Source organism: Pezoporus flaviventris, unplaced genomic scaffold (genome assembly GCF_033815535.1).
Source record: "Pezoporus flaviventris isolate CSIRO_AGI_PZ_B2104156 unplaced genomic scaffold, CSIRO_AGI_Pfla_v1 ptg000049l, whole genome shotgun sequence".
Lineage (NCBI taxonomy): Eukaryota > Metazoa > Chordata > Aves > Psittaciformes > Psittacidae > Pezoporus > Pezoporus flaviventris.
The window spans coordinates 2,954,098-3,098,276 of NW_026892597.1; the positions used below are offsets into that span (position 1 = coordinate 2,954,098).

Here is a 144,179-nt window from a genome sequence, read left to right on the forward strand (position 1 = left end):
GCATGCTTCTGTCTCTTTGTGTAGGGGACCTTTTTACATCCCCACCTCTCCTCCTGAAGATGACAGCCTGCAAAATAGGAAAGGTTTTGTGTATTGATAATCTATCCCAGAGGTCAGGAACTGCTGATATCTGATCTAAGGTAACAGCACTCTCTGAATGTCACTGGGTTGGACATGCTTCTCTTGTTCACCTATGGCAAACTTGGGGTGTGAACAGTTATATCCTTTGGGGGTGATCATCAGAGGCAAGGACAGATGGATGACCACTGCAGCTTGGGTACTTGGTACTCAGGTAAATCTCTTCCTTTGTCAGTGCTATTTGCATAAAAGTAGGTTTTTTTTGTTAAACCTAACAACGAGAAATTTCAGATGTGAAACTTCTGTTGCCAACTTGAAATATAAGTTTGGGCATCATGTAGCTGCCAACAGATGAGGCATTCAACAGCACAGATAGCAGTGATAATGTAGCCAAGTTGCTTTTGATCAGTGGAAGATACATCCCTGAGAACACAGAACACTGCAGCTAAAGCTGGAGCTAACCTCAGTGTGTTCTTTTCACCAGGGATTAAATCCATTTTGTATCATGAGATACTACACCAGGACAATTCAGTATATCTCAAAGTGCTTTCTTTTTCCCAGTGATGCTCTAAAAGGTAGCATTAAAACAAAATCTCTCAGCTATTACTGCATTTCATGTCCACTAAACCAATTTGTATTCTCAGCTGTGAGCAAGATCCAAAGTCTTTGCTGCCAACAGGACCTGTTACAGTCATCTTCAGATCAGACCTGATATAGATCTGCACCTTTTCATTCAGACATGAAAGTCTTGTTGTAGCAGCCACTTAGAAGACATTCCAAAGGGTCTTTCTTCCTCAGCTTTGATTATTTTAATTTCTTTTGAATCCACCTCTTTGGACACCATGCACGGAGCTAATTTAGATCACAAACTCTTTGGACAAGGATAATGCTTTCTTCTACATCATTACGCACAGGGACAATTGCACTGTCAGTGCTTCAGAAATAGCCTCTAAATAATAGAGGCCAGGGCAGAGAAAAACAAGGCCAAGAGGGAAGAAGAAGCTCCAGAAAGGTCAGTGGGACCAAAGCTCCTGCAAAGAGCGCTGAAGTGTGAATGGAAGTAAAGCATTAAAACACCTGGTGTTAATGCAAAGGAGATGGAGAAACATCTGACACACTGTGGGAGCTATGGTGGTTGTGCCCCTGAGCTGGATGGTGGAAGTGTTGCCCACCACCAGCTTTGTATCAAGATATGCTGCAGTGAGAGGAATCTCAGTGTAACCTAATATAGAACAGGTTAGAAGAAGAAAGAACACAGACACCGAGTTTGCAGAGCATCTTTCCTTCAAAAGTATGTTGAAAAGCTGAAATGTCACCATGCTGAAAATGCCAACCGCTTTCAAGATCATCTAGAAGAACGGGGCCTCAATGCTCTCCTGGCATCTACTGGGTTTTTGGTCCCATTTTGAAGCTTTGACGGTTTCCCTTTGAAATCCCATCCACCCCAAAGACTGGAAAACACGAACTGCTTGATTTGTATGTTTTCTCTGCTGGAACAGGAGGGGCTGAAGCTGTCTCCGTGGCCTTTCAGAGGTGGGCTTTGAATGGCAAGAACGTGGATAGTGGTGAAGAAATCCACTGCCTGCCATATCTGTTCTTTCCTCCAGTCTTCAGTATCTTCTCCATGAAAGAAAACCGACACCTTTCTTCATCTTTATTGCACTCCTTGCTTGTCTTTTTTGCACAAAAGTGTTGTGCTAATGTGTCTGTGAGAGGCTGGTAGAGAAGAAAGGGGATGGGGAGAGCGGAGGAGAAAGGGGATGGGGAGGTTCAGCAATGAATCCCTATCAAGAACCAGTGTAAAGGGTGCTGGTGACTGCAGCAGGGTAGAAGAAAGCTGGGGCCACATGCGGAAATCACTGCCGTGTTCCATGGTGTGAGACTCCCTCCCCGCAGCACCCCATTGCTCCTGCAAGAAGGGAGGCTCACGAGATCACCTGTAAACTTCAAACCTCAGCTCAGAAATGACAGGAGAAAAGCAAGCGGAGACAACGACTGCATTTAAACCTGCGGGGTGAGATGCAAGTTCGACAGCCCAGGTGTGGGGCAGACACAACCAGCTTTTGGGGTGAACTGCAGGGTGGACAGCACAAAGTCCAGGACTCGCTGCTGTGATACCCCTTCCCTTTGCTCTCCTCCAAACCTGTTGGATAAGTGTCATCCCAGAGGATGCTTCAAGAACATCCTCTTGCAACCTCAGCCCTACCAGGGATGCCGCTGTTGCCTGCCTGGGAGGAGAAGGGAGTTAGGGCTTCAAAATGCCCCCACTGAGAAGCATTATGGTTCTTGGGCAGGGAAGAGAGGGAGTGAAATCCCTGCAGAATACACCCACAGCCTCGCTGCGAGCATACTCGGGCAAGGAAAGCCCCGGGTACCACCGGCCGAAGCATCCCAAATAATCCTGGCAGCAGGTTTAGCCCCATCCCACCGCTGAGGACGTTCCTGGCGCCCCCAGGAGCAGGACCAGGGGGTGGGGGGCACAGGCAATGGTCCAACCCTTGCACCGAGGCTGTTTTCCGTGAAAGGAAAAAGAAAATCAGGAAAAAACCTCGGAAAATCCCGCAGTGTGGCTGTACGTGCAACCCCCACCCCCCAATCACAGCCGCGCACACCCCCTGCAGCCGCTAAAGAAAGAGATAACCATAAAATAACCCAACGAGCGAGCGATAGAAAGTTGCTCCCGTGCCTGCACCAGTTGATTTCGCATCTTGCCTTGTGCCTTCGCCTGCTTTTCCCCCTCCTAATTCTATTTATTTCGGATTTATTTGCTGCACCAGGGAATAATCAGGTAACGCAGGAGCCTGGTGAAGTGGAGGGGACGGGAGGGGCCGCGGGGGCATTTTATCGTCCCTTTCTTTCCCCATCTCCCTCCCTGGAAGCTTTTTCCCCTACCCAAAATAAGGGGGAAAAACCCCGAAATGAAGGGTCGCGGTGGGGAGGGGAAGATCGGATGCGGAGCCGCCGGTAGAAAACGCTGTAGACGGTGCTTGATCGCGTCGAGCGCGACACCGGCGTTACCGCTGCGCGCCCCGCGGAACCGCGGCATCTCTTTCACGGGTGATTTTCAAACCCTCCCTTGGCTAATTGCGGCGCGTTTCCCACGGCCCCCGGGCGAGGAGGCTGCGCGGGCGCGCAGCGGGGCGATGGGGGTTGGAATTTGTGTGAGATTTTTCTCTTTCTTCGCTTTTTTTATCTATTTTGTTCCTTAAAAAAACTGCTGAAAAAGGTCACAGAAGGAGTTGGCTGCTAAATGGAGAGAAAGGGGGGGAAAAAAAGCCTTAAAAAGAGCGGCAGGCATGCGCACTGCGCGGATGCCATATTGGAATGAGTCCGCCGCGGGTGCGGGCGGAGGGACGGCTCGGCTCGGCTCGGCTCGGCTCGGCTCGGCTCGGCTCCGGGCTGCGCGCATCGCTCCGCGCACCGCGGGGGCTCGCTGCTCAGGGGAGGAAAAAATAAGCGAAAACAAGAAAAAACACCCTTCCCCTCAAAAAAATCCCCCCAAACTTACCCAGGTAAGGTACCGCGCCCCCCTTCCAGCGGGTATTTCCCTTTATTTTATATATCAGGTTTTGCCCTTTCTGGGTCGTTTTCCGCGTTCCTAAATATTTAAAAGGGTTAATTATTATGTTTCTAAAGCGGGGAAGCTGGTGTGGGTTTTCTTCTCCCCCCCGCCCCTTATCCGAAGGGGAGGAAAAGCGGCGATGGAGTTGCCGGGAAGTACTGGCGGGCGGCGGCTCGGGCTGATGCCCGGCCGGGACCGGTATCTGGGGCTGGGCACGCCGGAGTTACCACGGGCAGGGCTCGCAGTGTTTCGGTGTTTAATCCCAGCCGTGAGGGGGGTTTCTTTTTACCTCATTGTATCGCATTTTAGATGTCTTTCCTTCTCCCCCCACCTCTTCTGCCTTCTTTATTTCTCTCTTTTTATGTATTTAAAGTATTCCCTGTCCTTTCAAATGAGTGTGCAACCTCTTTTCCCATTTCCTACGCCGATCCACGTCTCAAAAAGAGTTATTTTGGGTGTGCGGGTGCGTTTCTTCTCAGTCTGCAAGGAGAAGGGAAAGAGGAAGAAAAATCCGGCTGAAAGGGAAGAAAGAGTAGAAAAGCAAGCCATCAGCTGTGCCAAAATGTGCAGCCCCGATCTATACGTGTTTTCCCCGTAGCGCTCCCCGAACTGCGGTAAATGAATATTTATAAAGCTTGTCAGCTCAACATGGCGGGTTAAGGTGTCTTTAAAAACTGTAAAATAAACAGTTTGAGGGAAGGCAAAAAGGAGAGACGCGGTGCCACACGTTGGGCTCAACCCGCTTGTTGCTCGGAGTGGTGCGTTGGTGAGGAGGGGAGAGGATGGGATCCGTCCTCTCGGGGTGTCTCCCCCCTCCCGCAGGACTCAGTGGTGGGAAAAGTGAAGGGGGGTGTTTGTGTGTGTTGGGAAGAAACCCTGAGATGTGGACATGTGGAGGTGAGAGTTTGGGTGGTTTGCCTTTGGATTGGAGACTTGCCATGGTAATAATCATTTAATAATAATAATAGTAGTAGTAGTAGTAGTAGTATGCCGAGAGAGACACAGCAGTGATTTCAGCAGCAGACATGTCGTGGGACGAGATGTCCTGTTGGAGCTGTCATGCTTTCCCTGCTTGCCTCGGTGCAGTCAGCTGGGGATGTGGGTTTGGTTTGGGTTTGGTTTTTTTTCCCTCTGTTCTTTAGCAAACTGTCTGAAATAGCTGCACACGGAAGTTTTGGCTGCCAGACAAGTGACTTTCCCAGTTCCTGCTGCAGCGAGTGCTGCAGCTCTGTTCTTTGCAGAGAGACCCTAAAAAAGCCCACGATGGGAGGCGAAAGACAGCTCTTGCAAAGCGAGTTGGAGAGGAGTTTTCAGGGAGTTGTTTGTGCCCTTCTCAGCTGCCTCTCGCAAATGTGTTTTCCAGCAGAGAGGAGGAGTGAGGCTGCCTCAGAAGCAGAGAAACTTCCTTGTTCTTGCGCAGGGAGTACTTCATTGCTGCTGCTCTGGGATTGTTTCACCGTGGTTGCAAGATGTTAACTTTGAAGCATCTGTGGTTTGTAGCTGTGGGAGGCGATGGGATGCTTCAGCATCACAAGCTGTGCCTGAATGGGGATGGAGGAGCCAGGAAGGATGCTGGATGTAGGGGGAGAGAGCTGCCTGCCCATTTGCCTGTACCTCTTAGAGGTGCTCTCCAGAAACCCACCATGCTTTTATTTAGCAGGAGCAGTTTGAGATGCTGTTTGCACACCTTGTCACACACGTTGAGGTTTCTGCTTCCAAAAGGGCTCTGCTCCATGTTCCTACCCCATTTTCCCCTTGCCTTTCTCCCGATCCCAGCCTCTGCCAGGACCAGGCTTTGCAAACTTGCGTTGCAGAGCATCGTGGTGGGGAGGGGCACAAAGGAGAAGACCAGGTAGGAGGAGGATTGGGATTTCTTATCAAAATAGCAGAAAACAGCATTAATTATAAGCAAAGCGGCTTGGAAGGCAGCGGAACTTGGGTGGCAAAATCCAAGAGCTGCAGTGGAGTGGTGTCAGCCTGTGGGGTAGAAAGGGATGGAAGCCATTGCAAAATGGGAATCTGTCTTCCTCCTCTCCCCCTTGCATTTCTCCATCCCTAAATTTGCTGCCCCATGAACAGAACAGCTTTTAACATCAGTTTGTGCCCCTGGTGCTCTGGCGAAGAAAGTGGTGTTGAAGAGTGACCTGGTGTCTGAGCAGAGAAGCAGCTTTGCCTAGTTGTGTGCTGTGGCTGTGGGGACTGGAGAGGGGTTGTGAAGGTCTCTGGGGATCCCTCTGTACCTGGGGGGATGTTCCCCCCTCTTCCCTTGCTTCTCTTTTATTACTTTGCCTTGGAGGAATCTGCTTAAAGATGGGAAAAGCAGCCTAATGTGCAGCCTCGTCAGTCGTGTCCCTGATGTGGGGCATCCACATCACCCAAAGAGGCTGTATTAATGGGACCACTTTTCTCCCCCTATCTTCTGTCTCCCTCAAAGGGGGACCTGTTGATGCACGAAGCTGCTGCACACCCCTCCATCAGCACCAGTGAGGCTGCATTAGGGTTAGCTGCGGTCCCACCAAGCAAACCTTTTCTCCATCAATGGCAGAGGGGTGAGGGCCAGGGTTTGGTGCTCTTTGCTTTTCCTTGCAGGAAGCCTTTAGGTGCAGACAAATTTGATCTCCTTTGCTTAGGGGCAAAGGAGGAGCAGGCAGGTTTTCTCTCTGGGGCTGGGACTGTTGCCTGGGTGAGCAGGGATACGAGTAGCTTTTTCCCCCCTCTGTTCTTTGTACCTCCAGCAAGTTATTTATGGAAGAAAATACTCTCACAAGTCTAATAACTTTAGTGCTTAAAAAGGATTAGGTCCTAATAACTCCTGTGATAAGATGGAGGCTTGGTGTAATCTGTTACTAAGTGCAAATCTAAAAGCCATTTAAATAGATACAGAGCTATAGAGCTAGATACAGAGCTATAGAGAGACTAGTGCATTGTAAACAACGAGGAAATACCTTTTTAATGATTTAAGGGGCACACTGGGCAGTGGAACACGACGTGCATTATAAGCAAGGCAGTATCATTTCATTTATATATTGAGAAAACATTTACAGATACTTACCAGATGTTACAAGGACGGTGCAGAAGTGGAGAGTGTGTTTCACACAGATGTAAGAACATCTGTAGAAGACAGTGTATAGCTATATAGCTGTGATTATAACTGGTAACTAACTGTCTGGACAGACAGTTGATGTTTTAATGAAGCATTTGTTAAAGCTTCATGGCAGTGTTACTAGAAATAGAATAAACACCACAGCCATCAACTCTTTAGGCTGGGGATGCTTTTCCCCCACCCTTGGCTTGTGCTGAGCATGCTGTCGGCCCATGAAATGCATGTATGTATTTTGAGTCACTGTTCGGGGATGCATCAACGAGGGGATGTGATGTTACTTGCTGAAGGGCAAGGCACGGTAGAGAAGATGCCGTTGTGTTTCTTCAAGGACTTTTTGCTGGCTAAAGTCATGTTGGTGGGGAGTAAGGGAAGGTATGGAGAGTGGCCAGGCAGGTTTTCAGGGCTGGTGATGGTGCTTGAAGGAGGTGCTGGTCTCTTCCTGTGTCCAAGTGACAAAGTAAATGAGTTGTGGAAAGCTCCAAAACCTGGGACAAGGAGCCAAAACCTGAAGCAGAGGAGAAAAAGGCATGTTTCTGAAGGTGCAAAGAGACAATCAATGTGGTGACCCCAAAGAGACAATCAATGTGGTGACCACAGGGCCCACATTTTAGATGACCTGAAGGCTATGGAGGTGTCAGAGGTATTTTCTTACTATGAATAGTAACACATACAGAGTATATGAGCTGGTGCTACAGCGTCCTCAGTGGTGATGCTGTTGTTCATAGTGATGCTATTTGCAAATACAGAGTTTGTTCTGTCATTGTAATGTGCTGGTTCCCAGGAGCAGGTTTGTTTTAGGATTAGAGAAGCCTAAGGTACTTTGTCAGTGTTTAAAAGTCATCATTTGAACCTGTTGATCTTTGCATGGCAACCTTCTCTGATGAAACCAAACCCATCCTATGGGTTTTTTTTCTATATTTATTGTCTGTGTCTCAGGTATGACTCCTACACCGATGAAACATGTTTGGGTTGCAAAACAGGGGATGCAGAAACAGGGGCAATAGCTCTCACTGACATTTAAAAGAACTCCTGAACAAGTTTATTTTGAGGTTGGCCTTTTGCAAGATGCAACCAGAGCGTTCTGCTTTGGAAAATGTGGTCACAGTGACTCCATTTTCATACATGAGAAATGGTTGCTCTAAAATTAAAGAGGAATAGAAAGAAAGGAAGGAAAAAAAACCCAATCAGTTCTTGAGAGCTGACCGAGAGATCAGGTCTGAGTAGGTGTGAGGCTTACAGAAAGGTACGTGCTGAATCCCTGCTATTTTTACTCTCGGTCATGAGTCTTGCTTTCATGATTAATACTCTTCACATCACTGGGGTGGGGTGTGCAAGGAGGTCCTGTTTGCTTGGGTAAGGTCCTGAGACCCAGTTTGAATTGTATCGGGAAGCTTTGTGTTCATCTGCTTGGCAAGGAAGATGAAGTCCCTCTGCTGAGATCCAGGCGGTGACATTATCTTGCCCCTGCAGTGTAGGTGGTGAGACAAGATGACCATGGATCCTTAAGCTGTAAGGAGCTCTAAGTCACTTGGTTGGAAAGCAGTAGCTTTCCTGGATGCACTAAACATCCCTTTAAAGAAAGGTCAAGACAAAATAGTATTTAACTGTTTCTTGGAAGGTGTTTTGAGCAAGGTCCAGGGTGGGAGCTCAGTGCAGGTGTAAGACCGGATTCCACAGTGCACCACTGTATGGGTGATGGTGGAGCATTAAATCTGGATGTCCTGGAGCAGCTCACCTTGTTCACCATGGCATCTCTTAGAAGCCACTTGTGGAATAAAAGGGTATCAATCCAGTTTGTCTTTCCTTAGAGAAGTGGAGTGGAATTGGCCCAGTAAATGTGACTTGCTGGACTCTTAAGTTACAGGATCTTGTGGGATGTGGTCCTGGATAGAACTTGACAGGGGTCTGCTGACTGCCCTCACATGCACTTGAGTCCTCCTCATCCTGCTGCTGTACCAAGGGGTAGCAGGAGGTGGCTGCAAGGGCTGCATCTTTTTCTTTGGCTGATCCTACCAGTGAGTGAAGCTGCTTCTAGATGTGAAGTGCTGAAAGGGATGTGAGCGTGTGTAGGACTAAGCCCAAACTCTGATCTGCTGTGCTGTTCAAATGAACCAAATGGTGCCAAGACCTAAAATGGCATTTTTCCTAAAAACTGTTGGAATCACAGGTAGATGTTTCCTGGGTTCTGGTTTGCATCTCACATTATTTTTGGAGAAAGGCTCCGACTGCTGCAGAACTCTTTGCCCCGGCCAATGGGAGTTTTGGCTGATGAGGGACTTGTGAATTGGGCCCGAAATGAAGTCCATGAAAACAGTGGTTTGTGTTTCCTGCTGGGTGACTTCTATTGCTCATGTCATCGGTCCCATTCAGGGGGTCTGGCTGGTGTTTTGAGATGAGATACTTCAGGATGATAAGAAGTTGTGTTCCAGTTACCCATCTAAAAGTCTTCCTCGTTTCAGTTCCATTTCAAACAGAGGCAAGAGAAGGGCTCTGTAGATGGTTGATGCTGCCGCTGTGCTTCTTCCCTGTGGTTCTTTTGCCTGTTGTAAAGGGTATGGGGGCTGTTGATTAGGTCTTCTTCATGGTCCTGATTCAGCTGAGAGCTTTAGAAGATGCCTGATCTTCAATATGCTGTATTCCCAATGTCGTCTGTGTGTGCTGAGTCCTTAGCATGGGTAGAGGTACCAGTTGTGGGGCTACATCATGGGAACTGTCTGTTGAATCATGGAGGTGGTGACAGACACCTAGTAGCAGATAGAAATGAGATTATTTAATACATGGCGACCTCCCTTTCCCTGGCCTGACACCTGATGTTGACATCTGTATCTATGGAAAGAGGATGTAAAATGTCAGTGCTGTGACAGGAGGGGATTTTAGAGCTGCTTGACATGAGCATCAGTAATGCAACACAGGGCAGGAGAGAGGCACCCACTCACCTTGCCTGGCTGTTTGTGACAGCACTACAGGGTGGTTTGGGGCTGGACTTTGCTGTTGGCAAGCTAAGAGTGGGATGCACACCTAAGTCTGTGTATCTGTCTGTGTATATATATATATATATATATATATATATATATATATATATATATTTGCCTAACATTGCAGGGCTTTCTGCTGTAAACAAGTCAGTTTCTCTAATTAGGTTTATTTGACTTTCTGTTACCTTATCTTACTGTTCTTTATCACTGTGTGTATGCTGGACTCCGGGTGTTCCAGGTAGGGAGGATGAGTAAATTGCTTTGTGAAACAGGCTTGTGTCTGTTGGCATAAAGGATAAGTTATTCGGCCCTGGTGCAAGAGAGGAGGAGAACAACGACCTGCTGAGTTACGGAGGACTGTCACCACCTCACACAGCCGCTTCTCCGCCACGTGTCCTCAGAGGGGTTTGGTTCTTGTCCTTCCCCTTTGGGATGGACAGTCCAGACTGTCCCTGATGTAATGTTTTCCTAGTTTTGCATGTTTTCTCTCCAGGCTTAGTAATTTATGTTCTGTGCCACTGCACAAATGATGTTGATGCTTGACTTCAAGAGCAGAAGGTTCAGCCCTACTGAGTGGCTGGAGCAGGAGGCTGGAAGGGACCTCCATGGCTTACACTGACCATCTCTTATCCCAGGGCAGGATTAGCTGTACCAAGATCTGTTTCTGGACCGATCAGCATCCTAGCCCCTCCAAAAGCAAGGCTCTTCTTGAAGTTTATCCTACCATATTCATTATCAGCTATTTCTTCGTATGCCCAAATCAAATGTCCCCTCCTGCAGTTTAAACCCAACCCTTCCTCTTCGATGCATCAGGAATAGGGAAAACATTATACGCTTTCTATTCAGCTGTTTTTTATATATTTGACTATTGTGAACATTCCTAGTTCTCCAGATAAGATGGGATTTGCTTCTTCCACCCTAGACTACATCTGAACCAACACAGTGGTGGGGTGTGCAGTATGAAAGAGAAATTGTCACTTGATACAAGTGAAAACGTTTGACGAAGGAAAGCTCTCAAATAAATAATAATAAAAAAGAAGGGCAGGAATTTGGAAGAAGGGGTCCTTTAAAGGTTTCCAACTGGTGCTGTGTCTGAGAAAAGAGGCAGGCTCTTTTTCTACGAGGTGAAAGCTGTTCCTTGATGTGTTCAGCAGCCCTTCCGAAGGAGCCTCCATTTGCATTGTGCAGATGCTCAGGGGGTGTAAATATTGTGGCAGGCTGCCACTTGCAGTGCATCCTAGGTGTAGTCCCACAGGGCTGAGTCCACCTTCACCCTGCTCCACATACAGGGCCGGCACCGTATGGCATCTCTTTTCTTCAGTTTGTTTGCTGGAAAATTTGGGTGTCTAAAGTCTTAACAAGCACAGGCACCCTCTGAGGGTTGTTCATAGAATCGCAGAATGGTTTGGGTTGGAAAAGACCTTAAAGCCCATCCAGTTCCAGCCTCCTTCCATGGGCAGGGACACCTTCCACTAGAGCAGCTTGCTCCAGCCTGGCCTTGAACACTGCCAGGGGTGAAGCATTCACAGCTTTCTTGGGCAGAAGTTAATCTCACCCAAGTTTTGGGTGTCTGACTCGGAACCCACAAATTGCCCTTTGGAGATGCTTTCTCTTGATTAGCTGCAAATGGCTGACCAGGTGAAGCATATCCCACCTGAGGTGGGTAGGATGGGTGGGCTTTGTTTCTTGTAGTGCTGTTTAATGGGGATTTGCTGTGCTGGAAAACCTCAAGGTGAAGTGAACCATGAAGCCAAGATGTGGTCCAGTATCATCTATGTCTTACTTAGGCTTTTGCTCCATCTGCTCAGGCCCAGGTGCCTCCTTTTTACCAATCTAAAGCTGTTTGACCAGGTGGCAACATTAGTGAGGACATTAAAAATTGATGTGTTCTGAAAATAGGATGCAAAAGGAGGAAACTGGAGTGAGCGTCTCAGTTCTGGAATTGTGTTGAGGTAGGGCAGGCCTATGCTGCTTCCTGAGAGCATCAGCACCAATTGCTTCAGTTTCGTGACTGCTCAGGCATGTGGATCTTCTCACTTTTCCAAAACGGTTTCCTTAATCACTTTGCAGTGGCTTTTCTGCTCCTGCAGAAGGCTTGAAGATAGTGAAGGCTACATTGCTTGTGGTAACACCCAGCTTTAAGGTGACTGCTTGAAATCAGAAGGTGAATTCACCAGGAAAGTGTGCTGGGGCTGCACCAAGTTCAGCTTCCTTCCAACTTGGCTTGATAAAGACATGGATTGCTTACAGACCAACATATGTAGGGTCAAGCATTGGGAATTCAGTGAGCCCATGGACCCACCCTTCCTCTGTCATCATCCCTGGTAGGAGCTCTTCACCAAGGACCGAGGGCCATACAGTACAGCTGTAGCTTTGCTGTACTCATCAAGTGGCTCCATCCCGAGAGGTGGGACCATCAGAAGTCAATGAACATTACAGGATTTTGGAGGCAGGGCATGGATTGTTGGGAAAGCAGTGGGATTTCTGCCTCTCCACCATTCAGGACTCAGCGGTACATCAGCACAACTGATCCAGGAAGGAGGTTTCAAGGATGCAGGGTTTTTTTACATCTTCTGTTCCACTAGCCTGACTTTTTTGTCAATCCCAGTTAACCAAGCATACGTTAGAGGAATAAGTCTTAAGGGAGAGCCTTAGGGTGCTGGATTTGTGTGTGGGGGGTAAGGGACCTCCCTTTACAGGGCTTACTCCGAAGGAGAGAAAACCAAGACAGGAGATGAGAACTGGAAAATGGAAGGCAACACCAGCACTTCTACAAAGCCAGTATTGGTACAGATGACAAGGCAGCGTGTTTGAGATAATGGTGTGGCTGAGAGTGACAGCTGTGGGAAGAAGGAAATAAAAGAGATTCCTTTTTTTTATATTTTATATTGTCTGTCTTTTTCTGCCTGTGAATTAAGAGTCTGGATCTGAATTTAAATACCAGGGGAATGGGAGCTGCTTGGGGGAAGAATCGGGTCAGTTTGAACCACCACTGTGCAGAAACAATGAACAAGGGATATGAAACCAGGGAATTTCCCCCCTCCCTGCTCTTTCAGATGCATGTCATAATATTTCCCTTTGTGTTCCTGCCTAGTGCAGTGTCACCTTGAGCCTCTTTTGCTGTTATTTCCCATCCCCTGCTTTAGAGGCTGGCAATGTGGCTTGTGGTCCTTAAGCTGGTTTCTTTGGACTGGCAGAGAAATCAGAGTACATTGATGTGTGCTGCTTGTTTCATGTTGATGATTGCAGGCCAGTCAGCATGCTACTGTTAACAGCATGGCTGGGGACTCTGTTTGAAGCGTTAATTAGCAGCAATTAATAAGAAGTGAAAAATTAATACCCTGTGTCAGCTTTCTTTACCAGTTAGTTATATCAACACCAAGGCTCAGAGGTAGCTTGAAGCTTATGTTTGTGTAAGAGTTCGGTCTTGCCACGTTGTATGGGGAAGATACTTAAATGCTCTCTTACAATAAATGCTAACCTAGTTATTCCCAAAATAAGAAGATAAGCTTTAGCCTCTGACCCATCCAGGTTCCTTGGGATGTGGATGAAATGTGCATGACATTTCATAACCAGTGAGTTCTCCATAGCTCATGCAAACGAGATGTTGATGACTTTGCTGAATTTGGATGAGACGTTCTGCACTGCCCCCTTTTAATTGAATTGAGCGCAACTGAACGAGCCCAGCCCCAGATGTAGCCACTGAGGATGGATCCCAGCCATGTTGCAGACACCTTAAGCAGGTTCCTGCAGGTTTTCCCTTCCATTTTCCATTTCTGATGGGAAATTCCCTGGTGCAGTGTAATGGGCCTTTCCTATGGGTCTGGTGTCAGATTTGGAGCTTGACTGCAAATGCTGTCATCATCTGATAAGACACCTTCAGTTTTTTATCAGCTCATAACTTTGTCTTATCAGCCTCATAGGAGCATCACAAGAGTTAAGTACACTACCATGAGCATATCTTTCTTCTTGGTATTTATATTGTTACCCCTGAGTTCTGTTTAAGATGATTGATTTGTTGTGTTTAAATTGATCTCTCTGTCATTTTCTAATAGACCCAGATTGCCTTCCGTCATTGTCTAGTCCTAGGCAAAAATGGAAACAGCTGAATCCACCCAAGATTTAGCTTCAGCTGACACCTCCCTTCCTCTCACGTTTAACAAGCTTGATGTAAAATCCTGATACTTAACCAATTTATTATTAATGATATTTACAGAAGTATTCCCCACCAAAGGAGAAGTGCTTTTTGATTTTCAGTAGACTGATTGCTTCTAGTTTCATAATTGAAACTTAATATACACTGGGGATGAGTGGTCATACAATCGCAGAATGGTTTGGGTTGGAAGGGACCTTAAAGCTCATCCAGTCCCAGCCCCTCTGCCATGGGCAGGGAACACTTTCCACTAGACCAGGTTGTTCCAAGCCCTGTCCAACCTGGCCTTGTGATACATACGTTCTGAGGTTAGCTACACTTGAAATACTCATAGTATACAATACACTTAATTCATTAGCAAGTCTGATGTCAAGAAGGAATAAAAATGAAAAGCTGTAGTGGCTATCGCAGTGGAGAAGTGATTGTTAGTATTTATGGAGTGCTCAAAGGATACTAAGGACTCCACAGAGAGAATTGGTTTATGGTCTTCTTGTTTAAAAGTGTTTTTTTCCTTTCATTATCAGGTGCCTTTAGGGTGGGGAACACACACTGTTGATGGGTCTAACTTTGCCCAACAACCTTTGGTTGGGGGTTGTATCGTCTGCCTTGGTTTCACTACCAGTGAAACACCTGTGATTTTAGCATGGTTTAATTGCAGCCACCCCAGTGCTGTTGTGATCACTCCAGCGAGACTGCCCCACCATGGTTCAGTTAATGGATATCACACTTGCACTGGACATGCTCCTCATTGTTTTCAATTCATCTTAAAACTGCTCACACACGTGCATTTCTTCCTTGCAGTTTTCATTGGAACAGCCTTAAAAACTGGGAATGAAGAATCTACGACAGAACACTCTCTCTCTTTCTGTTTTATAACCACTATATCTGGTCTTTCTGAATATGTCTTCTGGGTAGTAAAAGTTGAAAAAATCCCATAATATTTTTACAATCTTATTACCTCCTGCTTTGCCTGGCCTCTGGCAGTAAACTTTGTTCCTGCTCTTAGTCATGCTTCTTGCAGAGCATTCGATGGTGTTGCTGCCAGCATAGTCCTCTCTCTCATGCCCATCTTGGAGGCATCCACTAATAGGCAAGACCAGTCTTGCACATCATATATTCTGGACACACACTTTCCCTGCTATCTGTCTTTGCTTTAGCATATCTTGTGTGAATAGCTGGTTCCCTCTGTGCCTATAACCCAAGCTCTTGGTTTCTCTTTTTCAGTCCTCCTTTGACACCTTGTAATTCATCACCATCTCAGAGTTTTACAAAAAGCTCACTTTGGAGTTCTTTTTAATCTGCTCCTGAAGGTGTATCTCTGGATATTGCTTGTCTGGTGGCTTACTATAACTAGAAATATAGTGCTCATTTAGTCCTGTGTCTGACTCAAGATCTAGTCAGTCTGTATTTCCCTTCTCATATCACTTTTCATCTCTGCATGGTTTTATTCCACTTTGTATTTACTATGGTCATTCCTTCTAGAAGAATCTCCTCTGCCACCATAACCCAGTCTACACCTGAGTTAATATTTACTACTGTACGTGGCACTAACTGCTGCAGTTACCTTAGGTCGGTCTTCATTCAAAAACCGGTTGTAGCCAGCACTGTTTCATTAGGGTGTCTGCATTTTGCATGCTGAACTTTATTTTCTAGTTATTTCATGCTCTCCCAATTATGTTCCCTTCAGTGCTTCCTCTGTTTCGTTTTCAGAATTGCCCCCTTTGGAAGCTTGAATCTTTATGGAGTGAGATCTATTTCAGACTATATGTGCTGGCTAACACATACAGTATTAGCCAGCAACAAGGTGGAAGGCAAGGGCTGGATGTGCTGCAGGATGGTTGAATTGGCCTTTTTCTTTCTGGCATGGATTGTGCCACCTTACGGGTTGATCCTTCCCCTTCTGTTGGTGGTACAAGGATCTGGGCTGAACTTTGAGATGTGAATCCTGTGGGTGCTGTTTCTTACCTCACTATTGTTTCTGTTGTTATTATTGTTGTTGCTGATAATGTTATTGCCACTAAGGCCCTTTGTTGCATCTCCTTATCCAACTGTGGCTTCACCATAGAAGAGAGACCAGGATCGGAGGTTTACAATCAACATGGAATAACTCGAAAACTGTTAGGAAAGGATGAGGGAATGGGTTGATGTGGGTAGAACAAATCACTCATTGTTTTTCTCTCCTTCTTCTAGCTCGTCCTCTAGGCACTCCCTACTGCAGGATGAATTAGGAAGGCAAAGCCTCTTCCTCTATACCATGGAGACAAGGGCATCTTTCATTGCCACCATGCGAGAGACGCAGCATCCCTCCCCAGAGAAGGGTCAGAGCCCGGCCAACGGCAACGGGGAACAGTTTGATTCAGGTGAGCTCTCATTCACCCCCATAGGTTGTCTTCACTGTTACAGTCCTTCAACTGGTGGCTGGTAGAGGTGGGAACATGTTACCATGGGAACATTGGGAATGGTTGTACAGCTTGAAGGCCCTTTGTGAGTCTTATGGGTTGGATAGTGTTCCATGGTTGATGGGTTAGGAAATCTGAGCTTTTCTCTTCTGGGTATCTTCTACAAGGCATAGCAACTATTCAGAATTTAAACAAAAACCAATGGAAAGCCTTTCCTGGGACATCATACCATGTTCTTCCAGTTTCCCCACCCTTTTTTATTCTAATGAAGTTTTGTGGTTAGAGAGGAGAGATGAACATTCAGGAATTACAGCATTTCTCCTTTGTTTTGACCTTCACCCTCATCTCCTTCACAACTTTTCTGAGGGCTTCAGGTGAGAGTGCTTCACAAATATTAGACCAGCCAGTGGAGAGCTGGTTCCATGTTGTCCTTGTGCTGATGATTATGATTGGATGCTCTGTAATGCTCTAGGATGGGCACCTTAAAGTGAGCATTCATTGTGCTAGATTTGGGCATCACTGTGGTAGATACAGAAAAATAAGTGCTAGCTTCTGGTGATTTCTGCTGGAATTATGTGCTTTAATTTCCCCTATCTAGCTCCAACAGAGGAGGCTGTATTGTCTGGTGAAGTTGCACATTATGGCTAGGCCCAATCTACTTTCTGATGACAAAATGAGAGACCTCTCTCTATCCCGTCTCTTCTCTGGCATTACCTCTGCTGCCCATCATAGCCTGGGCTGAATCAGTCAACTCAGTAACCCAGCAGAAAGGTAATGCAGAAAAAAGACAAGTGAATCATTTTCTGCCAGCTTTGTGGGTTGAACTGGCTGGAGGAAGAGCACATGCTGGTGGGAATGGGATTTCTCCCAGTGGTAGTGAACTGCTTAATGTGGCTCAGCTATAACTTGCAACTTCATCCTTGCTCTGTGTTTGCATGGACGAGCTAAATTGATGGACTTGTGGAGAACAGCACTGAGCTGCCAGTCAGTTAATGTGTACAAGAGCTTTCCTCTTTGCATTGTGGTACATTGTGTTGGTGCTCAGGTACTTGAATGCTTTTGCTTGCATTTCTGTAAGAGCTGTTCTTAACAAAAGGATCCTGAGGTATAAATGGCCAGTGAAGGTCTGTGCTTCTAAATGGCTACCTGAAGTCTACTTCCATGGAAATAGATGCCCTCAGCAGTGATGAATCTCAGAAAGTCTTGAATGTATGTATGTGCTATCACTAAGATGGCTAAGTCATCTGCCACAAATAGGTTCTTCTTCAGTGAAGCCTTGGAAAAGTCCATGTTACTGGAGCCACAGATTTTAGCTCTTTTATTGCCTTTATTTCCCATAGCCAAAGCCCCCCAGGAGGCTGTTAACAGTTGGAACAGTTGCATTTTTATAGTGTCCATGCATGAGCACTCTAAAGCCATGGAGAGGCTCACAAATAATGACTTCTTGATTTTATTTGTCATCCTGGGCTTCTTTATACGTCACCGTATTGCAGGCTGGCCAGCCTTGACTCTTTCATTAGGGAAGAGCAGTGGGCCCGAGTACCAGTAATTGGAAAGGATACGTAAAATAGGCCCGATGCCGCATTTATCATCTCAGGGGGTGCTCTGTGAAATGTTGGCATCTGGGATTTTGCAGCTCTCCAGCATAGCCAGGACTTTGCTCTTGAAGCGCGTGGCTTGAGGCATGACAAAGAGATCAGCTTTGGGATAACTGCTTCTCAGGCAGACACAATCTTCCTTGTCATGTATGGAGGGATGTCGCATTTCTCCGTCTACCTTTTAATTTGGGGGGTCTCCAGGCAGTTGAGGGAGGTTGGGAAGAGGTGTCCTCTGCTCCTCAGCAGTAGGGATCTGATGGATGAGGTGAGTTGTGCACAGTCCCATTATGTGCATGGATGGGGTTGGGTTCCTTGGGCTGATCTCATCCTGCACCACACTGCCTCTGCTCTGGATGTTCTAGAAGGGAACAAAGTCCATTAAAAAGGTATTTTGGAAATGTCCAGTCCCTTCAGAATCCTTTGTGATAAAACGAAGCAAAATAAAAGGCTGGAGCTGTGATAAATGAGTACTCTGACATTATTTTTACAGGCCTTGTAAAAGTAATTTCCTGATAAAGTCTGCAGATAAAACACGGTGGAGGAGTCAGACCTGTGATGTGTCGAGAGAAATGGGCTGACAGGGAGGGAAGGCTGCAGCTCTAACGCTGCCTCCCTCATAGCAGGGTCTTGAAGCCTGTCTTGTTTGGGTTTAGAAAGGAGAGATCTGGGTGATATTTTGTTTAACAGATGCTGTTGTGAGGTTTCCAGCACTACATGTGAATGAACCTTCCACTGGGGCTGTGGGAACAGTGGAGGCAGTGAGTCTGTCTGTGTCGGCACGTGGCAGAGTAAGGTCATGGGTAATAAGATTATGAGGTACAGGAGGGCTTGTTGCATCCATAACTAGCATCTGCAATGCTAATATAATTGAAGTGCTGTTGGCAAATTCTGGAGAATAATTTGCCACCCTGGAGACATTGCTGCCTATAAGGGATAAAGGTTTTAGACTGAGCTGCCTAAAAATGTCAGCTTCCACTGGCTCTGTGGAATGATTCCTTCCCAGAAGAGTACCAAGGAAGGCTGGAGAAAAGGAGGTAGGTATGTGCCTGGAGTCACCGAGCAGGTGAGAGCAAAAAGCAGGAATAAAATCTGAGAATATATAGAGAGTCTCATGGGTAGAGGGAAGTATGTCATGATCTAAAATGGAAGTATCTGAGTAGACAAGAAGAGAGTCGATGGCTGACCTGGAAATGTCCTGACCATATCAGATGTCCTGGGGTGAAGAAGTCCTTGAGGTTGTTGAGCAGCCCATCCCAACACCACCAGCCCAGATGGAAGCAGAAGCAGGAAGCAAGGAGGCAGAGGGGATACACTTCTAGTGTTTTGTGTCAGATGCTTCTGCCTTTTAGTGGGATGGGGGTTGTCTGTGATCAGGGTAAAAAGTTGCTTAAGCATTGGAGTAATTTTAACCTGGAATGGTTAACCGTATCTGCCCATCTGCTCACAGACTCTGTTTTAGAGGCTCAGACAAGGAAATCTCTGGATTAACTCCACAGAGTTGCAGATATTAAGGCTGAAAATTTCCCTGATCATCTGAGTTGCATGGTATAGATGAGGGAAACAGCAGTTTTTGCACCAAGCTTCTACCTTGTGGTTAAGCTGTCATTTTTCAGTAAGAAATGAACGAACCTCTGATTTTGGGTCAGATATCTCAAGTAGCGCCAGCTTCTATACCTGGTTGTTTTTTACATTGGTTGCAAAAGAAAGTCCATTCCTTATTCTACACTGAATTTGTCTGTTTTCAGGTTGCAGTCATGGGGTTGGGTTATTTCTTGTCTTGCTGAGCTGAAAAGTGAACTGGTAGTCACTTTATCATGGGAACAAATGTTGATTTACAGCTTCATATTTAAGCAGGTTATTTGAGTATAAGGCAGGGAATTGGACTTAGACTTGATGCAGCAAGTGTTTAACAGGGCAGACAGCTCAGTGCTCCTCTTTAAACTCCCAGATAGATCTTCACCCTCCACCGCCCCTGCCTCAAAACTCCTCTTCTCATCTACTTTTCCCCCCCTCTCCTATGTGGGTCTGGCTCCATAGGCAGCAAATAATGAGAGATTCCCATTGCACACCATAATTTTCTAGTCCTGAAAACTGGAGACCTGTAGCAATTATTGCAATAAATTAACCTGCTGTTTTCTTCATAAAACCGTCTGGGGAGGTTTCTTAATTCAGTTTGTCATGAGTCACTTTAATTCCATCGTGACCATGCTGATGAATGTTTGGGCAGGTAAGGGTCTCGTAGAGTTTGCCTGATAAATGCTTATTGCAAAGAGCTCATTGCTCGACTGTAAATATTCGTGCTCTGGGGATGGAACTGGGTTTGCAAGATTGCCTGGGAACAAAATGAAAACAATCAGATTTGGCTGATTTTCTGTAAGTGAGAGAAGAGTTATTTTTAGTTATTGCTGTGTGTGTTTCAGCGATGGTTTGAGGCCTCAGCTCTGCTCTACTCAGAAGAGAAAAGAAACGGGAGTAATGTCAGGTCCTTCACCGTGGGGGAGGATTGAGTGGGGCAGTGGTGTGGATAGGGGAGGCAGGATGCAGAGCCTTGAATCTGAAGTGGGGCAAGAACAAGCACAGGAACCAAGAAGACAATAGCGGTCTGGTGAGAGGTTCTGGGGGATTTTGGTAGTCTTTAGGGAAGAGAGAGATGTGAGAGCCTCAGCTGAGATTTCTGGGTGGAAGGATGATGAGGAAGGAAAGGAAAGGAAAGGGTGTCAGGTCTGCAAATGGGGCTCCCCAGCCCCAAGGGTTGGGGTGTTTGCTTTACACATTGCTCAGCCAATGTAATCAACTTGTAATATTATCACTAGGACACTGCTGTAATTAACAGTGCTGCATGACCACTTTTGGGACATGAGTAGGGCCACTTCACCCTTGTGATAGTGGACAGACGGCAAGAGAGTCATCAAGTACGAAATGAAAGAGCACAAGTGCTTTTTGCAGTGTGATGCGTTTGTTCCCCTATTGCCATGAAAGCAGAGGGATTTCTGGTCTCAAAGTGTTGACTGCTGAAGTCCCTAAGTCTGCTGAAAGCATAGCAAGAGCTGGTCAAAACAGTTAATCACAGCTCTTTAAAACAAGCTTTCTCTTTTCCATTGTGTTGATGTTTATACTGGTGGCTGTTCTCACCCTGAACGCTCTGCCACAACTTTTCCCTTCTTTGGCTGTGTTTTAGGCTGCTTTTCTTTCTTTGCTTTTCAACAGATGAGGGTTCCAGCACTGAGGACACAGACTTCAACTGGGATGAGTTCCTGGAGGAAACAGGAGCCAGCGCTGCTCCCCACACCTCCTTCAAACACGTACGTGCTTTGCCTGAGCCTCGTGGGTGTTGTGAGTGTTCCCTTGTGTGGATTTCGTGTGGGTCCTGGAGAACTGAAGTGTGGTCAGGGGAGAAATCATCCCTCTGTGCATGTGACAACCTGCATGGGATTTGCCTCCCAGCTGGTGTTAGGGGAACTTAGTGTGTTTGTGATCACAGCTCAGAGCATTGTGTCTATGCTATTTCCTTGTCCTCTGCCATTGGTTCAAATTTTCATTTTTTGAGGGCTTTTATTGCTTTCCTTTTGTTTATATGCACTCCCTTTTCTCTCGTCATCTATTTTCCCTTCTTATTTCTTCCTTGTTGTCCATCCCAACCTGTAGAGATTCATCTCACAGGAGTGTCTAACTTCTCCAAAGCTGTGCTCTTAATACATGATTTGCTGGCTAGCTGGGTCACTCAGCACTAGTGTCCAGCATGCCCCATAGGAAACCATCCTAGGAAACCATAGGAAGCCTCCTGCCTGGAAACGCTGTCTCAGAAGCATGAGAACCAAGTACATGTGTAGGTGATGCTTTTCTTGGGTGAACATACGTCATATAGACAGCTGTGATAGTTGCAGCACAGTCTGCTGCTCTGGTCCGTGTTAGTGCAGCTGGCGTTCAAAGTCTGAAATCTTCATTGATGAAGACTATCGTAGCACACTTTGAAGAAAGGATTCTGTCTCCCAGCAGTGCCTGTCACAGTCAAGGATGTTGTTTGGAACCATCTTCACCCAACACCAGTTGGTTAATGTCTTCTATTAATCTCCATGTGATGTCACATGAGGCCATGGGACAGCAATGAAGCTGATGTATGAGCTCTTCATCACAGTCAAGGGTGTGCAGGTTAGATTTTTGCAGGACATCTTTGTCATTCAGCTGCAAGACTGTGCTGACCTACTCAGAAGTTGCAATGCCTTCAGCTGAGTTAAGCCATGGCAAGTCATGATTCTCTGTCCTCAGCTGCAGTTCCCATGAGGATAATGCTGCTCATCCTCCTACCAGACCCATCAGATGTAGGCAGCAGCCTGCTCTGTTACAGCTGCCTGTCAGTCATGCTGGCTCTTCTCCCAGCTTCACTTGGCTGGTCTGCGAGCTCTGGAGGATGTGGACATCTTCAGCAGAAAGAGCACGGTTTTAGCTGTGATGCTCTGGATTGCCTTACACTGAGCCTGCTTGCTGGTGTAGATATCCTTTGGGAGCAACGTAGCTGTGCTTCAGTGACAGGGAAGCTTCCTGAAGAACCGGTTGCTACTTAAAGAGGAGTCTTTATTTGGATGGCTGCTGTCATGCCATTAAACCAGCTTTGTCTCCAAGTGATTTCTTGGCTTGTTTTGAAGGGACAAGGAGCTGCAGTGATGAAAAATCCTCTCTTCCATCTACATATGAAAAAAACAATACAATCTTCCATTCCCTATTTTGCTTCCATTTTAACAACAATGGATTATTGCAGGATGAAGGACAATAATTCCCTATACTGCAGAATTACAGAGCAATGGTTATTGTAGAGTTTATCCTTGCTCCAGTAGCTGTCTGTAGAGAGCATCTTGTCTCAGTTCTGAACACAAATACCAAAATCAGATGAAAGTTTTATGCTTCATGGAGGCCTTAATGGTATCTTTAGGAGTGTGGAGATGCCCACCTCATCGTGATAATCCTTCTGACTGTGGTGTCTCACTGCACCTCAGTCCTGGAAATTCCAGTGTGAGACAACTCAGTGTTGGGAATACTCCTTAGTGACTGTTCTTCACAATTTGAAACATGATCCTTAACAAAAACATGGCTTGGCCAGGAACCTGAAAGTTGTTAAAGATTGTATTATCTGGCTGTCTGATTCCATTCTTCATGGGATTTCCAGTCACAAGTCCCTTGCCTCCAGGATACCACATTGGTCTTTACTTACAATGAGTGCAAGGAGTAAAGCTACAAATGAATGTGAATCCTGGATTATTCATGAGGACCCTTAGCATCACAAGAGCTAAGATCGTATCTTATGGCTAAAGTAGCAGATGTCACAGACCTTCTTCAGTCTTTGACGATCTGCAAAGATCTCTTCCATCCTCAATTCAACTATACCCTGACTCCAGGCATTGATACTGATGATTGATACTACATTTATGTTTGTGAACAGAATGCATTTAAACCTGGTGTTTAAATGAGAATTTAATCAGAGATACGCTTAAACCAGACTATAATCTCTCTGGTTTCAGTAGGAGATAAGGACAGGTTCTTACAGGCTTTTTAGTGCCTTAAGCATCCCCTAAGGAGTAATAGGCTACGTTTTGGATAGCCTTCTGAAGACAAGGCTGACACCTGAACCAGTGGACTGGCATCTACCTCCTCTTTATCAACATCAGCTAGAGACATGCCATTGGCCTTGGAAGATACTTTACCATGTGCCAAGAGCAGGCCCTAGTGTTTAACAGTAGTCCCTTCAGTGTCCTAGAAGAGATGCGCTGGCATCTCCATTGTCTTAAGGCAAGTTACATGTAACGTGTCACTGGTAAGGTAAATGGAAGTGATACCTCTGTCAGATGGCAGGACAGTGACCCCAGCCATTTGCTTTTCAGCACTGGGTCATATCTTATATACAAAGGTGCTGGGAGAAGCAGCTGGTTGAGACTTGAGCTGCTGGGGAGGGATTTAGTGAAAGCACTCTCCTTTGTCTGCCTGGCACAGCATTCAGCCCTTGATGCTTGTCTAACCTCAAGAGGTGCTTCAGTGTTGTTATATGACTAATTATTATAGTTGGGCTAAACTCCTAGAGGTGCTTAGTTGCCTTTCTACCTCGCATGTGTCCTGTGATCTGCCTGACAGAGCTGGACAGTGGGAAATGAAACCTCATTTGAGTTATACTGCCTTTCTCCCAGGCGTTAGTGAGATTTATGATGTGAAGGTGGGTACCAGTCACACTCCCTCAGGTGTAGTGCAGCTGAGGTTACCACTGCTGGAGAGCCTCTTTGGAGCGTGTGGGATGTTGCATGATGGGGTATATGCCAGTGAGATAGGAATGGTCCTGCCCAGACAGACTGTGAAGGAGGTGGTTGGATTAAGGTGCACAATCAACTCATGTCCTACCTCAAAGCTGCTCTTTAAGAACAGCATCATCTTGCTTAGCTGGGAAGGGGGCTCTCCCTGCAAAGAAGAAAAGGTAACACCATGCCTTTCTAATTTTGTAAGGTTGAAATCAGCCTTCAAAGCAGTTTCCAACCAGGGATGAAATTAGAAGTGGCCAACAAGAGCAATCCAGACACATATTGGGTGGCTACCATCATTACAACGTGTGGACAGCTCTTACTGCTTCGTTACTGTGGCTATGGAGATGACCGCAGGGCAGATTTCTGGTGTGATGTGATGACAGCAGATCTTCACCCTGTTGGCTGGTGTACACAGAATAACAAGGTCCTGATGCCTCCAGATGGTGAGTTCTATGTGTTTTGTTAGGGTCATGCTCCAATATTGGACTGGTGGTTCATCTCCAGACTTCTAGATGATCTGGAATGGGTGCTTCACATCATCAGTTGGTGTTGGGTGATGCAGACAGGGTCAGGTTCCCACAGGTCAATGGGTGTTTCAGTTTGCCAGCCAGTCTCTAGCAAAAGCATTTTTACCCTAGTTGGTTAACAACAGAAGGCACTTCTGTAAGAAGTTGTCTTAACAAGGAAACGCTGTTGAAATGCAAAGCTGTGATTTTCAGTTAGGGGAGAAAATTGACCTGTTCTTGCAGGGTGACATCCAAAGTGAGAACAGACCAAAATAAGCAAGATCAGTTTGGGTGTAGCCAAAATCGGAAGTTGGCTGTGCACTCAAATGTTGTGCCCTGAAAGTTTAGACCCTTCCATTGCCAGATTCTTGCAGCTTTTAACTCCAACACTAGATACACATGATTAACGATAGCAAAATTTGGTCATCATAGGTTAGAGCATGTCCGGATTATCAGCTTTTAGGTGCACAAAAGCTGAATGCAAGAGCTGTACATTACTAAATGGCCCATGTGGGACAGTTTCTTAGTAACAGAAGTTGATTCCCAGTGTGTTTGAAAAATATTGGGTTTTTTGCTATGTACATCAGCAGAACAACAGTGTATCCTTACCACTACATAGCTCCAAGCAGAGGGCTACTTGTCACTCTTACTCATGCATTTTCCTCCCCTATATCCCATTTATTCTGGATCAAGGGAAAAAGAGATGAAAATTTAGCCTCTAACTTATGCATGCTTTTAAAAAAGTCTCATTTATGGGTTCTGCTGCTGAAGTTATTCTTTTACTTTCTATTTTATGTGATCATTGAAAAAAGCATTGGAAAAATCTCATTTATGGGTTCTGCTGCTGAAGTTATTCTTTACTTTCTATTTTATGTGATCATTGAAAAAAGCATATGTGCCAGCTGTGGGCCATGTGTGATTTCTCCTGGTGTAGGGCTTGCCTGGCTTCCCACTGAGTGTGCTGTAGACATGGTCTGTGAATCAGAGCTGATGTTCCTGCTTTGTGCCTGGTGAACTCTGAGCTAAACTCTGAGCTTTTTGTTCTGGTCTATGTGTTTTGAATAAACGGAGGATTGATTGCTTAAAAATAGAGAAGTCTTGAAGACAAATATGGGTGAGAAATCTGTTGGCTTATCGCTAGTAAATCAAGCTGATGTGAGAGGGGTTAGGTATTTTATTGGTCTCTTGAACTATCTTTTATTACATGGATTATAACAAGTGTTACCAGAAGGGTGTAGAGTGCTGTAAACTAAATCTCAAAATGTGAGGATCAAGGAGTAAGAGATCCTATTGACAGTTGTGACAGAAAATAACGATTGTCTTCTAACGGGAGGCAACTGCTTTTCATGGCAGTGTTGGAATCTGCTCTTTGGGTTGTGGCTACTTTGTGTGAATTGTCTTGCTTGAATGACTGCAAATGTGCAGTAGGTCAAACCTCCTTTCTCCTCTGGCTGGGTGCTGTAATTGTATACCAGGAATTTAAATTTGGGCAGCTGCCCTGTTTTGTTTTGGTTTTCCCACTCCCATTCTCACCGAATTAACTCTATTGAATATGTCTTAGTATAGTTCTCAGAAATAATAGATGTGTAGATTATAATTTCAAAAGAGATTTAAACATTTAAGAGCTTCAGGTGTATTTTGCAATGAGGCCTCTAAAATGCCCAGGAGGGTTTGAGGCTTCAGGACTCCTCTCACTTGCCAAAAAGAGAGGTCCTAAATGTGTTCGTAAATCGCAGAGCTCCACTGGGTATTTGCCCAACAGGGTTTGCCTGTGGTCAAAGGTGGGTTTGTGTCTCCCACTGGGACACCACAAGGTAGAAGCTGAGTTTTCAGGAGCGCCCCTTGTTTTCTGTAAGGAGAACTGGGCTCTGACCAGGGTTTATACGTAGCTTGTGAGTACTAGACTTATTTTACACAGATGTCTGGAGTTTGTCCCGTGCTTAATTGTGTTGCTGGTCAGTGGATGTATCTTAATGAGCCAAACTTCACTGCGGTGCTGGGAGTTCTGTCTGGTGAAGCCTGCAGGATCAAGTCTTGCATTGGTAAAAGAGAAGCTGCTGTTCTCTGTGAACTCCATGGAGGTTTTTTGCCTTTTTAGCATTGCACATTGTTTTGTGTCAAACCTTTGGAAGAAAGGAAAGACAGCTTCAGATTGCATGGACCCGTTTTACGAGGGCCTGATTCTGCACATCTTGATTACAAGGAGCATTTCTGTTGGCAAGACCATGCAAGCAGAATGGCCAGGGCCAGCTATCTGTCATTAGGGTTTGATTTTAATCAGGAGTTGAAGGCTTTGGTTAAAAAGCAGATCTGCCAAGAAGAGCTTGTTTAATGGGCAGAATATCAACACTGAGACAATGCTCTGTTTCTGCTTGCGAATCAGATTGGACTGATCAGTGCTCATCTTATAAATGCGATGCCAGACAAGAATGGTACATAGTGACAGGATGAAGGATTTCATTAGATGGGAAAGAGATGCAAGAAAATAGACTGGTTCAGTTTAGCAAATCAATAGAGCTTGATTTAATGCACACACAGAGCTTTTAAGGGGCAGCTGCCAAATAATTATTGTTTATGATCCCAATAGAAGGAAGTCATTTAATTTATGGACTGTTGCATGGTTATTTATTGGGTGACATTAGCATTGCATCATGGTGCCAGTGGCCTGCGAGGAAAATGTCAAGTCATGTTATGTCCTCCCATGTCGTTATGGTGCAGTGCAATAGGATAGGAGTGCTCAAGCCAAATACTTGAGTTTCCAATGAAATGTATTGGCTTATCAAGGGATGGTGTGTGTGTGCCTACGAGCTTCACCCTCCATCCCCTCCCTCCCTGCAGGAAATCAAAGGAGTAAAATTGTAGTTACTTCAAGCTTTGCCATTAATTATATTTTTCTCATTACAAATCGGTGTGCAATTTGAATTGCAAACTCAGCTATCCTGGCAGAATAGATCTGTTTACCATTCAAAGCAAAATGAAAATTATTTAAATTAGTTAATATAGAACTCATTTGAATGAATTGGATGTTTATTCATGAACTAGCTGAGGCAAGTGTGAAGCTGTCCTTATGGTCTGTAGCTTTGCCTCTGGTCAGCTCTAAAGTAATGTCCTGGGACAGAGATTTCTTTTTCATTACATATTAACTGTGGTGTAAACCATCAGTAGCTGAGTGTGAGATTTTCATCCTTTCTGAGAAGCAATTGTAATTCATATGAGGAAGGACAACCTGCTTCAAAGTTCATTGACAGTGACAAGACTGTGGTGGTGTAGCAAGCTTTGTTTTCTGCACTGTGGGGATGAGATGTAGCAGATTTTCCATCAGTTAGTAAAATTTCCCTATTGTATTATTCTGCACGGATACAGCAACAGTATTTATTTCCTCCTGTGCCTTACCCAAACACTGTCCTCCTCCTCAGCACAGAGCCGATGTGGTTGTTTTCCAGCATCCTCCATCCCTCGGGGTGTTTTATGCACTGAGCATTAAAAATTTAAGTCTAACTAAACTTTCTCTTACTAGCAATTCCTTTAACGGTGAAAGGAAAAGAGGCCTCTTGCCTCCTTCAGCCTAGTATTTCCATGTGCTGTTTTCCTTTGTTGATGACAGTTGGGTTCATGAACACGTTTACCATCGGGTAGAAGAGCAGCGTGGAGAACCTGACAAGCGTAGCAGCTAAATTATGCATTGTGAACCACGCGGAGAGCAGGAACGCCTTTTGATTGACACTTGGGTGTTTTTGTACAGATTGCAGATTTACAGCTGAGCCAACAGAGCTGAATCTCTCCTGGCACTATCTTAATGCATTCTGGGATGCGCTAAAGACACTGGGTGACAAGACTATTGTGTACACTTGTAATTGCTGTGGTGGTTCTGCTTTAATGTTATTGACAGATGGAAAGTCAGATAGGGCATTTCTGCGTGCAGATCTGTGTGGTCTGCTTGCTGTGTAAACCAGGAGATGGAGGAGACCGGAGATGTGAAGAAATACAGCAGGGAGAGAACCAGGTTTATATTTTGACTTTATAATGGTCTGGTACAGACGGGAAAACCTCTGAACACCATGTATACTTGGATTTGGAGATCAGGATGATCAATCACACTGTGATTATGTGTAGGAAGGCAGGTTTTACTTCTCTTGTTACACTGATACAAGGAGAACTAAAGCTTCAAATCTTGATCCTGGGGTGAAATGACTCTCTTTTGCATAGTGCTGAGCTTTATCAAGCTTCAGCATCAAATACGCCATTAAGAGTGGTGGACTTAAAGCATTTTTCCTGCCCAGGCTTCCCATGAAGGCAGACATCGTTTGGTCATTATTTGAAATAGGTTTTCATGTGTATCTCAGGTCAGATTAACTTTTACCCTAGATCAGGCCAGAGGAGGGAAGTGTCAGATTCTCAGTGCTAGATCTGATTGTGGGGAGGGTATGGATGAAAAAGAAGATGAAACTCATGCCATGCAAACCGGGTTGCCTTCAGATGACAACTTGTTGCTTTTATTATTATTACTGTTGTTGTTGTTATCACTATTATTAAATATCATTATCTGAATCTATCCTGGTTTTTGAGGTGTAAGAGAGGAGAGATGTAGATCTCATTGACCATGTCAAAACTTAACGGCATCAGGACTCAGTGGATTCTGCATAGTCAAAAGATGGTCTGCTGTGTTGCACAGCAGATTGGTGTGCAAGAGGTCAGATAGATGAATAGGTAGATTGAAGAAATGTTAACTTTGAGCCAAGTTTTCCTTTTTTTTTTTTAATGCTCAGGTGGAATTACTGATGGGTGTAGTGGTTAGAACAGATGCTGGTGCTGGGCTACAGCAGAAAGTAGTGGGATTGAGAGAGATTGGGGAGCAGGAACAGTAAGGCGAGACGGTGATACAGGATCAAAGAGAAGAGGAAGCCTTGAGCAGTCACTTTCTGCTGCAGGTGTGGATTTGGTGTCATTCAAGACTCCCTAGGTGCACAGAAGGCTTTCTTAAGGGGCACACCTCATACACTTGCCTTTCAGCATCATTTTTGGGGTTACTTGTGTCCACAGAGTTTGTCCACAGGTTCTTCAGTAACACAGAGATAACGTTTCTGAAAACGGATGAGGGCTTCCAGAGCTTCTCTCTCAGAAAATGGGATCATGGAATGGTTTAATTAACCAAAGCCAACTTTCTCCTGGTATCTGTTGCCAGAGGAAATAACGCTTAAGCTATACCTGCAGGGCTGTAATGACAGTGCTGGTAGAGGGATCAGATGGGCAGGGTGGACTTCTTCTTTCGTCTTTGTGAAGAGTTGGCTCTCCTCCACCAAGTTACCTGAGACGAGCCCAACTACTGGTGTAACTGAGAGCAGATCTGGCCCCTGTGTAGCTCTTTCACTGAAGGCTCACCTGAAATATTACTTCCTAAGAGCTTGAGGCTGGAGAAAATCAGTTGGTGTTCACAGAGCTTATGCTGTTTTACAGCAGCTAAGAACTGGGCTCTTAAGCCAGCTAAAATGAAACTCGGAAATCTTCTTTGGCAGGTTGTACTCTCAAAGACTGTGGGTATTTCTAAAGTAGTGTATAGTTTGTGTTTTTTTAATGTTCTGTGCCCGGTTTTCATCCTCTTATTCCATCAATACCAAGCTTAGACTAAGCTAATGTAAATAAACTGCAGGATTTCTTTAAGTACTGTAAATGACTCGTAGTGCAGAGTTTTATGTGCGCTTTTTAAGTCGACTTTAGCAGGCCATTAATTATGCAGGGGTGACGTTAGCATAAGTAACTAGTCAGCAATAAATGTCAATTAAATATTCTATTAACATAGTAGGCAGCTTCATGCATTGGCATAGAACATTTAGCAGATTACACTTAATGAGCATATTAAAAATAACATTTTTTTTTTTGCTTTGCTCTCCTAATGATGGCAGCAGAGAGGAGAGGAGGGGAGGTAAAAATTACTCCAGCTTTGGATGAAGAGCTGGGGGGTGTTTGGGCTGAATTTTGCCCTAGTAGGAGCCATGTCATAGAATCATAGAATGATTTGGATTGGAAAGGACCTTAAGATTATCCAGTTCCAACCCTCTGCCATGGGCAGGGACACCTCACACTAGACCGTGTCAGGGATGCCAGGGATAGAGCATTTACCACTTCTCTGGGCACCCTGTGCCAGTGCCTCACCACCCTCACAGTAGAGAACTTCCTTATATCTAACCAGAACTTCCCCTGCCATAAGTGATGAAGGCTATCAAGGGAAAAAATCAATGTTTGTTTAAACATAGATCCTTTTGTGTCACAATTATTGGGAATGTGGTGGAGGTGGTCCTTAGGGAACATACCTATCCTGAGGCTCACAGCCTTGGCTCTGCAGTGATCCATGGCCATGGGGTACTATTAGGCTTTCTGCTAAGGGAAGATTTCCCCTAGGGTGAAGCCTCATCAGTTCGGGTCACTCGTTGTGCTTCTCGAGTTTTTGGTGGAACTGTCTTAGAGTGAGTATTCTTCCTCTTCACAGAAATCATAAATGCAAAGTCTCTCTGCTTTGTTCTCTTCAGTATTTTCATTTGGCAAAAACTAGTTTGTTTTTTCCCCTCAAAAATGTCAGGACAGTTGTTTCTGGGATTTAATACTCAAAACGTTGACTTGAGTTGCACCGATGCCTTATAGGATTCATATGTGGGTTCTGGTCCCTTTGGGTGGGTTAGACTTTCTCTCATGAGGGATCTGGTCTTTCCTTGTGGAGTCATCCTGAGATGTCTTCTATGAAGACTTCTTGTGCCTGGGGAACCCAGCCATTGCTGAGGATCAGGTATTTGGAAAAGCCAAAGCTGTACAGGATGGTTTAGGTTTCCAGTAAAAAAACAACCCCAAAGCTTGCACATGAAGTAGGCTCTGTTTATTAAAAGCAAGAAAAGAACACACTTTAATCAAAACCTAATTTTCCAGTAAGAAGCTGTTTCAGCAGAAAAGCAGCCGGCAAGCCTCATTTCCAGGGACAGCAACATCTGCTTGTGCTGTATTTATATTTATTTATTTATTCTCACAAGCAAATGGAATAAGGGAAACAGGAACAGGCCTGACCAGACAGCGGTGGTCCAACGAGACAGGGATGAACTCGGTGATGAGGCACCCTGCAATGCACCCAAAGTGCCTGTTCAGCATGTGTTTTAGGGTGTTTTTAATTGTTTAGAATTAAGTGGGTAAAGCCGATTTAGCTCACACCAGGGTTAAGTATCAGTGCAACTTCATAGAGAGGTGACAGTTTCACTGATGCAATTGTACCTGCACACTCCTAATGCAAGTCCTGGATTTTTTTCACTTATGGTTGGAAAGTACTTGCTTTTAGAAGTGTAACCTATCCTTGTTCCTGTACTGGACTGAGCTATGTAGTCATTAAACCTAGTAAAACAGTATTACAGAGTTCTACAACAAACACTGAGGATAATATAGCACTGTTTATGCTAGTGTGTTATTAGCTCAACTTGGAGCATGGGTTTAATCTGTAGGTTGGCTGATGGCCAAGGAAGGGTTCAAGAAGGGGTTTCAGTGACGGGTTGAAGTTTGATAACAAATAACTTGGACATACCAATACTGAAATGAATGTGCTTTCTGACTGCCTTTCCCTTGCTTGGGTGGACTATCTGTGTCCTGACTTCTTTTTCCATGTATTGTGACTGGTACGTGGTGCCTTCCTCCATAAATGAATGATGTTGCAATCAGGAACGCTGTAAAGCAGCAGTATGGTTTGCAGTACTGTCACGGTCCCTTTTGGGTGGTACAGGGAAAGCTGAACTATGAATCTGTTATGGTTAAAGCAGCAGCACCTTGTGTACAAGCAACAGTGGATTCAGGCTTATTGCAATGAAAACTGAAAGCCTTATCCTTTTACAAACAATCTGGAGGGGGAGCGGAGGTGTGGAAAAGAAAAGCAGTGATTTTTGTGGACTTTGATGAGTTATAAATATATCCTGAGTGAAACCAATAGTGTGGAGCTTTATGAAAGCTTTAATGAATAAATAAATATTTCATGCCCACATGGTGCTTCTTCAGGAACGTGTGCTGTGGGTAGAAAGCAATAAACAAAGAACCTCCTTCAGGGTTTGTTTGGGCTTTTAAATTAAACTAATTTAATCAACTTTTTCAGTCAAGCTTGATATTAGTTCATTTCTGTACATAGCTGTGTACTCAGATCTGTTTGTTTTCTCCTGATACCTGTTCTCCTGTATAGAAGGTGCTTGAATATCAAGGAATGATTTGTTTCATCCTTCTTCTGTGGTGTGCATCTGCTGTTTCAAGGCACAGAGCACAGATTTCCTCCTTATCCAGCAGCTTGAGGAGCCAGCCATCCTTTACCATCATAGCTGTAGGTGTTACGGGACCCCAGCTGAGGTTTGCATTATCCGGCAGGGAGATCACTTGAGCATGTGGGTCATTTCTGAATGTAAACTAGTAGGCATCTTTTGGGTTTTGGAAGACTTCAGTACCCAGTTTGGTACTGCTTGAAGGACTAGAACTAGCCAGAAGTGAGAAGTGCCATGGAGTCTGGCCCCATGTGGGCAGAGGTGCTTGCACACTTACGCACTGGATTGCAGAGATTTATACAGAGAGATTAAAATGTTCCTCAAGCTCAGGCTATTGGCAAAGCTGGAGCTCAGGCGTGCTGGTGCTGTTGCTTAATGGCTGTCTGTGATAACAAATGGCCAGGATGTGTATTAGCTCTGTGCTCCATGTCTTTGCAATACTTTAAAAAGAAGTCCTGAGAGACCTGATTTTTCCTTGGGAACAGCAGGGCTGAAGCCAATTGATTCTTTCACAGCTGGACCATGCACGTAAGGAGCAAATAAAGCACAGTAGGGAGGTAAAAGCAAGGTTGATCAGAGAGGTAGAGCTAACTTTGGGAAAGCATCTACTGAAGGCAGGGCTGCTCAATGAGCTAGGATCAGCCCAAACTTGGATACTGATGCACCTTTGTGCAGGGGTGGTGGGGTTGGGACCAAGTGCATGGAATGGGGCATGTCTCATCTTTGTTTGCCATGAAAAGGAGTAGAAGTACTTCCTGTTCTTTAGTTGTATCTTTTTTTTCCCACTTCAATCATTGATCTGGAGCCAGTAGTTTGTGCAGTGGTCAGCTTTGGGAACTGGAATTTATCCCTCTTGGCTGAATGAAGTACATCACCATGGAGTTTGTGTCACCGTATGGCAGTGGCAAAAAAAGAGGGGTTGTGTTAGAAACTGAGGAAACTTGGTTTGCCCAAACCCATGTAGACTTATATTTAATTTATTTTTTAGTGTTATAAGGCAATGTGTGAGATTGTGTCTGTGTAGATGAAAGCCCAAGCCCTTTGCACAGCAAAAAGGTTCAACATTGGTGAAGAATGATGAAGCAAAACTCCTTGCAGTAGTGCTGAGCTTCAATAGTTGACTGATCAGCCCGAAGTTCTGCAAGGAAAGAACATTTCAGTGGGACTTAAGCTCCGTTAAGGATGCTCGAAGGGCTAAAGATGAGCAGTTGAGACCCCACGACTTTGCCTTCTGCTGCTTGCAATTCTGATCACAGCCTGCAGGATAACCCTGCAGACACTGCTGTGACTAAACCGTTGGTTTCGGACCTGACACTTAGTACAAGTTGCTTTTTAGGAGTAGGTGAAACAGGGTGGATTTTCAGAAGGTACCTTGGAGACCGTTACAGGTGATGATTGTTGCAAAACCCGCCTTCCGTCCATTGCACAGAACAGCAAAATCTGATTCCCAAGACATTTAAGTGCTAAGGGAGGGAAAGATGTAAGTTATTGTACAATTAAAGTCCCAGCGAGGCTCCTAATAAAAAAATGTGATTGAGGAGTCAGTAACATGGAAGAACTGGTACTTTTGCTCTGTGTTGAGCAACCATTTAACATCAGCTATCTATTTAATGCAGACCATGTGAACAGAACAAAATGCAGAACAGTTGAGAATCTGTTCAACTGTCAAGCAGAGTAATTACAGCCCCATTTGTAGACTTGTAGCATTGAGGAGACGACAAGGATTATTCAAGGAAATACCCCTGAAGTGTTCACCTCCCTCATGATTCTGGAGATCTGCACCTTGAATATACATCAGTGACCATCCAGAATTGTTCTTCCGCACTCACACCACCGCATGGAACATGTGCTCTGAAGCAGAGGAAGGCCCAGAAGCCATAGGAAAATGAGTGCCTTGACCCTGAAAGCATAACAGTGTATGCAAACCACCCTTTTTCTGACATAGTCAACTTGACTAATGTCCTGCTGAATGAGTTTTTTAATAAAATGTTCTTTAAAATGATCAGTTTGAGAGATTTTAAGTAGCTATTTGTGGTAATTACACATAATTTCCCTTCCCCAGTCTCCCATAATTTCCCCCCAAGGAGTTTTAGAACAGAAATGCCATCTCAGTTAGAAGACTAGGCCTAGGTAGTTAATATATGTGGTGATATAATAAGTAAAACATTGACTGACTTAAATAATCATCACTGGGGACATCTGTGGAGACTTAAAAAAAACCCTACCGTTCATATTCCAAGTTAGGCACAGTTTTGGGTCTTTGTATCAAAGAAGGAGGTGACTTTCTGTGCATTGGTGTAAGAGCTGGGAAGGTAAATAGAAGGGTAAATAGCACAAGGGACTTCATCCATCACATGCTGAAGTTGGTGTCCACATTTCTTCAATGGACCTTTTTTGATCAGACTAAATCGTATCTATTAGAACTGAGAGGATTTTCTGTGCTCTTTTGGGCCAAGGACAAGCCAGGATATCTAATGTCGTGTCTCCAGCAGAGCATTCCTTTAGATACACCTAGGGACACCTCAGATTTTGCTTGTGAAGAGTATGTATATAGCAGACTCAGGAAGCTGCTAGTGGCAGATGCAAGCACCAGCATGATCCCGAGCCAGCTGTGACTTGCACTGGATTTTTCCCTCATTACACATGATAGTGTGGGCTCCCAGTCACTATGGAAGGGTTTGCTTCCTGAGGCAGACCATATGCTCCTGGAGCCCACGGACGTAGCTGTTACGCAGTGTAGAGGTTTAAGTAATGCTCTTATAAAGCATTTTCCTGATAATAGTTAAATCCCAATTCCTGTAACCCATATTCCAAATTATGGGTCAGTTCTGGCCCTTTTACATGACATTGGAAAGCTTTAGCTCTGAATTCCCACATGATTTGTTTCCGGATCTGTTTGTGTGCTCTCTCATTTCTGTTTGATTTTGGTCACAAAAGAAAAAATGAAACCAAGAAACCAACAAGCATATAGGCTTAAGGACATGTTGAAACCCTTCCTGATTGATGGTTTATTTTGTGTTGTGAGGCAGGGCATCCATCTCCTGCATTTGTAGCAAAAAAAAAAAAGATTTTTCCAACTCTCTCGCTGTTGGGAATGGATAAAGAAATGAGAGGAAAGTCAGAACTTTAAGGTTGTGCTGTAAAGACGCAGCTACTTCCTAAAGTGCTGGAGTTAATCTAGAGCATGCATCCATGGAAGACTTTGCCAAACTCCGGAAGCCATCCTGCTATGTATGCTGCACATTTACTGAAGAAGCTCTGCCATGGTCTAGTGTGAGGCATCCCTGCCCATGGCAGGGGGCTGGAACTGGGTGACCTGAAGGTCCTTTCCAAGCCAAACTATTATGTGATTCTATGAGGAGTATAGAGCCTATAGAAGGGGAAATGCTATAATCCTCCCATGCTGAACAGCCCTAGGAAGGTCACTGAAGAGTCCCTGTGCATGTGAAGTATCTACACTATGAGCATTTGACTACTACCTGTTCTACAGGGTCTTGCTTTGCTTTTAGCCATTCTGCTGCTGTTCTTGAGCCTGGACCTCAGTGGGTGGCTCCACTTGGAAAGCCTCTTTCTGTAGAACAGCTACAGAATTTTTTTAGAAACACAAAAATCTTGGGGGAAACATTGTGATGAGGAGGAGATTAATTGGTCACAAACCAGCTGAATGAACCATGGCTCTGCACTAAGATTTGGGAGCCTTTAATTTCTAAGTGAAGGCATTTGGGTTCCATCACAGCATCATCATCTCCAGTCAACTTGATGCAGAGTGATGGAGAAGCTGAAGTTTTAGAATTCAAAGGAGGTTTGCAGCACTGTGGAAAAGCTGCTGGCATTTCAAGTCCTGTAACACTCTGTTATTCTCATTGCAGATGATCCTTTGCATAATGTTCCACGTTGATCTCTGATTCAAATCTAAACTCTTCAAAGTCTGGGGGCTGGTTTTGATCCTGGGATTTATAGTTCAAGCCCTTTTCTAGTTTCAAGTGAAGAAAACACATGTTTAACAAGTGCAGAATGAGCCTTGATGGAGTATTTCTTTGATGGTGTCGCAATGATGATGATTATGAATTTACACCTTGTGCATAGGATGTTAAGCACCTCATGGGGCTTGGCTGTGCTTAGACTGTACCATTAATTTTGGGAAGAATGCATGATGAATGTTCATAAGGCCCTCTTGGTTCTGATTTGTGGTACTAGCATCACACAGCCGAGAGGCTCCAAAGTGATTAAATGGGATTTGATCATTAGAAGCTGGCACTGCAATTCTGATTAATTACAGACTGCACTGCAAAGTGTGAAATTAGTTTGTTTGCTTTTATTTATTCTCTCTTAAACACGTTTCTGCTTCGTGGGCTGTCAGAAGGTGAAGTCCTGGTGAATGAGGCTTTGTGGCTCTTTCCATGGTAATTTGGGGTTGTGCTGGCTCACTCTTGGGTCATGGGGATGATTAGATTGCCAGTTCTGTCCATGCTCTGCATGTGAGCAGTGAGATTTAGGGACAGCCATGGGCCAATCCTTAAATTAGACCTAGTGCATCCTGCTTTACTGTCTGTCCCTTGCAGCACTGTTCCTCACCAACTTGGCCATCATGGCACCAGTGTCCTGTCCGACATGGTCTCCCTCTGTCTCTTGTTTCTGAGATGCTTCTTTGTGTTGGGTTTTCAGGCTGAAATGAGTAATGGCCTGCTTTTTCTTTCAAATCACTGCTTCTGTCTTCAAAAGAAGGCACGGTTTGAGACTTCCAGTTTTACCTGCCATGGCACCAATAATTTCAGATAATGTGAGACTAGATGCATACATTTTATAAACGGGTGTAGCTGTTGGGTAAGATGAATCTAGATTTATAGCATCAGCCAAAGGCAGAAAAAGTAAGAAACTGTGATTTTGGCTATTCTCTGTTCATGTATGTCTGAATTTGATAGCAGGAAAATAAAACTTTAAGCATTGACCAAAGCTTCCATCCTTTTTGTATTTTTAATTGGTGCTTCTCACTAGAGCTAAGAAAGAGCTGTCTTAGTGATCCTTCTGTAGTGTATTAAACAATATAATGCATAGAATAAACTGCCAGCATCATCCCCACTAATTCTGATCCTTCTGTAGAAGATGGAAAATGAAAAAACCAACAAATCCAGAATGTATTTATAATCATAGAATCATAGAATAGTTAGGGTTGGAAAGGACCTTAAGATCATCTAGTAGGTATCAGGTCCCTCTATGTATCTTGGATGTTTTGGTTGGAAAGGACCTTAAGATCATCTAGTAGGTATCAGGTCCCTCTATGTGTCTTGGATGTTTTGATCCTTTTGTTCATAGTGGGTATTTGCTGTAGACAGCATTGCCAGTTAAGAAAGGTAATTGTGCAGTGAACTGTTTTATGCTTTATGTAAGAACATTGTGCTGCAGTGAATTTGTTTCATTTTACAGAGCTGTCTCCAAAGAATAGCCTTCAGAAAGGGACCATAGGATTTAGAAGTGAGAAAGACACTTAGTATGTGAGATAATTGGATAGAGTTTGGAGGTGTGAGGTCAGATCCTTGGGCACAGTATTTATACTGCAGTGACATCCCCTTACAGAACAGCACATAAGTTTTAGATGTTGTTATGCCACAGAATCCATTTGGGACTGGCCTATGAGATCCCAAAGATACAGCATAAAAATGCCTCTTGTCTCTACTTGCAAAAGTGAGAGCGTTTGGCATTTGGGTCAGAATCAAGTAACCTCCAGACCTCCCTTCCTCCAGTAACTCCACTTTTGAGCACAGAAGAGATCTGGTGTGGTGCACTATTATGTGAAAGACCCCTATAGTAATTCATAACAACTATTGGCATGGTCCAAAGGAGTGCCCAACAGTAGTCAGAGCTACTAATTCAGGCTATGAAGCAAGCTGAGATGTTGTGCTTAGGGACGTGGTTTAGTGATGGACCTGGCAGCGTTAATTTAATACTTGGACTTGATGATCTTAAAAGTCTCTTCCAACCTAAATAATTCTATGATTCTGTATTGCAGTAGTTCTGGCTATGGTTGTGAATGCTAACTTGGATGGGGATTTATCCAGGATTTTGCATTTTGCTTTTGAGACATACCTTTCTCCTCTTTCTGCATCTCTGGGATGCAGGGAGCATATGTAGTTGCTATATGTAGGCTTTACCAGGGTGGATGTTGGGCAAGCAGCACACATACATTCTTCCTTATGTCTTTTGAAACTTTTAAATCAAGAATTAACAAAGGGTCTGTGCATCTCTTCCTACCTGCAACAGCAATTCTCTGTACCTGCAGGCATGACTAAATGCCTTCTTGATTTTCACCTGAATGTGTTATAGTTTGGAAGCAACTGCCTCTAAGTGCAATTTTGTACAGGTAACCTGGGGTATGTACCAGCGTCTTGTATAGGTGCGCTCATAACCTGTCTCCTGCAGTCACAGTCTGAGGTCTGTGACCTGCACACCTTGATTAAGATGCTGATTTTGCCTGGATAACAGAGTTCTTCCAATTTTATTCATTTATTTCTTTTATCTTTATGGGATAAAAATGGATTTAGAAGTACAATCAAAATAGCAGGTTTCCCCCCTCCCTGAATGATCCTGAACTGCTGATTTGACAAAGTGTTCATTAAGAATCTAGGGTCTGAAGATCAGGAGCTGGAGCTCTCATCGCTCATGATGCATCTCCTCTGAGCACTGAGCGTGGTGCTTAATGCAAGCTGAGGTAAAAATAATCAAGGCACATACAGGGAGGCTTGGGGTTAAGTGGTGGGAGCTGGAGTTTGGATGCTCATTTTCACAGTGAGCTGTCACCCTAATGGACATTGATACTAATGATGGAGGAACCCCTATGGTTTTATGGTTTGTTCAGAGCTTTCAGACGCTGGGCATCGCCTGGCTTTCAGAAATACCTTTCAGGAGCTCTGTGTGTGCACGTCTGAGACCATTTAATTCAGCCATTCCTGCTTAATTTCTGAGGCTGCTGTTGATAACAATAAAGGTTAGTTACCTCACACCTAGGATTGAATTGGGCAGTGAGCAGTGTTACTGCACTGCGTGAAGAGCGTACAATTTCTGTTTAGGTAAGAAATCTTGGAGAAGCAGAAACCACTTGCTCTGAGTAAAACACTGTGACCTTTGTAGTTATGCATCAGGTTTACTCCTAATTTAATGTATAGAAAACTGAGAATAAAATGGGCCCTTTTTTACTATTTTGGATGCTCTAACAAAAAAGCAGAGTAATCATAGAACCGCAGAGTGGTTTGGATTGGAAGGGACCTTGAAGCTCACCCAGTTCCATCCCCCTTGCCACGGGCAGGGACCCCTTCCACTAGAGCAGCTTGCTCCAAGCCCCTGTGTCCAACCTGGCCTTGAACACTGCCAGGGATGGGGCAGCCACAGCTTCTCTGGGCACCCTGTGCCAGCGCCTCAGCACCCTCACAGGGAAGAGCTTCTCCCTAAGAGCTCATCTCAGTCTCCCTTCTTTCAGTTTAAAGCCATTTCCCCTTGTCCTGTCACTACAAGCTCTTGTAAAAGCCCCTCTCCAGATAATCAGCCTTCATTGATGCCTGCAGATATGAGAACACATGACTGACCCAGTTAAAAATGTTTGGATCTGCAGGATCTCTTGCATTTCCAAGTAAGTTGCCAGGCAGCTGCTTTTCCAAATTCAGGGTGGTGTAATGGGGGTGTTTCTATTGTTTGGTACCTGCTCTGCATGACAAGGTTTCAGAGTTATGTTCCAGGAGAAGTTAATGTAAAAAAATAGATAAATAGGGTTTTGCAGGGTATGCTCTCTAAAAAGTTGGATGCTTCACCCTTGAATACCACCCTGTTGAGGCTGGATGGCTGCAGGTGACTTTGTGATGCCGAGGGACTGGGTGAATGATAAGGTTGCATCCCTGAAAGGCTGAGGGTAGAAAGAGATGAGTTCCTCTCACCTCTCTCCATCTACCCCCTGTGTCTTGCTCTCCCTCCTCCCCTGTTTTCATGCTCCCAAGGGAGAGCAGAGCTGCATCTTGGCGGTCCCTGGCTCTGTGGTGCTGCTTGTGCTTGCATGCCGTCTTCCTGCAGCAAACAGATGTGACAAGTGCAAATAGAGCCGATAAATTTGCTGCTGTTCTTTATCTACAAAGTCTGATTGCAATTGATAGATAACACCACCAAGACAGAGCAGAGCTGCTTCCCATTATCAACACACCTCTCCTTTTTTTCCCCTTTTTAAATAACCCAGTGGAAGTAGAGTATTGACATTAACTGAAGTGAGCTAATTAATCACAGTACTTATGAGTACATCATTTACTGCAGCTTGCATGCAGGATGGGTACCAGAGGCCGTTGTACTCAGTCAGCCAAGGCAGGCTGATCCAAGTTAGTAGCACACAGGTCATCATGCTGTTGGGATTTGTTAGGCAAATTTCTCTTCTGATCTTGAGCAGTTTAACTTGTAAGCAGAAGGCTGTAGCAGTGGGCTGTCAGGAAGAGTAGTGGGTTTGTGTCCATAATGTTGTGTTTGGGGTGAAGACACCTGAACCTGCTACATGGAAATGCCATGGTGACCTTCCTGCCAGTTACTTCTTGCTAGGCAAAGTGACTTGCAAGGTCTCCTGAGCTGCAGTGAGTTAATGGAGAGAATTAATGCAAGATCCAGCATGATTTAGGGGCTGTAGTGATAGGACAAGGGGTGATGGGTTCAAACTTAAACAGGGGAAGTTCTTTACTGTGAGGGTGGTGAGGCACTGGCGCAGGGTGCCCAGAGAAGTGCTAAATGCTCCATCCCTGGCAGTGTTCAAGGCCAGGTTGGACAGAGCCTTGAGTGACATGGTCTAGTGTGAGGTATCCCTCCCATGGCACGAGGTTGGAGCTGGATGATCTTAAGGTCCTTTCCAACCCAAACCAGTCTGTGATTCTGTGATTCAAAACAATAACTTTAATGGAGTAACATTGACTCACCCTGCCTGCACACACTGAGCAGGCACAGCATCCCACATCCATGTCCTTTTCTTCCTCCATCCATAGTTCCCACAGCTGGGTTGAAGACATTGCATAGGCCCAGAGCAAGCTTCAGGAAAGTAAAAGCAACTCCCAAACCACCTGCTGCTTTTTTACTATTGAAAGATAACAGTTAATTAAGAACTAGAGAAACCTGAGGGGAATAATGTGAAGGGCTCAAAGGATGTTAGGAAATCAAGTCTCCTGTGGACAGTGGGACAATTGTTTGCATGTGAACTTGTGTATTTTGACCAAGAGAATAGAAATGGATCACTTCTGTAAACCTTGAATGGCAGCAGGAAGGGTAACAGTCACATTATACTGAAATTCAGTGTAATTGCATAGAAGGGAATTCTTAAGGTGAGAACCTAACTCATATCTTCTTTGTTTTTACTTCTCTCTACATTTTCTAATCAAGGTTTCTCCTAAATCTTGCATGCAGAATTGGGTATGCAAGGATTAAATTGTATGCATTGGGTCAATGCCATAAAAAGTGCAGAACCAGTTGTCTTCTCTTAGAAACAGGATCAGGGTGTTTTGGGGTAGCCTGAAAAAACAGAGTGCCCCAAGTACTTTGAAGATGATTAAGAAATGATGCAGAATATTGTTGATTTTATGAAGAAACTCCTGCGGGTTAAACAAATAACATTAATTTGAAGATTAAGCATTTTCAGTTTTATTTACTAAAAAGTATTGAATAATAGTTATAAGAGCAAGTACATAATCGATTGCTTAAAGCAGCATGTAGCAGTGTACAAGGGCTACTCTAATACTTCCTCTAATATCTGTTTATTAGCCTCTTGTACATTAATATCTATTGGGTCACGTTATACATAATATTTATAGGTGTCCCTGCCCATGGCAGGGGGTTTGGAACTAGATGATCTTATGGTCCTTTACAACCCTAGCTGTTCTGTGATCCTGTGTGCTGACTCCAGGAGTGTATTCTGAGGACATGTATTCTTTGATGGACTATTGCTTATAACTTCTGTTTTCCCTGAAAATCTCCTATATATAATATTTAATTTGAAGGATTTCATATTTGAGACAAGTGTATAGAAGGTGATGCTGGAGCTGTGAAGTTGGTATCTCTTGATATTTATGGCTGCATTGTTAGGAAATCATATGAACAGCTTTTGATGCACATTTTTGTTCCTTTTTAACTGCATTTGCATTATTTTGTGATCCGATTCAAGTCGCAGAGCTCTGCTGGTATGAGAACAGAAAACTGTTTGAAGCATTAAGTAAGAAGGTTGTTTGAAGATGTCTCCAGCCCCATTTGGCTTTTTCCAGGGAGCCCACAAAAGAATCCAAACCAAAGAGTCATTTGTATAGAAAATGCAGTTAAATCGCTTTTTAACAATGAATTTTTCATTTATTTTACTTTGGAAATGCCTAGTGGAGGGTCTGGTTTTGTAGTGTATGCAACGGAGGATGCTTCCTGCCCTGAAGGACTTGGGGAGGTTCAAAAGCAGCAGAGACACAGCCTGAGCCGTTTGCTTAGGGGCATGGGAGCAGGGGCAGCACTCACCTCCCCATCCTGCTTTCACATCCAGTCTGGTTCACAAGGACGTATGTAGTTCAGCAAGCTGAATGAAGTGTTTGGATTCAACCATTTTCTGTCAAAATACTGTTTTATCAAAATGGAAATATTTTGTGAGGATATGTCAGTTTTGACAAATTGTTTTGATGGGTGAAGTCTAAACAAATTGTTTTAGCATTCTATGTTATTTTGATATAAAGACATCTCATTTTGACTCTATCATTGAGACCTTTATAACATAGTTATAACATTTATTCATTGAGACTTTTATAACACATAAATATTGCATTAAATATGTGACAGCTTTAAAATAAAAAAAAAAATTACCAGTATTACAAATTTCTGTATTTTTTCAGTATGCTGTTTACCTTCTCAGAAACTGTATATCTTATCATATTACGACAGACTCATTTGGGTTAGAAGGGACCTTAAAGCTTATCCAGTTCCAGCCCCTTGCCATGGGCAGGGACACCTTCCACGAGAGCAGCTTGCTCCAAGCCCCTGTGTCCAACCTGGCCTTGAACACTGCCAGGGATGGGGCAGCCACAGCTTCTCTGGGCACCCTGTGCCAGCGCCTCAGCACCCTCCCAGGGAAGAGCTTCTCCCTAAGAGCTCAGCTCAGTCTCCCCTCTGGCAGGTTAAAGCCATTCCCCTTGGCCTGTCCCTACAGGCCCTTGTCCCAAACCCCTCTCCAGCTTTCCTGCAGCCCCTTTAGGCACTGGAGCTGCTCTCAGGTCTCCCCTTCAGGAGCCTTCTCTTCTCCAGGCTGACCCAGCCCAGCTCTCAGCCTGGCCCCAGAGCAGAGCTGCTATAACCACTGGTCAGCTCCTCATCCATCCGCAGGTTATGGAGAGTGCCATCCCATCCTCATCTCCTGTGCCCATCCTTCTTGAAGAGCTTATTTCCCTCTATTCCAACACTCCAGTCATCGGAGCCATCTTACCACATCCAGATGATGCCAGTAAGATCATAGCCATACAGGCATGTGCATGTCTCTAACTCGTCTTGTTTATTCCCCATGCTACATGTGTTTACATAAAAGCATTTAGGTTGCCCCCATCTCCCTCCCCTCTTCTCCCCAGTGAAGCTAACTCACTGGCTAGATTGGCTGGTCCTCTCCGGGCTTTAAGCATCTCTTGCTGGCAGTGGCATTGAACTGGTAGAAGTGGGATGGATTGAGGTTCCTATCTCCAGCAACTTTAACTTAGTATATCTTAAATATCTTAACAGCTGTATATAGACTTATGAACATCCTGAATCGCTTATTTAGAAAAGTTTTTTTTTTCTGAGATCTTGATACTTTAGTTTATTTCATAATAGAGTGACAAGAACTGCTCAGGTTCTTTCCAGCTGTGAATTCTCTTGTTAACTGTTTTTGTTCATTGCAGTCCTAGGAAGGAGTTAAATTTGTAATAATAATAGTTGCCAAAAGCAGTGTTGTCACTTACCAGACTTATCCCAAAGATTTAAAATCCATTTAGAAAGCTGTTTAAGATGTTGTTCTTCACATAAGAGAAAATTGAAACTCTGTTTTTTAGAGGTTGATGGGGTCCAGTGGGGATTCTCCAGTAGAGGTGTCGACAGGTTGCTGGTGATCCTGCATTATTAACAGCAACCCAACATGAAAAGGATTTTTTGCTATATTTTTGCAAGTACAAAAAAGAGCAGAATTTGATATTATTGTCTTTGACCCTTTTACTGGTGGCAGCAGCTCAGGTCCTCTCAGACGGACTAGTTTAGGTTGTCCTTCTGCTTATAAGCTTGTACTCAGTACTCTCAAATGGTAAGGTAGATAGATGGGCATAAGTGTTCAGTCACGGATTGTGTATTATTTTGTATTATCATGCATTATTTTAAAGTAATCATAAAATCATAGAATGGTTTGGATTGGAAAGGACATGAAGATCATCCAGTTCCAATGCCCTGCCACGGGCAGGGAGACCTCACACTAGGCCGTGTTGCTCCAGCCCAATTCAACCTGGCTTTGAATGGCACACTACTTGCTTGTTGGTCCCTGATGGCTAGAAGCATTGCTCATCTTATGCCTTCCCTTTTGGCTGTGAAGGGCAAGGATATCCATGGGGTGTGTAAAGGTGTTTCTGAGAAGTAGCTTGTTTAGGTGCTGTATGCCAGTAAGGTAGTTGTGCTACTATTGGTTTGTTTTACTGAATACAACAGTTCAGATTTCTGAGTCTGGCTCTTGTCAGTCGAGTGGTTTTGGGGAAAAAAACCCACAATCATTAAAGGCAAAACCCCCAACCAGTGCATTGTCTTTCCATTGTCTTCGCAGTCTTTCCTATTTCAGAGGTTTTCCTGTGCTTTGCAGTGTGCTGTTCTTGCAAGAAAAGGGGAAAAAGAAAGAAAATGAGGATTTTCATCTAAATCCATGACCTGGGAGAAGTGGCTTTAAGAAAAACAGCAACTACTGGGAGACTAGATAAAAAGAATGTGTGATAATAGTATCTCATAGTCATTGAACGGAGCGCCTGTGACTCAGTGCTTTCATGGGACTGCAAATGTTCTTCTAATCTCTTATTTCTCTAGAGAGGCAGATAAATCTGAACCCATTAGGTGCTGTGGCTGAGGAAGAGCACAGAGATTTACAGGATCGCAGGGGCAGCCTGGGAGTGTGTGCTGGGAATGAAGCCACTGTCCTGGCTCTCAGGCATGTGGTTATTGGGATTATGGGGACACGGTGATGCAGGATGTGCAGCGCTGTCACCTTTTTCAGCTGCTGTTTGCATGGTGTCATGGTCAGCATGCACAGTGCAAAGGGAAAGGGCTGGTTTTGAGGAGCTGATGGTGAAAACTTGGTGCGCTGTGAGTGGCGCTAATGGCACTTTGCGCATCCTGCATCTGGTTGCAGCAGTGCCTGGACCAGAGCGGCTGTCATGGTGCCTGGGTTTGGAACAATCGAGTTCAGCCACAGCCTGGAGTTCTTTGCTTGGGAAAAATGAGATGAATGAGTAAAAGTGAGTAAATGGCAGGGAGTCGAAATGGGAGAGAGGAATGAGAGTCAGAGAGGCTGGGGACAGGGTGAATTGAGTAGAGAAAGAAGTGAGAAGAGTTATTATTATTTGGGGTGTGATCCACTTTTTGATGGAGTTCAGGCCTGGGAAAGGAGAGCTCAGCTTTATAACCTTTACCATGAGTTCTGTGGAAATAAATAGTCTTAATTTGGAAAGGCCTTTTTATTTCTATGATTCTAAATTAAGAATCTGCTGTAATACCTGCCAAACTAGAAGGTGCTCTCTGAAATAAGTACCTTTCATTGAATGAGGTAGGAGGGCTTCGCATTTTCTTTCAGGAGACAAAGGTAGTGTGCTGCAGAGATTGCAGCAGAATGAGGATACTTGGTTTTTACTTTGCTTAGCCTCAACCCACCTTGTGCTAAGTCTGAGGTTTGCTGCACTACAACTGCTCCTCAGGAACTGGGGAGAGAAATGTGGGATCTTTCTCAGGTCTTTCTGTAGGTCCAGATGGATTTTCCTCTCTGTGCAGTTGCTCCTGCATGAGTGCAATCTGCAGCAGAGCTATTGGCTCTGATATGGATACACGTCGGCCCAGAAGTGTGCATATCTGGCCTCTGTTTTGGGATGCTTTTCTCTGAGGCAGGTGGTTCTGTGGCACTTTTATGGCAGGAAGATGCTTTAAAGCCTTTGGCCTTGAAGCTGCAGAGGTGTGAAAACAGCCCACCCATGCTGGCTCCAAGATGAACTGAGCCTGATCCAAAGGAAACGGGCACATCTGCGTACACATGCTGCAGCTCCAAATGGGGCTGTGGTGTTGCCTGCTAAACCTGGAAAGAAAAGCACTTATCAGAGCATTGGTGTGCTGGGAGCATTGCTTTGTGTGCTGCCTGCCTTATGTTTGGGCTGTACTGTGTCTAATCTGGTGCAAGCTCTGACCAGTACTTTTTCCATGGTGTGAGTGTTGCTAATACCTGTTTCTTCTCTTGATTACCAAGTGTTTAATCATTCAGTTCAGGCCTTTGCATCAGTAGGATCACTAAACTGAGTCTTTTTTTCTGGTACCGTGTCTCTGCTTCTCTTATTTCCTCTCACTGTGATAAGTTGGATGGTGGTTGGCTCCCAGGGTCTCAGACCATTGCACAATCTTAGATCAGTCCACTGTGCACAGTGGACCCTATGCAGGACTATGGGACTGGTGCTAAGATGGGTGTGTTGCACATAGCAATACTGGTACTCTAACTCAATCTCTGTCCTCAAGGAGCATCTAAGCCTCATGCTCTAGAGGACCAGTGAGTGTGATGATGTTACTGTTGTCTTGGTGAAGCCTGCCATCAATGCTTAGGATATAATTTCCAAAGTAGCTTCAATGTAACTAGGATATTTAAAATGCTTTTTTGTCATTTGGCTTATTTGAAGTCCTGCTGTAGTGTGGCTGATAGTCCCATTACAAAGAATGAGGGATGTTTTCTCCTATGCCAACCAGGCAGAAGTACCAGGGGCTTTCTTATTAAGAATATTTCTTGCTACCTTTTGAGTCTGTGCAGTTCAGTAAGAGTTGGGGTGGCATGAATTAGGTGACATCAATCTTGTGCATGTAAATTACTGCTTGTGCTCATCATACTTTTTGTGTTTGGAGGGGCTTTGTCAGAGTATTTGCACTTGAAGGTTTGAAGGACCTCTGTGGCTTTTGTAGGAGGACCTACCTCCCTGCATGGTTCTCTTTGAAAGGATTTGATGAGGAGGTTTCTTTTCCTTTAATTCTTGTGCATTTCCCCTTTCCTGTTATGGTGCTGCAGATGTTAACTGAATTAACTGAGATCCTGGATGTGCATTCAGCTTGACAGGTTGTAGATAAGCAGAGTTTACAGGGGTTTTCTGGGAAGATAGAGCCATTGAAAAGTGGAGAAAACATGGATATCTGTGATAACTGTGATATCTGTCTATGGATATCTAGAGCCCTATGGACCACTGGTGACACACTGAGGTTATTTAAGGAAGGAAAAATTGTTTTGAAAGTGACAATACTAGTCGAGCTGTCCACCTTCCCATACCACCAGTCGGCCAGCCAGCTGCAGGTGGGCTCTGAAAGCAGAGCTCTTCCAGCCTCTGTGCAGTAGAAGAGGTTCAGTTGGGTCTTTTCCTGTAGCTAACCATGTGAACTGGCCATTGAAAATCAGTGCTTCAGTTTGCAGGTACTGAGCCTGATACTCCAGATTCACCAGCGAATGCTTAGGTTGGGCACCCTTGCATTACACTATTCTGATTTACCCAGCAGGTTTTCCTTAGTTTGAATATTCTTGTTTAACATTTTGCTTGGTCCTTGAAGGATTTTGCAGATACTGTGATGATCCAGATTCACTTCATTACTACTGAAAATTAACATTTGCATTGCAGTGACTTAAACTGTAGTACTGAGAAGGACGGTTGCATTTTACAGACACAAGAGAAGGTGCAGATCCCTGTTCCTAAAACTTCCAATGCAGTCTGTTCTCTCCTGGAGGTTTTCGGAGTCCCTTTATCTACACTGCAAAAGAAGACCAAAATAAGGTCACTGTGGCAATTTTGGACTCTGGAAGCCTGTAATCCAGATTTGAATGAGGGAGAGGAGCCATCTTATTTGGGTGTCAAAAATGGTGAGGTGCAAGCCTTTTAAAAAGGGAAAGGTTTTTTTTTGTGGGTTTTTGTGTGAGGCATTAGAGGGGGAACTGACTGACAGCAAGATCTGTGAATTGGGCACCGTTAAGACATCTCAAATCAGGCATCTGGAAATGAAGCCCCCTGAAATCTGTTGTCAACTCTGAAAATCCCGTTTCCCCCACTCTCCTGCCAGCTTTGAAAGTTCGAACCGTGTTCTTTTTATCACATTTGTCATTCTTTAGTAATGAAGCTCTGGCATTCAGAATTTGGCTGACAACTTTTTGGGTAGGAGCCAAAATGAAGTTCAACTTGCACCTTTCTCTGATGCACCAAGTGCTGTTCGCAGCGAGAGGCAGAAGTCTGAACTAGAGGGACTGCAGCCGCCTTCATTACAGCAATTACTGTCTTCTCACTGTTGCCAAAATCAAGCTTGTTTTCTTTATCCTAATGTAAGTGGACAGACCTGATGAGGTGTATGCAACAGGAATGTTGAGAGAGAAAGTGTCATGTATAAACCATTTCTTCTCAGGCTGCTCTGTCATCTTAAATAATGTAAAGCTCATAAGCCTCCTGGAAATCTTGCAAAAATCAGTGCTACAAAAGACTTAGAGGCTTGGGTCCAGCACTTTTAGGGTTTTCTAATTTTAAATACATTTATATGTACTTTTAAAGTCATTTAGGTCTATAAACTGGATGTATAGTTCAATGACGCTGAGAGAACTGGCTTTTGGGAAGGAGCATAACTCAGCAATGAAGTCTGATGCAAGATCTGCTGGGCACAGCTTCTGTGTGTGTTCATGGCCAAATGTATGGATTGCGTAAGGTAATTAGGATAGAAATTTATCATGGGCCAGTGTCCAAGTGTGCTAAGTGCCTGTGCTGGATAGAAGCCCAGCGCTGTTGTGCCAGTTTATATGGCAAAGTCGCATAACTGTCCTTGGGCAAACGCAGCGCTCCCTCTTTGCGTTTCTTTAGTTCAGTGTTTGGCAGCAGATGGCTTGAGGATGCGTTGTGAGAAGGCTCAGGTTTGGTAACGGTAGCAATATTTGTGCCCACACTGCTGTTGCGTTTGCAGTCTGAAGTCCTCCTGCTCTAACCACTGAGATGGCACCTTCTTGGAGGTTCACAGCGTCAGGTTCTGCATTGCTGGGGCAGTGCAGTAGCTGAAACCCATCTCTGGGAAGGACTGAGAAGTCGCAGTCACTGAGCTTTGAAAACATTTAGAAATCCCACCCTGATGTGTGTGAAAGTGAATGGATTGCTCCTGGTTGACTGATGCGGTGTTTCCCTGAAGCATGGAGCAAAGGACTCTGCTTCCTTTGAGCAAACCATGAGGGCTGCTATCATTTAATTATTATGGACCTATGCTGATTAATTGCAGCCCTTCTTGGACTGCCCTGTGGGGTGATGGTCTCTAAAACATCCAATGTCTGAAAGAGCCTACAAGGATGCGGTAAAGGGACCCTTCATTGGGGACTGTAGCAACAGGACAAGGGGTGATGGGCTCAAGCTGAAACAGAGGAAGTTCAGGTTAGATAGAAGGAAGAAGTTCTTCCCTGTGAGGGTGCTGAGGTGCTGGCACAGAGTGCCCAGAGAAGTGGTGAATGCTCCATCCCTGGCAGTGTTCAAGGCCAGGTTGGACAGAGCCTTGGGTGACATGGTCTAGTGTGAGGTGTCCCTGCCCGTGGCTTGGAGTTGGAACTGGATGATGTTAAGATCCTGTGCAACCCAAACCATCCTATGATTCTATGATTCTATCCAGTTGTTTGTTCAGAGGAAATATTTTAGTTTTCAAATGCATGTGATTTTTCCCTTCTAAGGGTGTTGCTGTGTTAGCAGTGTTACTATATCACTGTTGGCTATCCCACACATAAGAGTTTTGGGGGAGAGAAAAACGTTTCTGGTGTTATTTAATTCCCATTTACAGGCAGGGGGAATCAAAATCTGGTGGCTGGGTTTCTGGTTGCAAATGCACGATGTATTCGAAGAATCATCTGTATCTCTGAAGCTGAAATTTGCTGAATTGCCTTTTGGTGCCTGATGACTTTTCCTGATTTCAACAGAATTTGAATCCTGGAGACAGCATGTATATTTTTCAGTTTAAATCTTGGAAACTGTGTGGATAAAGATCATGAAGTAACACAGGCTTCCAGTGTTTAGCTCAGAAATAAATCAAACTGTTTTGAAATGAAATAGATGTTCCCAGTAAATTCTGTAAGTCTTTCTTCTTGCAAGTGTATTGACTCAGCAGCTGACATATGATGTCCTCAGGGTTGATTTTTGCTTTGCTTTGTGGTGGAAAGCACCTGCAGTTTCTGTTGTCCTGTCCAGGAACTAAAAGTTTGCACAGCTTTATTTTTCTCAGAGTTCATTATTGAACGTACAAAGGGACTTTATAAATCACATTGAGCCTATGTGGTAAGCAGGAAACGAGCTGTTACACAAGCGGTGGCCAATTTTGAATGGGAGAGATGGAGATGATAAGTCAATGCTGTTGTAAATCACTGCCGGTGACTCCGGTGGAGCAACACCTCCCTTTATTTTGGGATGTAATGGGTTGCCTAAGAGAACTGAACAACAAACCAGCTTTTCTCATAGTCTGGAATACAATTGTATCTGAAACTGCAGAGCTGGCAAACCCTAAGGAGATGTTTCTGAGATACGTGTGCAAGTCCATTGCAGTCTGCTGTGCTCAGTATTGCTTTTCTTTCCTCCCCCTCTCCAGCAATCAAAGAGAAATACATGGACTGGACGGAGTTTCTCATACACGATTTGACTGGCGCCCGGACTGCACCTGCAAACTTACTGGAAGGCGTATGTATTAGATTGCAGTTTCTATCCACTATGGTGTTACAGTGTGCATGCTGCAGCAGTGTTCCCAACGTGCAGGGCTGTGTGCTTACAGCATCTGTGTGCCAGAAGCAGGCAAAATGATCCAGTGCTGGCCAAAATGTTGGTGGCAAGATTGTCTTGACTCTGCTGGTTTCTCCTCCTGATGCAGTGATGGGGAATTTGGTTTGCCTTCAGGCTGGAAGGTGGTGCTTAGAAAGTTGGGTGTTCAAAAAAGGCTGGGTGGGGAAGAAGAGCATGGAGGGAGTCTGTAGGAAAGAAGACACAGCCCTTCGGTGCCCAGTTAGATCCACCAAAGTGGTGACCTGAGCTTTCAAGACATGACACAGATTGGAGAGGGGACTCAATAGGTTCATGGGGAGCACTATCGGGTTTATGTATCCATGGAAATAGCTCCCCCAAGGGCATTCCTGCCACCTAAACACAACAGATATAGCAGGGAAGTGGGGTGAGATGACCTCAGTCAGTATGCAGGAGAGAAGGGTCTGTTTTTTTAGATGCATCCATATGGCCAAGAGCCCAGTCTGTGCATCATATTCACAGGGTGACTTGCACCATGTGCAGCCTCAGCATGCCTTGAGATCCCAGACAAAAAATCCTGCGTATTCACCTTGAAACCACAGGAGCAGGGCACCTTCTTCATAGGGACCTGCCCTATTTAATGTGGATGCTCTGTGGGCATCTGGGGAGGAGACAGTCTATCCTGTGGGAGATAATCCTCCCTGGCCCTCTGTATTTAGGCTGAGAGTGAAGGCACAGAGGTGGTTTACCTTTGTGTAAGCCCTTTGTTACCTTGTGTAAGCTTGCTTCCAAAAAGCCCATGTTGGCTTTTTGGTAGCAAGCACACATCAGGGCACTAGTTTTGATCATTTTGTCCCTGGTCAGAGGGACAGCCACAGCTGCATCCTTTTTCCACATGCCTGTGCAGTGCAAGCTGCACGACAGGGAGAATGAATAGTGTGCCATCAGGGATTCTTTTCCCCCAGTCTGTTATCTGAACAGCCCTCACACATCTAAAGTAATGCACGTCCTCAGGTCTGTCACATCCTCATTCATGGACCACTCCCAGGTGGCATATGCAGAAAGCTGGTGGTGTCCAACACCCATCTCCTGTATGCCAGTGCCATCACAAACCTCTCCATTCCCTTTCCACAGGCAGAGGGAAAAAAGGGCAGCCCCAGGCAGAAATACAGAGAGAGAGAAAACATTGCATTGGCTTGAAACAGTTTCTGACCCTTTTCTGGTGTTTGGTGTAATATATGTGCTTAGTGCTGTCTGTGTTGTGCAATGTGCAATGTGACCCCCTGTTGGCAGATTTGCTGTTCCTGAGTGCTGCAGATTGTTTCATAGTGCTAAATCAATACGTAGTGGTACTTCTATTTATCTAGTTTTCCATGCTAGCCATGCATCTAGAGAGTTCTTGCATGGTAAATGTTAATATTTCATGCAAGCCGTTAATTAATCTTAGCCATTCAGTTCTCGGGGGTAAATGACAAACCCATTGGCTTAAAATTTAGTACACAAATCAGAGAAGCAATAGGTGCTTTTATACAGCCAGGGATTTATTATAAGAAGTTAAATCATTGCGCCATCATTTCCTATTAAAGAATGTTTTGTTGCCATGAAGCAGTTGTATGAGAGGAGAAAAACCATTAAAGCAGATTTCTATTATATTATTAAATTCTGACACTGTGTTTTGCCATGAAATAGTACTTGAATACTACAGGTGCTTGTAGCTTACACTGTAGAGGAGTGGTTTATAATGGCAAATATATTGTTCTGAGAAATATCTATTAATCATAGAGCTGGTTAAAACTGTATACATGATAAGGTTTTAATTAATTTTAAGTACATTTTTTACCAAATTCTCACTGTGTAGCTGCAGATGTGAAAATTATTTGCATTTCAAGATTTTGAATGCTTTCAAAAATCAACAGGAAAAGCCCTCTGTTCTCTTTTTTTTCTACCCACCCCTAAAAAGAACCATCCTGGACTGACTCTGATTTACAGAATTCATATTTAAAAATATGCTGTGAGAGGTTTATATCATTTAATTAAGTAGAAATGGGACAAACACTAAGGAAAAAAAATCATGGAGTCATAGAATAGTTATGGATGGAAAACCTTGTTTTTAACATATTCTGCCTATGCTTAGCATCTCCTTTGGGACCAGTGCTCCCAGCTCTTGCAGTGTTCTTTAGTCCTGCTCTTGAAGCCCTGGAATGAAGAAATTGCATAAGGGTTGGAACTTGTATATACGAAAAAAGAAGAAAACTAACTGCAAAATAAACCCACTGAGCCCCAGAGGTATCGTTCTGCAAAGCATCTCATGGTTTTTTTAATGCCTGCGGTTGGCAGCTTTGCAGGTGTAAAGTTAAGCACATGTGTAAATGGTTGCAAAACTGGGATCACAGAAAGCACTATGTGCAAGCAAATAGCCTCAGTCACTAGGATTTCTTGGGCATGGTGGCTTGACCCAACAAACCCTGTGTGCTTTGATCCCAAGACCATTTAACCTGGTGGGAGCCTGCCATTGGCTTTGGGCTTTGGATTAAGCACCATGGACTCTTGTCCATGGGGAATAATTTGCTTTATAGGAATAGAGCCTATAGCAAATATATTCCTATTTGCCAACAGGAATGAGGCAAAGCCTTTGATGTGAAACATCAGCACATAGAGGGCAATTTCAGGGTCATGCCCAAAGAAGTCACCTTTTAGTTGTCCAGCCCTGTGATTGGTTCTTGTAGCTGCAATCAATGAGAATTTGGTTTTAAATCCTCCCTATAACTGGGCTTTGAGCTGTTCAGGAGCATCTTGAAGTGAACGTGCCTTATGAGCTGTTCCACCTTTTATTATTCTTTCTTTGTTGTTGTTGATGATGTCGGTTGAGAAATTAGCACAACTGTTGTTTTCTGTTTTACTTCTGAATTTGCACTTGGAAGACATTGGGTAAAATAGAAGAAGAACAGACTGTTTGCTGATCGCTTGGATGATGGTGTGAAAAACAAAAATAATCTTCTGCTGTCATCTGTTTCCTTGAGAAGTCTTCAAATAAAGTTTAAAATAAGGAGTTTTGCTTCTATTCAAACAGCCTCTGCGAGGAAAAAACCCTGTAGACCTCATTACAGTTGATTCCTTAATAGAGCTGCAGGATTCCCAGAATCCCTTTCAGTACTGGATAGTTAGTGTGGTTGAAAATGTTGGAGGAAGATTACGCCTTCGCTATGTGGGATTGGAGGAGACTGAATCCTATGACCAGTGGTTGTTTTACTTGGATTGCAGACTTCGACCAGTCGGTTGGTGTCAAGAGAATAAATACAGAATGGACCCACCTGCAGGTAAAGAGCCTCCTAAAATTACTAACCCTTTATGGCATTTACTGATGTTTTGAGATACTTGTGCAACCCATTTCTTCTTCTCCAGCATTCACATTGCTTTGACAGTAGTTTCTAGCTATAACACAGGTGCCATGTGAAAGCCATCTAAGGTGCCTTCAAAGTGAGTCAGGTAAACTCTGTTATGTATTTAATAAATTCTGTTTAGCTTAGCCTATTCGTGGAAGGAAGCAGTGTCCAATAAAAGCAGTTTTGTGCAGTTTTCTGCCCAGAAGCAGAGCTCAAGGATGTGCCTGCTTGCCCAGCCCTTTTCAATGGTGTGTTAGTGGCCAGGTTTTTCTGGCCATGCTGTAGGCATCTTGGTGGAAGCCTCACAGGGAGCCAGTCTTCTGCTGTCCAACTCATAGAATCAAGTCCTAGGTGACACCTCTCAGCATATACTAGACTCCTTTTGCTTTCCCTTCAACCAAAGACCTCTTCTGCCTGTGTCTTTCCATGGCTACACACATTTCTTTTGAGTAGCAGTAGACATCTGGGAAATTTCCCATGGGTGGAGAAAGTGTTTTGGGATGCTCATAGTCCCTCTTAACACAAGTTTTCCGTATTCTGCTGTAACACTGCTGTACAGCTACCAACTGAGGCCTGCCTTGTATGTAACCAGACTGAAAGTGTGGTGAGGGTGCTGGGTTGGTCTGCCTGTCCATGTCAGCCCTACCCAGCAAGGGCTTTTGGGGTGTCTGTTGCTAGAAGAAAATACTCCTTTGAGTAAGGGTAGATGGGGTCTTCCAGCTTTCAAAAGATCACAGATTTTGTCCTGCCTTTTCTCCAAGGAAGTGAAGTCTTTGCAGTATGTCAGACCATGTTCAACATCAGGAGGTTGCAGTTTGGAGAAGCTGAATTTAGTGTTTGAACCACCTTGGATGGAGAGAGATAGGGACTGCAGCTGAGCCAGTCTGGGGGCATAAATTGGAAGTCACAAGTCCAGGGGTAGGAGAAGTTCAAGTGACAGGAGGTAAGTTTAAGAGTCAGGCAGAAGCAAGCTGAGACAGGAGGCTGGGCAAGAGCAGAGTCTGCTGGAATCACATTCCAGAAGGACTGGGTTTGGCAGGGCGAGAATGATGGCCAGGCTGGGTGTAGGGGAAAGCTAAGCATTACTAAGGTTTAGCAAGCAAGAGATATGGTGTAGGAACCACAGCACACAGTAGGGACACAGGGCTGCTTGAAACTTCCTGGGGAAATGCATGCAAAGGCATTCGCTGGCAGGTTCTGGAGCTGGCTTTCGAGATACGCTTGCATCCAGGCTATATCCCATTACAGTGGGGAATGACTGGGATGATGGATCTTCTCCACTACCCAATAATAGTGGTAAAAGCTTTGTGGAAGTTTCTGGGCAATTGGATTTCTCTCTACTTAGGGAGTTTGGCTCTGTTTTGGTAGGACTGGAGTTGGCTGAGTTGGTTGTCAAGTTGTTTGACTCGATTTCTCTTGGAGTTAGGGGTCTGGTTAAACATGACAGCTTAGACTGTTGCATGCATGGTCTTATTTCGGGCAGAAAGTGTGTACCATCTGTGTGTTTCATAAAGCTGTGGCTTATACTTGGGGCAACAAAGCTGTTGGCCATATCTCGTGGAGCATGGTCCCCATTTCTACCTCCAATCTGGATGCCTCAGTTTACATTGAGATATAAGGTGCTTCCTTTGTTAATGTGCAGGCCTAGCAGGTCTATTCCACCTTTTCGGGAGCAAATGAACAACTTCTTCAGGTCTGTGCTTCATTTTCCTTGTGGTATGGGTGAATTTTTTCCATTGATGTCAAATGATAGCAGAAAGGTAGCCCTCCTTTGGGTAAATGTTTCTGATATGGGTTCTGTCCACTGCACCCCATTCAGAGTGGTTACTATGATATAAGCAATTGTGTTCACAAGTCTGTCTGGGTCTTGGGTCTAACGTGGGGTCTTGGATGCTTTTTGGAAGCATGTGTTTTTCTTCACTAATCAGTAGGAATCAATGTTCCCCATCACTTCTAAATTAGATGCGAATGCTGGAGAGCATGAATATGACTCAGTCTGTTACTTTAGAAAGTATTTGTGTTCCAGAGAAACACTTTTTCATTGACTGTCTCTGAACTCTCCTGGCCTGTATAGGTTTGGTGGATCAATACAGAAATGGCCCAAATGAGATTTGTGCTTCCTCTTTGTTTCTTTCATTCTCTTTCTGCTCTTTCCTCCTTTTATCTAGTTGTGCTTCTTTCTCTGTGGGTTCTCTAAACCTGCTGTTGGATGCTTTATTTGCCAGTTTTTTTATGTTTCTTCTCCCATCTCCTTGATTTAACTGCTTTTAAAATTTCTTTCTCTTAGAATCATAGAGTGGTTTGTGTTGGAAGGGAGCTTAAAGCTCATCTAGTTCCAATCCCACGGGCAGGGACACCTTCCACTAGACCAGGTTGCTCCAAGCCCTGTCTAGCCTGGCCTTGAGCACTGCCAGGGATGAAGTCCTCATTCTTCTCATTTGTTTTCATCTGATACCCGTTTCCTCTCCTCAACATTTCTCTGGTCACTTTTTAATGAACATTGGTATTAATGAATTCAATGCTCACTTCTTTTTCCTGACTTCCATTGACTTAAATAGGTGGTCATTCCTTTACATCTCCTAAAGTTGTGTCTCACAGGAGTTTGCTGAGAAACAACCCTTTGGTTTTGAACCCTTTCATTTTCTCACAAGTCTTCTCCTGGATGTTGCCCCCAGAGGTCTTTCTTTTCTTCTCCCTTCTGGTCTCCAGGGAGTAGCCAGTCAGAAAGGGGAATCTGATGAGGCAGGAATGTTGGTTGGAGTTTTTGCAGTTGCAGAAACACAGTTTCTGGAGGCATGAATGCTGTTTGTTCCACTTCTGACATAGGGGACTATCTGTCTAATCATTTGATGTCCACCTAATGTCATAACGTTCATAAAGCACAATGGGTGAATAAAGCATATGAGACATTAATCCAGAGGAGGATGACAGAAAGTGGCTGATCTTATGGGATGTGTTTCAAGTTGAAGTCTGCAAAAGAAATCTTTGAGGGAGTGGACAGGAATGTTGTCAGGATGAGATGCTGGCAGCAGGGAGCTCTAAAAAAAGCTCAGGGATGAAGCTACTAAACCACAAATTGTCAAAGGATTCAGTTTCCTAAGGACCCGTGGCCAGGAGAGTGAGCAGGGAGGGACACATCCTTGCCTGCTATACATGCTTCCTGGTGACTTATGTAATATATAGGATTATACTAGAAAGACCTTTATTGTGTGAAAGACCTAGCATGGACCTTCTTAGGAAGGAGACTCAGTGGGCAGTATCTTGTTTCTTTACACATCAGGGATTAGATTCACCTGCAAGCATAGGAAAGACAGTTCAGCATGAGCTGTTGCTGTATCTTTATGGTTGCAGGATGCCTAAGACATGTCTAACATAGTTCGGATGAAGTGACATCTTCATAAGCCTGTTATTTTTTCCACTCGGGTGGGTTGAAACTAATGAGCACATGCCTGGTTGTTTAATTTTTGAACATCTGAAGCCAGTTAAGGCAACTCCTTGACTGTTAACAGGAACAGCCTTGGACTTTATGTAAAAACTGTTATGAATCTCCTCTGAAGAGGTGCTGAGCACAGGCAGCTCCTCCCAGATAAGGCTGCATGTTCAACTGTTGTCAGATGAGGATGTTGAGTTACACATCAGTTTGGTAGGTTGTGGCAGTGCTTTGCCTACCCTTGACTTGGATACTGCATGTGACCCTTCAACTTACTTATTTCCTTGTGTGTCTGGGCTGTGATCTTACTGTGTTGATCCACCTCTGGGACTTGCTGGGATGGGTTTCACCTTGGATAGCGGTTTGAGGACAGTCTTTCTAGATGCAGAGCACCTCATATAAAGGAGACCCATGAATTCAAATGTCTGCAGTATTTTGGGTGGAGAGATCTCTTTTCTAAAGCCATCCATATCCTAGCACCCGCTTGATGTTCAAGAATGTGCAAGAGGGTCCTTAGGAAATAGCATCCTGGCTGTATTCAAGTGGCAACTTTCAGGGACTTTGTCTTACGAGCCCTTTTAATTGAGGCCAAGGGCTCATAGCTTATTTTTCCCCTCAGAGGTGTATCTGAATCCAATAAGCCTTCTCGCTAGTGCAAATTGGCACAGGCTGCTTGACGCAGAGCACTGATGGTCTTGCCTTGACTGTTTATGCAGGAAGAGATTGCCTCCTTTTATGTTACTTGCTATTTAAAGACAAATTGGCAGTCATTTTAATTGCTCACTCCTTGTTAACCTAAATAAAAATTGACACAGTTCACTTTGTTCAATTACCTGCAACTCTATCACTTAAAAGAGCATAAAGCACTGTGTTTAACCATGCAATTTAGTGTCCATATACTCCCCAGCATAAGCGAGCTGCCGCTAATTAAATGTGTGTATGATACTGCTTGCTGGTTATTGAAACCATTGGAGTTGTCTTTATCTCTTGGAGTTTGTTGACATTGCCCAAAGAAATTGCTGCTGCTTGTCACTGATTTGGGACAAAGTCACCAAAAATGTCACGTTATTCTTTCCCTACTGCCATCATGGGAGAAAATGAGGGTTTGTTTTCAGCTAACTGTCTCCAGGGAGCAGGGAGGCATCCAACAGCCTTTCCCAAAACCCACACTTTTTGTTAGTTGAAACAACAGGGTGGCTGCAACTTTCGGGACAAAATCATGTCCTATTGACTGTTTCCTTGTTTGGCATCATTTAAACCAAAGGGGAAGCAACAAGGTGGGTTGTTTCCTTCCCTGCTCTTGGAGCTGATCAGAGCTCCTGAAAGTAAGGGAGAACCGGAGCAACAAAGCTATAAAATAATGAACAGTTAGGTAAAGAGTGCATTTCTTAACACTTTTGACTGCTGCCTATGCTGTAAACAGAGACTTGAAATGTGTATTCCCATTAATAACCAGACAGTTAAGTAATTGAAAGTGAAAGGTTAACGTTTCCCTTTAAGTGTGTTTAAATTCATATGCATATCCTTGATGTCTGTTCTGAAGTAGGGAGGTTTGATATAGTGGAAGTATAAGTACATCCACTTCCAGTGAGTGATCCTGCAAATCCTATTTTGATAAGGTCTTAAATCTGTTGAAATCAGAGCATAAAATTCTCTTGTACTGTTGGTGCTAGGTGAAAACAGTGCTTGCCAATTCCATTTTTTTTTATACATATGTTTTATTTCCTCCTTCCCAATTGTAAGCTACAGTGGTAAATCTCTGGTAGCTAGTAAATATATATAGTTAATAGATGTAAAGAATTGAAATGCAAATTCTGCTGAACTGAACTGATATAAGTGTGTGAAGCCAAACTGACAAAAGGAAAGCTTCACACTGTTCACTGCTTATCGAGGCTCAAGTTTATTACTGAGGAGATGTTCATTTCCATTTTAATAATTGTTGCAATCTATCTACCTATCTTGTCTCCTTAAGACCTTGATATGAATAACTTGTTATGTGCAGGGTAACAATGTGTTTTCTAGGGCAGAAGTAAATCCAATATCATGTTCTTCATCATAGTATTGTTTCCTACATTGTTTCCTTTGATGAATCATAGGCATTTTGCTGCACTGAACCATAAAGGGCTTGCTAATATAATGATTTAATAATATTAAACCTATTTAAAGAAACTCACTGAAAGCAATGTGAATTTGCACAAAGATGTTGCCTAGAAGTATTATGATGAAAATTCGTAAGTGTAAGTCTTTGAAGTGGTGTGATGCTCTGGTTTGAGGGTGGTACTAATAAATGGGGCTGGGTCGAAATGTTCCTTCCCACACCTACCCTCAACCCATCTCAAAACCCCTCCAAGCCTGCAATATAATAAGAAAAGACTTCCCAATGAACAGAAGGCTTGGTAAAGGTTTCTCTGATTTTGTTCAAATCTATCTAACTAATACTGGCTGAAGACTTGAGGCTCCTCAAACTGGAAAACATCAGCTATTTTGAGAACTGAAAATCAGAGGAGAGTTTTGTTATTTTCAGGTAATAAGATGTTATGCTTCTTGTTTCTTCAGCAGAAAATGAAGGATGTGCATTTTCCTGGGTTTTACTCCAGGATATAAAATACAATCTTCCTTAAATGTGCCCCTGCTGGTTGCTTTTGTGTTGAATTTATCTGTGCTGTACAGCTTGGAATATACACGCTATTCATTTCACTTGTACTATCCATTTTTAGGACGTAAAAACCTAAGTCTTTCAAAAATGTTTGATTCCCAAACAGTCACCTCTTGGTTTTGTTGTGTTTTGTTGTTGTCGTTACTTTAGATATCTGTTCCTTGAAGACAATATCTGAATGGAAATGCGCTCTGGAAAAATCCCTTAATGATGCAGCAAATTTTCCTCTTCCAATGGAAGTGTTCAAGGTAAAAGAAACCTGTTTTTCCTTGGCTTACAGAACCCATGATGTGTAAATATCACAGAGTATTTTGTGACTTATGTTAAACTTTTGCAGGAAGGGCCGTTGCTCTTATATGTAACCATGAAAGGTCACAAATGAGATGTTGGTATAAAACGCAGTTTTCTATGTGAATTTTCCATGCTGAGAACTGATTTCTTGCAGTCAGTGTTTTCTAGGGGCTGGTGGTGAGCACTGATTGCTCCAACATAATTTTCAATGTGTCTTACTCTGTTAGACCTGTGCAAAGGTGTTATATTCAACAGTGAAATTGTAAAGCTACAAATATGAAAGTTGACATATTTCTATGGACAGATTTCTGTGACCCTTGAACCTAAATTTTCATGTGATCACAAGCCACAAGGCAGAGAAACTTCCTTCAGGAATCTGTAGTGGAAGTGGGAGATAATTTTGACATCTCCCCACCTCTTTTTTTCCCCCTTCTCACTTTGGTTTCTAATAGTTAGAGTTGTGCTTCAGCCCTGAGGCACCAGTTTTAATTTCCCATCCAGATATGCACTGCTGTTAATCATGACGGCTTCAGCTGTGCCTGTCTGGTTTCTAACTGTTACATCCTTGCTGTGATGAGCGAGAGGATGCTCAGGGAGGTGTGTTAAAGGGCATGGTGCTGCGCTGTCTCTGGTGTCACCTCTGGCTTGGGTACCTGGGGGATCACAGTACCATCCCCACCACCGTTCCTGGCTCATCCAGCCTGGGGAGCCTCTAGGTTCCTTCTCTGCCCTTAAGCATCATGGCCCTGCAACACCCCAAAACACTGATACAGTATGATGCTTAGGGCCATGGTTTAGAGGTGGACCTGGCAGTGTTAGGTTTACAGCTGGACTTGATCTTAAAGGTCTTTTCCAACCTATCATCCTATAACTGGAAGAAGGCAGTCATCGTGTCCCATCCTGGCATGCCTCAAAACCCTGGTGCCACCTTCACCCTTTCTGCAGGGACATGCCAACAGCTTCCTATGAAGAATCCAGGCTCCTCACCCAGCTGAGATGCACTTGAATTAGCAACATTAATTTGGGAATGCATTAATTTGCTAATGGCCCAGTCAGTGGCTTATTTGCTTGCAGTGTGAAAGCTATGCTGGGCTGGGAGAAGTGGGAAGATTTGTGTGTTGGCTTTCTGCACAGACGGGGGTTTGAGCAGCCTTGTGCTGTGATGGGAGTGATGCGCAGAGAGTTTTGACTCTCTGCCATGTATTTCGTAACACATCTATCTGCCAACTCTATTAAAGTTTGCATTTGCAAAAGTTTGGAGATCAAAACAGCATTGTGTGGGGCAGGGATGAAATCACAATAGGGAATGCCTAATGTGTAAATTTTATTGCTGCAAATATGAAAGAGTGAAGAATGTTTCTGATGAGGCTCATAAAGCATCCTTCTTTTTTTAAGGTTTATAACTAACAGCTGTTCTGCTGCCTCTTCTCAGCATGACAGACTTATACCCACTTACTTTAATTATTGCATGAGGGTCATAAATTAAATTCAGCAAATCCCAGTTGCCATTGCCATGTAGTTGGAGCTTGCAAACATGTTCTTCTTAGAAGACAATGCAAAACACTGGCCCAAGAGGAGAGTTGCTTTGGGGCCAAATGTGACAAAAAGACAGGATTATGTCAATAGGGCTTCTTTATTTGCAGTGTGAAAGCTGAGCACAAGGTGAGCTGAATTCGGTGTCTAGTTTTACCTCAAGCCCCTAAGTTCTGGTGCTGGGAAGGCAGGAGGCTGAATAAATCATTTATGTGTGGACATCACACACAAATATTCTGCCCATTTAGGGTGAATCAACCCTATCTTATGCCTCTCGATTAAAGAGAAAATATGAGAGCTTGTCCATGCCTTTGAGCATGTCTTCCTCTGGTAGTGACTTAAACATGAATTACAGAAAGGCTGTAGGAGACTACGAGAGTACAGGTGTCTGACCTACAAGATAAGCCAATATTTATGTGTGGGACCTTCAAGGAGAATCCCAGGTCCCAGTGAAAAGTGTTGAATCCAAGGCATCATTTTATAATTTTTCTCTTTTTTTAAATCACTTTTATTAATCTTTATTGGTTTTTGCAAACCCAGCACAGAAGTAATGTTTCTACATGGTGCCTGGGGCTTTATGCTACTGTAACTGTCATGTGTTAGATGAGATGTAAAACACAGGGTTTGACAGCTGGCAACTGTTAAAAATCTTCTGGAAAGCTGGAAATGTTTACTTTGTTGGACATGGTAAACTGCACGCCAAGTTGTAGTCTGCATATTCCCCATTTCCTACAGAAATTCATCACCGAGTAGCTAGTGACAATGTGTGCTTGCTCCACAGACAAGAGCAGTCCCTGGGTGAGCACCTATACATTCAGCTGGACTATGACTTAAATTGCTGATGTCCTTTGAGCTGTGCACGGCTGGGCATTGTCACTAATGTGCCATCAGAGTGGTCCTAGCTGCTATTCCTGGGAAAGCAGATCTGCAGTTGTACTCAAGAAGTGGTTCCTCTTACGGGTCTGTCACCCCATTGTTGGCATTGGTGATGATGCTCTTTGGCTTTGGTGTAACAGGATTGGGTTCCACCTGAGACCTTGTGAGACATGGGTTTGAGCCTGAATCACCAACAAAGAGATGGACTTGTGCGTGGTGGTCTTTGGCAGCAGATGTAAAAATCCTTTGTAGAAATGCCTTGATACCTACTTGGCATTCAAGGAGAGGCTCCAGCCTCGTTGCAAACAGGGGGAAGGCTGCAAAGAGGATCTTGCTTTTATTCTGGTGCTGTTTTACAGTTGGCCATATGTTGAAAGTGTTTGTAAAATGCTTTAGGATCTTTTGAGAAGGAATGTGATGTTCAACTGCCAGAAAAGGCTGCTATTATATAGCTACTAAACATAGTGTTTTGCAAACTGCACATCTTGGAATAAGTTTTTTCTTCACAAAAGCTTTTTTTGCAGCACACCTGCTATTTTGTCAACCTGTTCTATTCAGAAAGCATCTTGAGCCTTAAAGAAAGCAAAATGCAGGCAGGATTTTCAAGGGTGTTTGAATGGTTTAGGAGCACAAAACCACCTGAAAGGCTACAACCCAAGAAGATGTGTCTTTTGCTGTTTCTGTTCTGATTTCAGCATGCTGTAGGGATCCCCCATGCTTGGTACTGGTCATAAATGGCTTAGGATTCAGAGGACACCTAAAAAAACAGCCAGAGCTTAATAAAGATGTTGAAACTATTGCTGGGGCCTGATTTCAAGTTAAGTGTGACAACTTCAGTGGTTTGCTTCAGCGATGGCATTACTGGTACTTTCTAAGCCTTGCATCAGGAAGCCAGACTCCAAACACAGCACATTCTAGCCCTAGTATTTATGAATTAATGCATTTTTTTTTAGAGTTAAAGCTCTGTAGCTTGTGTAAGAAGAATGCTAGACACATAGAATCACAGAATTTTTGGGTTGGAGTGAACGTTAAAACTCTTCTAGTTCCAACCCCCTGCCATGGGCAGGAACACCTTCCAGTAGACCAGGTTGTTTAAAGCCCAGGTCATGGGATTTAGTTCCCTAGAGAGGCAGATAATGTCCTAGGGATCTTCTCTGACCTCCCATTCTGCTTCCCCTGGTCTCCTGTGCCTTGTCTGTGGGTCCCATGCAGATGTCATGGATCTTCAGGTGTCTTTCAGCTCGCCTCGGACACCTCTGTTTGGGCAACTGAGTTCTAGACAGGATTTGGGATGCTCACCATCTTTCTGTAGGTGTTGCATATGGGCATCTTATCCCCAGTTCCCTCCAATTGCTATAAAGTGGGTCCTGATGACTAATTTGGATGGAGCTGTCCCCAGCCACATCCCTAACCCAAACTCTGATAAACAGATTGAAGAGCACAGATGCTTAGGAGGGAGAGGTGTTATCTAAGATAGGTAGCAATTCCTGAGGATAGCCTTTGGACCCATTCCTCTTGTCTCCACTCTCTGGTCTTCCTTTCCCAAAGGTGTCATTGTTTTTGTCCAGCTCAGAATAGTTCTTTCTCTGTCAAAAAAAGCTCTATGCTATGCCCAGCCCATTGTGCTCTAGTTCTAATTTGAGCTTTTTGGTTGCTTCCTGTTACCAGTAATGGTATTAATTAATGGTAAAAATAAGGACATGGAAGGAATCTGTTGGGACATATCTCTCCTAAGGAGAGTGGTAGAGGGACCACCTATCACCCAGGCAAGAACTGCCTCCTGAAATTGAGGACAGAGTGATGATTCTAGTTCTACACTCTGAAGTATGATATTAAACAGGACTCCTTCCCCTTTTCTAAACTACAATTTTCCCATCAGATTAATTGTGCAAAGAGTAAGACAGACGATTGCTCCAAGCCTCTGATTGTTTTATTTTAAAAGGAGGACAACACCTCTTCAAAGTTAATAAACCCTTTGGGTGTTTTAGGGTGTCTTCTTCCATTATTTGGTATTCTGAAGGAGCTTAAGATACAGCAACCCAAGGATTCCTTTCTGCTCAGAGGCAATCCTCACCTGGCTTATATGAATAGACTTGAAGTCCATCGGGGTTTTTCTGTCTTCACTCCCCCCTACTAGATGTGCACATGCCAATGCAGTAGCTTAAAATGAACGTGCTTTTGCTTTCGCTTGGAAGCCGAATCCCACCAGCCCTTTCATGCACTGACGGCTTGGCTGGGCCTTGCTCTGCCCACTGTGCTTTAATAACCTGTGAGTAGCCTTGTTGTTTGCAGGCTGCCAGGTTATTTATACTCCATCTGTTCTTCCCCGTCCGTAGCACTCGCCAGCCCATCTCCCTGACTGCTGTTTGCCTGGCTGGGGGACATGCATGGCATCCTGATCCCTCTGTTGTTCATCTGCCTTTTGACCTGCTCCTGTCTCAGATCATTAAAGCCATTTATCTTTGTAAGACCATCGTTAGGTGTATACCCCAAAGGTCCTTGAGATGTAAAGAGCCTTCATGGCTCTTGGAAGCAAGGATGTCTCCGCTGTCAAATGTGCCACTCGGGTGACATGGAATCTGGTGATATCTCTGTGGACCACTCAGGTAGGTGTTCCCACCTGTGTGTTTTCCTTTCCACTTGACTTTCCCACCTGTGAAATAGCATCTGTGCAGAATGGTTGAGTTTGGAAGGGACCACTGGTGTCATGTTATCCAACCTCCCTGCTTAAGCAGGGTCACCTAGAGCATATTGCTTATGATTGCATCCAGGAAGCTCTTGAGTATCTCCAGGGCAGGAGACTCCACAACCTCTCCAGGCAACCTATTCCAATGCTCAGTCACCTTCATAGTAAGTTCTTCCTCATGTTCAGGTGGGACTTCCTGTGGTTTAGTTTATTCCGGTTGTTTAGTTTATCCTCTTGTCCTGTAGCTATGCACCAATAAGAAGAGTCTGGCCTCATCCTCTTGACACCCTCCCTTCAGATACTTATGTACATTGATCAGGTCTGCCCTGAGCCTTCTCTTCTCTAGGCTCAACAAACCCAGCTCCCTCTGCTTTTCCTCATGCTCCGGATACTTAATGATTCTAGTATCCTGTGACTACTAACCAGGATTTATTAGTGAACGCCTGTGCAGTGGTGTGACGGTCCTGAATGCTCTAAGACATTAAGAAACCCAACCCAAACCCCTCTAAAAACCCCAGGTGAATGCGTATCTGTCTCTTTTACCTCTGCTGCATGTGCTTCCAGTGCCTAGGCGAATCTAAGCAGGCACTGTGTAGGAGGGGATCTTTGCTCTAATGCCATCTGTGTTGGGCCAAGCCATACGGAGCAGGTGTATTTGGATTTAGACCGGCTACTCTGCAATGTTGCTGTTTCTATGGCAACTATTTTTTATTCAACAAGAGGAGCTTACAATCTGTAGGGCTAAATTTGATGCTAGGCAGAAGAATCTGCAGTTTTTAAGGGGCTCTTCAGTAGGTGCAGTTTGTAGCTGGCTCTTGTGCTCATTACTTCAGGGCCACTGTATCTCTAAAGCCTCCCTCCCAGCAGCCTTTCCTTTACTTCCCACCCCGTATCTCTGCGTTTTGCTTTTCTTGTGACTGCACTTGTCAAACCAAGAGACAATTTGCTCATGTTGTGTGTTACCAGGGGATTTCTGTCTCCCTGCAGAGAACGTATGTGCCTTCAGGGTAAATCACTCCGTGTTTAGCCAAGGAAGTTGAATCACAACAAGACTGATTCATCTGCAAATAATGCAGAGGATTGCATTTGAGAGGGTTTATTTATTTATTTATTTCTCAATTAAAAAGCCAATGTCACATTCCTGTAGAGGCAGTTTAACCACTGCTATTACTGTGTTTGTGACTGGTTACCACACATGAGCTTTGTGATTAAAATTAGACTATTAGAAACAGCCAGTTTCTTGAGAGAATTAGAAAAAACACAGGGGGGGGAAGCGATTCTCTTTGAAAACAAAAACTGAATCAAGTAATATGTTTCCAATCATAGCAGATGGGGCCTACTTCTTTTGTGTCTTAGTAGGGTAAACCAGGAGAGATGTGACTGAAGGCAATAGCGTTTCACACTGTTACAGTTGGTGCGGGTTAAAGGAGGCTCAGTTCAGTCATTTATTAAGTGCTCAGTGTTTCTCATCAGCCTCTCAACTTTGCAGCTTTTCAGCATTCAGGCTTAGTTCTGAATTTTGCATGGAGTTGCAGTCTTGTAATTGGTGTGAATCTGACTATCCTGGACCAAAAGACCCCTGACTTTTAGGGTGTTTGGAAATCAGAGTTCACATTAGAGCCTTTTCCTCTTATCTATACTCTGTGTAAGCTGCTGGGTTTAAAATGAGACGACTCCAATGTTCTACCTTGAGCAGAATGGGCTTAAAATGAGCTTTTCACAATCTGCAGGTGATGGCCTTCATTGGGTTTGTGGACACAGCTAGAGCAACCAGCCTATATTACAGCTTCCTAAATGTCATGGGCAAAAGGAGCTTAGCCAAGTCCCCCTGCTCTATCTGCCTTACCCACTGCACTGTAAAATTACCGGAGCTTGACTCTTCTGACATGCACAGATCTGAGTTTATTTACACTTAAATGACCTTTGTTGAATGGAAATACTTAGAAGCCAGATTCAGCGAGATATTTAGGTACCAGAAAGAACAAATGACTATCATGATATTAAAGTACATCTTTTTGAGCCCAAAACCTAAAGCCAATGCTTAGTGACCTTATTATTAGGACTTAAATATGTCACCCACACAGGTACTTTCTTAAAGCCTATCTGCATCCTTAAAGAGTCTGAATGCTGTTGTAAGTCTGTTTGTGGATCTCTTTTGGAATGAAATTTAGGCTCCCAAGTCACCTGAAACCTGCATCAGTTTTGAAACTTGCACTGCTAGTGGCCTGTTAGCTGTGAAGGAGAAACTCAAGTGGCTATCTCAGTACCTAAAAAAGAGGGCTGGGAATTAGGAGCCTGGTTCTCCTCCCAGCACCATTGCTGACTTGTTATTTGATGTTCAGCCTTTAGCCCTGCAGGTGATGCTGGATGCAGTGGGCTGCTGCAAAGCTCATCAGTGTTTTTGCAGGAGGGTCGCCATATGAAGATTAGAGGCAATGGTGCAAAGGGCTCTTTCAGGTGGCCTGGAGGGTCACAACCTGTGCACGCTGGCATGTTTACAGATGCATACTGCTCTAAAACTATGAGTCTGGGGCTGGGTTTAATTGCTTCGTAGTGAGAGCTGCACCAGCCCTGGCTTTTCACAGCAGGTTTGGGCTGCAAGTGATAGTAGCTCAGTGGAAGGTTATACACTTTTCCATTTGTTCCCCATGAGCATCATCATATGCTGTGATCCATCACATTAGAGGTTGTGACCCTTTGAATCATCATTTGTGGTGCTCATGCCATGTTAATTCATTGTGCTTTCTGTGGCATGATTTTTCACTTGGCTCTGAGGGACTCTTCTGCATCCTTGATAGTCGATCCAGCTTACCTTACTGCTCCTCAGTGCTCAGAGGGCATTTCTGTCACCCACACAGGGCTTGTGAAGCCCAGGACAGGCAATCTGCTGGTGTAAATCCTTGTGGTTAGTGGGGCTGCTCCTGGGAAGCATTGGTTGCCAGTAGGAGTAAAGGTTCACCATGCACAAGGCTATAAAATGCTCCAACTGATCAAATTCATCTCCATTTCAACGGAAATTGAAGCTTACTTGAAGATGTTGGTAGAAAATAATGGCTAGTGACACCCTCTTAGGTGGCTTTGAATGCCATGAAATAGTGATAAAGGACTGGATTCTGTCACCCATAATCACTTTAGGCATTTCTTTTGCTTGGCTGCAGAGCCTGGTGGGGACCAGGGGAAAATCTCACCCCTCAATTCCTCTTCTTGTAGCTGCTTTTATTAAACAGGCGCCTTCCCTGTCCATGTGAATAAAGGGGGGAGAGAGCAGTTCATTATTCAGTGTATCACTTTGAGCCTAATACTAATTAAAAGCTTTACCATCGCTTCTGTGGAGTCTATTCTTAGGAATTATGTAAATTAATTGGACTTCTGAAGAGGAGCATATGCCAAATCCTAAGTAATTCCCTGCTGGCTGAGGCAACTCCAGCACTGGAATCGGTGAATACTGATAGTATTATCTTCTGGATCTTCTTTTCCTTTTGTGGCTACTTTGGTAAATTTTGATGCTTCTCTTTAGCAAATATATGAGAAAGATCAAACATCCAGGCTTTGACCAGATACGGTACAAAGGCGTTTTCTCCATGAAAGCTTTTCCATCTCAAAAATGACATTTAACACAGACAGGCTTTTTACTTCTACAGCACCTCACCACACTAATGTACGTTCCTGCTTCAAAGAGGGGTTTGACCCTCAAAAGAGAGATGTACCTGAGATCCCATGAACTCCCCTTCTGAGTTCACTCTTGCTATTAATTTAATGGGGAAGATATTTATGTGCTATGCTGAATGAGAAGGGAGACTTGATCCTAAGGTACATAGTGCATGGAGAAAAGGGGATATGCTGTTGAAGTAAAATAGCTTTAAATGTTATTAGCTTTCTTTTTTTTTTTTTTTTTCTTCTCAACCTGTTTATTTTTGTCCTTTGAAAAAGGCCAAAACAAATACCAGGAGATGAACCAAAAAAAAAAGATTCAAATAAAAATGAGAAGTAATATGGTTTGGTCTCGATATATTTTGGTCTCAATCAACAAATCACTTCAAAAGTTGATAAAACTACTTGCATGTTTAAATATAAACACTGTTAAGTACTTTGGTGGATCTTGGGTTATACTGGAACTTCTTGGTGGGAAGATGCTGCATGGTGAGCTTGCTTCCACATGTACATTTTGCAAAGCTGCCTTTTCTTTGCCATCTCACCTTAAGGATTAAGAGACATCGAGTGTCTCATGCAGGAGGCGGCAGCACTCCGGCACAGATGCTTCTTACCTTTGGAAATTTGAAGTTCAGAGCTGGTGAGGTCTGAATTTTGCAGCCATCACCTTTTCCCAAGATGACAATTTGGTGACCTGTCCATTTGATGCATCCCTGGTGCTAGGCAATCTCTGTGTACGAGGAGCCAGATTTTCTTCCCCTGTTCCTGCTTCTATTCAATGAAACTGTGCAAAGCTGCTAGAAATGGGTCTCTGGTCTCTTTGGGGCTTTAGTGGTGTGGAAGTGACTGCCAGCAAGCACAGGTATGGCTGATGGTTATGCTACACTGCAGGATGCTCAGACTCCTGAATGTCTTCTCCTTCCTCAGCCATTCACTGGGCTCTGGGCCATTTTCACTCCATCTTCCTCAGTTTCCCCGTGAGTTTGTGCTTGTTCTGTGAGACTAAATCCATTATGATTTTTTTTTTTTGGCTGCTTTTTGGTTCCCACAGAAAAGGCTCCCTAATGCTGCAGGTTGGTGAGATGAAAATAGCGGTTCATTTAATCATGCTTGGAGCTTGTAAAAATCCTTATCTCTACTAGCACCAGTGATGTAAGATCCCAAAATAGAAGTTGTTAAGTGTACAAATGAAGACAGTTCTTGGGAAAAGAAAGCACAATGACATACAACTTTGGATCAATAGAAAATCATTTTAGAACAAGAATACAACATGTAGCAATGAATGTAGATGGGAACGATATTGCTAACCACATAGTAGAGAGCAAGCTTTCTGCATGCGTTTTGGAGTCGCCTGTATGTGTGTGTTAAATATAACATCATCTCTTTTTGTGCTTGTATTGGCTAATGCACAGATGGTTTAGAAATACTGCAGGACATTTTTATTGAATGAACACAAAATATGATAATTACTCTGGAATTAGGATGCCAACTTGTATGCGTCTTAGACAGGGGTCATGAGGGATGGAGTGATTTGCTGGATGTTAAATGCCAAACTGGTGGCAAATCAGGGAATTAAAACTCAGTTGCTTCTGCATTTCACATCTGTATCCCGCTGCCACCTCAAAGCTGTGGGGTGAAGCCCTCGTTGTGCAGTTTTCTGGGTGCAGCCAGGTTTGATCCTGGGTAAAAATGTTGTGGTGGGCATGTACTTGAGCACAGCTGCGTGTCTCACCAACATGTTCTATGATTGCCCACATTTTGGGTCCAAGTTCATTGTCTGCGCCCTACTCCACCTTTAGTCTCCTGGGTGAAGAGAAGATCTTTCCATTTTGCAGCGCATGGAAACCAGCCCAGGTCATTCTTTTGGTGCCCTGCAGGAGCTGGACATTCATCAGGGTAAATAACGTCCACCCCGAGCTGTTTGCATCCATGTTGTGCATTACCCCAGGGGATGTCAGATCTTAGGAACGTGTTCTTCCCTGTGGGGTAGTGAGGGCCTGGAAGAGAAACTGTGGCTGCTCCATCCCTGGTAGTGTTCAAGGCGAGGTTGGACACAGGGGCTTGGAGCAAGCTGCTCTAGTGGAAGGCGTCCTTGCCCGTGGCAGGGGTTGGAACTGGATGTTCCTTAAGGTCCCTAAACCAGTCTCATTTCTCAGACAGGTCCTCATTTTGGTGACAGGATCTCCTTGTTGACCAAGTCAGGTTAGACGCTGTTGACAAGATGGATGCACATTATGTTTTAAATATGATGGGCTTGGTACTGCAGATCTGTCCTCTAGGAGTGAGGCTGCTCCCTCTGTGTGGTTGGGTTGGCATGGAAAGAGCACAGGACCAGGAGCAGCCAGTTGGGAGTCAGTCTCCTAATCAGCTAAGTGACAAAATCCACATGGATGCATTTCAAATAGATATGCTGACCTCTTCTTTGAGGATGGCACAGGCATACCATGTGCTTCTCTTCCCATCTCTTCCTGCAGGACCATGCTGATTTGCGAAACCACTTCTTCACTGTGGGGATGAAGCTGGAGGCGGTGAATATAAGGGAGCCATTTCATATCTGTCCTGCATCAGTGACCAAGGTGAGTTCCCAGAAAAGAGGGATGAAAACAGCTGACATTAAAAATCCATGGATGTTCCCAATTAATGAATGAATTCGTTCCCACAATCATCACCAGCTAATTATGTGCACATAAATCCAGTGGGGATGGGCATGTCCATCTACCACGTCCATGCAAAAAAAAGGATCCCTCTTTTATCCCTATCTCCCCTCCATGTATATGTGTTTTCTGTGCACATCTGGGAAGCCTTTTGAAATAAAGCAGGTGGATGGACACTTTAGCTGGATCCACACTTTCAAGGAGAAGAGAGAGAGGCTGTGGGGTTTATAGGATTGCCTCCAGTCCCTGCTCAGCTATGGGCACACAGAGTGACCATAAACCCCAGCGCTTCCCCTTGCCTCAGTTTACCCACGTCTAAAACTCAGGCTTTGATTTCTTTGGTGGAAACACTTTAATGCGAAGTGTTAGGTTAGAGTGGGTTATTTCCATGAATGATTTGATTCCAGGGCCTGGCTGTCCACATTCCTTAAAGTTACAAAGAATTTAACTTCTGGTCTTGTTTTCTTCTTTTTCATCCCTTAGGTTTTTAACAATCATTATTTACAAGTGACCATTGATGATTTGAGGCCTGAACCCAGCAAAATCTCAATGCTTTGCCATGCGGATTCCTTAGGGATCTTGCCAATACAGTGGTGCCTTAAAAACGGAGTCAATCTCACACCTCCCAAGGGTTTGTATTCCTTCTTGCTGATTTCCTCTGAAGGAAGCTTGCTTGTTATTATTGCCTTTAAAACCATGATGCGTTCATTGCAGACCATCACCATAAGTATCTGAAACCAGAGTAGCTCTATTGAGTCATTGCAGCTGTTCTGGCTCATACCAGCCCATGAACATCTCTGCAAGCAAGTCTTGCTGGTGGATTGATGTCCGTGTGCAGCCTGCTTTAGAATGCAGTCTGAATCAGGCTGCATTGAAACCTAGTGTATTCCCATGAAATGCCTGTTAGTGATGCTTTGTGTGTGTAGAGAGCAAAAGGAGCATTAAAAATCATATCATACTAGAGGCAAACCAGGCATCTCCCTGAAATTCCTCAAGCCCCCCCTTCCAAAAAAACCCCAAACGCTTAAGTTTTGTACACACAGATTTGTCTTAATTTTGGAAAAAACATGCTGCTGCCAAGCCCATGGAAGTGAAGGGTTATTCCCTACCACATTCAGAGTCCTCTTATGTGTATCCAGCATATCTCTTCAGCACACAGGATTAGAAATTCCCAACAATGTCCTGGAGTCCTGTGCGTGCATCTGCATACGGTGCATCCATGATTACCCTGTTGCTTTTACTGACATAAATGTGCTGTCTGGATGCAGACTCTCTCCTGCTTGAATCCCATTGGAAGGATAATTCCTGTCTAACTGCTCGCTGATACTTGGCTAGAAAAGTTGCTACAAATGAAAGTCCGTGGAATGTGTTGGTTTTGCCACCCCAAATTCACATGCAGCTTCTCCCATGCCAGCTAATTAACTAAAATAGAACATCGAATCATAGAATGGTTTGGGTTGGAAAGGACCTTAAGATCATCCAGTTTCAACACCCTGCCATGGGCAGGGATGCCTCACCCTTGACTGTGTTGCCCAAGGCTCTGTCCAACCTGGTCTTGAACATAGGCCAGACATTTCTCTTTACATGTTCGTGGCCCAGTATTTTCCAGTCCATGCTGGTACAAAGCCTGTCTGAGATGGTGTTTTGTGGGCCAGGTGCATCTGAACTCTCCTTTAAATGCCAACATTTTTAGAAGTATCTGTAGCATCTGTTGTATGGATATTTCTCAACTTGGCCAGTGATGTCTAAAGGAGAAGTAGTTATCTGGTGTGGTGCCTGGGGATTGGGGTCCACGTGAGCTCCTCAGAAAATATAGGAAGTCTCCCCTCATTCCCCTGATGAAATAATTTTGGTTTCTGCTGTCAGATCAGAAATACTGGGGGGAAGCTATTAAAAAGGCATAAAGCAAGTGGCAGATAGATACATGCTGTATATTCCTGTATTTCTTACTATGCAAGAGGGCTGGGCGCCCAAACTGCATTTTAGCACCTTTGGTGTCAAAACCCTCTTTCGTTGGCAGACATGCTCTTTGAGTCACTAAAATATAATCAGTTGTTAGAATGATTTCTTTGTTTTAGAAAACAACAACAAAAAACCATAAACCACCAAAAAAAGAAAGCACAGGGAAATGATCCGAGCCCGCACTGAGGTAGCCAGTCTTCTCTGAGCAGAATAATACCAGCTTTGAAGAAAGAAATAACCAGGACTGATAGGAGAGGGCTGCAGTGCTGTGGGAGTGCAGAAGGCTGTGGTGTGAGCTGGCAGCTAAAGAGCAGATCTGCAGGAGGAGGAAATCCCACCACTTCCACCCAAATCACTGGGCAGCTCTACCTGGGTACTCAGAGTTGCCCCTTCTCAGACCAGATTTGACCAGGCTCCTGCTTCCCCAGCACTCAACACATTCCCAACCAGCATCACCCTTAACAGAGAGTATGCTGACAACACTTAGCATTGCCCAAATGGTTCTCGCTTTTGAAAGGCAGGAAGTTCCCATGGAGAAAAAGATGGTGATGGAAGAAGAACTTTTTCTTTGGAAGGATTTGTTTGCTGTATTCTGGACTTGGTTTTTTTTGGTTAATTTATGATTGGCAAGGAAGTTTTCTGATTTTAAAATTAACTGGTTTGATTTCATCAGAACAGCGTGCCAGGTTGTGGTATTTGGGTTCAAAGTCCTTTATTTGTCTGATATCCTATTCTCTTGCCTTTTTTTCCCCTATCAGGCCTTTGTTGAAGCCAAACATTTACTAGATGAGTCATGAACAGGAGGTGCAAACATTTGCTACTAGAAATAGAGAGCAGTATTTTCCTGTACAGTGCCAAAAATGAATACCCATTTACTGCTGCTGTATAAACACTGAACAAGCACTGTTTATATTTATTAGAGCTGAATTTATAGACCACTTCCCTTTAAAGTAACACCTATTGTTCCTTTTTAATGAGCTATTAAGAGGGGGAAAAACATATTGGTGGTGCTCCTAGCTATAAGGCTAAGCAAGGAAATGCCACTTCCAAAACTTCCAGTGTATTTGTGGTGTTATATTTGCTTCTGATTAGACCACTGGGCTTTTCCATGCCGAGAGCAAACACGATGAGGAATGACATGGTTGAGGAGCACAGTTGAATCATACAAAGTTTTAAACATTATTACTTGAGCTGAGCAGTAAAGGATAACAGTATGTGAGTATCACGTGCTAATGGAGGTGCTGGGCACATAGTACGTCCCCGTGTGCTAAGGGAGGCGGCTTATATCATGATGTTCCATGAAAAGGCCATATACAAGTCCAGACTTGTTTGAAGCCAGTTCTTGAGTATGCTCATCTTGGATTCATCCTTGTTGGGCTACTGAAGTGAGTTATGGCAAACTCTAACTGCCCTCCCAGGTTTTGATCCTGCTGAAGTCTACAGCAAAGGGTCTTCCAGCAATCTCAGTGGTTCCAGGCCAAGCCAATGGTTGGTTGTGTGGTGACAGCACAGTCAAGTGTTTATACCTCACTGAAACTATGTCAATGTGCCTTTTCCATCCACTCAGCCAAGATTTTGTGTCACTTGCAGTAAAGATTCAAAACCTGTCCATTGGGCATTTAAATCAGAGATGAGAGAACATGCAGACAGATTTTTGGGTCCCTGAAGGCAGTGTGCCCTGGCAGCTGTGGATGACCCCATATGTTTTAATGTAGACAACTGTGCTACGACTTACATAGTTGTTATGTAGACAACTGAGCCCATCACCCTGGCTTCTTCTGGAGTCAATAGGGAGCAAGAGGGACTTTCAGAAGGCTCCTTCTGCAGGAGGACAGACAGATCACCTCCAGACCTGCCTGTTTCCCTGTTGACTCTTTAGGGGACCCAGGGGGACAGGCAAAACTACAGGCATTCCCACTGCAAACACCTGTATGCGATCAGATGATCTGTATGTGATCAGACAAATCCCCTTCTGATGTGATGTGCACTTCACCTCCTTTTTTCCATTTCATTTTATGAAGCTGAAAAGTATCTGGCAAACAAATAACTGGAAAGAAAAAAGGGGATGGAAGAAGAAGCGGGATGAAAACACAGTTCCAGAAATTGGTTGTTAAAAAACAATGCAAGGGTATATATTTTTGTATGAAAAATGAACATTCTCTATAAGTAACTGCCCCTTTTTTACTGTCCTGTGCATGTTTACTTCTAGCTTTCCAATTGTTATGCATTTTCATGCCCCACGGAGACAGGCATCTTGGCTCAAGGCTTTATCTCATTAGTTTGTTTGTCAGGCACTCATTAGAAGTTCATCTTATCCCATACACTTGCATGGTAGCAGGATGCTTGAGACTTTCTTTTCAGCATTTTTACCTCCTGTTTTGGTTCTGGGTGACTGTGAGGTGACTCCACTCAGTATTCCAGTCCTTGCCTACAAAAATGTCATCATTTTCATTGTGATAAATGATTAATTCCCATCTGATCTTGAGTGTCCCTTTTTGACTATCAATGAAAAAGGTATTAAGGGATGCTCTGTTAAATGAGGCCAAGCTGAGATGCCACACAGAGAGGCTGAGGCCTTTAGGTGAGTCCTGAGACTTCACTGAGAGTAGTTCTGCAATAATGTTAGTATTGACAGTGTCATCACAGGGCCCTGGACAGGATTAGCACTCTTTGGTTTCAAGCAGTATAAAAATATAGACTAAGAGGCAGACCAAAAGAAAAAAAAAAAAACCAAAAAACAACAACCCAAAAGAAAATAAGAAAACCCTTTTTCTTCCAAGATGTTTTTTTCCTAAATACCCAGGTAAAAAGAGTGGATGAGCAGAGTTCTGTTTTGTCTTTCTGTGATGAGACTGTTTGAGAGATGCTCACAGAAATCAATGTTGCTTCTCATTTTAATTCCTAGAAGCAGAGGCTGAAGGGATCTTCTACTTGATGAGGCTTTAGTCTTGGAAATCTGCATTCATTTTCCTGTTCTGCTTCAGATTTCTATACAGCCTTGGAGAACATGCTTACTATGATGGGATTCAGCTCATGTATGCGGAGCTGCTGGAAAGTCAGCCTTAGAGGGTATATCCATATCCATGAAGAGAGAGAATTTATCTCATGCTTTGAAAGAGAGGATGGATCAGCTTCTGATAGTGCTAATCCTCTCCCTGTCCACTGCTGTTGGGATCCTTGATGTCCAGCTCCATAACCCCATCTTTTAGATAGCTAAAGGAAGGAGAAAGAAGTCCTGGGTCAGTCCCACCTGGAAACTGGGACAGACACACACCTCACTAGTTATGGGTTTATTAAAGCCTGGGAGATGCTGACAGGAAAGGGAAAATAGGGAAAATAAACATGATTTATTACTTTTAACACAGACCTGAAGTTTTCAAAGTAAAATACAGAAGGTGTGTGAGTGAGGGCTTGAGAAGCATTGGCATTGGCTCTCATGGTGTATGAACTGGCATCCATAGAACCTGCCTGCTGGCACTGCACAGCTCACTGAGGTGGGATGCTAGAACACAAGTGTTTGTCTGCTTGGGGCTCATTTTGTGCTCTCTCTCTGGTGTGAAGAGGTGGCTGATGGCACTTTCTGTTCTGTCACACTGCAGGTTACTCTGGCCAGGACTTTGACTGGGCAGACTACCAGAAGCAGTGTGGAGCTGAGGCTGCGCCTCACCTGTGCTTTAGAAACGTAAGTTATCCTTTTGCCTTTGTGTCACTCCTGTTGATCCATGTGAAACAGAACAGCTTGCACAGGAAAGCGACAGGCAGCAAAGCTTTGAGAGGTTCTCCCACTCTACTACGAGTCTGACAGAAAGCAAGCTGGAGAAGTGTTTCAGGTCTCCATCCCTAAAAGAGAAGAGAAAGTATCTTACTCTTGTCTTTTTCTGATTCATTTAGATTTCATGGTCCTCATCTCTTCTCTGATCACTTAGCACAAGAAGGATCTCATTACAAGTAATTCAAATGCTATTAAGAAACAATAGGTAAAAAATTGCATGATATCATCTGGCCCTTTTCCCATTTCTCTCTTCTTCCCAGAGGCATACATTTAACCAAACCAAATGCATTTAAAAGCTAAGGTTGAAACTGTTGATTCAGAGTAAGAGAGGGGTGATTAACCTGAATGGGCGCTCTCATCTTTCCAGCAGTTCATGTGCTTCCTTGATACAGCAACAGGGATGTGAGCATGAGCAACACCTTTACGCTGGAGGCCATCAAGATTCAGAGCTTTGGCAATAGTCTTTTGCAGGCTGTTTTCTGGGAATGGCAGTCCAATATGGCTTGATCTGACGTGTTAATCACTCAGTGAAAAAGAGATGTAACCTTCTGCCTTTTCCAGTAACCAGGTGCTGCTCTTCATGCTCCCATCAACTGATGGAAGTTGAGATCCCATCAGGAGCTGACAGTATGGTGGTACCTAAAATGGGCAAAATCTATTGGTGTGTGAATGAGGGGCAAGCAGGTTCTTCAGGCATTACATAGCCTTTCACTTTACTTAGAAGACTGAGAGACAGGGTGTGTATGAAAATCAGGATGGAGACAGGCTCACAAGACACCAGACGTGTTTTTGCATGGCCTTCCTCATGGGTGGTGGCTCAAGAGCAGCCTTGAACAGACCTTTGATGGTGAATTGATGAATTTGGACACTTTTTGAATTCAGAAGACCTGTATCATCAACAGAGTTTGGCTTGGGAATCAAATCAGAGTTGGGATTTCTTTGCTCCATTTATTGTGCCATGCTATGCCTCAGTGCGCTTTAAGCAAAGATTCCTGAAAGCACTTTGGGAAGCTGGACAATGCTGCATCACACCAATGGAGTGGGACAATTATCACATCTCTCCTGCAGGCTCCCCTCCCTTTTCTTTTTATCTCTTTTCATTTTGTCAGGTAATGGATCTGCGCTCTCAGCCTTGAGAGGAGTCTCTGTGTAACAGCATCCAAAGATTAAATCAGATCTAAGCACTTTTACTTCATTTTTTGTAAGGAAACGTTCATCAGATGAACATGTGTCTGTTATTCTTTCACCCTCAATAACAGTTCTCTGCAGAGAGATGTAATCTCTCGCAGGTTGCTTGTCCAACCTCCCTGGCAGGTCGGTTCATTTGTTGCATGGCCGTGAGAGGCTCTTTGATAGAAGCTGTATTGCAGGCACATCTTCCACCTAGATGTGGTGCTAGAAGTGGATGTGCTGTAACTGTTTCCCCCAGGGGGGTGGATATTTAACAAGGAGAAGCAGTTATGAAATGGATTGACATGACCAAATGCTTAGTAAAATAAACTCCCAGCTAACTGTTTTGCCATTGATTCGGTATAAATAGCCTCCAGCACTGAATTGCAATGAAAGGAGCCCATGTGATGATAAATGATGTTTCCTTGTTAGGCAACATGAAAGGCATTTAAACAAACTTGGCCTGCTTTTATGCAGTCCTAGCCACTGGCAGCTTTTATAGGGTGAAGCTGATCTGTGTGCTGAGCGAGACTTGCAACAGTCCCAGCAATGTCTGAGACAAGCAGCACATTCTTGGAAGGCCTCGTTACGAACAGCAGATCAAATTCAGAAGTTTTTCATCTCATAAAGAGCTCCCAGTGAAGTGCCCATGGTCTGAGGTGCTGTATGCATAGCAGAAGGCTTGAATTCGAGTCTGGCTTCCAGTTGTTCACATGGGGTTGCTGGATGACAGATTGGTGTCATTTTGAGCCAGTGACAGTTACTACCCATCCTAATTATTATTAGCCAAAATCTCTGCCAACAGAGGGAATTTTGTCATGCTACTGTGTGCAAATAGAGTGATGCAAGCACTTGGAGCTGATGTGTTGCAAAACAGGTGGGACAAAGAGGAGGAAAATGAAAGGAAAGGAAGCCATGGCATGGCCCCAGTGTGTTAGTGTGTTTTATGGGATAGTCGTGGTGGTGATATGGGGAAGGGACTGAGACTAAGTGAAAGGAGAGGGGATACTGGAAGGGACAGAAGGTAAGGATGAAGGTCACAGCCTGCTTCAGGCATCCCTCTGCTCCAACATGTCATCTTCCATGGGCTGCAGGTGGTTGTCTGTTCCACATGGACCTCCATGGGCTGCAGGTGGGTATCTAATCCACCATGGTCTGCACCAGAGGCTGCAGTGGAATCTCTGCTCTGGTGCCTGGAGCACCTCTTCCTTCCTTCCTCACTGGCCTTGGGGTCTTCAGGGCTGTTGCTCTCACATATTCTCGCTCCTCTCCCCAGCTACAGTTGCTTTTGTGCATCAGCTGTTCCCCTTCTTAACTATGTTACCCTAGAGGGTCTCCCACCATCACTGCTGGGCTCAGCTTTGGCCAGTGGTGGGTTTGTCTTGGAGCTGCTGGTGTTTGCTCTATCAAACATGTGGGAAGCTTCTAGCAGCTTCTCACAGAAACCACCCCTGTAGCATTCCCCACTACCAAACCCCAATGCAGATGGTCAGGGCAGCTCCATTTTGAATCTGAATGTCTTTGTGTTCATCAGTGTATCCTGCGCTTCCAGTGAAAATCAAACCATGCTAAACTTACGCTTCCCAGTCACACAGTGCTGCACTTCCATGTTTCATGTTGGCTCTTGACTCTTTCAGACATCCTTCAGCCGTGGCTTTACTAAGAACATGAAGCTGGAGGCGGTGAACCCCAGGAACCCTGCAGAGATATGTGTTGCTTCTGTCACCTCAGTTAAAGGACGGTTAATGTGGCTTCACCTTGAAGGTATGTGCTGTAAAGGCTTCTTGTGTCACTCCCGCGCTCTCTTAATTTCGTCCTTGATCCTCTGCACAAAACTGCTTTCTCCATCCTTTCCATTATATACACGTTGACCAATAATACGGTATAAAGAATTATCTTTCCCTAAGGGAGACACAAAGATCTTCCATGCCCCCATCAATGCGGACTCTGTCAGTGTGATCTCTGTTGATGATAGAAACCTCCTCTCTGCCAACATGATAGAACTGCATCCTGGGAATGGATGTTTGCCTCACTTGTGTGGCTGAGACTTCCACTGTTATTCCCAATGTGCTCTCATGGGATCACCTGACCCCTGTAATTCCTTCCTTTTCTCTCTCCTTCCCTCCCTAGAGAAAAGGTCTCTAGTCAGAAACCCTTAAAGTTAGTAAAAACGTTGTCACATAACCCAAAGTACCTCATTTGTGCCAGCAGCTTGTTCTGTATGTAAAAAAGGTAGATGTTCAGTGGTGTTTAGCGCTATGAAGTAGCTTTATATGGTAGACAAGGCTTCCTGACACCTCCATGATAAATCCCATTTTCAGATTTACAACTCGGTGCCTACCAAAGGAGAAATTCCTCCTGACCTAAAGATTGGCAGGCCAAATCATTCATGCCTCTTGTGTCTTTGCTGCTGAGCCTCATGGTTTGGACTGGCTGAGAGGTGGTAACAGCAGAGCTGCAGACATGTGCCTGAATGCAGAAGAGGTGGTTTGGGATGTAGGAGAGCTGGGTTGTCTTCCTTCTCCATCCCTGACATAGAGCTGTCACCCTGGGCAGTTTGTCTCCTTCGTGGTTATCTCCAGTGTGAAGAGCAGCTACAGCTTTGCATCTTTGCTTTTAGCAGAGCTGTGTGCAATAGCAGGTTTTGTCTTTTTCATCAGAGATAACTGGTTGCCTTCTGACTCGAGGTAGAAAAAGCTTACTGCAGATTCAGTTCTTAGTAAGGATATTGTTGAATATCTGATCAAGGAATCAGACCCATTTTGGCAACTTCCCTTCTTAAATGGCCAGGTGCCTTCACTTTTATATACAGATTTTGTGGGGTTTTGAATCCTTCTTCCTTCTGGCCCCCAAGCTGTAATGCTTTCAAAGAGAATTGGTGTTCATTAAACTTTTGCCTGTTATAGTAATAGGAAGTGCTGTTTCTTAGGTCTTTAAATCAACTAGTCCTCCAAGACCCTGGATAGAAGCAGGAAGAGGGCCTCACGCTCTGACCTTGCTCCCCTCCCTCATCTTTTTCTCCCTGTCTTTTATACTTCTAATTTGTTAAAGGGTGACTTTACAACTTGTCATAAAAATAGCTGTGGGCATCTCCTTGTCTTTTGAGTCCTGATACATAGATGCTTTACGCTCTTGTTTTGTATCTCGATGCCAGGAATAGAACTGTAGTAAAAGGGGAAGATGCAAAAGACTGCAAAAAGTAAAGAGGAATCTTTGCTGCTGGTGAAATGTATGACTTCAGTATGCATAGTGTTATGCTAAAGCCAGGCATTAAAAAAAACCCAAACCCTGCTTGCAGAGTTGTAAAATAAATGTGGCTTGAACTGTGTGTGGCATGGGTTTTTTTTTACTCCATTAATACGCTATTGTTTCTAACTGATTATTTATACTCTGGTAGCAGCAAGACTCCCCAGCTACCATAGGAGCCCATCGCTGAAGGCCTCGGGTCCCACCATTTATCATGGGAGCATCTGAAGCTTTCATTGTTGCCCTGTTTAACAGCCCAAACTGCAGCCGTAAACCAGTACGCAGTAGTTAAGCAGCATCGAGTTGGACACGAGGGAACATTCCTTAATAAATCATGCTTTGTACAGTAGCAAAACTCTGTAAACTTCAGAGTGAGCATTTAATGAGCAGCAGTTGAGTTACCCCACGCTGGAAAAGAAGCATAGGGCTGATCCGATGCTGTGCGCATCCCATCACTTTCTGCTGCTTTATTACTGATCATCTGCATTGTTAATTTTTACTGGTTCATTTTAGATTTTAAAGCTGAAGCTTTCTGGTGTGAATTTATACAAGTAATAATGTTCACTCTCTGCAGAGCCAAGGAATTTGAGGAAAACCCTTTTGTTAATCACTTCTCCAGCGAGGTTTTCCATAATTTTCCCTTTGAGAGTTGCTGCTCTATTCTGCCCATCCTGTAAGATTCATAGCAGCATGGAATTTTTCTTCCCTCTGTTCTCAGTCTCCCTGTTCTCTTCTATTTAACCTCTCAAGCCTTATGGATATTTATTAGTCTGAGAAGATGGAAGCATAAAAAGCAGAATTTGAAACTAATGAGTCTCAAACAAGCTGTTTTCCACTTATATGAGTGAGGCCAAACAAAGCAGTAAGATGTTGGGAGTGGAAGGAAGGGTTATCACTTGCCAGGGGGAAGAAGCAGTGCCAAGGAGGACAGAGAAGCTTTGAGGATGTCATACAAGAGGAATAGTGGTGTTACAGCTGAAGAGACATTATGGTGCTTCCTTGCTCATCAGGGTGGCTGCAGTTGTAAACTTCAACACCAGAATGTTCGTGTCACATCCATAGTGGCTTGCAAGCAGAAAAGTGCATTCAGTCTCTTTATTTGGTCAGAATAACACCACAGAACAGTTACAGTAATGAAAAGAGTGGATTTTCCTTGATCTGGTGAAATCTCAGTGGGGAATGTGTTGATCTCTTGCTGTTTAGGGCTTGATCCATGCCTTGCTCACTTGATGCATGTCTTGCTACTGACTTCAGTAGCTCTCACATCAGTTCCTTGGCTGGATTTGTGGTGTTAGGCGAAAATATTTTGCCCATTGGAGGGTGCAGCTTTCATCAGGTTCAAACTGAGCAGACATCTCTTGGAGGGAAATGGTTTTGCAGAGCATGCCAGCTGTTGAGACCTTGCATTGGTTGTGTTCTGTATCTTGTGCCTTCATCCCATCCTTTTCCCTTCCCCATATTCCAGTGGAATAGAAACTCTTTCTTCAGTGTATAATGTGTAGTGTAACCATGGTGCAGGGCTCAGAAAAATACCATGAAGACACCCATGAATCTATGCAGACATATGATTTCTTTTTTTTAATTACTTCCTCCAGCACTGTGAGCACCAGCACCTATTTTCCTCCTTCCTTTGGGTTTTCATGCAGCCACTCTCAAAGTGCACCAAGTTTATTACTAGAGAAAAGATTGATCCAAATGCTGCATCTTGGTCTCAACAGCATTCCCCTCACAAAGTTCAATTACTGTTTCAATTACACTGCAAGCCCTTGGTGAACATTCATTAGTGGGGAGCTCCTGGTAGCTATCTAGCTGTGCACAGTCAAACACTGCTGCCTGAAGCAGGAGGCAAAGATGCTGTAACAGATGCGAAGGCAAGAATGCTGTAGGGGAAGCTGCTGATCCTTCGGTCTCTTTTTATTAGGAGATCATCTCACACTGATGCTGGAGCTGTAGGTCCTAGGGTGGGAATGGCAGAGGGGGGTGAAGTTGCTGGCCAGGCTGTGCCAGTGCAAGAGGACTTGAATTGGAGTAATTAAATGGTGTCTTGGCTCAGGAGCCAGAGTTGCTTTCAGAATAACTCAAAGCCAGCAGGAGTATTTCCATTTGCTGCAATGGGCTTTTGAGTATGACCCACATAAACCAAGACAGGAGAATGTCTTCTAAAGGAGACATAATGACCAAGCTGTATTTGCTTTAAGCAGAGATTTTCAGTGGGATTTTGGATTTAGTATTATGGCAAAAAGATCTTAGTGCATGTGTCCCACTTGGGACTTTTATATTGCCTCTCCACTGTTGAGTGATCAGTTCATGTTTCATGTGCAGTGAGGAGCCCTAGGAGAATTCATGGCACTTCTAGGCAGAAGAATGGCCATCTCCCACCCTTAAAAACAGTGACTTAAGGGCAGAACCACACAAAAATGCTTCAGGGGAGGGGCACTGGGGCATAAAGGCCTATCATCACATTGTCTTATGTACATCTTTAAGAGCAAGCACCCAACAACTTTGGCTAATTTAACTTGTGAACTCTACAACAACCCCAAGGATCTATCAGCCCGTCTTGCTGGGGAAAATCACACGTTTTACCTCATTGGCTTTTGGCTGCTTTGCTGCATACCCTTAGAGTGCTCTTCATGGGACTTTTCTCTGGAATCACATTGCACTGTAAATGCAGCAGCCTTGTCATTGCTGTCTCTGCAGAATTAAAGATGAAATGGAGCCTGATTTTGATGCAGGGATGCAGATTTATTTTCACGTGTTCCATCATTTACTTCGCTTGTTTCATGATGAATGCTCCAATGGCTCTGAGCTTGGTATTCCATGTCTAAGTTCCATTATAAATCTGTGTTTATAGGTTTACAGATGCCCTCTCCAGAGTACATAGTTGATGTAGAGTCTATGGACATTTTCCCCGTTGGCTGGTGTGAGGCGAATGCTTATAACCTAACTCCACCACACAAAGCTGTTTGTAAGTACATGGAAACCTCAAGCAGCATAGGTATTACATCAACATATATATCAGGGAGTTTGTCTTATGTCTGTAATCCCATTCTCAGAACTACCCACCTAACAAGCATACTAGTAACCAGGCTGTAAGTGTACTGTAAGTAAAGAGCAATAAATCTAATTAGTGACCAGACTGCAGCACTGGTATTATGTGATTTGTACTTGTCTGTGCGATCAGTTCCTCTAAAAAATGGGGTTGTTTGCACCAGGAAAGGCTGTTACGTGGTTTGAGATTGCACTGTTATGTGAATTGAGATTGCGGGTTGTGGGTTTGTGATGGATTTGTCAGAGTGAAACCAGGTTTTGTTGTGCTGACCCAAGTTCGCTTGTGTAGCTGAGTGAATTAGGGACATAGAACCTCAAATTGGGAAAACCCCCATGAACTATAGGGTGGAGTGGACATAAAGAGACCATCCAGTTGCTTCGTCTCCAAAACGGGATCTGCTCCATCTAAATTGAGAGATTTTTGCTGACCTCCTGCAAGGGAGTTTCTGCTCCTGCTCAGGATATCTACCCAGTTATTTCAGTGCCCTTATCAGCTCAGAGATTTCCTTAGTATTCAATTTACATCTCTCTCAGCATAATTAAGCCTTGTAGTGTTTTGTCCTGCCTTCAGTGTGTATTAAGATGAATTTCTTCCCTTTCCATTTGCATTTGAAGGCTGTTCTTGTGCGCTCAGTAGCTTGGTGCTGTTCTGTTCCTCGCAGAAGTTATCCAACTCCAGTCTCAAGCCACCAGATGAAAAATTACCCTCACTGTTTATATTAATTAACATCTGAAAGGCAAATTTTAAAATGTGTCAACCCTTTTGAAGAGTTAAATATGCTTAAGTTAAAAATCAGCAGCCGCGGCCTAATTTGGGAGAATACTGCTATGGCAACATTATGCAGCCTTATCGCAATTTATAGCTAGGGATAAATGATGCTGGAGGTAATCATGCTTGTAAAATGTAATCTTACCCATATGTGTTTCTGTAGGAAAAGATATTTGTGTTTTTATCTTAATTTTTTTTTCTACACTGATCCCATAAAGCACAATATTAGCATTCCAGAGGAAGGATTAAATGTATTATTAGATCTTTAAAGTAGATTTTAATGATGTAGTGACTTAAAAAAATACCAAGAAAAGATGGCGATAGTAATTAAGTACCATTTCATTGTGTTACAAGTCATTTTATAGTCAGTGCATTAATACAACTTTTTATGTGTTATGGGTATACTTTATAGGACAGAAGGGTAAAAACGTGTGCTTTTTTTTCTTCCTTGCTTCATTTTTGCAGTGAGAAGGAAGAGAAGAATTGCAGTTGTGCAACCAGAAAAGCAGTAAGTTTTTGTTATTTAAGGTGATATTTCTACAGGGATGCGTCAGGTCTTCCAGGGGAGGTAATACATAGAGTGACTTTGGTAACTACTGCCCTGATACTGCAGCAGAATCGACAAGAGGATACTTTGAAATATTTGTGAGCATATTAGAAAGTCTTTATAATAGGTGTTTGTTACCAGTTGGAACTGCATAGCCAGTGTCTGATGGCCAGTAAGGGATGCTTATGGAAGATGGACATGTACCAGGAAGGCATTTCCCTGTCTAGCCCTTGCACTTGCTAGAAACAAGAATTTAAGGGAATTAAGTGTGAATATTTGGGCTAAAGCTTACAGACCAGAGTATGCCTTTGGAGGAGGTGTGGATCTGGCTCTTTCTTTTGCAGTATGCAGGCTCTGGGCTATGATAAAACATGTGGAAATGAGGTTGTATTTGTGGTATCTCCATTCCTCAGCCCAGGCAGGTGCTGGTGCATCTCTGTCCAGCCTTGAATACTGGTTCTGCCCCTTTGTCTTGTCTGCTACTTATTAAATACACCAAACTGCTGTTTGACAGGTTACCATCCACAGTGCCTGTTGAGAAAATACCTCATGACCTCTGCCCGGTTCCCCAGCCAGACACCACAGGTAAGGCTGCTCAGCACTGGCAAGATCTTTATTTCAAGGACCTATTGCTTCTATGGGGGGCGGATGACCCCAAAAAGGGAGTGACTGTGTCATATGGGTTTGGAGATGGAACCACATCCTCAGGGGTGTAGGAGTGGTGTGGACCCACCAACATTACAAGGAGTCTCTGACGTACAGCATGTGAGGGTGTTGTCCTCCACATGTGAATGCTGTGTCTTGCTGGGGCTGAGTTCCCCTGCAGCTTACCCATTTCACCTAATGATGTTAAGGCCAGGCTAATGAAGCCCTGGTGGAGATGGATGTGTTTTTTTAATTGGCATCAATGAAAATGCTTACACCAGGACTTAATGGGTCCCTGTGTTAGCATCAAGACACTGTGGCATGGCTGGTCCTTTTGCTAAAGGCAGATTTCTCTCCCTTTTAGCAATGGCAGGAGGCTCTGGGAGTGCAGTGTTCATCTATTTAATTGCTTAGACTCATCAGGACTTAACTCACTTTATTCCAGCAGACTGCAGGACACACATTGACATCTGAGCCAACATCCCAGGGCCCCATTACAACCAAATGGGGAGAAAGGGGCTCTTTTTGGGTATGATAACCAAAAAGTGGATAACCACTTGGATGGTAGATGAACTGCATTGAGATGTACCCACTTCCCTCCATGGGCTATAAAGGAGCCCAGAGTAATTAGCCCAAACAAAGAAAACTGTTCTGTAGACCTCATGTAGGGTCACGGAAGGGCACCACAGTGCTCACTGTGTTGGACAGTAGCTGAAGAGGGGTTTGTAGAACTCTCCACTTGAATTTTCTCCCTGAGTTGATTCTATATCTGTGAGAAGAAGTTAATACATTCCCTTTCTGGCAAATTGCAACTGAGTCCCTCACACCCATCTGCAGCGTGAGTTATGAAAGAGCCTCGGGTCATGTTATGAATAAATCCTTTCCTGAGTCTCCTTTCAGTAGGGTGTGCAGCCAAATCGTTTGCTATTAAAAGCACTTGACTTTGCTGTGTTGGATGGATTCAAGGAGCAGAGGCTTCTCTACCTTCTATCTCAAGGAAGACATTTTGTGCCTCCTTTACTCTTCTTTCCTCCTTGCCACATCTAGGAGGAAGAAGAAGGGCCCTTGATATATTGTACAGAAGTGCTACATGCACATCAATGCTACTTTCTCCTTGCAGGCACCATCAATGGGAGATACTGCTGCCCCCAGCTCTACATCAACCACCGCTGCTTCTCAGGTCCATATTTAAACAAAGGCAGAATAGCAGAGCTACCTCAGTCTGTCGGGCCTGGCAAGTGTGTGCTGGTCCTCAAAGAGGTATGGCTCAGCTCTCTTTTGGGGGGATTTCAGGGGGAAAGCATGGGTTGCCAGCCCCAGAATTTGAGAGCAATGCACCTAAAATTGTCCCAGAGCTTTGTAGTGGTTTCCATAACTCAAAACTGCAAGAGGGTCATACGTGCATTGTGACTTTTAATGGGAGAGGTGACATTTTTGAGACATGGGGAGTTCTGTTGGTTGGGAGCAAGTTTTGTCTAACTGTGTTCAAGAGAATTCATGTTCTGTTGGAGCTGTCCCTAAAGCTGACCTCTGTGGTTGTTGCCATCCATGATGCTGTTGGGCCAGCAGATCCAGTGTGGATGACACCTCTGTATATATGAAAGTGGTCTGGTGGGGCCCAAACCATTGAGATCAGGACAGAAAGCCAAGCAGAGGTGTGTGTGTTGTGATGAGTGGAAGCTGTGGTGTGCCCAGCTTTTGCTCAATATGGATAGGTTAATTCCACGCAGCAGGGATGGCAGAGTACCACCATCTCTTCTCTTCCTCCTGACCCAATCAGTGCTTGCTTTGGGATGAAGCCAGAGTGTTGAGCACTTGCTGTGGCCTTAGAATAAAGCTAACCTCTTTGAAAAAATGAATAAATGTTTTCCACAAAGATTACAGTTCCTGTACAAATGAAAGCCAAGGTGACTGCAGGTGGCAGAGGACAGCAGTGTGGTACTGTTGAATAAGCAGGGTGCCGTTGGTGCCTTGGACACCATTGCAGTTTGACTTGGGTCTTCTAGAAATGTAGAACTTTCAACTTCCAGGTCTGTACCTATATGAACTACACTTGATGTGCATGCAGGAGCATAGTTGAGCTCCATCTACCCTTGGTGGAAAAGCACAGGAATTTCTAGGTGTCTATTTGAGGGTGGTGAGGCCCTGGAAGAAGTTGCCCAGAGAAGCTGTGGCTGCCCCATCCCTGGCAGTGTTCAAGGCCAGGTTGGACACAGGGGCTTGGAGCAACCTGCTGTAGTGGAAGGTGTCCCTGCCTGTGGCAGGTTTGGAACTGAATGAGCTTTAAGGTCCTTCCAACCCAAAACATTCTGTGATTTTTACGAATCTTATGTATTTGCAAGACCCTCAGTGCCCAGCTCTGGATGTCCTCAGTTGTCTGAAAGGAGACAAATCCCAGCCCTTAACAGAAACACCTGAAAGCTGAGATTCCTCCCAAATCACTCCCCACTTTGGAAAACGCCTCTGTACTGTAGTGACGCCTGTGTCCCCATTCCCTTCTCATCACCTGCATGCACTGCTTTATACAACAGCACTGCTGGCTGTCTCACATAGTTGAAAGCTGGGCCATGGAGAGAGCCTAATCCAGCTGCTTGTGCAGGTGGGACACCTGGGTCTCAAAGAAACAAGTCAAAAATAGCCCTCAGCAGAAAGCAGGATAAAATGATTGCAGAACAGAAGTTGATAGCTGCCAAATTTGAAAGCAAGTCCATAGCAGCTTGCTGATGGGGAGCATTAGCAATCTGCTGCTCCTTGAAAAACAGGCAATGAAGAAGCAACATGGGGGAAACAGGAGGCTTGCACAGTCAATACTTATGCTAATGTTTCTTCCTCCTTTCTTCCTGGAATTTGGGTTGTGAAAACATAAGCAGTGCCAGGTTCTCCCCTAGAATCTTAGTGCTGTGCTTCGTAGGATAGCACCGACTTCTCCAGATTCCTTAAGAATGGGAACAACTGTGGAAACCAGTCTGAGTTTCCTGCAGAAATCCTATTTTCTCATGCTGTGCCTCCTTACAGAATTGCTTACTGAAGGAGCAATAGTGTCAACGCGACATGGGCATCTTGCTTTTGGAGACGTGAATGACTTCCCAAGGAGCAGGACAATGGCAGTGGCCCAGCATTGGTCAGTGCTGTTTTAAAGATGAATTCAAGCTCATCCTGGCCATGGGGACCAAGTCCAAGTTCTAAAAAGGGTGAAGAGAAGACATTCGGGATGTTGCTGTAGGGAAGATACATGTGGTTTCTATCTGCTACTGCCAAAATGAGAGGTGTCAGCAGCTCAGAGAGGATAAGGGTACCTAGCATGTGAAAGAGGCAAGAAGAGGCAGAGAAGACATCCCTACACTGAGATGGTGATCTTTAGCATCTGCCAGAGCACCCAAAAGTACTGCAAAGGTGTGTGGTGAGAATAGTGCAGGAGATATCTCCTCCAGCCCAAGACCACAGCCACAAGGCTTTACATGGCTGAAGGGCTCACAAGGGTCGCCATCCCTCCAAATGAGTCTTGGTGCTGAGCTTGATGCCTTTGTCTTGCTTTACACCCACTGTTGATGTGGCCCCAGGAATGCAAATGCATTATAATGATCGCTCTCTCACTGTATAGGAGAATTGCAGGTCATTGTAAATCATACATCAGCATAACTTTTATGGAATAGATAAATTATACATGGGCTTTCCCTTGACAACACACAGGAGAGGGTTAGAAAGACAAAACAACTATGAAGGAAGAGTGGAGTCAATAGTATTCAGTGAGAGCTTTTTAAATCACCCGGTTTTAAATCACCCTTTCAAATTATGGTCTCCAGCCATAACTCACTGCCTTTAGAGATGCTCTAGTTAAAAATCTCTGCCAGTCAGCAGCCAGTTCACAGTGAGCAGCAATCTCTGTGATGGAGATGCTGCTGTGTTTGGCTCTTATGGAAGCCCCAGACTAAAACCAGCTGGAACAACCAACTCCTGCCCCATTCCCCAGCCTGGATTACCTAAAACAAGAGGATATGTCATCTCCCCACTAGCACCAGGTGATGGGAGACCTTGCTCCTGTCTAGGTTGAGGGGGTCTGGGTGCATCCTCTGCCTTCCTCCACACTCAACCATGGGGGTTGTATCAAAAAGTGCAGTGCAACTGTGGTTCATGATGCTCCTCAGCCCTCTTTTCCCCCAACGTCTTGTCCTTCCTTACCTCCATCATTGATGCAGTGAAGCATCATTCTGGATCCAGCTCCTCATAAACTGATGCTACTCACCAGCATGCTAATAGTGAGATAGCTGTGGATCAGTACTGCTTGCTTCTGAAGATACCATTGTAGTGTGGAGTAGGAGCACCACCTTCCATTTGAGTAGTGTGGGCTGTTCTCACTTGGGGTATCGGGAGGGAGACTGCACAGATAGGTTTGCTTTTGTGCAGCACCTCCTTTCCAACTGAACAGGCACTTGAGTTCTGCATTGTTACTGCATCCCCCTGATTTCTGCCCCATTGCTTTGTCTGAGTGTTGGATTCAGAGGTTATGAGCTCTGCAGGAGGAAGCTGCTAGGGTACCTTCAGGAATAGCAGCCCTTGAGCAAGATTCCAAGCAAAATCTTGAGAGCAATTGCAACTTATTTAGAAGTATGATCAAGAATACTTCTTAGTTCTGTGTGTTTGTATCCTTGCATCCATGCCAAGCTTTAGGCAAGTGACAACTCTTCCGCTATCTAGTGCCAAACTTCTTTTTAAAGCCTAGCTGTTCATTATTCCTGGTGCCAACCCAAGTTTCTGCTGGGACCAGTGGCTTATTATGGTTTCTTTCACCCCAAGAGGCAAGTGAGATGGTAATGCCTCTTGTTTAACATCAGCTACAAAGCTTATCTCATTCCTGAGATACTTGTTTGGAACAAAAGTTGAAACTTGCATCCAGATAGAGTGGAGACATCAACTATTGCCATCCAACAGCTGCATCTAGGCTGAAAAATAGTGACCCTGTAGTAGTTATGTAAGTAATGCTAGCTTTAAGTTGAATTAAAATGAACAGATTGTCAGCTTTAGATTTAGTTCTTTGGTCAGAATATCTACAAAGTACTTGTGAGCAGTTCTTCAGTCTATGCCAACAACTTACCACGGCAACATTGTAAAACAAAATGAGATGTCTTTTTGAGACTTCGGATGATTTATAACCCACTAGATCTTGGGGAAATGTGCTGTCAAGATTAATTAGCCTCATTGCTTATTGCTCTTACTATTTTTAAGGCACTTTTCTCTTTCTCTTTTTAAAGAGAAAATGGACTTAGAGGTAATGTGACTGCCCAGCTGATGCAAAGAGGAGAAATCAGCCAGCATTTGTCAAGGAGCTATTGCAATCGGCAGCTGGAATTTTTTGGGGCACAGCAGGACTTCTTCGGAGAAATTGGCATAATTAAATCATGGTGCTCAGAAAATTAAGTAGCTTGCATGAAGCTTTAGGTGTCTGAGCTGGGCTGATCATTAGTGATCAGATATGGTGTTGGAATGGCAGAAACCTCTACTGTCTGGAGAGATAAACTGCATTTCAGCAAGAGGGCTCATTAAAATCCTCCCCTAGACTGCTCTGTGGACTTCAGCTCATCTGTAGTAGTTCCTCCAACTTACATCTGGACATATGTGTTTTTGAAGTGCCGTGGACTGTCATAAGCACGTCAAGAGTTAAGCGCTACAACCTTGACTGTGATAAAAGCTCACTTTTAGATCGTGAATCATTTAATGCAAGAATCCCAAAGAACTCTTTTCCCTTCTCTTTCTGTCCCACAGACGTGTCATTATTCCAAGTAAAATAATTTGTTTACTCTCCTGCCTGAGGCTAGTTAGGGTTTCTCCTGATAGGTAGGAAATGTGGGCTCATATCTCAGATATAGGAGGAAAATTGAGTTTCTCCTCATGAAGATACTGATCATTGGGCTCGTGAACAGGAGGAGATACAAGGAAGTAGTTCTTTACTGTGAGGGTGGTGAGGCACTGGCACAGGTTACCCAAAGAAGTGGTAAATGCTCCATCCCTGGCAGTGTTCAAGGCCAGGCTGGACAGGGCTTTGGGTGACATAGTCTAATGTGAGGTGTCCCTGCCCGTGGCAGGGGGTTGGAACTGGATGATCTTAAGGTCTTTTCTAACCCAAACCATTCTGCAATTCTATGTTAGTGTTTTGAACTGTGTATTCTCAGTTATACCTCCTGAAAAAGCTTCATCCAAGGTTGGGACTATTAATGAAGAAGGGTGGAGGGATGGGAAATGTGTGAATACCAAGAAGCTATGATGAGAAGAAAGGTGATGAACTGCCCAGTGGATCAGGCACATTTAGACATGCTCAGAAAAGGGCATTTGTGAATCTGTGATATGGAAAACTTCATAGTTAAGATGTCAGGGGGCCTGTATGGTTGGGTGGAGGCTTGTAGTGGTGCTGTGTGATCATGCTTATGACTCCAACCTATGAACTCAGCAGCATCAAAATAAAACTTCACAGATGCATAACAGCAAAGACTGGTGTCATCTAATCCACCCCCCTGCTCCAGGGCACTGCTGGATGCACCCAAACCACTCTTGATTGAGAGGGATGAAATAAACTGCCAAAATCTCAGGCTGGTCACACTCCAGATGAAAGGAACTCTGTGAGTCAGATCATAATATGACCAGCCTGATCTGGTGAAGTAACTTCCCATCTCCAGAGGAAGTTGGAAACTAGTCTAGGTTTCTTCACTGGTTTTGCTTTAATCAAGGTAATTTTCCCACAAGAACCAGTGTTCTTTTTTCTCCCTAGTGTTTAATAGTGTGAAATATAAAGTGATAATCTTTAAAGGCAACAGTGTTAAGATGTTGATGGACTTCTGCTGTGGGTTAAAATGCCAAGTCCAATGACTTGTTTGAGATGCAAGAAGAGTAAAAACCAGAGGTTTTAAAAAAAGTTAATTTATTTTCCCTAAAAGGGAAATGTTTATTCTTACAAAACACTCTTTAAAACTTGGATTCGAAGTTTACAGAGTCCTGCTGATGGCAAGCCAGCTTGGAGAAAAGTCCTAGTATTGTTAGTGTCCAGGCCTGGAGTTGATTAGGTGTCTGGGATAACGTCCAGACGTGGTCACGCAGTTATTTAAAGGGTTGGGTTTTATTTTCTTGCTCATTTCCCAACTGTTCTGACGACTACAAACGCCATCACCCTGATAAAGGAGCAGGACAGCACTGTTGTTGGGAAACAAACAGCTTTCCCACCAGCAAGTAGGGCCGTTTTAGAAGCATACTTAAGGAGACCTTTCCCAACAAGCTCCTACATAGGCATTAAATAACTCCCTGGATTTGCTGGTCAAGAGGGGAACACATCTGATAAGTTGTGAATGCATGTGGGAGCTACCCAGGCACTTGTTGTGTTTTGAAAACCCACCTTTGGCTTCCTTACATTGAGTCTCAGGGTCTCTGTGTCAGAAGCCAGTGTCCATCAGTTTGTATGGTGAGAGGCAGGCAAGAAAATATGCAGATGAGCAACTGGATGGGCTCACTCAGCTTTCTTTTGTTCTCTTGGGAATCTGTATGACTTAGTAACTAGTTGTGTGAGGAGATGGGAACCAGCTGGAAAGCTGTGGGTAAATCTGTGTGGTAGGTTCCCCATATGTGAGACAGGGAGTGTGCTCCTGCCATTCCTCTTACAATGCTCCGAGATGTACAGATGATCAGAGCTGCATAAGACATTGGTGCTATTATTGGCCGTTGCTTTAGGTGTCTCTAATTGTACTTTTTTGAAGCATGGTTTGAGTAATGTTTTCAAGGGCCCAATGATAAGTCAAAATTTGCTTCTAATAAATAACCTAGCTAAACAACTCAAGCCACTGCTGTTTTCCGTGGTACTGTGCAGCATTACGTGAAGCCCTTGCCTGAAAATTATTAATTATCCAAGGTTTTCAGAATGTGAGTGAATCCTCAGGTTGCTGGATTTAAAAACAGAACAAAAACCCCAAAACCAACAACTCAGGAAAGAAAAAGCATTAAAAAAACCCAAACCTAAAACTCCCCCAAAACCCCAACAACAAGCAGAACCCACTCAAAGCACATTGCATTTTGCAGTATGACCTAGTTAGGTTTTAATCTCTGATGAACCATATTCATGGGTGCTGGGGAAACTGAATACTCATCATGCTGGAATCATTTGCAGGCCCACAGAGAATTAAGAACAGGCGTTAGGTAAAGAGCTAAATTATGTCAAAACCAATTCAGACTCACTGTGGGGTCATTCATGTGCATACAATGCAGAGTGTTCAAACACATGGTCTGGTGCTGTTAAGAGATTTGTTTTTCTTGTATTTATCTCCGTAGGCCAAGTGTAGACTGCTAAAGCTTGGATTCCCTTAGCCAACAGCAGGAATTGGTTTTATTCTCAGAGTCTTTGGATTAAATGGATTGGCACATGTGTTTTGTTGTAAAGAGTGGACCCACACTGGGTTTCAGGCACACCTCCTGCAAACTCTTTTTGTGCAGACTTCATTAATATTCTGCTAATACAGTCAAGGCACGCAGCACTCAGACACTTAAGACACATATTGCTGGCCTCAAGTATGTGAATTCCCCTTTTGGCGTTCTGTGTGTAATGGTACACGACTGTAGCTGGTTGAGCCATCAGAAGTATTTTCATTTTCTATTAAATTGAGCAACTGTGGACACAGTGAATGGAATCTCCTTTGAGTGTGAGGGTCTGTCTCAAAGAAAAATTGATTAACGTGAGACTTTGGGAGTTAGATAGCAGCATTTAATACAGTCACCATACCAGGCCAATGTGTCAACTACAGTAGGCTTGGTACATTCATCGAATCTGGGACCTCCTGTAATTGCATCTGAAACTTACCCTGTGCAGCCTTGGACCAAAATAGGCACCTGTAAACTGCTCCTGCCTATGCAGCACCTGGTTTCCTATTCACTGTGGTCAGGGACTACTTTTAAACCCATCAGCGTTGTCTGTTTTGTCTCTTTAATAGGTTCTCAGCATGGTGATCAATGCAGCTTACAAGCCAGGGAGTGTTTTACGAGAACTGCAGCTAGTGGAAGACCCTCAGTGGAATTTCCAAGAGGAAACACTTAAAGCAAAGTAAGTCTTCAGTGTGTGCTCTTTTATTTGGGAGAGAAAGAGATTTTTTTTTTTTCCTATTGTCAGATTTCTACTTTTCTAATTATCATTTTGCTTCATTGAATTATTTGGCTCATTCTCTAGCAACTTCAATGAAATACTCACCTGAATGGTTCATTTCTCTTGTCTTTCTCCAAGCAGCCATCCAGATTTTGATGGAAAATGTCATTTTCCTTCAGTGGAGTCCTGAATTTTATAAGCTGTTCCTATAAGCTTGGCTACTATTGAATTAACTCAATTCCTGGCTTTCTAAATGTAGGAGTATTACTTCTTTTCATAAAGAACGTGTCATTTTAATGCACAGAAACCTGGTGAGAACAAAAATAAGTGCAAACAAAACAGCAAGGGCATGTTTTTGAGCAGGAGAGTGTTAGGACAAAATAAGAAGAGATCTGAGTTTCATGTCAAAATCTGGGGCCTTTCCAGAATATATGCTTCAATTCTCATCTAAACAGCACCTTAAAAACCTGTGTATCCATAAAATACTCAATTTCCCCTTCCAACTTTAAAATCTCCCCCTTTATGTCTTCTTTATGTAATGGGCACTACACTTAGGATGTATTTCAACAGCCATTGTCTCTCTGAAAGAGGGGAGTCTCACCTAAGCACTCTCAAAAGTCCCTCCAAAGAGCAATTCTTCCCACTTCCGAGATGGATGTCAACAAACAGTTCTTTGAAGACAGCTATCTTCTTTGACTGACTTGGTCACATTGACTTTCTGAGTACTGTAGTTAAATGCAGTGAATCTCACCCTTTGTACTGAACTCTGATACTCCTTTTCAAAGAAAAGCAATTTTCTCTTAGTTATTGGAAATGATTGGCTGTCAAATATGGCACTGTTGATTGCTATTGTACGTGCTCTTGGCCATGCAGATATTGCAGAAGGTTCATGTGTGCTGTGGTTGAGGGAGAGAATTGAGAACCTTTTGTTCTGTGTACTCGAAACTGCTTTTCTACAGGAGGATTGCAAATAGAAATGAAAAGCTGCTAGAAAATCCTGGTTTTAATTTGCTGCTTTCACCCATGTGGAGAGTCCTGGTTTTGTGTTTGTCAACTGGAATTGTGCGGATGGAAACCTGAAAGTCATCCTTGCACATGCAGATTTTCATTCTAAAAATGAAACATTCATTTTTAAGGTGTCTGTGACACATTAAAAATCATAGTCTGTGACCTCATTTTCATTGATTCCACACCTTGTACTAGCAAACGTCAGATAATGCACTCCTACAGGTACTTAGCAGCTGTGAAACCAAGTTGTAGTGCCCCATCTTGATAGCCTATCTTGCAAAGAATTGAGCGTATGGGCAGTTTTTCTGTTAGCAGTATCCACAATAGGACTTTGTTGGGATTTCTCATTTGAGTGTGGGGATCTGCCTTGTACGAAAGCAGCAGTCTGATTCTTAAGGCTGCTTTAATCCTTGTTTCTAATGAAAACGTTTAACTGACCTTCGGGTGCAGGGGTGTCTTGTCCTTGATAGTCTGCTATGTCTACAACCCAATCTACTGCAATCCCAGGCAGCCTGTTGACTCTGGGTGTGCTTACGCAAGGAAGACCAACTTAGTTATGAGCACGTGCACTCCTAAAGACTGTCACTTATTTGTATCACATCGTTTCTTGCCCTCCCTCACTGTTTCTTGCTGTGCTAATCATACTAATGAGCACCTCCATCTCTGTTACTTCCTTCCAGGATGCTTCTTGTATCTGTTTCCTCCTCCCATCTATTTAACAGGGCAGCCAGCCTGCTGGGATATAACTTAGATCTATATAGCCTGCCAAGTGAAAGCATATTATTGCTTTCTAGCAAGGAGGTTTTGTGTTTTATGTTGTTCAGTCTCATGTTGTGTAGGTGTTGCTGTATGATGGCTGCCCCAGGAGGTAACAACCTCAGCTCTTTAGTGAATCAAGCAGGATCTTTCAACTTCATCAAGCAGCATCTTTCAACTTCATCAAACCATGGAATAAATCATCACAGGCTCAGAGCTGGGACAGAGCTTGGTGGTCATACCAGCTTGCCTATGGATAGTTTGAGCACTTTAAAGAGTGGGTAACAGAGGGTTGACATGCTCTAAGACTGTCTGACTACCCTCGGACTTTCTTCTTTTTTCCTTCCCGAGTTTGCTTGAGTTGCTTCATCAAGAAGCATATGAGAGGTTTAATTGCATTTAGTTGCACAGAAGCAGAAAAGAAAACATGGTCGTGAAATGAGATGCACAAATGACACCTGACACGTTACATCAGGTATGACAGTCAGTTGTGCTCCGGAATCTCAATCAGAGACCTGTAATGAGCAAACGCCTGTCTACACCGACTTGCAACTACACCATCTCCCAATGGTGTCTTGCTGCTAATGATGACAGCTCTACAGCCAGCTGGAGTGTCTGTGCTGTAATGTGACATGTCGTGTCGCCGCCTTCCTTCTGATGTAAACTGACAACTCTTTGGATCTTGACAATGTTGTTGTTTGTTTGCGGTGATGGCAGCAGGAGGGTAGAGCAAAAAGGAGAGGGAGGAGGATGGTGAAGAGAAGGCTGATTTTCCCATCAGCCCAAACGCCAAAGTATGCAGTGCCAGGAATGCATTACCTCCGTCCTAGGGCAACCTGCACTTAGTTTACTCTGCTCTCAGGAGTGACCAGCGTGGAACCAGTTATGCTAGCCTTGCAAAGAAGATAAACAATTTAGATTGTCTGAAGAGATTTTTCTTCAATGTGTGATGGCAGTCGCTTCCCATCAGTGCTGCTGGTGCTCTGTGAAAGTAGTCAAACCTGATTTATTGGTGATGATGAGTTAGAAATGTCGGGCCCGATCCTCTGAATTCTCATGAGAGTCAACCGCAGCTGTAGGCATTCAACCATTATAGTTTCGATGCTTTAAGTGCCTACATCTAGATTTTGCTTCCCAATTTTACATGAAGTGCCTGAGGGACTTTATTAAGGATTTTAGTTTCTAAGGGCTGTAAGTGGGCTATTTGAACTTACCTGTTTTTGCAGGACTTTGGACATGAACAGGACTGGTGTGTGCAGAGACTTACCTTCTGGGTCTTCTATAAAGCCCGTTTGATCAAATTAAGAAAGATGAGTATTCCTGCACTCCTTCATTAGGTGAAATCTTGAGAGTTGCCTAATTCTAAGTCAAGTATCTGAACTCTAGGACTGTTTACCACCCCATCACAGACACTATTGCTTATTTATGAGGCTGCATATCAAAGAAAGTCTGTTCACTGTGGATGCTTTAGAAGCCTTTCACTTATGATAGATGATGCTGAGGTGTTCAAAGTGTTCTTTGCTATCGGTGGTTGCTCTCAGGACTCCCAGGTCCCTGTTACTGTTTGAGGGAGTGAAGTGTTACCCACAGTAAATGGAAAAGAAACTACAAAGCAAACTGGATGCGCACAAGTGTGGAACCAGATGGGATGCAGCCAGCTCTGCTTGAGAGAACTGCCCAGTGTCATTGCAAGGCTGTCATGTTTGAAAGTTGTTGATAATCAGGGAAGTTTCCTGATGTCTGGAAAAAGGCAAAAATCACACCTCCATCTCAAGAAGGGCAAGAAGGAGAATTAAAGTTACTACAAGCTGTCAGCCTAATGTTCCTGGAAAGTTTATTAGGCAAATCCTCCTGGAAGACATTTCCAGGAACATGCAGGACCAATATACGAGTGGCAAGAATCAGCATGGATTTATGAAGGGCAAGTTGTGCCTGGTGTTAACTGTGATAACTGGTTTGGTGGTTGAAGGAGAAACCGTGGAAGTTATTTATGCTGACTTTGGCAAGGCTTTTGACAGAGTCTCCCGTAAGTCATTATAACCAAGCTGTGGATATGTGGATTGAACATATGTGGTGATGGAAAACTTGACTGGACAACTGAACCCAAATGATACGAAGTCCAGGTGGCAGCCAGATAAAAACGGTGCTCCTCCTGATCTGGTTTTTATTCCACATCAGCTCTGCCACGTACTTCTTGAGGCACTGCAGAGATGAAGTAGTTTGGACTGGTGGTCTTCTGTGCCAAATACTGGAGATAGAAGTCATTATGACCTTGTGGAATGACTTAAACCCTTTTTTTTTCCATAGTCAGCAGGAGACTTGTCCTTACAACCAGAACAATTCTAGGTCTCTTTCTGAGTCCTGTCTTCAAGAGTACAGAATGTCACTGGATGATTTGGAGGAAGATAATTTCTCATGTTTGGCAGACTTCAGGCTAATAAGACAAACCAGAAATTTCTTGCACAAGAATAGATAGAAGTTTTTGGTTCCCCAAAAGGAAATTCAGGCTTTTTAGCTACTGAGCTGAAACTAGTCTTAAAGATTATCAGAACTGTGGGCTGTATCCTTATGAGGAGACATTTAAAATGAGGGTAGTCTCAATGTTCTTGCTGTTTGAAGTGTCTTCAGCACAAGATTTTAGGCTGTCATCACACAATCCCTAAATAGAGCCTTCCTAGAAGGCATTTTGTTCTCACAGTCTCTTTTATTACCAAAGGGAGCTTCAACAGAAGAATGATATTGCCAGCTAAGTACTATTAGCTTAATATTGTTGCTCATGGATCAGCAATATTCTGAGGATGTTTCTCTTGGAAATAGTTTCAGCCATAAGGATTTCCTCAGTTTTGGGTATCTGAGGGGAAGGAAGTGGACAGGAAAGAAATATTTCTTTTGCTTCAGCTGGAAAATCTTTGTTAAAAGAACAGTGATTTCTAAGAAATCTGGAAATGTTATGCTGCCATGCTGTGAATGCTCACAAGTGGTTGGGAAGATAGAAAGCATCAATAGGAGTGTCAGTAATTGGTAATTCTTTGAGCGGTGCTAATGAAATAGGGTTTTCTGATTATATCCAAAGGAGCTCTTGCCACATGGCTGTCCTAGAACCCCTCAGATTACAGTTGGTGGTGTTTGTATTAAAAATCTTTAGTATGTGAGGAATATGGAAAATATTACTAGAACCTGGTTTATTGTTGAAAGAGGTGCTGCCAAGGCCAAAACCATGTGAAAAATATTACTGCAGCCAGTACTAACACCTTGGTTTATTGAGACTGATTGCTACAGTCATGTTGATTCCCATTTTGACATTCATTCTGTTAATTACAATGTGTGTTACATTCAAACCAGGCTGAAATCAGTCAGTTATTCATTTTTCTCGTTTCATCTTTTTCTTTCACCAGGAAGTTTAGTTCAGTGGGTCCTTTCTGGGCAGCCAACACAATAGGAAGCACACAGAAAAAGTCAGCCATCCTTGAATAATACCCATCAGGCAGCTTCTTAGCTTATAAGAAGGAAGATCAAGAGAAGAGCTGAATACAGCACTTTTGCAGGGAAACAAAACCAGATGCAGTCTTTTCATCCTGGTGGTGAAAGTCAGAACAAGGACAAATAAATAACTTAAATACAGACACATCCAGGCATAAAATGAGGCCCAGGCTCATGAGGTAGAGGTACAGGTGCCCCTGCTGCCAAGATTCTTCCAGTGTGGAGACCCTCAAGGGGAGGAAGTGATGCTTTAGTCCAACCAACGTGTTGTTGGGGTTCAGGTGAAGGTAAGACACTGAAACTGCAGCCTGTCACAGGAGTCAGACTTACTGACCTAATGATCTAGGCTGTCATTAAACTTAATGGCTCCTGTAGAAGTAATAAGGGCAGGAATCTCTTCAAACACACTGAAAAGAAATATAAAATGTTTAGAAGTATATATTTAAATGCCCATGGAATTTGTTCTTTTGATATTAGGTATATTGCCAAACCCTCTTTAGCTAGTTTGCCTATGAAGTTATTTTGTAGGGAAGCTGGGATAACAGTTCCCTGTACGTGGAAGGAACACTTTTTCCATTTTACATCATCTGTCCAGGTCTGTTGGGGTGCATGAAGTGTTGGCTTATTAAGTTATTCATTCATTCAGGTGAATGAATCCAGCATTGTCTCCATGACCTGGGGTCCTTGGTTGTGCACCGCATGGGCTGTTAGAGCCTGGTGCCTTGCAGAAATGCTGGTTTAGGTTATGAAAGAGGTAACAGTTGAGATCAAGTCTTTTGTGACTTGAGAATGATTGATCTAGGCTCTCCTCAGACCCAAGTTTCATTTGGATACCCCTCATAACACTTCATAACACTTCATATACCACCGTTGGAAACCCTTTCCCTGTACACCAGGAAAGAGCTTTTTGGGAGGGAAAGCAGCAAAATGTGGTTTCTCAGTTGCTTTGTGCTCATTAAAACTTCTAGAGAGGGAATAGGGTCTGGACATATACCGAGTATTTTAGTTCTTCAGCCACATCTCCTTTGTTTCACCTTCTCCTCTTCCTCTTCCATATCTGACTATCAGCAGCTGATTCCCTGCTAGGGAAATGTGAGTCTTAATACACTTACAAATGCTTTTTCTCATTGTTCCTGATGACTGTCATGAAGGGATCTTTGTCTTTCATTGCCTCCCATCCAGTAATCTTTCTTCCACTGTCTCTTCCTCTTTTGTGTCTGTTACTTTTCTCTCACCTAAGCACATTTATAATGCCTTAGTACCAGGCTCTTGCATGACTGCCTCTTGTGTTATGTTCCCTAAGATGTGTAAGAGATGTTTTAACAACCTTATCTCACTGTTTACAATAGCTTGGTGCTGCTGTTTAATAAATTATAGGGATAATTGGTTTTTCAGAGTTCACATCTACAACGTATTCCAGCAGGAATGTAACTGTGTCTTTCTTAGCCATTTATTGCTCAGAAACACTTCATATAAAACAGTGAAATAAATGTTTTAGTAGCACATGGACAACAAATTTAAGGCAAACATTTCAGTGCAGTTTCTGCTCTAAGCACTCCCTGTAGGAATCAGTTTTTAGGGCCTGTTGCTGCAGCTAACTAACCAAGAGACTCCTGGTTAGTTCCTCAGGTTCTGTAATGCCCACATCACATACTGGTGAAGCCTTCTGGTCCCAGTATGGCAGACAGTGCAGTTTCACTCAGATACTTCTTCACATTGTATGTACCCCAGTAACCACAGTTGGCACAATGAAACTGGGGGCTTGTTGTGAGCTGGAATGTGAAGTGAGTGCTGCCTCAAGAAAGATGGCAATGGAGAAGACTAGAGGTGTATCGGGGGCTTATAGAAGGGGTCTTCAGTTGCAGCCTGCCCACAGGGTGGTGACCAGAGGGCTCTGCAAGGCATATAAGCTTCTCATCACAAGTCATTATATGAAGAGAGACTACATGTCTCTCTGTAAAACTTAACATCCTTTCATAATATAGACTTGCTGTCCTGTGTAGTGTCCTCACCAAGCCTACTGTGTTTTTTTTCCATCCCATCTACAGATACATTCAATCTGCGTATGCATTCCTTAACAAATCATGTCCACACGTCTGATTCATTTCACCCTGCCTTTCCTTCCTCAAGTCCATCTGAAATGGAGCCACTAAAACAATTGGACCTATCCTGCCTTCCTAGGAGAGGCACTCCAAACATCATTAGGAAAGGTATCTCCCTAACAGAGGAGACTGGTCCGTAGCATCGAAGGACATCACTTGGTTGGTGACATGAAGCTGTCTTGTACTCTTTTCTAGGTACAGAGGGAAGACATACAGGGCAACTGTTAAGATTGTGAGGACTTCGGATCAGGTGGCAGATTTCTGCAGAAGAGTCTGTGCAAAGTTGGAGTGCTGCCCCAACTTGTTCAGTCCTATGCTGGTGGCTGAAGTCTGCCCAGAGAACTGCTCCATTCATACTAAAACTAAGTACAGTGAGTATTGGCCAAAAGGCTTCCCATTGCTACCTGGGAGTTAGAGCAGTGGAAGACTCTGCACCAGATAGTGATGGAGAACGGGATTTGTGTAATAACATTAATACTGAGTAGGATTCATCTCATCTAAGAGCAGTTACTTAATCCTGACCAGGCCACCATAAGCTCCCTTAATATTATGTACGGAGAAATAGGCATCTCCATCTCACTTCATCCTAATACATCTGTTTGAAAGTAATTATTTTTGGAAGTTTTGCCTTTTCTTCACATGTAAAGTTAATATAAGGAGCACATAAAAGGAAGCTGCAGCTGAGATTTAAACTACCTCTGAGACAGCTTTGTTAGGTGAGATGAATCCTGTCCTACTCAGTGAATAATTTCTGGCATACACAGCAGCACAAGCCAGTATCATGATACTGAGGTGCTGGAAGCGATTTGGAAGCACTGACTCTCTTCTCAGGGTTTGTAATATTTAAACATATTCCTGCCTATTCAGGAAGGCTGAAGCTAGGCATGTGTTCAACAGTTTTTTGTTGTCAATGTTACTGGTATTGATTCCAAAACAGGTCAAGAAAGTTGTGTAAGTGCTGTCTTTCTTCCACAAAGGTTGCAAGAAACTAATACGATCCACTCTCTGCTGAAAACATTAGCAACTGAAAGTGTATGTAGCATATAACTCATGCAGAAGTACATTGGATCAAATCTGAAGCATGTTGGCCTCTCTCCCTCCAGATCACTGCTCAGCTTAATGGAAGCTTTGCCTAAGTACCTATTGTTGAACTCTGAACAACTCATCATCAATAAATCTGTACACACAAGAGCTGTAGCTGTCTGTGCTAGTCCAAGATGACATATTTAAACTGGATATTTTTTTCCAAATCAGTGTCTTTTAAAGTCCCTTGTAAAAGCACTCCTAGAAGTGCAGTACTGAATCAGTAGCAAGAAGCAAGCTGAAGTTTCCTTCTCTTGGTGTTAAAGTTTTTAATGGGTATTGTGCTCCATCTCTCCAGCTTATTACTATGGGAAGAGGAAAAGAATCATTAAGCCACCAATAGGAGAAAATAACAACATGAAAAGCGGACACATCAAGCCAGCCAGACGCAGGAAAAGGCGGAAATCCATCTTTGTGCAGAAGAAAAGGAGGTCGTCAGCTGTTGATTTGAATGCTGTGGGCTCTGCAGAAGTATGTATTGCTCTGGGATAAATCAACAAAACACCCTTAGTGCTTTTTTGTCTCCCCATCTGCATCTTGCTTTTGGGGAGCTTCTTAGCAAACCTTAACACTTTCAGTTCACATTTGAATCCCTCCTTGCTGTTCTGTTCTTCTAAAGCCAGTCTTCTTTTATTGGGACATTTTGGGGACTTTTACCCTTGTCCATGCTAGAGTTAGCAATTAGAGGCTTTGCTCCCACCTTCATAAGGCTCACTAGCTAACATGCTGCCTAATATTATATCTTTGTTTTCTTTTCCTTGCTTGTAAGCCTGTAGCCAGGCAGATGAGCCTGTGCTGTGCACAGAGTGAACGTCTGTGATCCATGTCCAAGATCTCTAAGAATTATAATAAATAATAATAACTCGTGGTTTCAAGGGCTTTTATTTTATTCATTAACCATTCATGGTATCTTTGACTCACAACATCAACCAGTAGATTTTTGAGAAGCTTTAGAACACAAGCAAATAGTTTGTGTCCCAAATACATAGTAATTGAGGCCTCAGTCTTTCCAGTATGCTGTGTGGTATGTCCTAGCTTCAGCAGTGATTTGTGTCCAGATACAAGGTGGAGCAGACCTAGTTCTATGTGTACAGTTCCTGAGTGATTTTCCCATGACAGTAATGACAACATTTATGTGTGGTTTCCCTTCCTCAGCTGAGTGCCAGTGATTGCTGCTTTGTGCAATGTGAAATAAAACTGATTTACTTAAATTCCCTCTACTTCAGCTGGAGGGGAATATTTTAGTTAGTTTTCAGTTGATTGCTTGCATCTTCATGACTTGATCCTCATTTAGGTGTAGTTCTGCTTGATTTCCTTAGATTATATCTGCTTCAAAAGATTTTTAACTCATGTTAAGCCTAAATCAACCATTAGCCAAGTTTTTCAACCTTTCAGCCAAAATAACTTTGTCTACAGTTGCTTTTCCACTTAAGACCTAAGGATATGGCTTGGATACATGCTTATGCTTTGATTAGAGCTAAGCTATTGAAACCATTTGAACAATTATATATATACACATATGTATACACATAAATATAAATTTCAAATATATGTATACAAAGTTCAAATATGCAGTTTCCATCGGTTGGTGTGTGCTTGCAGGCTCTGTGTGACAGAAATAACAAGAATCTAGTACAATATCCCTTAGATTTAAATTTGTGCTTAACCTTCAGCAGTTAAGTGTCGGGCTGAAAGTAGGGAAATCCAGGTGAAATCCTCTTCACAGAAATGCCAGATAAGGAGTCAAGGACAAATATGCACTTGTACATCTTAGATATTTTTAAAAGGCACCCAAATTTCTTGCCTTCCTGTACCAGTGACACCCATGACACCTGAAGCAAGGTGGAGGTTTAAATTCAAGCTTATTTCTGATTTTACATAATCTCAAGCATCCTGAGTTTCATTTTATCCTTTTAGTATTTTCCATTTCCCCTTTTCATGCCCATCTTCAGTGCCACAATTTGAGATACCAGCCCAATGTAGGAACAGTTGATGCCAGATGAGTTATTGCTGTTGACCTTTTGTTAGAAACAGATGAATGATTTGCCCGTCATGCATTTTTTTTCTTCTACAAATCTAAATTGAGGGCTAATCTACTTAGCACTGCAATGAAAATAAGTTAATTCAGTTAAAATAAATGTTACCCTGGACCAGCATGGGGATGGACATGCAGTTTGACCTAGTGCCTTTTGATTTGCTGCTGCATTAATCTCTGAGCCTGGATCCTGTTTCTCTGATGGTTCTTGTGCAGGAGAGTGAAGATGACGAGCCAGATGTGATGGAGGATGAGACAGGAAGTGAGGAAACCAGCTCAGAGCTCCGGGATGACCAGACAGATACCTCCTCCGCTGAGGTCCCCTCCACCAGACCCAGGCGAGCAGTCACCTTAAGGAGCAGTACTGAGTCAGACAGACCTCCTCCCATGGAGAGAGCCCGACGGAGCCGGAGACCACAACCCCATTCCTACAGTGAGGCAGAGAAGTGTACTCAGGTCAAGGAAGTGAGTATGTCCATAGGCTTTCACTCGCAATAGCAGTGTTCTTCCTAAATCAATCTTCAGTGCCAAGCCTTCCTCATCTGAGGAGGGCATCCTTGCCCTGGTACTACACAAGGTAGTTTTCTTTATGAGGCCTTTTGATTTTCTTTATAGGAAATTAAGCAAGAAGAGGAGGAGAAGCTCATCCTGGACAGTAATCCATTGGAGTGGACTGTGACTGATGTCGTGAGGTTTATTAAACTGACGGACTGTGCACCCCTTGCCAAAATATTTCAGGAGCAGGTAGAAGTCTTCATAACTCACCTCTTTGTGGTGTCTATTCCCATCACAAAAACAGAGCAGCATGTACCACCTTGGTAGCTGGGCTTGGGGCTTTGACAAAGAGATTATGAGCAGACTTTAGATCCCATCAGGCCAAGTTGGCAAGGCATGGAAACCATTAGAGGCTTGAGTCAGAGCCTTGCCTGATACTCAGACCAAAAACCCCATAGCTTGATTCCTTGTGAAAAGCAGAAGGTTTAGACCTTTCTAGTTCATGCCAAGGTCCATAGTACCATCCTGGTGTCACATAGGTGGGCATCTCAGTGTAGAAGCAGTTAGTGGGTATCTGGTACATAGCAAGCTGTCTCCCCTGTCCTCATAGATTCCACCCTCTGTAAAAACATCAGCCTTGGCAGCAGAAAACTTCTACTTGAAGCCACAACTGGCTGCCTGAGTTTTGTCACTAACACCTAAATAATTTGAGGATGTAGATGCCTGCTTCCCATCCACATCCCCCTGAAGATGTGGCAGTCAGGCCCTTGGATGACCTAGTTTTAGGAGATGCCAGGCATCTCCCCAGTAAGCAGATAGATTTTCAGGAGCAGGAGCCAATGTTCTTCATCTCAAATCAGTGGGAACATGTAATATTTATGTAGAAACAGCCATTCTTTGGTTAATGAGTGACAGCCACTGTGAAAGTAAAGGGAAATGCTAAGAAATCATAGTTAGAATGAAGCAAGAGTGCTTAATTAGTCCATAGCCAATGGCAGTCACTGGTATGGCGAACTGCACATTGAACTACCTTTGATTCTTCACCATGAGTGACTCTGTACTTGAGTAAAGCTGCTTGAACTGGGAGAAGTTGAAGTCTAGAGCAAGGCTGAAACACTCTATAGTGAGATGCTGTAGTCTCTATGTCACAGCGTGCTCCGACCATTTGTTAATCAGCCTGGAGTAACTCCAGGGCCTGAAAGCCAACCCTGTCTCTCCTTTGCCAAAGGGTTTTATGGGGACTTTATTCAAACACAGATGACTGGAGCTTTTCCTTATGATTTGCAAGGAAGCTCTGGTGCAATGGGACAAGCCATCAGGATTCAGTGGAGGGAGAACCTGGGCAGTGGATAGTCCTGATCAAAGCATACATAAGGTGTCCAAAGCCTCCTTGTGCTTAATGCTACCTAACCAGGGCTGTCCTGGGGAGTTTATGTTGCCTGTGAGTTACAGTGCTTTTTCTGTGCTTACATTCTCATCCTTCCTAAGGGGTAGAAAGGAGTTTTGTAGTTGTCTGCTTCTCAGTCCATTAAAGAATAAAGAGGACTTGAGCTCTTAATTAAGAGGAGGATCATAAAACCAACAGAAATCCCAAATAAAATTGCTTTTGTCTGGGTGCTAGGTCATGGAGTTTGGTATATAGATATGACTGAGGGAAGGATGTGACCTCCAGATGTCCATCCCACCCTACACCATTCTGTGCTTCTGGGACATTAGGGAGTTCAATAGCTCTGGGTGGTCCAGGACCCTTCATCTTGGTTATTCAGCAGCTCAGGTGGAGCAAGGCAGGTCCTGGGTGCACCGGGGAACATGGCATGGAGCAAGGCAGACATAAACCTGTGCTGAGCAAATCATGGCCAAAAGACGTGGTGGAAGGGTGTGAGTTGGCAGAGACCAGCATCAGTTTCCCTATTCAGCTCCCTCCTGTATCTCATGGTCTGCCCTGTTTTGGTTCCTCTCTCATAAAATGGGACTAATCAGACCTCTGTGGACCCTGCAGAGTTTCTTTAGGAGCTGATCCTGCATTTCATTAGCTGGGAGGCTTTTGCCAAACTGGGGGCCTATGGAGACATGCTAGACAACTTCTGAAAAAGCATGAGGGATTCCAAAGAAACTAGATGAGAGCAGCATCAGAACAGGAGAAAAAGGCAGAGGACAAAACTGCCTTCAATTCTGGGGGCAAACTTCCCTTCTTGCTTATGCTTTTTGCCCTCCAGAGTCCACAAATAAAACCATTTTCACTGTGTTTTTCTACCCCAGGACATCGATGGCCAAGCCCTTCTGTTGCTGACACTGCCCACTGTGCAGGAATGCATGGAGCTGAAGCTTGGTCCAGCCATCAAACTGTGTCACCAGATCGAGCGAGTAAAAGTTGCTTTCTATGCACAATACGCCAACTGACTGCACTTCCCCATTTTTTTCTGTTCTCCTTCTTGTTCCCTCTCTTTTTTAACATTTCAACTTGTTCAAGGTTGGTTTTTTTCCCTTTTTCTTTTCCAAGAACATGTGGAATTGGAAGCACTGGGAATTTATCTGGAGGGAAGAAAAAACCCAATAATCTGCAAGAGAAAACTAGCAACAAATTGGACTAATTTTTCTGTACTTGTAAAGCACACTAAAAGACTGCTGGCATCTCTCCTCAAGGGCCTCGCCAGCCTATCAGTGGTGCAAGGCCAGCACAGATCAGATCATAGAATCATAGAATAGTTATGGTTGGAAAGGACCTTAAGATCATCCAGTGCCAACCCCCCTGCCATGTGTAGGGACACCTCACACTAAACCATATCACCCAAGGCTCTGTCCAACCTGGCCTTGAACACTGCCAGGGATGGAGCATTCACAACCTCCCTGGGCAACCCATTCCAGTGCCTCACCACCCTCAGAGTAAAGAACTTCTTTCTTATATCCAATCTAAGACTGATGGTTTGTCATTCATTAAAACAAAGCTACCAGTGACAAATGCATTCCCAAGGAGAAGGGTCAGACATTTCCAGATGATGATAGTTTGTCTAGGCCAGTTTCTGGACATGAACGTTTCTTTTAGCCAACTCTGACACACTTCTTTCATATTGAAATGTAAGTGATCATTTTTAGCCTTACCTGGGTCTTACTGCAAATTTGGTCTTAGTGATCAATGGGCTTTTTTCCTCCTGCCTCTCCAATCTTACAAAAGGAAAAAGAGTTATGCCAGTCATATGCTATTTGTTATTCCCGAGTGATTTATCACAGAGGACTCGACCCACAGTCTTTGTACGGTACCAAACAAAGCTACAGTGAACTGACTGGGGTGCAACAAAACCTAGTGTGTGTAACGCATCCTGAGCCACGCTGGCTGTGCACAATAAGCTGAATGTCTCTGTGATGGGATCTGTACAGTACTGCATTCTTGTACAGGAATATGCATGAAAGCTTCCGTAGTCAAGCCCATCCTCTTTAAATCCAAGTTGCTTGAAAGACCTGACTTTGAGCTCCATAGGGTGTGAAAGAAAAGGCTATTCAGATTTTATGATGAGACTGGGTGAATGCTGGTTTCGTTTGCACCTTCATGAATCTGGTTGCTAGGTGGGAATAAAAAGCATCAGTCTTTTCAGGCTTTTTACACCATGGTGCTTTCGACAAACTGAGGATACAGCCCAACACAGTCTATAGAAAGCCAGGCTGTCCCAAGTGCTACCCTAGATAGCAAAACAGGGGACTTGCTTCATGCCAAGCAGGCTAAGCACCAGAGAGGGTGAATAAATGGGTCGGGCACCTTGGGTTGGCCTCAGCTGTGTTTATAGGAGAAATATTTCCAATTTTCTTTGCAGGGCTATATGACCCTGTTAGTCCCACATGTTGAGCCTGGATTTGCTGTAACTCAGCAGAGGTTGGTGGCATCACAGTGATGTAAAATTCTCCCTAAAGCAAGAACCAAACTGGGACCAAGTATGAATTTTGCTCTAAGGTGGAAGTGAATCCCTCCCTCAGAAGTGAATTGGATGGTTTGTGCTGAGTTTTAGCCTGATTTCATAAGAAAGCACTGACTTTGGCAGACGTTTGTTGTTCTCAAACTGTAAACAGACCCTTGTTCCCTGGGCTCAGGAAACTCAGCTTGGAAGTTGTACACAGCTCTCTTCTGATGCTGTGATGCCAAACCCCACTCGGTGAAGACCTCTTAAAAAAGAAATCTCATTTCTAGCTCTAAATCTGAAGACACTCCTTATGGACAGATAACTCCCACCTCAAGCACATGCAATATGGTGACAACAGCCTTGGATCAGATAATGCTGCTGACCTCTGTGTGCTCAGAACTTATTGACTAACACTAGGCTATAGCTGCTGCTTTCTCCTTCATCAGTTTCCTTCTTAAATTCCTGGGATTAAAGGGGAAAAGCCTCAGAAATAAATATGCTGGATTTCATCTGAATTCACCCTAGAGCATGTGTTAAGCAAGAATTACTGACTCCATTTGCCATGCATCACTGGGGAATTTCAGTCTTTCATTGAGTTTCCCTATTTTCCACTGAGGAATGTGATGGGTGCACCTGCTGCGGGCTGGGCCAGATCCTGCCAACTCCTGAGACTTCATCAGAAACTTCCTGACCTGAGAGATCAGCAGGACTGGGTCTGTTCCTGATGTTGTCTCGTACTGAAGATCCTGTTGTTCAAGTTTGAACCAGCTGAACAGAAAAGTAGTCACCTCTGTATCACATGTTTTTTTTTGTTTCTCAGAAATCCAGAAGTTTTCAGTAGTGGTACAGACATTCAGACACTGGGTTTTAGACTGGATTTCCTACTGATGGTAGCAGTGGACTGTGTCCATGCAACTGGTTTGACAAGTCCTCTGGATCAATCTTAGGGTCCCTTAAAGATGTTGCTCCTTGATTTGTCTCTGAAGACAAAAGGATTGTGCCCAGCAAAATGAGAGCACAGTCCTTCCAATGGCTGGTACAACATCTGTCAGCAGGAGATAGCTCCCAAAAGACTGCTGCCAGGAGAAGTGACATATGAGGACATTCAAGAAAGCGAAGCAGAATGGCTGTTCTCTAACCAACATTCCAGCACTGATTCTTTACTTAGCACATCCACCTTCTTCTGAGCTTCCTTTGCTGCTCTGATGTACTTGGAGTTTCCAGCCTCTGGGATTTGTCAGAGACATTTAACACTTCCTGGGATGAAACCATCATTATTTTCCTCATCAACCTTGTACCTGTAAATGCTCTTATGGCAGCTAACTACTCATGGAGCTACAGCCGGGGAGCAGACAGCCACAGACTCTGAGAGCAACCAGCTCTGATGGTGGCCAGACAAAGGATGGGTGAAGCATAGACCCAAGCACATGGGAATCTTTACTGTTTGTTCAGGGAAATTAAATCATATTTAAAACTCACCTATTAAACAACAAAAAAAAAGAGTTTTAATTTTACCTTGCGCCTGCTTTTTTTATTTTCTCAGGTTTCTTTCTCCTCACCATTTGTCTTGCAATTTATTGTTCTTCGGTTTGGTCTCATTTATTACTCTCTGTTCTTCCAGAGAAGATGATAGACTGGAATCTGTGTCCTAAAATTGCCTTGGGTGGTAAATGCTTTATTATTTCTTTTAGTCTGCAGGTTGGGAAGAAATAGGGGACTGGGCTCCTGTTGTCTGTTGCACTGAATGCCTTCCAGAAAAGCTGGAGCTGAACTTCTTAGACAATTTCTTAAGCAAGTGGAAAATGAATGGTATGCTTGAATTGCCACTTACAGCTTGAGCAGAGATCAGAAGGAACTGTTTACTCTTGCCTGGACTTCATTTCAATTTTGGAACATTAGAAGGGCTTTGGAATAATGTGCTTCAAAGGAGATGTTGGAAATCTGATCTTGCTAGGGTAAATGTCACTTTACTTTGCAATGTAGAAATACAAGCCACTGGAAGGCTTTTCTAGTCTTAGTTAAATTCAGAGCTGGTGCAACTTCACATACACCGATGACATTGGTGATGCCACTTCTTCTCCCCACCCCTGTTCTGAATTTGGCATCCAGGCCTGAAGTTTGTTGTGTTATCAGCTACAAAAGGTGATCACTGTGAAGTGCTGAACTCATGGTTTTCCAAGACCATTGCACAGGGCTGAGGAGCAACCTTGATGTTGCTTTTGGGCTGTTGGATGCTGAACTTCAGCACATTCATAGGGACCACTTTGCTCCCACAGGAAGATGTAGGCAACTGTTACTGGCCTCTGTTCAGGCATAGGGCCAAGGGTGGGCATTTCTGGAGCAGAAGGAGGGTGTTGAAGAGTGTATGGTACTTGCCCATCTTCATCTGCTCCTTTTGAGCTTGCTCTCAGTCAGGTTGAACAGACCCATGCACAAGTCCCTGCTACCTTCCCAAACCCCTCAGCACTTACCTTGACAGTATCAGCCAATTCCCACTCTGCAAGCCCACGGTGCCAGTCTGCAAAATTGGATTAAAGCATTGATTTAGAGGAATGTCCATGATTCCCTGTGTGGCTGTCCTGCCTTCCTCCTGCTGTCATGGATGCTTCTCTCCCACCTTGAAGAAAAATGTTGTCTTTTGACTTCAGAGCTTTTCTTCCCTTTCCAGCTTGAAAACACAGCTCCCATCCACATTCCCATTTTGTTTTCAGCACCAGGATCACCAAACCCTGACTTTTTCTACCTGTCAGAGGTGCGATGGCCTCTCAGCTCTTGAGAAGGATTTTATGGTCTCCAGCTCCACCGTGTTAACCAAATGCAATAGCTCTTGATAGGTCCTGCAGGGTGCAGAACACCTCCTAGAAATGCAGTGTGTCCTCAGTGACCACTGGAGTCAGTAGATGGTTACACACCCTGTCCTTAGTGAAGCATCAACTGAGGCATGTCCTAGCTGAGATGGCCTGACCCACACTGCCAGAGGTATTCAGATGTCTGGTAGGATTCACAAAGTTCCTCACTAAGTTGAACACCTAAAACCCATCAATATTTCACTCTGGGTAAACATCTAATTTGCCTTAAACTGGGAAGTCACCATTCGTTGGCTTTAACCTTCAACCTTTAGCGGTCCCCAGTCCTGTGGTGTGGAGCAAACACCATCTCAGCTCTTTGAAGGCAAACCAGGCACTGCTGGGCTGCCATAATCAACATTTGGTCATGTAAAAAGCCTCCTTTGCTCTTTTCAGGGCACAGAATTGGGTTTGGCAGAGCTGCAGAGCCATCGCAGTGTTTTACAAGCTCAGTACCATCAGGGCACTTCAGATACTTTTTGCTTTTCTGGTGCAGTGTGTCTGGAAATCAGTGAACTTGGACTTGTCTTCCCATTTCCAAATTCAAGTGCCAAAAGAGAAGAACATGCTGCAACTGAATTCCATTAAAACCAGCTTTATTATATGTAGATAAATATAGTCTCAAGGGCTCCATTTTGGTGCTAAGATATGTCAACGCTTTATTTTCCATTGCTTGGGATTACAAAGCTGATTCTTTACTCCAGGAAATATTTTCTGTGATCTGCAACATCTTAAGCATTATGATTTATTTCCTTTTTTGTGCCTGTAGATTTTTTTTACTCAGATACGCTCAACAAATACACCAACCCCCAATCATGGGAGTTTAGGAGATGTTTTATACAGTATATTTATGTAAAAACTCTTTCAAAATGGGGTTGCATGTATATTTTCCCCTCAGTGATATCCTTTATCACATCCGCTGACCCAGAACTAAAGGAATCTGTTACTCAGGATTGGATCCAGCAGTAACTGAGGTTAGTGGAAAGGCCCTGACAGATTCCTTCTCCTAGCAGGCAGAAATCTATCTGAAATCTGCCAAACTTAACAAGAGAGGGCTTGTGTCCTTAGGTGCTCATGAAATCCCAATAAAACAGCAGAAGCATTTAATATTCTCATTTATTCTTTGGTACAATAGTCTAGCAAGAAGTGTAAATGATCTTAATGGCTGCATTTAGAATATTAGCCAGTTATCAAAGATGAGAGGTTTACAGCCCAGTAGTCATTTAAATGTCAGCTGTGCTGCAGAAGAAGAGTGGTTTTGCAGTGATTTCATGCCACGCACTGGAATTCTCTTGTAGAAGATGACGCGTGAACAGCACAAAACCAACATGGGTCATAGTTTTAAATTCTCATGGCCTTTCTCTTGTTTTGGTCTTTCATGTTAATTCTTACCCTGAAAAATGTCTCATGTTTCTAATGTAAAACTCCAGCCTCTGTAATGGCCCATGACAGAGCACACCAGCAAAATACATTATTATCCATCATCACACTATAGATGAGATGGTTGTTGACAAGTAGTTAGATCAGGTGAGACAAGGAGATCTTGCTTCACACCTTCTTGAAGAAGCTGTCTATGCATCCTGAAAGGCAGATGTTCCCCACAGTTCACTGTGGAGGGACAAATGTTTCCAGTGATGCTATTGCTGAATAGGTCACACAGCCCAAGTAACCTAATGCAGCAGGTCAGTTGCTGTGTGCTGCCTACCCACAGATATTCCTGGTCTTGATGTCTGCCAAGGATGTGGGAGAAGGGAGGGAGGGTTTCAGGGAAGGAAGGAGGGCTTGAGATATCTTTATAGGGAAGGGCCTCTCCCAACAGAATGCACAGCTATGGTCCATAAGCATCATTCCTGAAGGCTTCTCTTGAGTATCTTTCAGAGCAAAGATGGTTTGAATCCCAAGAGGGCCAGATGAGATGAAGGAAAGAAGCTGGCAATACGCTTGAGAGATACAATGCTGAAAGGTTTGTATTTTGTTTCCCTGGTGGAGATACAGAGATTTAGCTCAGGTGGGTCTATACTTGGCTGAACAGTAGGGAAAATAAGTCTTTTCCTTGTATCAAACTCCTGTGAATTTTCTGGCTTTGGAGGGGCTGAAGAACCTCCTCTTGCACCTTTCAGACCTCCATAGGAAATGTCAGGGGGTAAAACCTGAGCTCTCTCCCATAGAAAAAATGACATTGTTCTGAGTTCAGGTTGTAGGTCTACAAAACACTCTGTGTTCTGATGTGACAGGAAGAAAACGATCATCCCCAAGTCACCCCACCTGCTTGTTGTTGCTCAGTCTCATGGGAGATTATGGACCTTATATCTGCTTATAAATTAGTGCATCAAATTGCCCAATCTCAGTTCCACCAAACCTTGAACAGGATGTACCATGTGGGGACAAGGCAATCACTTAAACCCTTCTGTCTCTTATGAACAACAGAAATTAGCTCCGCATAACCAGCAGTTATGGTCCATTCGTGGTGATGCACGTTGGAAACCTTTGAATTGATTGCATTCCAGTTTGTACTGAAGATTTTCTTCAAACTCTGTGTATATAATCCCTTTGGTGTGTTACAAATATGTATGTGTGTATATATATGTATATATGTGTGTGTGTATATGTACGTGTATATATATACATATAAATCAATCAATGCTGGTGTTTTTACTTTTTGAAGTTCACAGGGCAAAGGGCATGTTGTTAGTTTGCTGTAAGATTCTATTCTGTATATATGTTTTCATGTAAATAAATGAAAATCTATATTCAGAGTTATATTTTAATTTTTATTCAAAATGAAATAAATCCCCTTTTTACTTCAAACAATTGTAAGCCACATTGTTAATAAAGTAACAATAAGTCATATCTGTTTCCAAGGTAGTTTTTTGCTTGGCTGGGCAGTGAGGGTTCTGTTTTGATTTGGCTCATCCCTAAGGAGGTAAGGTGAGAAAGCCATCAGCTTGGCTTTACTGCACATACCAACTTACCTCCATCTTGAGTGACCTCATGTATATTCTAAGACAGGCCAGTCTGGATTTATCTCTTGCAGTGTAAGACACTTACAGAGGGATCTCTGGAGGCTCCCTTTGTGTCCCTAGATAGAAGCACCTGCAGAAAGCTTTAGGTTGGCCACATTGAATCACTCAGTGCCTTTGGAGGACATCTAGAAAAGGTGAACTCTTCATTTAGGTCAATACTAAAGAGAGGGTGAAGCTGAGCCAGTAGCCAGTCTAAATGGTTGGGCATAGATAGGCATTAGCTGTGGTTGGATCCCTCAGAGCATAATAGACACACAATGGTATGACTTCCAGGCAGTCCAAGCAGAGGTGTTTCTCCACGTATATGTGCTCCACATGCTCCACACCCCAGCCCTGATGAATGTGTCCAAGCTACCTGGACCACAGGTTCCCAAGCCTCCAGGGAGGCACAACACAGCCTCCTTGGTGTTCACCCTCTATATAGATGCCAGTGTATGTATGTCCAGCCTGTGTGCTTGTGATTGCCCCAACCCCAGTGCAAGACCTTGCACTTGCCTTGTTGAACTTCATGAGGTTTGCACAGTCCCACCTCTCAAGCCCGCTCAAGCTCCTCTGGATGGCATCCCTTCCCTCCAGTGTCGAATGCACCACGCAGCTTGGTGTGCACTTGATCCCACTGTCCCTGTGACTGACAAAGATACTAAACAGTGCCAGTTTCAATACCACTCCCTGAGGAACACCACATACAACATTTCTCTGCAGTTAACAGGATGTATTTAGCATAAATTCCAGCGTTGCAAGTGAGTTATTCTACCTTTCAGACCTCTTAATGAGCCCTGCTCAGAAAGTTTCTATTTGTTGGGCTTGCTTGGGTACTGGGCACTTGCTGCTGGTCTCCTTACCCATCCCTTCTGCCCAAATGAAAGGGGGGTTAGTGCACTCTGAGACAGCACTATTGCATCCACTGATGTGTGCATGGGAGAAAGTGAGCACAGAGTCTACGGAATTAGCTAACAAGAACTCATATGACCCTTGGGTTCTTTTTTCTTTTTGCTCCATCAATCCCATTCAGATGTGTCTTTATGATACAGCAAAAGTGGAGAAACAGAATTGCTCTTTCCATGGCCCACTGTTTCTCTTAGTACATCAAGACTGGCTATTCTTTAGTAGGCAAAAATACAAGCATGGACAAGCAAATGGGTTTAGGGCAATTTTACAAAAGGATCAAACCACTGGGAAGATTTCTCTTTACAGTGTCAACAAAGTCTTAGGATGGAAATTTTCCTGTGTTACTCATTATGACACTGTAACCACCAGCCAACATTTTGGGAAGGACAAAAGCGGAGATTGTCAGACAAGTGACCTGTCCAAAGAGCCTTAGAAATAAAGCATCAGCCCAATATAGTGATGTGCGTTGACGTATGACTTGCTAGATCACAGAAGTCCTCACTGAAAGGTGATGTAGAGAATTGGAAAGATTTATACAATGAAATAATTCTGAGCTAAGTCTGAAGGCGACATACAACTAAAAGAGCGAAAGCTTGAATGTTTAATGATATTCTTCAGAAGCCAGAGGTGAAAATAAATCCATGTATCTCCCTGCAGCTTATTACACAGTCATTTAAAAGTAACGCAGAGGTCAGACACTGGTTTTTAGACTTCTGCCCCTGCTCAGGGGAAACATATCCAGACGTCTGCAAAGAGCTAATTTTTCAGGAATGTAATACAAAGTGATTTTAGTCACATGCTGGCAAGGTATTCCAACTGAGCTCCTTGAAATTAATGATCAGCACATGAAATATAGTTGAAATATAGAATTTCCTCAGGGAAATGAAGGTCTGCCAGCCTTGCTTCTGACATCACAGGCCAAGGTTTTGAAGACGTCTCCATTTTTAGTGTTGCAGTTTTTCATGCTGATCCATTTGGGAAAGATTTCTAGGTGCTTCGCCTGATCTGCAGGCACAACCAAGCACTCATGTAAGCACTAGTATGAGCACCAGCATGGAGTCAACTACCCCAGAAAAACACCTACAAAAATGAGGTTGGGTTTTCAGGTCTCTGAGGAAACACCATCTTTCTTTTCTGCATACAGAATGAGCAATAAAAAGTAGGTAGTTATATTTCTTTCCTAACGTTTTTAGACAGCCATTCAATACAAATAATTACTGTTTTTAATAACCATATTGTTGCTGTTACTGCTACTTTTGTCAGCATTGTTATTGCATTTCTAATTTCCAGATTCATACCTTTCAGTGAAGTTTAATGGTTCTCCCAGTCCCCTCCTGCTACAGTATTTACCTAAGAATGATACACCTCTTGCTATAGTGTCTGTACTCAATTACCATAAGTTGATTTTATAACTGCATCTCAGCTGAAGTTGTAATTACACTGTCTTCTCTAATAAGTCATAAAATCCTAAATGCAGAGAAATATTATGCTGCAGGACACCTTGAGGTGTTGAGTGCTTCCCCTCTGCAAAGCAGGACCAATCAGACAAATCTTATTCCTATTTGGCATTTGTTTAACCTGACCTTCAGATGGGTGTCAAAATAAGGCCTCCAGCAACAAGTGATTCCCCAGCACTTCTACAGCATATAAAAATAAGTGATGGCATTTGGATGATGAACTGTAATATTCCCAGGCAAAACCACTGAGCTGATGTGGCCATTGAATGGCAATTTCATTTTTAGAAGCTCAATATGACTATTGATTGCTGTGGCAATTAATAAAAGTAAAACCAGAAAAATCACAGTTAAGATGGATTAGATTTCACGTAAGCAACTGTGATAGTAATTTCCATCATAAGGCCTTAGCTGGGGAGGTAGAGCATATGATCTGAAAGTGGCAGCAGATATTGGTACTAGTTAACTTCGCTGCAATCGTTGTACATGTGTCTCTGCATAAGTCACCTCTGGCAATAAATCTTTGTAATACCGAGTTTCCAGCTTGTGTCCTGGCAGCTCAGTGGCTCAGTGACCCACGTTCATGCTGGCTGAAGAAGGTCAGATCCAAAGCTGCGAGGACTAAACAGCAGGGTTTGACCAGCCATGCCTATCTGTGAGTTGGTGAGCCAGGAAAGAGCTGTTTGCTATTAAAAGGAGTAGATGGGCTTTATCATACTTGGACTACTGTAGATAACAGGTTAAAGTCCTGTTGCTTTAAGTGCAGATTGCTCTGTTATGTACGACTCTCCTTCCCCTCACACAAGAGTAAAGGACATCACTCTGTTCCTCTTGCTTACATTACCCACACAGCACTTACTCATTTCTGTGCAGTTTTTCCAGCTGATTGACATAACTAAGTCAAATATAGAGCAACTACTGTTGGTGTGTGCTTAGTCTGGGGTTTGCTGCTGCTATTTCAGATGTGAAACATGCGCACATGTAGGAAAGCCCACTCTTTCCATGTGTATCAGCTGGATGTATAGAAGGAACAGCCCGTCTCCATAAACCTACACACACACACTCGGAAAACTCAGGAAATATTCCCTGCCAAGGCAATTTGCAGTCTCTTGTGATGAAACCTAGAGAAAGGTGAGGACCTTTTAAAGTGGGGAAAGTGTTATTATCACTTTCACGGACTTGTCATTGAGACCTGGAGACCCTGCAGCAGTCAGGAACCTTGTTCTCACTGGTTTAAGGTGAGATCACACATATCTCTAGGGAAGAGCGTGCTGGGGAGATCACCACATCAAGATGCAATCATTGCTCTGAAGTTCACTTTTGTTCCTAGTTGGAAGGACCCTTGAACATCCAAGCTTTAATCTTGATTCTGCACAGGAAACCTGCAAACTCTGCTGAGCTCCTGAATGTATGGTTGACCTTAATTGCATTTTACCAAGGCAGCTTTCTACATTACAGCCTCCACAGTGGAAATTTACCTAGCTAAGGAAGGCTTCAGCACAGCAGGTCCCCAATTACAACTGCTCAATGCTGTGCTTCTGAGTGCCAGGCCATTGGCACTTCATTTTCCTGCTCTGTCTTGAAGATCATAGAGGCAAGCACGAAAGAAGAGCTGTGAAACAACTTGAGGATGCTCTTTGTCCAAGGACCTACTGTAGGCTGAGTTAAAGCCCTAAAGTTATCATCTATCATCCTTTTAAGGGACAAAACCTGAATGTGCATCTCCAGTAAGTAATAAGAATATCTTCCACCAAGAACTTGGAATAAATTCATACACCTCTTTCCTGTGGGAAAGTCCTGTTGTCCTCTCTTAGCCCATTAATCCCTGGGGCAGACTAGGATGCTCCTGCACAGCACACAGCATGGCAGTGAAAAAGTGGGAATCCTTTTCCCCATTCTCCCCGCTCAAGGCTCTCCCATACACCTCAAATGCCAGTGTAAAGCATTCCACCTCTTTCAGGTGGCTGGGAACACTGCATCCCTAGGAAGACAGTTGGGATGGTGCCTTGGTCATGGCATTTCTGGCTGAAATCTGGATTTCTGTAAGAGGACACTGACTTGTGGGAGGGCAGAAAGAAACTGATCCAAGCCCCAATATTTGTTGATAATGAGGTGAGTGGAGGAAAAGATTGTGCCCACAGGTCTCAAAGAAGGTCCTCCCCAAGAGGCACAGATGCAGCAATGACCACAGCTTCAGATGCATGTGATGGAAGCATCTGGTTCAGATCTAGTCAAGACAATCTTTCCTTTGAGTTAAAAGAAGCAGGAAGCGAGGATGGGACAGGCAATAGGAAAGGAAGGAGAGATGATGGAAAGTGGACAAGAGGCCTGAAATCTAACTGGGGAATTAGGCACCCAATGTTAAGGGATATTGTTTTCTGCCATGATTCCTCTGAAACCCAATTCAACATGTTCAGAAATGTGTTTCAAGGTTTTTTTCTCTTCTGGGAGTGGAGTTGCTATTGCACAGGAATTTGGAGTTGCTTTCAGGGGCTTTTTCTTTCTTTTTTTTTTCCTTTTTCTTTTTTCTTTTTTCCTTTTCTTTCTAATTGCTTTAATAAGAATCAGCTTTTCTGTTTCCATTTACAGTTGTTAGGCTGCAGTATCTATGTGCGTGCATTTTTCTCTGTGTGTGAGAGCCTCCAGTCCACTGTGAAACACAAACCAGAATATCAAGTCTTTACATTTCCTTAGATCATTTTTTTATCTGATATTGAATTAAGTAAAGGGCTTAATGTTCAAAGTGGTGTTTAGGGAGTTACTCGCACAAATTCTGTTATTGCTGTTAATGGGATTTGTGCAGATTGCTTTGAAGATGAGCCCCTTAATGTAGAATAGGAAAAGACATTCTAAATTGTAACTTATTTCAGACAAATCTATCTTTAATTCTTACTGATAGAGCATTACAGATATGAGGCAAAGAAGCATTTGCTGCATTTTTTTATGTATTAGTACTATTGACTGGCATGTGAAGAAGGTTTGGTTCAGATAATCAAGTGCTGAATATTTGGAAGTGGAAAGAAAAGGGCTTCAGATTTTGAAATAAAGATGGAGTTTGGTGACTTTTCAGAGAATGCAGAGCTGGGAAGAAATGGTTATAAATCATTTCCTAGACACCGCCTTTCACTGCAGACTGGTACTGGTGGAAATCTTAGCGTGCAAAGTACACATCTCAGCTCAGTGATATCCTCCCTTAGATACTGCACTGTGGGGACTATACTGGTTTTAAGATGTGATGAAGAGCAGGGAAGAGCAGGCAAAATAAAGTCTGGATGATGGGACTGTAGAGAAAAAGTCTGGAGGATCCAGCATCATGGGAGAAATCTCATCCCTTCTGACTCCAGAGAAGAGTCAGATCTGGCTTGTGTTATAGGAGATGGAAACAGGGAAGTCTGGGGCAATGAGGCAACTTGCAGGCTGAGGCTTGCAGCCACTGAGGACAGAGCAGGGCATCACTGGGTAAGTGTTATTTGATTTTCAGGTGCCTGGATAGAGAGCATTTTGCCTGACTCCAGCCAGGGCTGGAGCTCCTGATCACCCCAGGGCATCCAAGACATGAATTGGATTGCAAAACCAAGGAAAACATCAAACCCTCTTAGAGCAGCAGCTAAAAGTGGCATTTTGGGGTCTCCCAAACAGTGGTAGACATCGATGTTGAGTCAACTCTTTCAAGTCCAACGTGGATATCTGCTTTTATGGCTTCACTGACTGTATCAGATCATAGCACAGCAGAAGACACTGGCATGTTTGCACACACCCGCATGTAGGCTTCCATTAGCCTTAGTGGTGCAACCAAGGTCCACACTTCTTCTGTTGCTTATCATGCATGGCATGATAACTACACTTGTCCAGGCAGCTCCTCTAAGACTGATGAGCAGTTTAATGCTAGCTTTCTCACTGCTGAGCTTGCAGTGAAGATTTGTGGACTGCTTCCTTCTCAGATCCTTGCAACCCCTATCTTTTATCCTCTGATCTGGATGACAAAGTTGACAGAAGCTGAATAAATTATAGTCTTTGGAGTATTATTAATTGCCTGTTTCTAAAGGATTAATTGCAGAATATCTCTTATATTCACTGATCAGTGTAAGTGAGACACAGTATTATTCAACGATATCTCATCCTGAGTCACCCAGTCTGTTCTGGATTTAGAGAGGTTAGTAGTTTCTGAGCATAGAGGTCTGAAGAAGTTATAGGAGAGAAAGAGCTAGTATGAACTCTTGTGCTTTACCTATTTGTCAGAAGTGCATACATACAGATTTGTGGTCCACAGTAAACATGAAGCAACTTAACGTACTTACCCCACAAGCCAAGGTCATGCTATCACCTTAGTGTTAGCGCTCCTTCTGCTTCAGTGATTGGTCCCATCCCTTCCCGGTGTCATTTCTGCTTTCTCACTTGTGCTGGAATCAATATTTTGGCAGTTGGGAAATTCATGTGGCTAAAGAGTAACCCACATTAAAAAGACAACTTACCTCTCAGACGGCTCATTTTTCCTGTCCATCTATCTGCCTGGATGCATGAGCAATCCCACCTGTATTTTGGGATGCGTAGGAACAAGGTGGGAAAGGAGAAGAGGATCACCTCTTTCAGTTGCATATGGATTTACAGTAAAATCAGGTCCGGGAGTTGCTATAATCTTAGAGACAAGGGCAGACACTTCTTTGTATCACATGGAGAACAGGAGAACTGTTGTGTCTCATACAGCTCACCTTGCACGCAAGCATCCACAGGCTGAGCTAAGCGCCACCAATCCAAACCCAGATCTCTGTTGTAGATGAGAGATTTCACCACATAATTGAAAGCTATGCCTCAAAGACATAGAGAAGCAATGCAAAGAAACCACACAGAGGTGGTGAACTGAAAAGCTGAGCTAAAGAATTTGTGTTCGGAGACATGCAGAAGACATTTCTGAGACCTAAGCAAGTAACACTGTGCTTGGCCAGGGTGATTTAGATTATTTCAATCTAAAACATTCTGCTGACATGCCCATATTGTCTCTGTAAAACCTAAGCAGTTTTTCTCTACTGACCTCGCTTCATTTTTGCCAGCAGTTATCCACGCTTTTCAGTTGGATTAAAGCTTGGCTTACTATGTTTTTTGTTCATCAAAAAAGAATCTTGACCATTTTAAAATGCCATTTCCCTCTCCCCAAAACCCTGAGGTTCATCAGCACAGCTCTGTAACCATTCAGTCACACAAACCCAAACAGTTCTGAACTCTGAACTACTGGAAGGAGTTTTGAGGTGTTTTCTACAGGGTGGTGGGAAATACTTTCAAATGTATCTGATATTAGCAATTGTGTTAAAAAGATGTTTTATTAATGGCTGCAGTTTCTGGTGAGATATGTAAAATAAAGATAGATATTTCACTTGATATATTTTACCTGAAATGTAGCCATTCTTACTCTGTTCTAAATTCTCATGAGATGTTTTCTTTGCTAATTGATGCTTTACATTCCCCTCCCAAAGGGTTTATCATTTCTTCCCACCATAGTATATCAAAATCTCTTAATTTTAGCTTTTCAGGCATACAGACCACATCTAAATTCCTTCTGTAGCAAAGAGAGGAGACAAGCACCTCCAGAGGGCAGTTTGTCTCACCTATTTGAGACCATTACCTAGGACAGGATGAATTGGTTTTTGTAGCAAAGGGAGACAGATGTCTCCAGAGGACAGCTAAGACAGTCAACATATCTAAATTTTGGGAACCTGAAGTCAAAGAAATGTTACCACAAAATTACTTTGAGGATAAAAATTGATTTAGTTGACTTTGGAGTCTTAATATTTTCCACCAACTTCCATTCCAAGTAGTTTTTACATATCTGACATAAGGAAACTCTGGGCACTTTGAAATCAAGAAACTTCACTGGAGTCCAGTTCTGATGTACCCTTCTGCTTAACAGAAACAATCAACTTAATGCAGGCTAGTTTTTTACCACAAGCTCTTCCTAAATTTGCTCTTCCTTCCTAAGCAGCCTCACTACTTTCTGCCAAGTGACCATCACATCAAAGATACTTGGGATATACTCAAAGTAGTATTTCATCTCCCAGTCTGCACCTAGGATGTGGTTTCCCATGTTAATCCCTTTCACAGAGATATTTTTTCCTTTAAGAAGAGCTTCTGCCCACAGGCAAGTCCAGACACAGCAATTCATCACAGTCTCAGCACCATCTCTAGAGAACTTGTCCTATCATCTGTTCCATAAGGATTACAGTTCAAGTTGGTTCCCTGCCAGTCATGCTACATTATCTTAATTCTCCTTACAGCCTACGCATGTAACTCTCTCTTCTCCATTCAATTCATTCTTGGACAGCTGTTAACTTCTCTGCATCACAGATTTATGCCTAGCAGAAACAGATTTCCTTTATTGTCCCATTGGGGATCTGTTGCTCTTTTTTGATCCGTTCCGTTCCCCCAACTCCTTATGTTAAACTCCAAGATTTGTTTATTTAGCTTATGTCTATATGATCAAGGCTCACAAGCAGCTGTGTCTTAGATCCTCAGCAAGAGCTGCACAGAGAAGAGCTCTTTCAAGGCAGTGCTTGACCAGCCTCAGAAGCCTTTCTACAAGGTGGGGTTCATCTCCCAAGGTAGCACATTGCTTTAGCACTAATACACAGATCAAAGAGAACCACATCCCAGACACATACCTGGAAGCTCCGACTGTAAAGTACTGGATGGACTTACTTAGTCTTGACAGTAAAACTTGGTTTTAAGGGTATAGCTACAAGTTAAATCCATTCCTTCCCTATTTCTTTGACACTCAATCTTAATTCCCCTCTGGCATGCCTTAATCCGTTATTGTGCCCTGTTCTTTCTTATCTCGTACATCAGACCAACTATTCACACATTTATGTACACAGAAAAGCACCTTGTGAGTTTTCAGAAGGAATTAATTCACTCTATCTTCAGGCATCTCTGAAAACCTGACCCTAAGGCAGTGACGATTTGCTGCAAGCAAAAGCAAGTACTTTGCTAAACAAAATTCCCAAGGTAGAGAGGAAGAAGAGTAGAGGCAGGATAAGAGACTTTAATTGTCTCCCTTTCTCAGCAGGAAGCAAGCAGAAGGAATAATTGTTAATTACTGCTAATTGTTAATTGCTGCCTCCTCCATCTGCAAAGCCTTCCTTAGGAACTAATGAAAACTTAAAACAGCTTGAATGGGCACATCATTCCTTGGCTCTGCATCTTTTTTCCCTCTATGGCAGAAGAGGGGTAAGTTTTCCACTGACATTTATTTAGAAGGATGCTCAGACCATCTAGCCCTGTCACATGGCTTCAACCATGCCAGAGGAGCACATCACTGTGAAGAGGTTTTGACTTCCAAACCATGATGAGTGTTTTGCTATTATTTGGTCTCTTATCCATGCTGCTTATCCCATTTATTCTCTAGGAGTGCATGCTTTGTGTTTTCCTTTTGTCTTTTGACAGCAGCACTGTAGAAGTGTGTCTTGAGACCCATTTCTTCTACAGCCATCCTTGAAAGCCCCTGCTCTCAGGAGAGTGGCTTTGTCAGGTTAGCTGGGGATTATCTGATCTGCAGAAAGCCTCTGCACCTTGCACAGTAGGTAACAAAAGTGATTGCTTTTGTTATCCCGCACCTGCTCAGATCAGTCTCAAGCTTGAAGAGAACTGGAAAGTGATGTCTAATGGGCAGAATCTACTGTAATAAGTGCTTCAGGACACCCATTGTTGTTGTGTCCCTGCAATAGTAGCTCCTTGTGTAAATAAATGTAAGGGCACTTCATTTGAGGGAAGTACTGATGCTGAGGCTTAAAAAAGGAACTAACAAATCCACTTTTAATTTCCATCATCAGGTATTGTGGAGAAATGTCACATGTGTGTCTGACAAGCCTTTCATCTTCTCTTATTAAACCTTTTATCTTATCCAGCTTTATTAATCCTGATTTTAACCATATCTGGAGGCACTGGGATGTATGTGGGATCGGAAGATGGCAGATCAGTACCAAAAGGTGTACTTGAGGGGCTGCCCTAGATCCTGCCAGCCAGTGCCTCTACTTTGTGTATCTTTCCATGTCTCTGTCTGTGCAAAATGTTGCTTACTGATTTTTAACAGTCTTGTGAGTACTTTAGTTGTGGACAACTAAATATTGTGACATATGAAAGTACAGGGTATAGGTGTATTATAAGCTTCACTCTTGTATTTCACACTTTCAATGAACGTGGCACTCCATGGTGATGTGATATTTACCAAAGACTTCCTGAGAGCTGATTTGAAATTTGATTATGTTTTGTTTTCAAGGCTAAAACCTGTGAAACTCAAAGTTTTATCTGCAATGGCAAGCGAAGGTGCTCAGTGAATGCCAGTGATTGGTTTCTAGTCGTAGTCTTTCCTATGCTGAGGAAAGAGAAAAGGAAATGAAAATACTCTATAAGACTTTTCTGGCATTAAGGCAGTCAAATTGTCTTTTAAAATAGTGTGGAAATTGACAGGTTATAAAACATACAGAGAACAATCAGTGGGAAGGGCATGATAATCTGGCAAGATTTGGAATTTCCATATTGATATTCCCCCTGTGTCAATGAAATATGCAAAGGAGCAACTGCATAATGCAGCAAGCTCTGTGTAATCCCTAGGTAGCTTGAGTTAACAAGACACTCTATCCTGGTTGTTTTATCTTGGTTGGTAACAAATACACTAATTTACTTGTGAGGGGTAGAAAAAACCTCTCTGAAGTTCAGTTGTTGCACACAAAGCTGCTCCATCGTTTAATGATACCCACATTTAATGATGCTCTGGTAGTTTCCAGTCTTGCTGAATTTGTATTTCAAAATGAAAAGTCAGTTGTTCTAAATCTGTGCAGCTGCCATGAGCATTCATTTGCCATAACGGATTTTCCTGGTGATTCATCAAACCCAGCTTTTTCTCTAGTGGAAACCAGCAAGCCATCAGAAGCAGTGGGGAGGTCTGCTCTCTGCGCCACGCTCACCAGCTTGTGATTGATTTCCACTTTAAATCGAAACATTTTTCCTGCAACTTTGGAAGGAATCCAGATGGATATCAGATTTAGGATTCCTGCCTCTTTGACAATAAAACTGCAGAGTAAAAGATCGATTCTTTCTTTAAAGAGTGCATTATCTTTTGTTAACTAAGTTCAATCACAAAAGGACAACAGTGTTGTGTGGTGCAACGTGCAAACCTTTGCTAGACAAACAGCAGCACCAAAGTCACCAAACAGATAGCATCCGTAAAATGTGACTGAATTAAGTGTGCTTTTTCCTTTAAAGCCTCTTTTTTCCAAGAGGTTCTGTTTAGTTTTAGAGCCCGAGCTGCACTTGGAGTAATGGATTACAGCCATTTCGAAATACAGCAGAAAACTCAACTCAAGCTTGTTCAGGCTCATGATTCAGAAGAGCACTTCAGCATGTGCTTAATTTAAGCGTATACTTAAGGGCCTGAAGGGCTGAACAGAGCAACACACTTGTGCACCTCCAATTAGAAATAACTCAAATTATGCTGCAATACAACGAAAGATGACTTAACTCCTTTTTTCCTAATGCAGGGCCAGAAGCAACTCAAATGGGTGGAAAACCTATTTCTAACAAAAAACCCAAGCGATTTGTCTATACTTAGTGTTACACAGGCATATTCTGGGCTAAGCTAGACAGGGAGGAGCTGGCAGGACTATCCAGAGAGTACTGAATGAAAAAGTGATGCTGTATACAGCCAATGTTGAAATCAAACCATTTTATTCAATTCCCCTCTGGCTAGCATGAAAGGAAGTTGCACTGTGAAAGGATGCTTGCATTGCCTGGAGAGATGATGTTGACAGCTCAAGGCTGACCCACCTGAAATTAAAATGGATCCAAACATGAGTGAAGGATCTTACAGTGTGCTGGGACTCGAGGTAGGGACAACATAGCAGTTACTGCAGAGGGGAAAGCAAGCTCCAAACAATAGCATGGACAGATGGGGTCTGACTGCGGCTCGCTGAGTTTTGATGAGGTTTTCCATGAGATGATCTGATCCTCTCAGCTCCGATCCAGGTTTGCTAAGCTCAAGGGAGCCTGTAGTGAGACTTAGCATCGTGCTAGTCCTAGACAGGTAGTTTTCATTGGAGGCAGGCTTCAAGTGAATAAGTCAAATTTTGTCATTCAAACTTTCCATTGAAAAACTTCCTGTTTCCAGTAGTTCTGGTTGCAATTCTCCCAAATATAACTGCCTCGGACAGAAAATCATCCTCTCACATCTTGCCTTGTAACAGTGAACCGATCTGCCTTACACTGCTTGGGCTTAGCAGATTTCAATACTGGCTTTGAAGCAAGTTTATCACAGAAACATCTGCCTTTTCTCTCTCTACAAACTCTAATTTGTTGTTAAATGTGGCAGAGTTACCCCTGGATCAACAAGGTAGAACAAATATACTCTCCCAGTAACAAGAGGAGCAGCCTTTTTTTTTGGGGGGGGGGGGGGGGGAGTAATCAATACCACACACCGGCACTTACCTAATAGATCTGTCTCTTTCATTAGCTGTGGGCTCCTAATAACCACTGCCTTTGCCAAGTGAGGGATGTGTTATGTCGGCCTCCTCTCCCATCTTCTCCTCCCTTCCCTGCCTTGTCAGCAGCATGCTAATTTATGTAATCAATTCATAGTGCTGCTTAATGAATAGCTTTGAAGTCATCAGATTCATCTGCTGGTAAAGGGGCTGATTGGTCAGCCTCTGAATCATTTCCATTTTCTGAAGCTCGACAGTTTCAGCCAACATAATTGCTTTAGAAACACCCTTGGGAGACACTTGGGAAGTAGTTTTATAATCCCCCTTTATATTTAAGTGGAAGACAAAGTGGAACAATAATAATACTTAGCATTTTTACTACACTTCATATCATTAAAATACTCCCCAAACATTAACTAAGGCTCTCAGTAAGCCAAAAGGTGAATCATTACTTCACTTGTACAGAGAAGAGTCAGAAGTAAAGGTCCTAAGCTCCTTGGATGTTGCAGCTGATGGATACCTCTATGTTCAGGAAGGCCAGTGGTAAACACAGATTTACAATGTCCTTTCAGTACCCAGCTCCTATGGGAAACCTTGGGGAATGTGAGCTCTAGGGTTTTAAACCACACAAAAAGCAAACCTCCCCATTAGCTTATAAATACTGGGAGCACATTTGGAGATGTTTTTAGCCTTTTCTTCTCAGTAATGCGGTCCTGATGAAGGCACACAGGCAGCCACTGGCAAGTTACAATCACTGTGCTTTGTGAAATGCATGTCTTGATTGACATCTCTGTGGATGCCTCTCTTCTTGCTATACAAGCTCTCTTCTGTCTTCACATCTCAGTCTTCTGATGGACAAGGTGGTGTACAGCTGAACTCAGCTCTCCCACGTGATGTGCACCTGGCACAAGGAAAGTAATTACAGAAAGGAGGGGGGAAAAATGCTTGTTGAATTCCCACCCCAATGCAAAGCATGGATCCTAGCAGTGTGCTCCAAGGGATCCCCTGTGTGGATGCAGTTTGAGGCTTGTGTCAGACACTCAAATGCATGCTCATCCAACCTTACCAAAACCTGAATAGGTACAGGCTGGACAGCAACCCCAACACCCTGCTTAGCTAGGAGACAGTAAACAGAAGGTGAGATTTCCTTTTAGCTTGACTGTCAGCTGCCAACAGAGCTGGGCACTACTTTAATTACTCATAAACTTTTAAATACAGTTTTGCTGTGCTTTACGATGTTTATTCAGTGGTTTCAGCCTCTGCAGTGAGCTGTGGTGCAGGGTGCCCTCTGGCCACACTGTTCCAGTAACGACTCTGGCATTTCTGACAGAGACTAACAGCAGAAGTTGTTATCAACATTTTTAGCAAAATACTGCAAGCTAGAAATTGGATTTCCCCCGTTCTGCATCCTCCTTCACTCATTAATGAGCTACTTCTTCAAGGTGCCAGTGTTACAGCTGTAAAGTGAGATAGGTGATTTATATTCTGGACTTGAGACCTTTAGACATAGAAATGTACAGTTATTTATTTTAATACACTATTTACATAAAATTACATGTTGGTCTACAGGTGTAGCAGGAAGACAAGTTTCCTTATGCTGGGTACCTGTAGGTTTAGATATTGATGAGATGCCAGAACAAGACAAACATGTGATGAATGAATCTCACACTCCAGGTGTAGCGAGGGTAGTGAGAACTGGTTTTGCCATGCATTACCTCTTAGACTTCAGGAAGTTGTGAGTGACCAGGACATGTCCTTCTTGGTAGGGATATTTGTACTCCTTTAACATCACTGGAGAGATGCAGCCATTCCAATGGAATGATTTATCCTGCTTTAGTTCAGAAGTTTAAAATCAATGAGATGTATTATGCTCTAATTCCCCATTGCCCATGGTTGCTGATGGCATAGCTATCAACCATGTGTGGCTTGTTCAAGCATTTAAAGGGCTGTTCAATGGGGTACAGGACTCCAAGGTGGTAGAATTGCTCCCTGGATGACTCGCTCCAGTGTAGGTGTTTCCACGTACATTCATAGGTGTTTCTGGGCTGCTGCATGCTGTACAGTAGAATTGCTTTCCTCCCCTTCCAGAGCACCCTGACTTTCTGTAATTGTATTTCAGGCTGTAGAGAGATAAATTATCTCAAATTGGATGGATATGCTTTGTTCTTTGTCTGTGGAAACCTAGGCATGCATCATCTGCAAGAAGCTATTTTATAAGCACATTAATATTTTTATGTTACTTGCATATGAATATTTTTGGTAATATCTTAAAGAAAATATAGTCAACACAATATTCAAGCATATAAACATGTGCCAATCACTATCAATGATTCCCCACTCTATCCTTCCTAGCCTCTTGACTATTGTTTCAAAAGTGAATGTCTCCTATCTGTGCCATCAGCATCATGTTGGTCATCTCAGGGATCCTAGGAGGGCTCATACAGTGCTAGAGGTTTTACTCTTCAGAGAAGTTTAAAGAAGAAACCCCCCACCAGCAATGGAAAGACTCTGTCTTCACCATGACAGCATTTTGAGTTCTTGATGAAATACCAAAGCAACCTCTTCACTTGCAGTAGTATCTCATGCAATTTACTGACAGCATTTTGAGGAGGAATCTTGTGTTAACTTCTTTTCTTTGCTGTTCAAGAATGTCCAGGCAACCCTAATGCACTGTTATTATTTTGCAAGAAACTCTTTTTATGCATGGTTTCTTTGATTTGATTTATAAAGGAAACAGGAAGGCAGCTGTCACCTCTTCTTCTCATATCCAGGAATCCGGTCTGAGCACAGACAAGAAGTGACAGGTTATTGCAGGTTGAGATATAGGGCCTTTTTGTTTTATTCTCCATCTAAATTAGTTACTGCAAAGAGATTTCCATGGTGGAAAATTCATTTCAATATTTATTTCCTACCTGACACTTTATTATTCTTTTATTGAGTAGAATGTTTGTTTTCTCTTTCAGAGCAGGTTTTCATGCAGAGCTCGCAATAACCTGCCTCCACTGTTTTGGTTTATAAACTCATGCCAGGTGCCTGTTACTGAATAACTGTAATGAATGAGTAACTGCCTGGGGGCTGACCCCTTGTCCACCCTCAGAATTAAAGATAATACAAACATCGAGCTCAACTTGACTCAAGATGGAAATAATTTATCTATTTCTTAGCAAAAATAAACCCCAGAGGGTTGGAGGGCACCTAACAAAACTTTGCTATGCATTGTCAGAAATGCTTCACTCAAAGTGGTTTATTTATAACGTCGTAATTTGTAACAATAGGAAATATATGTCCTTCATACATGGAGGAAGGGGACCAGCTCAGTGTAAATATGCTCAGGTTTTGGAGACTACAAAAGTCTTGGGTGTTGTCCACTGCTTGTCTCTGCCTGGGAGGATGCTAACACTTGGTTATGCTCTGCATCTGCTTTTTCTCGGTCTCTCCTACTTGCATCTCTCTGCTTTGTCTATAATGCTCAAACATGCATTAGAGAGGGGCTAGAGACATGGTATTGAGAGCAGTGACTCCTGAGCACCAAGGGACAGTAGGTCCTCCAGTAGTTCCCTCTCACAGGCTTGCTTTGCCTGTGGGAGCACACAAGTATTGCTGAAACACAAGACTTGCTTTGCAAGGTGGCACAAGGTTCACAGCTCCAAAACGCTACTTATCAAGATGTGTAATTTTCTTCCCTTGAGCAAATTTAAAGCGAAGAAATTCACACATGTGGTAGGGCTACAAGAGGAGAGACCAACACTCTTCCCTGTGTTACTTGTCATCCTTTTCATTAAGAGACAAAGAATGTGATTTCAAATCCCTGCAGTTCAAGGATATTGAATGCTGGTCTACCACCTGGCTGCTGGAACACAAGCAAATAGGTGCCATCGTGTTGGCTTTGCAAAGGTCTCTGGGGTGAAACCACGTTTCCTTTGAAACAGTTCAGCAATTTCTGTTGTCACACAAACAGTATTCAGTTTGCAGCCTATGCCTTGCTTTGTTCCTCCTGTAGCTCTTGGAGGCTTCTGTTGGGCAATGTTTTTCTCCTGGTGAAATGGAGATGAGACTTCAGGAAACCTGTTGTCTTCTTCTGCCCCTGTACACTTTCAGGCAAATTATGTCGTATTTAGATGTGATGTTTTTCCCACACTTTTCAATAGTTAGCATTAATGTCTTCATAGAATACGTGGAAATCAAAGTAAAAAGTCAAGATTAGTAATTTGGTAGTGCTAATGTCTCATTGTTAGGACTTAAGTAGTTTAAAAGTATCACATGGTAAGCCAAAAGCACTCCACCTTCCTAATGCTGTGGGTCAGCAGTTCCTTTGATTTTCAGTAATTTGACTGCATTTCCCTTTATCAAAATATGTGGTGAACACTTAAAAGTCACCCCTCAAATATGATGGAGAATGAAGAACTCTTCTGGTACTTTTCCTCCAAATGCATCGAAGTGCTAAGCAAAACAGCCACTGAGTTGCAAATAGATCCCAGGTATTTATAAGTTTATAGTAGGAAAGATTTAGAAGGAGAATATTTAGAATACAGCTTTCTCACAAAATAACTATATACAGGACAGTATAATATCAGAGAGTATATCAGAGATGCCATTACATTAAGAATGTCATCTATTTTCATAATGAAAGTGTAAGAGTTTCTGCTGATGTTTTGGAGACTGAAATGTGTTTTCCTCCTCCCTGAGCTGATTATTTTTTCTCACTCTAGTGTCTTATTTGTATCATTTCTTCTTACAATTTTATTGTGACATCTGACTGCAACATAAAAACGTACCCTGCAGGAAATCTTGGAACTGCGTTGCCCACAGCGCATCAGTCAGACAATAAAATAGCCATCACTGGAGAAGTGTGTTTACAAAAGTTGTTATTTGTAAATAGGAAGTTTTCTTCTGGCTTTAAACCCAAATGAGTGCATAGGGACATTTCAGATGGTGTCAGCTGCTTCAGGGTGGCTCTACCATATTTTGCGAGCTGGTGATCTGTTCAGGAGGCCTCCTTTCCTTCCTACCACTTGTTCTGAGGCCATCCAAAAATGCCCATGTATTGAGTGTGCGTGGGGTTGTGTTTTGGGGGTTTTTTGGTTAATTTTTCCTGCATACGTGTCATCTTTCACTGTGTTCATTCCTTCTCATGCTGTGACCAACTCTACTGACCATCTCATGGTCTTCTCAGTGATGTGCCTGCCTGGATTTAGGCAGCCATTTCTGAAAGTAATAGTAATTCGGGCTTCAACATTTCCCTTTGAAAACTACAAATAATACTACTAAGGGGTCAGTGGGAGAGTTAATACTGGATTAGAAACAGTTCCAAGATTGTTATCACAAAGTATGAATATGTTAATCTACTATAGCCTTAGGAAAAGAACGAAAGCAGTATGATTACCTTCTTACAAATTGATTACATCCATACAAACTCTGCAGAGTAAAACACAGATCAAAGCACAATTTTGACAACAGACTTGCTAAACAAGTTATTTTATCAACTTGTTATGAAACATAAGAAGGAAAGGCTTGGTTGGAGGCCCCAGTGCATGAAGACCTCACGGAACAGAGGAATTTGTTTGAGAAGAGGTTGTTTGGAGCCTGATGGTACTAGAAATGTATTATGTTATAGTATTGCCACGCACTGAAATAAAACATGAACATACAGATGAAATGGTACCTACCTCTGAGCTTGCCATTATATTTATGTCATCCAAAGATGTTCTTTTGCTTACCAAGAAACTAACATTTATAGTAACTTTGAGGGCTCCACTGAGAAGCTGCAGGTACTCTGCAGTTGTGACATCCAGAGAGAAGATGATAATTTCAACCTATTTTGTCTGTAGGCATCTGTAGCCCATCCCAATTCATCATTGTTAAGGTTATGTGATTTTTTTAATCATATCACATAGCAGTGTTCATTATGACCATATCTCAAAGAAATCTATGTAATTCATGCAATTTTTTTTTGCCAGTAATTGTCTGCTCATCTGATTCTGATTGTGTATGCAAGGGTAATTGCACTAATGTTATCAATGTTACACAAACCTAGTTGGAGTGTTTCTTGATTTGAGATAATCCACAGAATATGTATTTCTTGACCTCTTTCCCTCAGCTCACCCTTACACAAAACAGAATGATAGATCAATTCTACTGGGTTGAATGCAAGCAAAACCGCCTAAAATGTCCTTTTCCTTCCTAACTTGTAATCTCATTGCAGGTTCTAGTCGGGGACAGTTTACTTCTTCAGAGCAAAACATGACTGCAGGGCCCAAGCAAAGCTTTGTCCAGAAAAAGGAGCTGGGGACAAGAGGTGGGGATGGCAGAAGTAATGAGGATAAGTTATTCTGGAGGTATTTGACATTGGGAATAATGCAGAATGCTACTCAGAAAACACAGACAATAGCCTGCAAAGCCAGGTATTTTAGTAGCTGTTTATATCTTTGCAGCTGGGGAATTGATCTAATCACAGAAAATCTTAACTAATGACAAATAAATAGGCTTGTAGCTACATGCTTTATACTATACAGCTTCTTAAACTTATCTAAGTTGCACTTCAGAAGCCTTTGGTGATTCTGTCAGCACAGATGCAGGCATCAGTTGCATAAGGGCCAGAGTACACAAAAAAGACAAGCAATAAGATAACTCGCCACTTTCTTATGTTACTTTTCCTCTTTCAGACCTAAACCTCCAAGGCAACAACCTGCAATTGCATCAGCAGATGGTGACTTGATTGTCTGTGAAGAAGGCCATTGTTTTTCAGTGGCTACAGGTGGTATAGATTTGAGTTTATCTGATCAGATATACAAGCCAAGTGGGTTGCGTAAGGGTTGCATAACTTCCACCTATAGATAGCAATACTTACCATTTGAGCTGTTAACCTTCTGCTCCCATTTAGGCCAATAGAGATAAATTGACATTTTTAGTATAGAATTAAAGTGACTGATTTTAAGCAATTATTTTACAATGAAGTGTTCTGAAAGTGTTTATTTCCTCCCATGACTTATAAGGGTAGTCTGGACAACTAGTTTGGTTGCAGATACTGGAAGAAGCATCTTGATTGAGGCAGATGTGTCCACTCCAGGCTGATTGCATATTCAGCCTAACTTGCAAAGCCTTTCACATCAATGAAAAGACACTTAACAACTTTAAATTGCAAAGGTGTAAATAAATACTATTAAGTTTGAAACATAGGGTTTGGGGAGTACATGTTCTTATCAAATACTTAGGGTTTTGGTTTATAAAGTGCTTGAAATTATGCTGCTAATATTTTAGCATCAAGAATTGGTATCTATCTGCAAGATGACATTTAGTTTAACACAGCTTATTGAGCTAGCACACTCATAGCAGTGTAAAATATTATATATACCTAAAGCTAAGTATATATCTGTGTATTTATAAATGATGCAATCTGGCTTCTTCTATGGTGCAGTCATAGCATTTAATTCAAATATTAATACCAAAGGAAAAGCTTTCCCAGTGAGTTAAATTAATACTGTGTAATTTAATTAACAGTTGATACAAATATAGAGCATGTAGTCTCGGACTGTAGAATTTTTGATACCAGCAGAAATACACTGTGGACTTTTCAGTGTCATATTTGCAGATATTCTTATTAACAAGCTTATTGAGTGAAGCTCACTGAAACACATGATCTCCAGAGACTTTCCTGTTTAGTTTTACTGTGATTTGGATTTTTCCATTTAAGGCCATTTGAAATCCCAAATTATCTCCATCAAAATGACTTTTACTTAGAAGTAAGTTGCTGCAGCTTCCTGAGCTCCATGGGAAATCAACTTACCCAAACCACTGCAATAAGTGGGGCAATGGTATTTAATTTCAGACGGGCAGGAACTGGCTGTTACACATCTTTGGTGGTGCGAGGTTTGCTGGTAATTTCTAATTTTAAAGATCTTTTAGAGGATTCACAAAGCCCTTGAGACTACTATGAAGGAATATGATATTACTTTCTGCTGCTAAATAAGTAAAGTGCTGGAGAGATTAAGCGTAGAGGGAAATCTTGCATTAGAATATGTCAACAAGAGAAGTGATAGATTAAGGATTTATCCAGCTCATCACCAAAGATCTGACTAGATCTCCAACAGCAGAAATCTCTGCTACAAACCCCACTTTCATGCCTCTAAATCTGAATCTGATACACCATTCTCACATTCTCTTTCCCAACAAAGTAGTATAATAGCTTCATTGGACAGAAGAATTGAGAAACTGTATTTCCAAGAAGCATATAGCTCATGCTAAGGTGCAAAATTCATATGCCAAACTCCCGAGTTCAAGTCACTTGTAGGTTAGCAGCATTTCAGCATTTCTGTTTGACCTTAGACCAACCAGATTTTAAAATTAAGATATCCCTTCTCTATTGCTTTTATTATTTCCAGTGAGAAAATACTTAGCATGATTGTGCACTGGCAAATCAATTCCATTTCACTCTAGAGATGTTTCCTGTTCCATCAAGACCATCATAGGAAAGGATCTGTCTCCACTGCACATTCTTTCATCAAGTGCTGCAAGACACTCTCTATCTGATACAAGTAGGGACTGATCACATTCCTTTGTGAAGAGCTTTGGAACATAGTCATTGGTAGGGAACACCACAAACACAATGCAAGTTGATTCTGGAGTTCAGGAAAACCAGCCAAGTGGTGCAGCAAGATACGATTGCAAGAGTTATGACTTGGTTTCAAATTGAGACATGTTGCGGAGTTCTCACACTGCAAATTCCACACCACCATTCATTAATCTCAGTTGAACCCAGAAAACACTTCTTTAGCTGCTCCTACAGCTCAGGCAGTTCTTTTGACAAGAAAAGTTTTTTTCTAACTTTATGGGAAAGGAGAAATCAGAAGCTGAGTGTCATACTTGGTCATCCTCCTACCTGCCTGCTTCAGTTGTATAGGAGAATCTAAGGGGTGTTAAATCTACCTACTCACTCCTCACAAGAGTAGCATATTAGAGAAGTCATTCCTCCTCTAAAACAGGAGCTATAACCAAACAGATATCAGTATATCTGTCCCCTTGTCTTCCCTCTCCCAGTATTTCCTTCCCTCCCCTAGAAAAAATCCAACCTATCTCACTAAGAGGAATGACAAATGCCCATGAAAGAGAAAAGTGAATGCATCCCTAACTCATGTCTTATGAGGATAACGCAGCGCATCACTCAGGACCAGAAAGACTGTTTTGCTGCAGGATGCATTGGGCTCAGCTGAGTGTATTAATGATTCATGCTTACTTTGCCAGCACATAATGTATCGTAATCATATGGAGCCAGCATACAGCGGTACTTGAGACACATTTGTCCAGCTAATAGTTTGACTTCATCTGAAATGCTTCATTGGGTCACTGACCTATTAATTGTAGGCAGAGAGCAGGAGATAATATATAGTCAATACACTCTCAAGGCGGATTCCTTTCTTCACAGTTACCAGGCAACCTCCTCCAGCTCTGCACGGTGCTGCTAATACTTTTCCTCTCTTCAAACTTAGCGATGGAGAGCATGTGCTCACGAGAGACTCGGAGGGTAAGAGACAAGGCAGAGCATATTTAAGCTAGATGGCTTTTTGCAAGCATTAAGCAATACACTCCTGTAATAAACAACTATGCCAGAGCTAATACTCAATAAGCAGTGTGCTTTATAAGCAATTAGGGACTCACATTGTGGAACAGCCATTTCAGTGGAACATACACTACTACCCTAACAATGCTTAGCAAGATAAGTATCTTGTTAAAAGCAACATAATTCTCCTTTAAAAATCAATTAACAATTTGGTGCTTGCTTTTTTTGCCTATGGACTGCTGGGTGTCTTATTCGAATGACAGTGAATCCAGGGAACTGCTTTTTGTGTTCTGTTCATTGGCTGCTGTTTAATCCCAAAAAGTGCCACTAGAAGGAAAACCTGCAAAATAAATAGATAAAATTACATAACCACAATCAATATCAGTTTTTTTTCAGCCCAAGAGGCAGCTGAAGATGCTCAAATGAGTCATATAAACACATTTTCTCTGTGCAAAGAAGCCAGAGCGCATTATAAAGCCATTTCCTTTGTGTTTGTGGGTAATCTTTTTAAATTACATTTGTTAATTTCTTCTCCAAATTGTGCAAAGATTTAGTTTAGAGAGGTTTGATTGTGGTTTGTGCACAAACAGGCAGTAAGGCCAGGTTGGACAGAGCCTTGGGCAACATCATTTAATGTAAGGCATCCCTGCCCATGACAGGGGGTTGTAACTGGATGATCTTAAGGTCCTTTCCAACCCTAACTATTCTATGATTCTATATAATCCTTTTTCTGAAGATACTGAATATGTCTTCCTTCTCTTCTAAAGAAACCTGCTTTATGGGATCCCTGGGAAAGAACAGTCTATGAGGACACCAAGCACAGAAAGGAGGATGAGAAAGTCATGGGAGAGGAACACCTTGGCCATGCCTCCCCTTTATCACTAGCTGGCAGGGCACTAAAGAACCAAATGGCCTCCACTTTTCACCTCACAAAGCCAGAAAGGTTTTCATTCACTCCTCCTTGCAAAGGTAAAAAGCCATAGCCCTTTCCTAACTGAGACAGGATACTTTCATTCTTTCTACATATACAAGGTTTGTATTTCTCAGCCCAATCTGCTCTCCCTGAACAGCGGTGTGCTTTCCTAGCCATCAATTTCCTACCAGCCCTTTGTAAATACCTTATTTCTTCCCTCCCTTTAATAATTTAATTAAATTAATTAATTTAATAATTAATTATTAAACTATTAAATCAAATGCTGCATGCAAGAGTTTGCAAATCAAAGCACAACCTCCAGCTGCCTCTCCTCAAACGCTGAGCTGTGCGAGCCATAGGCTTTGCTGGAGGGAAGTCAGATGCTGTTACATGGGAGCTTCCTCTTCACTCCAGCAAGCCCACTCAGCAAACAAGTACAAGGAAAAGGAACAGATTTTGGAACAGGATAAAGAAACATCAATGGATTTCAGTGTGGGGTTTCTGTTCGAAACCCCTGCACGTTAAGCACACACTGTGGCTGCCTTGGATAACCAATTCAGTTCATGTGTACTTTTTCAAGTGCAAGTAATTGCAGAAGAGTTTGTATAGGTTTTATAACCCTGCTCCACTGTGCTGATCTCACCGATGAATGTACACTTAGACTGCAGATCCTTGGAGGTGATACAAAAACACTGTGTGCTACTGCAGATGGAACACAAAAAGCGAAGGATTTCTGCCACAGAAAGCTTCATGCTTCTGGGGAAAAGATGGTAAAAGGAATAGCTAAATGCCTAACAGTCAAACAGTTTATTTCCTCTCATTGCCAGGGCCTCAGATCCAGCTGGCTTTTCCCTGCCTTCCTCTCCATCCCCAAGTGTGCCCCAGAGCAAGGCACATGTGGCTGGCTGTAGTGTTTTTGCTTTACAGAGCCACTTCTCCCTAACTTCTATTTTAATCCGTATGCTGTAAACTCCAAGAGCAATTGAACAGACTGGAAACTGGGAGGTGGTGCAATACAAACAGGGTGCCACTGCTGCTCCAGCTAGAGAAGTGTGAGTATATGTCAAGGTATACACTGTTCCAATCTAGACAATTCCTCTTGTCCACCTAAGAAAGAATTCTTCCTTCTCAATAAAGAGCTCCCTCCACTTAAAAACAAAATGAATGGCACTGTTGAAGAAAAACCCTGTTCGTACATACACAAGCCCATATAAGTATCAACCCAAGAGCCAATATAAAAGCCAATAGAGAAATCTGACTCTCATACTAAGGTATCTATAACAACAAAAGTTTTGCAGGTATCACCTGATAAAACCCCCCAAATTAGTCCATCTCCTGGTTGCTTTTTCCTCTATGGCTTTCAAATATCAGGTTTGATTCAAATCACCTCTGACTGGGCTTATTCGCAGAACAGAGAGGAACTCATAGGATTTCTTGGGTGAAATGATTCTGAAGAGTCCAGGGACCAAAACTGGACCAAATATGTTCAGACCATTACACTATTGAACTGAAGAGAGCTGGCTTCATGCTATCTGTTCCCTGGATCCTCTATGCTATGAATCTTTCATTGTTGCTTTTGCTTTAGATATGGGAGAGAAAAAGAAATGCCACAAAAGCAGTATAAAATGGACAGATGTAATATTTCTTAGGGTATTCTCATAAGACAACCAGCATGCATATTTCATCTGCTCTGAAGAGCCTAAACCAAGTTTCAAGATCCCTGAGCTTTTATTTTAGGCAGGCCAGATCCTGTTCAATATGAATTAAAAGGCTGTTTGGGACCTTGTGAGTGAAAAAGGAAGATTCTCATTAGCTGCAGAGAACTTTGAAGCAATCTTTCGTCTTGTTGCCAAGGTAGTAGAACAAGGATAAGGCATCTTAGTGTCTATAAGCATTTTTGTACTGATTGCCTAAGAAGAACTGCATTTCTAGCTATGGCAAGAATTAAGCTGTCACATCTCATGTCTTTCCTTACAGGGTCCTAGTACCTTTTTAGCCCTGGTTTGTAAAAGGAACGTACATGACTCAGATTCTTGCTTTCTTTGCCTTCCATGGACTTGCTGTATTTAGAGGAGCTGCATTCCACAAGGTCTGAGGGTGGAAATACTGCTCCTGGCCTCCAGACCACTGTAATCCTCAGTCCATTGTTACTGGAGATCCTTGCAGAGAGCGCTTCAGCTGCTACTCAGGCATTGCTCAGGGAAACATCTCACCAACACTGAAGAGACTTCATCTCTTTCAAAGCCAGCCTCTAAGGAGGCAATGGTAGTAAGGTTTTTCCATGGTTATGAATAGAACTGAACTAGTTTTTTTCTCCCTTTCCCTTTTCCCCCTTTCCTCTTCCCCTTCCCTTCCCTTCCCAAGCACCCAAAAAAGTGTATAAACTTTCCTATGTAAAGCCTCCCTATTCTTAAACAACCCTTTTGTACATCAGAAGGTCAAGTACACTGGTGTCTTCCTGATGTGTGTCTATCATAAAGAATGTTCAATTCTATGGTTGGATACACAAGATGAGAGTCAATTAATTCTAGATGCCTAATGGAGAAGATTAGACATTTCCAGGGCAAAATGCACCTCACTTCTGTTAGCTGTTTTCTTAGAGATTAGTTGCATCCTGAGAAAACAACAATGGTGAGCTTCAGTGGAGGCTATAGATACCAAATCATCCCAGATCAGATGATACTGCTCCCAAGTGCTGACAATGACAATGAACTGATGCATAATCAAGGAAATAAAATAACCCAGATTACTGTGAAATATATATGAAGATGTCACTTGTATTTTTTAGGTTCTGAGAGACCTATTCCTAGAACAGTTTGTTGACACCTTTTTGAGGATAAGAGTT

At 43.3% G+C, this 144,179-nt stretch overlaps 1 protein-coding gene and 1 long non-coding RNA gene across 5 annotated transcripts; both read left to right on the forward strand.

The window, feature by feature from the left end:
* Positions 1-3,517: 3,517 nt before the first annotated feature.
* SFMBT2 (Scm like with four mbt domains 2) lies at positions 3,518-110,989 on the forward strand. Of its 4 annotated transcripts, none has more exons than XM_061468625.1 (21): positions 3,518-3,590; positions 16,074-16,231; positions 21,076-21,170; positions 24,352-24,592; positions 51,775-51,863; positions 54,991-55,237; positions 61,540-61,637; positions 72,901-73,002; positions 73,564-73,711; positions 78,642-78,724; positions 81,622-81,748; positions 86,082-86,195; positions 87,513-87,555; positions 88,109-88,179; positions 89,360-89,499; positions 97,200-97,309; positions 104,890-105,065; positions 106,076-106,248; positions 108,029-108,277; positions 108,428-108,556; positions 110,567-110,989. In XM_061468625.1, the coding sequence occupies exons 2-21, from the start codon at positions 16,126-16,128 to the stop codon at positions 110,705-110,707; spliced, it is 2,682 nt and encodes an 893-aa protein (XP_061324609.1). In that variant the 5' UTR covers positions 3,518-3,590; positions 16,074-16,125; the 3' UTR covers positions 110,708-110,989. The 4 variants fall into 4 exon arrangements, with proteins under 4 accessions (XP_061324609.1, XP_061324608.1, XP_061324607.1 ...); XM_061468624.1 differs by having other exon boundaries at positions 3,559-3,590; positions 16,062-16,231; XM_061468623.1 differs by lacking the exon at positions 3,518-3,590 and adding an exon at positions 11,683-12,042 and having other exon boundaries at positions 16,062-16,231.
* Positions 110,990-111,231: 242 nt separating this feature from the next.
* Positions 111,232-117,891, forward strand: LOC133277073 (uncharacterized). The gene is made up of 2 exons (XR_009746078.1): positions 111,232-112,977; positions 113,889-117,891. It is a non-coding gene; the product is annotated as an uncharacterized LOC133277073 (long non-coding RNA).
* Positions 117,892-144,179: the final 26,288 nt, after the last annotated feature.

Coding starts and splice junctions, on each gene's coding strand:
- SFMBT2 (XM_061468623.1), top strand. CDS start 11,954: ATGGATTGCTTACAGACCAACATATGTAGGGTCAAGCATTGGGAATTC. Junction 24,593..51,774: donor GGTCCTGATGCCTCCAGATG/GTGAGTTCTATG, acceptor CCCCCTCTCCAG/CAATCAAAGAGAAATACATG. Junction 55,238..61,539: donor CAGAATGGACCCACCTGCAG/GTAAAGAGCCTC, acceptor TCGTTACTTTAG/ATATCTGTTCCTTGAAGACA.